The sequence below is a fragment of the Polypterus senegalus genome, chromosome 3 (genome assembly GCF_016835505.1).
Source record: "Polypterus senegalus isolate Bchr_013 chromosome 3, ASM1683550v1, whole genome shotgun sequence".
NCBI lineage: Eukaryota > Metazoa > Chordata > Cladistia > Polypteriformes > Polypteridae > Polypterus > Polypterus senegalus.
The window spans coordinates 93,886,383-94,030,561 of NC_053156.1; the positions used below are offsets into that span (position 1 = coordinate 93,886,383).

The window sequence follows — 144,179 nt, forward strand, 5'->3', positions numbered from 1 at the left end:
AAGGCCGCGCAACAAGGAACAATGGAACACTGGGGGACCCGTGCCACAGTCCGAAAGAGACTGAGAAAACAAGTCTATCGCATTCAACTGCCCAGCATTCTGCTTGCGAGCTGTACAATCTCAGAGCAAATGTGACTTTCCAATGAGACATGAGGGACTGCAACATTCTGTATTTTACTGAGGCATGGCTGACACCCCTAGTGCCCGATCAAGCAATAACTCCATCGGACTTCTCCGTGTTCTGCATGGACAGAACAGTGGAGGCTAATAAATGTAAAGGTGAGGGAGTCTGCTTCATAGTGAACACCAAGTGCTGTGGGGTAAAGAACATTTCTGTTTTCTCTTGCTTCTGTCACTCCTGTTTGCCTTATCTGGAATATCTAACCATCAAGTGCTGTCCATTTTACCTACCTCATAAGTTCAGCTTGGTTATTACCATGGTGGTCTACATCCCAGTTCATGCAGACATAGGTACAGTTTTGTCTAAACTATACAATGTGCTTAGTGCGACTCAAACCAAACACCCAGCAATCAGCAATCATCGTGGTGGGGGACTTTTAAAAAAGCAAGCCTCAGGAAGTTATGCCTAATCTTTATCAACACGTTATGTGTACAACCAGAGCTGCTAACATACTGGATCACTGCTACACGCCGTACAAGCAGGGCTACAAAGCTGTTTCACAACCAGCGTTTGGGAAATCAGACCATAGCACTGTTTTCCTCATGCCAGAATATAAATACAAGTTTCATCTGGAAGCTCCGGACACGAGTGAGGTAAAATGCTGGTCTGCCCCATCAGAAGCAATGCTACAGAATGCACTTGATGTCATAGGTTGGGACATGTTCTCATCATGCACAGAAAACATCAACGAGTTTGCAGAAGTAGTTGTTAGCTTTGTAGGTATGTTTGAAAATGACATTATCCCCACATAGGATTTTTGCTAACCTAAAACCATGGGTTGAAGTCAGTGAATGCCTATAATGCTGATATAACACAGGACTCACTATCGATGATATTAACACAAAGCTACTTCATATGGTGTACGGCAAGCTGTAAAATACGCAAAATGCTGGCACCAAGAGCAAGTTGAGTCGTTCTTCCACAAGGGCAACACGCTCCGAATGTAGCACAGATTGCACACAATTGCGGGCTTTACAAGCAGATCCAACACCACTGAGAGCACCAACTCTGCACTTGCTAACATAATGCATTCTACACTCGTTTCCAGGCTGATCGTGCTAACGCCAGCAACAGCCACAACCTGCTGACAGAGAGTGGTGACATCTTTACCATCACCATCGCAGAGTATGACATGCACAGGCTCTACAGTGGGTCAACATCACGTCTGAACAGCATCTCCTAGTGCCTGTTACACTGCTGTGCCAACCAGCTGACCAGAGTCTTCACCTCCATCTTCAACGAGTGTCTGGCTCAATCTATGGTCTTAATGCGCTTTAAAAGGCCCACTATTATTCTGGTACCAAAGAACAATAAACCCTCATGCCTGAATGACTACCGACATGTTGCACTGACCTTACTAGTCATGAAAGTTTTTGAGAGACTCATTAAAGTCATCATTACAACATCCACAGCTTCACAGACCCCCACCAGTTTGCCTACCGCCCCAATAGATCAATGAAGGACTCCATTTCCCACGTCCTGCATACCACCCTCAGTCTCGTGGATATGAATAATGGGAACTATGTGAGACTGATGTTCCTTGATTGCAGTTCAACTTTCAATACAATTGTTCCCCATAGACTGCTACCCAAGCAGATTGACCTGAGATGGAACAGCTGCCTGTAGGCTTAGGTTTTCAAATTTCACGCAAATATACCACAGGTGGTGAGAGTTGGTAGTTGTGCATCCAGCCTCATCACACTCAATACAGGTGCTCCACAAGGCTGTGTACTCAGAAATCTGCTCTACACCCTCTATACTCACGACTTTGTGGCCATACACACCTCCAACTGCATCGTCAAATTTGCTGATGACATGGTGGTTTCATCTCCATCTTCATCTGGGTTCATCTCCAACAATGATGAGACAGCATATATGGAGGAGGTGGAGAATCTGGCATCATGGTGTCAGGACAACTGCCTCCAACTGAATGTCAGCAAAACCAAGAAGCTGGTGGTGGATTTCAGCTGGAGACAGCTATAGTCCTACATACCCCTCAACATCAATGGAATTGCAATGGAGAGGATGAGCAGCTCCAAATATCTGTCCAAAAAGGCAAGGCAGCCTCTGTACCATATAATGCAATTGAGAAAGTTTCAGGTTTGTCCAGTGATCCTAAGAACTTTTTACTCTGGTACTGTAGAAAGTGTCTTGTCTCAGAACATCACCTAATGGTTTGAGAACAGCTGTGTATGAGACATTAAGGAACTACAGAGAGTGATCTGGGTGGTGGGATGCTGCACTTGATCTGATCTACTATCTCCACAGGACATTTATACTAGAAGATGCAGGGCCAGAGCTACTAGGATCATCAAAGACTCATCTCACCCCAGTAACTATCTGTTCGAACTGCTGAAAGGCACATGCTTTAGGAGTATTATGGCCAAAACAGAGAGGCACAGGAGGAGCTTCTATCCACAAGCCGTAAGACTTCTTAACCTGGACATGCCAACACAAATTCTTTCAAATGTTCATTATAACACAAGTGAATCGTATACCTCACTATATCTCAGCGGCCACCATGGTATTTAAGTCTTTTACAGCAAACTAGCACACTGCAGTTTACAGTCCATAGATACTCTATTACATTTGCACACTGTTCAGATCTTGTTTATAATTGTAATGCTTATTTAGATATATAATTCCTATAATAATTCATTACATTTATATAGTGCTTTTCTCACTACTCAAAGCACTATCCACACAGGGAGGAACCAGTAAGCGAACCCACAATCTTCCACAGTCTCCTTACTGCAAAGCAGCAGCACTAAAACTGCACTACCTGTGAGGACATATATTGCTTCACCTTACTTCTACCCTTTTTAAATCTTTTTAAAATTTCTTTTGATTTCATTTTTTTCTTTTTTTAATCTATCGGTAATTTAATTTAACCTATTTGCTAATTTTATTGCAAAGTCTCTTGGCTGAACACAGTAATGGAGAATTTGTAATAAAAAAATGTGGAGAATTTATAATAATAAACAGAACAACCCAGAACCCGTGTAGTACAAAATGGCTTAAAGATTGAACAGTATCTCTGATTTTATGTACAGTAAGTAAGACTTAAATGGCTACTGCAAGGCAGCAAATTGTAGTAAAGCATGGGATCATGATACTGCCTACGAGAGATGCAAAGTGCACTGAGAAATGCTTCTAGCTTATACTCAATCTCATGTATGCAAATATATGTTTTTGTAGTTTACTGCCATTGCATTTTGGTTGTAAATTCATGTAAGAGCTCTGGGTCTGTACTTACTGAGCAGTACTGTCCAAAACTAAATTGATTTCAATGGAATTTTCCTACACAGTTCTCAATCCTGTATACCAGCAGTTAAACTGTATTGTGAAAGCTGTTTCACTTCCAGGTTAAATTCACATGATTTACTGGCTTATTTTTTCTCCTTAATATTAGTCATGGGCAGCATGGTGGCGCGGTGGGTAGCGCTGCTGCCTCACAGTTAGGAGACCCGGGTTTGCTTTTGCTTCCCAGGTCCTCCCTGCGTGGAGTTTGCATGTTCTCTCCGTGTCTGCGTGGGTTTCCTCCGGGCACTCCAGTTTCCTCCTACAGTAGAAAGACATGCAGGTTAGGTGCATTGGCGATTCTAAATTGTCCCTAGTGTGTGCTTAGAGTGTGGGTGCTCCCTGCAGTGGGCTGGTGCCCTGCCCGGGGTTTGTTTTCTGCCTTGCGTCCTGTGTTGGCTGGGATTGAATACAGCAGACACCCGTGACCCTCTAGTTAGCATATAGCAGGTTGGATAATGGATGGATATTAGTCATTCAAAAAAATTGTGACTCATCAACAATTTACTTGATTCTTTTATTCAAATGTTGTTCCTCAAGTGAAACTAGCATAGGGCCTACCATAGTTGGTTGGCACTATAATACCAAAATTAAGTCTGTAATTGCAGGGACATCAGTAATTACTAGGTGGAACTTTAGCTTGTTGTCCCTGGTAGTTCCAAAAGGGACCAGAAGTTACCGTGGAAGCATTCACAGGATGGGGTTCCCTTTCCCAAAGCAGAAAGGTCTGATAATGGAAAAAAGACAGGCTAGAGGTAATTTAAGAAAAGACTGGAAGGTGTAATATAGGATGGCAATTGTAATGTATTTGGTGTATAAATACAGTGGACTCTCCATGTGTTAAGTAAAGTCCAAGTCTTTATTTTTTTTTTTTAATTTGCATTCTCCTTGTACTATCCCTTTCTTTGTAATTTTATTTTATTTGTTTTATAACATTTACATTTGTAAAAAAACATGGACATTCTTAAGTCTCCTGGTTCTGATACATTCCTTGATCAGTTAACTATCAGTAGCATCAGACGGCTCTTTGTTCGTCTAGTCATGTGGTTACATTTAATTTCAGTACTAGTAATACATGGAAGAATTGATAGGAAAAGTGGCTGGAGGAGACTTCTTTACTGTGCTGTAACTACTATCTCAGTGATAAATGCCTGTCGGTCAACACAGCTTAATACCGTAACTACAAAGCGGACTATTTCATTTATGTTAGGTAGAATGCCCAGAGGGCCTGGAACCCCTGCAGATTTTTTTTTTTTTCTGTCCACCCTGGCCATCGGACCTTACTCCTTTTCTATGTTAACTAATGTTGTCTTATTTTAATTTCTTATTTTGTCTTTTATTTTTCTTTTCTTCATTATGTAAAGCACTTTGAGCTACTTTTTGTATGAAAATGTGCTATATAAATAAATGTTGTTGTTGTTGTTTTTATAAAACATCTTATTTTAACTGTTTGGCTTCCTTGGCTTTATTTTAGGTTCACAGATTGCTCATGAGCATCCGCTACAAGTTACACAGTATTCTCTGACCATTCATTTCATCTAAGTACAGAGTGATGGAGCTGCCAAGAAAGGAATTCCTATTACAGTAGATCAGATCTGACATTTAAAATTAAATCTCTGCCAAAATTATATATATAAACCCTTCATCATCTTCAAGAGAAAAATTATTTAACTATTTTCACAGATGTCTTTACTGACATAAAGTGGTTTTACACAGTTTTTGGAGAAGCCTGTACCACCCATTCAACCCACCAATTTGTAGAGAAAGAATTTTCAACCAGATAAAGAAATTGTACAATATATTATGCAGTTTACATATTTTGTAATTAGCTACAATCACATTATTGCATTGTTCTTTTTAAAGTATGATTCAAGAACAGGTCATCCCACTGTCAATCAGTTGAGCTCTCAAGCTATCAATTAAACTTAGTTGTTTAAACCTAATGCTTCAGACTGTAAGCATGCCTTTGTTAAATCCCTCTGCCATCCCTGCAGAAAATAAAATTTTTTGAATGGCATGGGGATATTTACATAAACTAAAAATGTATGGACCTACCGTATCTATTAGTCAGACATTAATTTTGCAAGAAATGTGTTTCCACCAAATTAACACATCTCATATTAAAACTATTTTTTCACAGACATCAGCCATAAGAGGGTAGAATTTAAGAGTGAATGTATTCCTTTAGGTTTTTATTTACATATCTCTTTTTAAAATATATATTTTTAAATATTCACTTGATATTAAACATTCACTCAAGAGTGACCTCTTTTGCAGAATGGTTATTAATTAAATTTGAATTTGAATTTAAATAATTTGCAACATAAAGAGAATATCCTCAAACACAATCAAGGCTTTCTCAAGGTTGAATCAAAAAAATAGACTAAAATAACTGACTGGATGCCAACAGCTATGATAGCAATGTACATTTTCATGAATTTCTCAAGTGAGAAAACATAATCAGATATTTTTGAATTTGCAAAAATTCAATATAATATAATATAATATAATATAATACACAGGAAAAAATAAGTCTAATTTAACAAGGATTAACAGTAAATGGTTCCTGATTAAGAAAAAAAGGTTTGCACAAACAACACCACCCACACTGAACAATTTATAGATCAAATATGAATATATCCATAAATATTATTTTTTTAATTAATATGTTAACAGTTATAATATTTAAATTAATGAATCTGTGTTTTACACTTTTTTGTAACACTACTTAGTTCTGCAGATAACCAAAAGGAAAGAAAACTGAATTTAATCAACAAAATCACAAAGTCAGCCACAAGAGGTCAGTAACTACTTAAAAATTACACACCACTGAGCCTCCTAAATTAAAAACTTGAAAAATGTACATTTTAGTTTGGTTTTGAAGCTATTAAAAGTCAACAATTTCTCAGGATATATCTGGCAAGTAAGGTGACAGCCACAGATGCGACAGATCTGCATGTTGACAATGGAAACTGATTCTTGGGACATGGGATGTGTAATGTATTGGCTCTGGAACCTGCCCTTTTGTTCAAAGGTTGTCTCAGCTACTCTGCAATTTCCATATAAGACAGGACTCAGGTGACAATGAGAAATCCCCCAGCCCTGAAGTTGAATTTTGTATCAGTATGGTTTTTTTGTATCAGTGAATGGGTTGCCTCAAAATCACTTTAACTTCAAAAGAGGAATAATTTGACCTGTTTGTGATTATGTTCCAAAACTGTTTAGAGAGCTTAGCCATTTTTCAAGACAGTGGATAATATTCTTAAATGCGTACCATGTACTAATTCAATAGTACCACTATAAGACTTTAACACTCATGTGAGATATAACTGAAGCACATGAAGAAACATATTTTGGGCCATATGGTCTACCTGAACTCATAGTGGTAAATTTTTATTAGATTTCCATGCTAGTCAGAGATTGTCCATTTGTTATGATTGTGTTCTTTTTTGTGGCTTATGTCACTACAAAGATTATAATGACAAATGTGGGAATGAAGCATGTACTGAAGCTTCCTTAGGAAAGCTTATGCTGAGATAATGTGAATGGAGAAGGTGGTCTGAGATAGCTCCTGATTTACCTGTTAGTCTATCTCCTCATGCTCACCTTTGGTCTCTAGCTATGAGCAGTGACTTAAAGTATGAAATTACCATTACAAGCAACCACAAGTAAGGTTAATGTGCTACATTGCTGGGATCATTCTCCATGATATGGTAATACAGGACGGCCTCAAAGCGTTGGTGCCGCTTCTCTAGACTGAGAGAACCAAGTTGCAGTGGTCTGCTCCCTGGTTGCCTCTCCTGGGAAGCACTGGAAGTGATCCAAGGACAGGGCCTGGAAAGACTGAAAGAACAAAAATCAGCAAAATATTATTATTAATTATTATTATTAATTTTTTGTTAAAAATTGGCAGCTCCTCTACAAGGGTAGAGTTAAATTTTGATAAAATTGGACAGCACAGGTGGTGGCACAGTGGCACAGTGGTAGCGCTCCTCACAGTAAGGAGAACTGGGTTCGCTTCTCAGGTCCTCCCTGCATGGAGTTTGCATGTTTTCCCTGTGTCTGTGTGGGTTTTCTCCGGGTGCTCCGGTTTCTTCCCACAGTCCAAAGACATGCAGGTTAGGTGCATTGGCGATACTAAATTGTCCCTAGTGTGTGTGCGTGTGCCATGTGGTGGGATGGCGCCCTGCTTGGGAATTTGTTCCTGCCTTGCACCCTATGTTGCCTGGGATTGGCTCCAGCAGACCCCCATGACCCTGTGTTAGGATATAGCGGGTTTGATAATGACTGACAGACTGACTGGACAGCATAGTCTGTGCACAGTAGCTTTTTTTCTTAGAGCTGTTATCTATGTGGAGTTTACACATCCTGTCTGCATCAGTGTGTATTTTCTATAAGTATCCTTGTTCTTATCCCACATCCAATCATGTGCATGTTAGGTAAACTGACAGTTCTAAATTGGCCTGGTTGGAGCACAAGTGCACTTTATCATTTTTACTTTGTGATCTTGATCCCTACAACCATATAATGGAAAAGGCAAGAAAGTGCATTTATAGATACATACATGTTAAAAATGGCCAATTATGCATTATATGATGCATTTATGATAAACACCTGCTGTATTTCAAGCCCTTTTCAATATGTAAAGGATTATAAATACATCAAAATTATACAAGTCTTGTGAAAAAGTTACTTTTTTTCTAATAAGGCTGAAAAATGTAAATAGATAAAAATAAAACTACTGCAGCACTGTGACAGTTCATGTTATCATTATTGGCCAAACTAAGGTTTGAAATTAGTGATAACAAAAACAGAGAAGAAATCACAATTGCCTGTGGATATAAAATACATGTTTTTTGAGGGAAGTCAGGCATCCATTCTCAGGATGTAAGCTCTTTAAAAATATTGATTATCAAAATCTGCAGATTTTCTATAAGTTTGCATTATTTATCAGGTTTGTTGTACAATTATACTCGTGTTTTTAGTCGAATAATTTAAAATGTCTGATTTTAAATAGGAGCCATTCATGTAATTTAAAGGAGCCACCTTTTAAAAAGGTATGTAAAATAATAGGAAATAAGAGAGTCCATATGGAAATTATACATGCATAGAGTTTTGCAGTGCTTTTGCAATGTGGTTTATGTGGATTAAATCATCCACACAAAAGGAAACGCATGGCTGTGACACAACCGGCTGCTTAAGTGAAAGTGACAAATAGCCTGGTATCTGGTGTTTCTTTTCCTCTTGTGCAAATATTTGTCATTTGCAAGAAAGTGTCAAATTATCAGCGGTTAATACTATTTTGAATACATTTTTGCATCTATCCATCCGTCCATCCAGCCATTTCTCCTTAACAAATGTCTACTCCACCACCACCAAACACAGGACACACAATGTAGCTTTGCCAATCAAATTTAAGGATCTGACACAAAAAATAATTACAAAATTTAGCATGAAGGAACAAACACCACAAGGCAAGTTCAATAATTACAAAGAAAAATGGTGAAGTTTGAAGAAAAGAAAGATGATAACATTCTTATATCTGCTGAATCCAATACAGGATTACCAGGAGTCAGAGCCTATACTGTCCGCAAGGCAATAATGATTCCTGTATACGGTGCTGGTTTCAGTCACATATCCACCCATAAATACACACCCACATGACCATTTTAGAGTTGTCAATTAAACTAAAAAAAAAAACTCTAATACATTGACAAAGACTCACAGTAGCATATGAAGGATGAGCAAAACTAAACACTGACAATAACTAGCTAAATATGAAAACATTTACAAATAATGTTGTTTCTGTGAGGAGTTGTCATTAGCCAAAGGTTATCAACACCACAACATGACCATAAAGACGGGAAAAGGTAAAGTTAGTGAGTGAACAGACCTTCTTTTAAGCAAGTTAAGTACTCTACCTGGGAAGTACATAGACAGTACTGAAACAATGTTTTCCTGGTTCCCCAAAAAGTGGAATTATAATGGTGTGAATAAGGCATTCAATCCTTTGTCCTGGTAACTTGGTTCAAAATAAATGTTATAATAATAATAATAATAATAATAATAATAATAATAATAATAAGTTTTATTTATGTAGCGACTTTCATACACTCAAGGACACTTTACAATTCAATACACACATTAACAAGACAGTAGAAATTACATAAACGAAAAAGAATAATGCTCATTGAAAAGATATGTTTTTACCAGAAGTTTGAAATTAATAATAGAGTTTTCCACGCGAAGGCTGAGAGAGAGAGAATTCCAAATTTTAGGGGCTATCACACTGAAAGCTCTGCCACCCATAGTTATCTAACCTGTATTTAGGTACAGTGAGTAACTTAGCGTCTGATGATCTTAATGCACGGGCAGGAGTGTAAGGAAGCAGCAGCTCAGACAGATAATGAGGGGTTAACCCATGAAGGGTTTTATAGGTGAGAGGAATAATTTTATATTTGATTCTTGAAGAAACTGGTAACAAATGTAAATCATAGAGGACAGGAGTGATGTGAGCTGATTTTTAGTGTGTGTAAGAAAATGAGCATCAGAATTCTGAACATATTGTAATCTATTGATATATTTAGTCAAGAGGCCATAAAACAAAGCATTGCAATAGTCCAGATGGGTAGTGATGAAAGCGTGAATGAGTGTTTCAGTATCTTTCACACTGAGGAAAGAATACAGATGAGCAATGTTGTGAAGATGAAGAAAGGCTGTCTGTACCATTGAGCTAATGTGTTATTGAAAAGTAAGAAGCTGATCAAAGATGACACCCAAATTACAGACTGAAGCTGAGGGTTGAACCAGAATCCCATTAATGTCAATTTTTAGCCCACGAAGGGTAAAGATACCTTGTGTGAATGAAGTAGTGGCTGATTTGTATTCCCTAATGAAGACGTAATAACAACAATAACAACAACATTTATTTATATAGCACATTTTCATACAAACAGTAGCTCAAAGTGCTTTACATAATAAAGAATAGAAAAATAAAAGACACAATAAGAAAACAAAATAAATCAACATTAATTAACATCGAATAAGAGTAAGGTCCAATGGCCAGGGGGGACAGAAAAAACAAAAAAACTCCAGACGGCTGGAGAAAAAAATAAAATGTGTAGGGATTCCATACCATGAGACCGCCCAGTCCCCTCTGGGCATTCTACCTAACATAAATGAAACAGTCCTCTTTGGATTTAGGGTTCTCACGGAAGGGCTTGATGATGATGGTCATGTAGACTTCTGCCTTTTAATCCATCCATCATTGTTGGAGCATCATGAAGCTTTGAGTAGGTGGAGGTGGCGCAGGCCACCACCACAAAGAAACCGGAAAAAGATACAGAAAAAGAGAGTAGGTGTCAGTACGGATTTTGGAGCCACCATGAGTAGTTATTATGAGGAAATTGAACATACATAATACTGGCGATTACTGAGGTATGATGTGAACCAAGAAAGATTAGCACCAGAGACACCAATAGCTGAAAGTCAGGACAGTAAAATGTTATGGTTAACTGTATCAAACACTGTGCTCAAGTCAAGAAGAACTAGAATACTAGAATACTAGAATAGCGGCCATCCCAGAATCTGCAGTTATAAGTACGTTCTCAGATATGTTTAGTATACAACACTCGTTAGGTTGTAAACATTGTCAAATCAATCAAATATAGTTTCTGCTTCAATCATACTACATGTATTCATGTGATTTAGGTTAATTTTTCACTTGTAGTATTAGCTAGTTATGCTAAAAAAGTCAATGCAGCTTTTCAATCTAAGCAAAATTACAAACCAATGACATTCTTAAAGAAACTAAAACAGAAGTCCCTATATCAATGATTACAATTAATTAGATATTACTTGTTTGACCCAGTTCAAAGTAGCACCAGGCTAAGCCCCAAGCAAAGAAAGGATAAACAGCTTTGTTTTTGTATGACTGAAACCATACATTGCCACAACCCTCACCAGTGAAAGCGGTTGATAAGATGGGATGAGGTGAATCGACCACCTTAAAATTTCACATGAAGTCACAAAGTTCCTGTCCCAAAAGTGAAGTAAATCTAAACCCTTTTGTTGGGTAGTTTTGCTCGTTATGGCTAAAGATGCATGGTTGAAGATTCAAGGCCTGCTTTTCCAGCCTCTTTACTAACCTCATGAAACATACACTACTGTATAATCATTTGGTGTTGTGGATTGTCATCTGCATATAAATGTCAGAATACTTATAATTCTGGTTTATCTAGTTACATATGTTGAAAAATAGTAACATAACAGTCTGAAATAGACTTGTTTCAGTTCAGGGTCATGGATTGGAAAGAGTCCTTCATGGCAGCATTGGATGCAATGCAGCAGTCAGCCCTGAATAGGTCACTAGTCCATCACAGGGCCCACACAAACACTCCAACACTTGCATAGGGCTAATTTAGCATTATCAAACAACCTAAGGCACAGTTTTTTTTTGGGAATGTGAGAGGGAAAACTAGGGAGTCAGAAGGAAACTCTCAAGCATACTGGGGAAGGCTGTGTAAATTCCTCAAAGAAAGCAATAATATCTTATGAGTTTAATACCCATCTTCTGCAAGTGTGTTTGATAAGAAGATTTCATTAAAAGGTAGTTTTCCATTGGTAGTGAACATTTCCAAACCCTTGGCTCATGCAAAGAAAGCTGCAAAGGGAATATTAACTACCAGATTACAGATGATTATATCTCAATTTCATTTAATTTTTGGAGAAATTAGGCTAATATGTTTAGTTCAAGGACCTAAATATAATGTACATGGTTATTCTTACAGAAATGTGAAATGTAAAAAAAAAAATTCCTATGTGTTTTATGAAATGTCATGCCTCAATCACGTAACTTTCTGAGAGACACATTTTTCAAGAATCACAAGTATGGTATAGTGCTGGACAAAGTGGGCCACTTTATTAGGTTTTTAGTGGCACACAAAGTCTGTTAAGACAGCAGGGATGCAGAAGTTCAGTTGCACACCCACCACCTGCATCCCAGAGTGAATGGCTGAAATACAGCTTGTACCAACACTTTGGTCTTCTCTGTACTTCACCTGATAATAAAGGCACACATCACAGTTGGGGGACTTGAATACTGATAATCTGTTCTGTTTGTGAGATGAAAGCTGACCTGCTCCTCTCTTTGGAGTGAGAAGCCATCCACTCTCTGTGGTTCAAAAAGCTCACATACTTTCTTTGGCCTAAAAGCTACTCTCCAACAGTTTTGGAGTTGGACGACCTGAACTAGCTCTAAGATCCATTCTGCTAAGCCAAGTTCTGAACCCGTGTCTGAGCCCAGTCTAAAAAGGCTGAGAAGCAGTATTACTTCCAGAAGGGAACTTTAGCACCTATACTCTTGAGTCTGAAAGAATAACATTTGTCTCTATGATTTATCACAGGACACAGCAAACAGCCTAACAGCAAGCTGAGGAAGGCAGCATCACAACACACTACGAACACAGGGCCATGAAGCAAATACCAAGAGTGCACACCAACACAAAACAAGTCTTCTACTTGAACCTGAAACAACAACACTAAATTCCACACAGCATCGGAAATCATCTCTGGATCCCTTTATTATACTGTTTATCTGTGTCAAGGTAAACTAGAACTCAAAATAGCCAGTAAACAGCCAGTCTCTTCCGTGTTGAATGTTTTTTTTTTTTGTGGTGTCTCATTGCATCCTGTCTTACCTGTCAATATATATGAAATTTATCATATTTCTATAATTTGAGTTTATCAATTAATTTCATCACTATTGTTTCTTAAAATGAGCGTGTTTTAGTTACCATGATATAAGTCTAACAGAAACCCCTACTACAAGAATAGGTAGGGAAAATAAAGTAGGAGCTTAATCAAATTATTTAATCAATTACTGGAATTGCCAAAGTCAAATCTGATAATTAATAGATTGATTAACATCAAACAATCAATTATCATATCCATACACTATTTCCTACACTTATCTGGTTTCGCTAAGTGGACATGAAACCGAGATCCCTCACTCATTTTTGAAAATAGAGCAGACACATATAGTATGTGAAAAAAAATCATAACAGATTTGTACAACAATGTATCAAAGCCTGCTACTAACTAGATTGTATTTTCAAATGTATTTTGTATCTAAGCTCAGCCATTAGAAAATGTTCTGTAAATCTGGTGAATTTTGAAATATGGCAGCTGTGCTCCATAAAAACAAAGGATCGTCGAGACCAGTTACCACCAGATTATTGCTGCTTATCAATGTAATTTTTTATGTTTTGAATGTGTTTTTATTATTCACTTACATCTATCTATCTATCTATCTATCTATCTATCTATCTATCTATCTATCTATCTATCTATCCATCCATTCATCCATCCATCCATTATCCAGCCTGCTATATCCTAACTACAGGGTCACGGGGGTCTGCTGAAGCCAATCCCAGCCAACACAGGGCGCAAGGCAGGAAATAAACCTCGGGCAGGGTGGCAGCCCACAGCAGGGCTCTATCTATCTATCTAATGTAAAAACAGTTAACCCAAAAATGCACAGTTGCCAAAATAAAAACAACAGTCATGTTTCTATTTGCAGAATTTTTATACAAAGTCTCTAGATTTCAGGATTCACTTCCTAAATGTAGATGAGACTTTATGCGTGAAAATACTTAAAATGGAAATCATAGGACACCTTATATATGTGATTATTTGAATCCCAGTAAATCCCGATGATGGTTAACTGGGTTAAGTTCTCAGGCCATATTTTTATTAAGGGTATAGAATGCCTTCCATAATGTTCCATTCCATTGAAACTAGTGTGGTGCTGATGTGTTACCTGTTGCATGGCTGCACTTGGGTCCTAAGTTGTGAGACAGTCTGTCATGTGGTGTGTGCGGCAACATGCTGTATCAGTTCATGCTCGCAACCTACCCCTCTTTTCAGGGCACGATAATGTTTGGGACATGGCAATGATAGGTTTATTAAAGCAGTGATATTTAATACTTTGTTGCATACCCACTAACTGCTTGAAGTCTGCAATTCATAGGCATCATCAGGTGCTGAGTATCTTCTTTGGTGATGCACTGCAAAGCCTTTAATGTAGCAATATTCCGTCATAGCTTGTTTCAGGTGTTTGTATCATTAAGGTTTCTCTTCAGCATATGGAAGGCATACTCACTTGGATTTAAATCTGGTGACTGGCTTGGCCAGTCATTCATTTTGCATTGAAAAACGCCCATGTTGCCTTAGCAGTATGTTTAGGCTCATTATCTTTGTGTAGGATAAAGTGCTGTCCAATAAGTTTGGAAGCATTTACTGGAACTTGAACAGATAAGATGTTTCTGTACGCCTCAAAATTTGTTGTGCACCTGCAGTCAGCAGTTTCAACATCAATGAAAAAAACTGTGCCAGTACCTGTGGCAGCTATACATGCCTATGCTATAGCACTCCCCCACCACGTTTAACAGATGAGGTAGTATGCTTTGGATCTTAGGAAGTTCCTTTTCATCTCCATACTTTGCTCTTGATATTATTCTGATACAGGTTCATTTTTTTCTCACAAGAACCTTTTCCAGAATTCTTCAGGCTTTTTTAAGTACTTTTTTGTAAAATGTAATCTGGCCATCATGTTTTTGTGGCGTACTAGTGGTTTGCAACTTGCTTGCAATATGGCCTCTGTATTTCTCTTCATGAAGTCCTCTATGGATAGTCGTCTCTGATACATCCACAGTCTGCTCCTGGAGACAGTTTCTGATCTGTTGGACAGGCATTTGGGACTTTTTCTACACCATAGTGAGGATTCTTCTGTCCTCAGCAGTGGAGGTCTTCTTTGGCCTACCAGTCCCTTTGCAATTACTGAGCTCACCAGTGCCTTCTTTCTTCTTAATGATATTCCATCAAGTTTTACCTTAGTCTCTAATGGTTTTATTCTTGTTTTTCAGCCTGATAATGGCTTCTTTAACTTTCAAGCACAGATCTTGTGCTCATCTTGAACAATAGCAACTACAGCATTCAAAGGGTAGAAGAAAGCCTAGGTATCTTATGTTTGTTCTAATGAAGCAATGAAACACACCTAAGCAATCACAAACACAAGTGATGCCAATTGTCTCAGACATTAAGGTGCCCAGACATGGGGGGACCATGTAGAAAAAAATGTTATAATTTGTGGCCGAAATGTATTCAAATACACTTAAAATGAAATTCTACAATGTGCAATTTAATCATGTCTGAATTGTTTGACTTGTAATTTTAAACTGTGAAGCAGTGGGAAAAATCAAGGAAAAATGTGTCTTATGGAGGACACAGTATATGAGGAGATATGAAGAAGAGGAAATCACCCTAGCTCACAGCTAAGGCAACATCTATTCAGTTTAGTGTCATTGAAGCAGTTTGGTTTTTCTTTCTTTTTATTTTTAAACTTTAGTCTCTCTATTTATTTGACACATCCTTGCATTTTAGTTTAGACTAAATCACTAACTTTGAGTGTGTCAGTGTCATTTTAACATTTTAAAGTTAGGAAAAGAGACACCAAGACAGCACCCTTCAGTAATGAGTGTTACAGTAGTAAGTGTGTAATACAAGCTGGGGATACTGTATGTGTCATTGCAAAGGTAAGGAAAAACTGGAATATAAACTTACATAGGCAATCAACCCATTTTCAACAGCTGCGGTAAGTTAGATGAATTACCTGCATAGCCATTGTCTGTGATATGTAGTAGGTGTATTTATTTTGAAATCAAGTGAATCACTATCTACTATCAACTAATCTTACGACTACAGGCTTATGCTTGTGTTTGTTAGGTATCAGTGGGTCACCTATTTCAAAGAGCCATAAAGATCAAGAAGGTTCTCAAACAAATCTCTTTAGTTAAACTGTAGAAATACACAAATCAGGAAAAGGGTTAAAAAAAAAAAAAAAGGTCACAGATCAGTAAAGGGTATAAAAGAACCTTTAGTTTCTTTTGTAAGGACGAAAAATCTATCATTATGAACTTTGCCATATACTGCATAATAATTTCAAAAGAAGTTATGAAGCTAATGGCAGCTTTTTAAAAAGTAATAAGTTCAGTGGTGATAATTTAAGGAAATGCCAAAGACTCAAAAATCTTCCTACCTATTACAAATTGTGAAAATTTGATAATTAAAAATTTTTAATTTTAAACTAGATCATTAAAAATGTGTCCCTTTGCAGCAAAAACCATAGTTACGTTTTAGCAGTCAATTAAAAACAAAATTAAACTGGGTAATGCAGATTAATTTTCACTTTGACAAAGTAAACAAAGCATTATCAAGTGAAGAGACAGGTTGTGGTGCTATAGGCCAAAACCTCCCATTATGATTAAGCCAGTGTGTCTTCACTATAATATACAGTAGTAAAATGTAACTAAATATTCAAGTGGTTAATCATAAGGCCAATGGGAACACAATCTATATACATGATTTCAATTTTCTTCATTTAAACTGGCTTCTTTTCTTTGTATCTTTTCCCTTTGTGTGTAAGGTTTACGATTTGTCTCTAAGTTTGACAACACACCGACTAGCAATGGCACAGTGGAAAAAATCAGACAAAGCGCTACATCAACAGTAATGTTTACTTCCATTGAGTCTGGCAAGATGCCTATGAATTCTGAATCTGCAAAAAATAAAGCTACAAAACTGTGTACTCCATGAATATCCATGTGACATTAGTCATGTTAGAAGATGAAATTAAATAATTCCTATTAATTGAAAATTAATATAAATGTATAGTGAGGAAAGTAGAGGGTGGATAAAATCGGAGGAGTATATAAAAAAAAATAAAAAAACTTTCCTATTCAAACTTGTCAAAATAAATTAAAAGATTTGAGGATAAGCTTTGTATGTCATTTTGTAAACTTTAAGTACTGGTGGGTTGACACTCTTGTCAACAATGCAGCCTCCCTCCTCCAGAGTCCTGGGCTGAAATGCTGGCCCTTAAAATCAGATTCATAACACCATAGGCAATATTTACTTTTATACAATAATTACGATAAACAAAAAGACATCTTTAGCCATTTTTACCTTACATATGTAATCGCAATTCAAATATGAGCTAACAAAACTGGGCAGTCTTAAGTTTATTGATTTTTTTTCCAACTCTTCAGAGTCCTTATCAACAGGTTTGTTGAGGATAAGAAACATTCAATAATGAACAAAGTGAAAAGGCGGCACCAGAAATGATTGTCTCTTAAAGTTAATGATTAACGTTCCAGATACGCTTTCCCCTGTTTTGCGAAGATGATAAATAAATCTAATTCATCACAGTGACGTAACTTCGGGTTTAATTATCACACCGATGGCGATTTTTTTTTCATAGTAAAAGCTATCCTGTCCACTGGATTGTAGGATTTTTTACAATGAACTCTTATTTTGATATCAATGTTATTTCAAGGCACAAAAAGGCGTCTCTCCAGACTTTCTTTAAATGCGAATGTAAACAATAATGCAGATGAGGGCAAAGAATGGAAATGCGGGTATAACAGAAGAAATTGTTTTCTGTTTCCACATCATCTGGGCTCACTAATAACAGGATGAATTAAAAGGAATCGGTTTGATACTCGCATTATATTTTGTTACGGCGCTCAGGATGTGATTTATTCATTCATATATTTATTTATTTCAGAATAGTAAGGGTTCGTTTTAAATTACCCACAAGAAGTATACAAAAAAAAAGTTTTGTTTAGTTACTTTGCACCGCTTTATTAAAACGTGTTGTGGGTATACCTGGCTGAAGGCAGCTTCAGGGGAGTCATGCCTCTGAAACAGATGGCTGTCACAACGGGTCCAGATGAGGCTTTTACTCACCTGCAGGCTTCTCAGAAAACCTCACCCGGCGTTCAGGAGGATTCGTACCTGTCGCTTCTTGGGGACAATAGCGAGCGCGACGCCGCTCTTAGCGATCAGGAAGAGAGCGAGCCAAGGCGCAAGGCTGGTGAGCTAGACAGCAAAAAGTCCTCTCGACAGGAGTCACCTGAGGACTGGCATACCCGATGTTTAACTTCTCCGTTTTCTTTTGCGGCTCGTTCCACAGAACCTGAAAAAGAAGTAATTTCTTCAGATGAAGATGATGCCGGGGGCGACGACAGCAAGAGGGACTTAATTAACAAGTCGCACGTGCCAAGGAAAAGTACGACTCAAATTATAAAAGACAAAAAGAAGCAAACTCAGCTAACTCTTCTATGGTAAAGTATCTTAACGGAACAACTTCTACTGCATGACCGCACTTCCATTTCATTCACAGAAAAAAAACATCTATGCGCCTAAACCTCTTAACTGCATTATTTCATCTTTACTATAGGTTGGAAGAAAACTACATTGTATGTGAAGGGGTCTGCTTGCCTCGTTGTATTCTTTACGCACACTATCTGGATTTTTGCAGAAAGGAAAAGTTGGAACCTGCGTGCGCTGCAACCTTCGGCAAGGTAACACAGACGGGTAGGGGGAGGGTACGCGTGTTATCCACAAGAGACATATTTTTAAAAAAGGGCCTCTTCAGCAGAGTAGACAATCTGTAAACATTACTGCTTGCTTTCAGCTGTTGTGAAAGACACTACGTATTGGTGTAGAATGACAGCAACAATTCAATCTGATTCGCGCGTGACTGATCGAGAGTCAAAAAACTGCACGTGTTGGGATTATTTTATAAGCAGCATTGTGATTTAAGTTATCTGAAGTTCTAACTTGCCCGAATTTATTAGCGAAAGCAGAAAGAAAAGTCAGTGAAAGATCAAAACTGTCCAACGTTTTAGTACCAATATAACGCTATGTTTCAATAATATCTATTAAGACGGTCATTACGAGTTCATCTTTTTTCCATTGAGTGCTTCCATTGATTAATTCAGTTTCTGAGCTAACAGTTTACACCTCAGGGTCGTGGAGTTCTCAATACCTTTAGCATCCTATACTGGACGAGTATGGTAGTCAGAATAAGTTCGGAGTTCCACTTTGCGTTAACGTCTTTAGGATAAAACAGTAAAGCAATTGCGACCCAGAATTAAACTCCTGCGGACAGATACTGATACTAAGTCAGTGAACAGGCTGAAATCTGAGTTATGAGACAACACCACTATCCCGCTGTGCCACAGTGCTGCCCGACTTCACATAATTCTTGACATGTATATGCGCAATATTTATATATATATATATATATATATATATATGCTGTATGATATACACATATATAGGAAACAGTATTTGAAAACCCTTTATTGCAATTGAACAACGTCAAATCGTTCGATAAAATGTATAAGCATATCTTCTTAATCTAAAAACAATAACAATGAACATTTTGTTATGTAATGCATAACATACGTACATAAATGTAACCATATTTCTACCTAAAAAATGTGAAAGTGTGATTTTTGGCTTAAATATATGTTGTTTTTGATTGTATTTATTTATATTATTGTGCAAAAAGTAGTATATTGCACAGTACAAATAGAAAACACATAATGAAATATCTAATTAAAATGATCTACATACATATATATTGGGCTGGACAATGTATGTGTTTAAACTGTTATTTCCAATTAATAAATACATAATTAACACTTCAGAAAAGCAGATTATGTACAGTAAGGATATAGTGGGTTGGATAATGACTGACTGACAAATTAAGTTAACACTTTTGCTTTCTAAAAATTCCAAGTTTGTGTTAAGAATATTAAAATAAATACATTTCAACATTCACAAGTTCAATAGTGCACTGCCACCTTACGAGCCCTGCATGCTATGTACTATTTCCAATAAAACTTAATCTGGCCTAATTAAACCACATTTTTACCTATACCAAAATACAAGTATAATGAAGAAATATTTAATAATAATGTATGCCTAAAAACTATGTTTATATATTTTTTTATTGTTCTATAAAAATAATTTCATTAAAAGCTTTAAAGCATCAAATGATAATGGCAAGGAATACCAAAAATTAACTGTCCCTGATCAACCAGGCTATTAACAGTCAATTTGCTGTACAAGGTTGATGGTCTGACTTTGAATCCATATGTTAAGATATTTTCTTTTTATTTTGTACCACATAAATGCTGTTATGGATAAATGCATATTTGCCTTAATGATAGCAATAATATATACAGTATATAACGCATTATTCATGTTTGAAAGGAAATTATTTTTCCTTTTTTACTTCTGTAGTATATGTCTGATTTTTACACCTAAGCATATGTGTCTTCTGTGTATACAGTTGTAATTGTAGAAATACTTGTTTTCCATTTCACTGTTATTTGCACATATTAACCTTGTTTGCCATTTCATTTTTATTTGCATTTATTAAAAACATCTGTCATCCCACCAATCTATCTATTTTCTGTACCTGCCTGTCCAGTACATGAGTAACTAAGTATATTCAGGCAGTGCAAATTTGGTTTATGCTATTATAACAGTAGTTAATGTGCATTGTTAATGAAATAAAGACACACATAAGAGGTGGAATTTGCCCCTTACAAATATTAGTTCAAAGAGCTTGCTAATTACCATGAGCAGTCCATTTATTTAGTGCATGTAAAATTTCACAATAAAGCTGTTTTCTGTTATGAGTAATTTAATTTTGTGTCTCATAATTCTTGTTTATAAGAATATTGTTAATTGTATCATATATATCAACAAATCTACTGATGTTTATTAGATATTTATTACCATTACGATCAAACTGTGTGAGAGAAAGAATATGTAGTTGATAAATGAGATATAGGTGAACACTTAAAAAAACTTTAAAAAAGATTATTTCCCATTTTTGAGAACATGTCATTTTGTTTTTTACATTTGTATTACTGGTCTCATTTATTACCTGTTACTAGTCATGCTGCCTCACAACCCCAAATGTCTAGGTTTGTATCCCAACCCTTTTACAGCCTGAATGTCTGATTTTCTATTTGTGCCTTCCTCTCACATTGTAAATTTGTACTTACTGTAATGAATAAAATGAAGGAACAGGCAGTATGGTGTAGTGGCCTTGGCAAGGGCTTTAAACTCCAAGGTAGCTGGTTTGGTTCCTACTGGTTTAAGGTTTAAGGTTTACACTAAGTGGCCCATAAGCAAGGAACTTTAACATGCTTGTTCTCCAACTGTAAAAATAGCCACGAAGGATTGTAACATAGCCAGATCTTGTAAGTCTTCATGGATAAAGATATAATCCAAATTTTGAATGTTTATAGTGTAAGTTGTGAGTTTGGGTATGTCTATGTGTATGTGTACTGCAATAGAGAGATGTCTTATCCAGAGATCTTTTCTATGTTGTGTTTAGTGCAACTGGCATAAACTCCAGCATCCTGTAACCATATACTGGAAAAATAAATGAATTCTAAAGTTAATGATTTGTTGATAAAATACTTTCAAAGCCTTAATTCAAAGTAACAAAGGACATATATTCTATGTACATAAAAGTTTAGTTAATGAGAAATCTAACTTATTAAGTTATTTTTCAGTTTATCTTTGCAAGATTCAGTGGAAACAGGTATATTTAATGTTAATCAGAAATAATAGTTTTTTGTAATAACTAGCTTTTTACCCAGTGGCTTTGCTCACTGAATGCAAAGGAAGAAAATAAAATGTAGTATTTATAAAATAAGTTATTAAGTAGTAAAATATTTTGATAAAAGAATTTAAAGAACATATAAGAAGCGTATAAATTATTAAACAGTAAAACATTTCCATAAGAGAATTTGAATGATACATGAGAAGTGTATAAATTATTAAACAGTAAAACATTAACATTTAAGAAGTAAAGATACACTGAGTACTAGTGCAGTGGTTTCGGGTAAACTACCTGCTTGACAACCTTGCACTACGTGCCTGTGATTTAAGAGAGAAAGTATTCTGAGAAATGTGGACGCTGCCCTTCCGTGCTTAACGGGCAGAAGGTCCAAACAATTCCCAAGTCCAATGCTTCACATGAAGAGGTCAGTACATCTTCTTAGTGTAAACCCTCCATCTTCTTAAAAGAATTCATTACAAAAGCAACCCTGAATGTTGCGGAATTTTAGTGACCTGAACTCACCTTAAGGGACAGTAAGTAGCCGTGCACCGCAATTTACCAAGAGAGTCACACTTCGATGGCAGCGATTACACTCATTTGCAAAGATTTCCACTGTCCAAGGAGCCGATGGGGCACTTGAAGTGTCACAAATAGTGCGAGAAGAGAGGACGCTGCCAAAAACTGCGAAGCTGTTGACCCGACAGAGCTGCCCGACATTCCGCACCTCCACTTTGTTGTTACAATCCCTCGCCACTGAAGGCGGTCTTGTCTTCACATTGTTTATAGCTCGGCGCAGTTAAAAAGTAGAAAGACACAAAGCTGTTTTCTTCATCTCTTCTACTATCTAGTACTGCCAATTAAAAAAAAGTTACAATGTGTCAGTTTCCGCGACAGTCACTTGGACAAATAAATAAAACTTCTCTGTCAGAACGCGCCTAACGGCAGACGGCTCAGTGCTGGAGTCCAGAGAAGAGGACTTTGAGAGGGCGATGCGGGGCGCACTTCTATGGGATAGATCGGCGTGTTTGTGTTTACTTCTTTTCAATATCAGTAAAATAACTCTCACACAAATAATAACAATTCGTAAAGACGATATAAAAATGGCATCCACAAACAAAGTGATTATTCCTGTATTATAATATGTTCTGTGGTCATACATAATTTCCATTTCGCGTGGTCATAGGCAATTTCCGTTTCAAACGCGAAAAGAATTTTATATATATATAGATTGATTTAAGTCTACAGTTAACCAAAGCTTATTCCATTACTGATGAGTAACATTTTATTCATCATATTCTAAGTTTTGTCTGGTATCATATGAATTAGTCATGCTGCCTTCCACTGCTCAGACAGGTTGGTTTCCATTTGGGGTGAAAGTACTCTTAATAGATTTTCGGTGGTTTATTCTCATAATCCAAAGCCAAGCTGCTGGTTTGACTGGTAAATTTGAACCAGCTCAGTCTGAGTAAATGTGATTGTATGGATGACAGTGTTTATGATGGAATAGCTATCAGACAATGCCTATTTCCAGCACAATGTAAAATACTGTTTGGAGAGTGCCCTTCATCACAAAGCCAGACAACAGAAAAAATTGGGATTAGAATACAGGTGACTGTATAAATGAAATAAACTTGCAAGGGCCATTCTATACATATACAGTATATAGATGGACAGACTGATGGATAACTGCTTATGTGTCTGTTAATTGGAATGGTGGGCACAATGAGTGTCTGTATTTCCTCTCATCTCTTTCCTCCATGGACTTTTTCTGCATAGAATTTGTTTATGGACTCTGTTTTTATCCAATTATTTGTTGTTATGTTGATTGAAAAATACCAAATTAAAGTCACATGACTAAGAATGTGCGTGTGCATGTGTATGTCAGAGTGTGCCCTACAGAAGACCAGCATTCTGTCTAAGACTGGCAGAAATAATGTATCCATCCATTGATTACGCAACCCACTCTTGAAGTTCAGGGTCAGGGAGGGCATGGCTATACTGGATATAAGGGAAGAAGCAACCCTAAATAGGATGCAAGTCTATTGCAATAAAATGGTTTATATAAAGAATATATTTAATGCTCCATACTTTAAGATATGTGTTTAAAAACTAGAGCAGTAGGCAGATTAATCCAATTCCACTTCTTCTTCTAGACTATTCGCCAGAAGTTTCCACTTCTCACAACAAGAAGGCTTGGAACAAGAGGACATTCAAAGTAAGATATGCTGTGCAGTGTTGTAAACTGGGAAGTATGCTGACTTAGACATTTTTCTTTTTTTTGGCAGGTACTACAGGTTTATAATTCAAACTCAATTTTAATTTAAAATATGTTATCTCCTGGCATATTTTAGAGAGCTCACATTACATATAAAGCTTTTTACATTTGTCAACATTTGTAATATAAAATTATTTTAATCAGTAATTTAGAAAGTTCACCCAAATTGTAATTTGTTCTCAGTGTTTAACCAAAATGGACCAATCTTTATTAATTTTGCTTATGGGTGTTTTTCACAGATACCATTACTATGGGATAGGCATTAAGGAAAGCAGTGCGTATTACCACTCTGTGTACTCAGGAAAAGGCTTGACAAGGTAAGAACACTGAGTGAACATCCATTTTCATTTCTTGTAGGTTTTATTATCAGTGATATCAGTAACATGTTTTATTAGTCAACAGCTTGATAATACAAATGGTATTTGCCTTGGAGGTAAAAAGGCAGGAATAATAAATTTGATGCTGTCCAGTATATTCAACAAAGAGCAATCTGTTTCCATGCTGTAAATTAAATCTGCACTAATATATGCTTTCAGCGATAGCTACCTGATGCTCTTATCTGTAAACTTTTTATTATAATTTAATGGTAAGAATGTCAAAACTCTTTAAAATTCAAATGAATGATTACTTTAAACCAGCTTTAATCCATAAACGACAGTACCATTTTAGAACAAAGAACTGCTTATATTCAAAAGCCTTTAGCATTGTGAACGTGATAAGCCAAACATCTGTTTAATTCAACTATCTTGGGTATACAGTATATATATTTATATCTCTAGTTAAATAAAACTCGTGAAAGGAACATTTAAAACATTTTTTTAATGTTCCGTATACAGTAAAAAATAATTAAAATAAAGAACAATTATTCCATATCTTTTTATCACTTAATTGCAATCTTTTGTGTTACAGATTTTCAGGAAGCAAATTGAAGAATGAGGTATGGATTTAATTTCCTGCCATTAAAAATCTTTACTCAGTATTCCAAATGGAACAAGTTTACAAGTAGTGGTTGAGTGCTGAGGGTGTTTATAATAAAATTATATTTTGTGCAGCTTGTAAGTATTATTCTGAAAGTTTTTCATGTTGTCTTTTTTCATTTGATTTTCTGTTCTGTAGTATTTAGGCTAATGCATTTGGTTTACAAATAGTTTTATTTATTTTCTGTTTTTTGTAAACATAATTGAATTAGTATGTAGAAGTAATGGTTGTATTTTTTAAATCTACAAGTAAGCTAGTCATCTCATGGGGCAGATACAGTGATTTGTTTTCTTCATATATTTAAGTCTGAAAAAGCATACCAAAAATAAAATAAAACCAACAAACCCTCAGATGAAGTAGTGGGTCAAACAGATAGCATTCAATGTCTTATCTTTGGTATTGTTTGGCTGTAAGTAAAGGAGTGGGCTACATGTTTGATGCTAGTGGACAAGAGAGAAAGACCTTTTTATTGAATCTGCATAAGCAATCCTCTTATCTGTATTGCATAATGGCAGTCATGTACATTAGATCAACATTTTTTTCTGTCCATTTAGTACATTCTATCACAAATTAGAAATGAGTGTGCCAGTCATATGTTTCTGTTTATCAATGACAACAAGGTGCTCACTGTGTCAGCAGCAAACCCACCATTACCAGAGTTTCCTGGTTATGCATTCAGTAGTAGCATCTCAGTATTGTTTAATGGTTACTGCGAATGTGCTTATCGGAAATCCCTCCTCCTTCACATGTGAAATGTTAAAATGGGAACCGTCCACATCTTTGTTTTGACTGCATCAGTTATATTTTTTTACCATGAAATGATAAATGAGTTGATATCCTTTCCTTCTCCATCTTACCTCCTGTATGTGCATTTACAACTACTGACAACTTCTTCATGCCTACATAGGGAACCAATAAGTGCTTCATTTTACTAATAACAAAATGCAGGGTTTATTGGTTCATTTTACAGACGCTGTTAAATTAATATTACTTTTACAATTTACAGAATATTTAAACATTACTGTTATTTAAAACTTACAAATGGTATATCAGAGTACATATACTGTCATAGACAGACATGGTTATATCCATTTTCTCTTTTTTCAAAGGATAGTAACATTTATGATATAAAAATAATCAGAATTTGCACTCTGAAGAAAAAACTAAATTAACTTTTCCAACTTCACATATTTTATAGAAAATCTTTCAGATATCCTATTGGTAGCAGTGGAAGTTCCAGGTCCCAGTGGACTACAGTGCATAATTGTTTGTAACCATTAAAACAAAGTGGTTCCTTCTCTTAGTAAAAATGATCATTTTCAATGATAATTTTTTTCTAGAGAAATTTAAGATAATAAAGCATAAAGGGCAAGAGTATAGTCTATGGTAATTAAAAAAGCATGGAAAAGTTTACAAAATGTATTTTTCTGGAAAGACCAGGTATTAGAGTATTTTATTGTTTAAGAAGAGAACAGTCAAAGTGAAATATTCTATCAGCTTTAAATCTGCTGTGTGGAAACTGTAGATGCTTTTATTATGTAAAATTATATAAAATATATATGTTTCCATATATGTAAACAATATATTTATATTCAAACGAATCATCTTTTGGAAGGTAAACTGATCTTATTAGATAGTGCTAGATCAAATGTTAAAAACGGAAGTAATCCTTCATCTATATATATAAAATTCTTTTTGCATTTGAAACGGAAATTGCGTATGACCAAGTGAAACGGAAATTATGTATGACCACAGAATATATTATAATACAGGAACTAATCACTTTGTTTGTGGATGCCATTTTTATATCGTCTTTACGAATTATTATTTGTGTGAGAGTTATTTTACTAATATTGAAAAGAAGTAAACACAAACACGCTGACCTATTCCATAGAAATGTGCCCGGCATCGCCCTCTCCCAGCCCTCCTTTTTGGAAAATAGCGCTGAGCCATCCGCCGCCAGGCGCGTTCTGACAAAGAAGTTTTATTTATTCGTCCACGTGACTGTCGTGGAAACTGCCACATTATAACTTTTTTTTTAATTGGCAGTACTTGATAGTAGATGAGAAGAGGAAAACAGCTTTGTGTCTTTCTACTTTTTAACTGCACCGAGCTCTAAACAATGTGAAGACAAAACCGCCTTCAGCAGCGAGTGGTCGTGACAACAAAGTGGATGCTCGGAGGCGCGGAATGTTGGGCTGCTCTGCCGGGTCGAGTGCTTTGCAGTTTTGGGTGGCGTCCTCTTTTCTCGCACTGTTTGTGACACTTCAAATGCCCCGTCAGCTCCTAGGAGAGTGGAAATCTTTGCGAATGAGTGTGATCGGCGCCATCGAAGAAAAACTCTCTTTGTAAATTGCGCTGCACGACTACTTACTGTCCCTTAAGGTGAGTTCAGGTAACTAAAACCTCGCAACATTCAAGGTTGCTTTTGTGATGAATTCTTTTAAGAAGATGGAGGGTTTACATCTAAGAAGATGTACCGACCGCTTCATGTTAAGTTTTGGATTTGGGAATTGTTTGGTCCTTCTGCCTGTTAAGCATGGAAGGGCAGCGTCCACATTTTTCAAAATAATTTTTCTCTTAAATCACAGGCACATAGTGCAAGTTTGTCAGGCAGAAATTTGCAGGATCGCATAGCAAATGTAATTTCTATACCACAGTGTTCGTGTACTGCCTTTCACAAGGGATCTGCTACCGAGAGATGATCCAAATGCATTTAAGCTGCTGTTAGTGCTACTTACCTGTTGTGTTATAGCGCCTTTAAAATGTACTTTACCCGAAAGCATTCCAGTACTGCTCAATGTATCTTTACTTCTTACATGTTAATGTTTTACTGTTTAATAATTTATATACTACATTTTTTTTCCCCTTGCACTCAGTGAGCAAAGCTACTGGGTAATCAGCTAGTTTTAAATATTTCTTTTTTAATCCATAATTTAATTTTCATTATTTTAATGATTATTCAGTTACCCCTGGTTTCTCCCAAATTACATATGTTAATTTATTTTATTTATAAAACACACTAATATTTCTTCAAATGAAGATGTATAAAAAATAAACAACAACAACATTTATTTATATAGCACATTTTCATACAAACAGTAGCTCAAAGTGCTTTACATATTAAAGAATAGAAAAATGAAAGACACAGTTATAAAACAAAATAAATCAACATTAATTAACATCGAATAAGAGTAAGGTTCAATGGCCAGGGGGGACAGAAAAACAAAAAAACTCCAGACGGCTGGAGAAAAATAAAATCTGTAGGGATTCCAGACCATGAGACCGCCCAGTCCCCTCTGGGCATTCTACCTAACATAAATGAAACAGTCCTCTTTGGATTTAGGATTCTCACGGAAGGGCTTGATGATGATGATGGTCACGTAGACTTCTGCCTTTTAATCCGTCCATCATTGTTGGAGCATCATGAAGCTTTGAGTAGGTGGTGGTGGCACAGGCCACCACCACAAAGAAACCGGAAAAAGAAACAGAAAAGAGAGTAGGGGTCAGTACCGATTTTAGAGCCACCATGAATAGTTATTTTGAGGAAATTGAACATATAGAGTATCAGGATTAAGTTAAATTAAGATTAAAATAAAGTTATAAAAAGGCCATGTTAAAGTAATGTGTTTTCAGCAGTGTTTTAAAGTGCTCTACTGTTTCAGCCTGGCGAATTCCTATTGGCAGGCTATTCCAGATTTTAGGTGCATAGCAGCAGAAGGCCGCCTCACCACTTCTTTTAAGTTTTGTTCTTGGAATTCTAAGGAGACACTCATTTGAGGATCTGAGATTACGATTTGGAATATAAGGTGTCAGACATTCCGATATATAAGATGGGGCGAGATTATTTAAGGCTTTATAAACCATAAGCAGAATTTTAAAGTCAATCCTGAATGACACAGGTAACCAGTGTAGTGACATTAAAACTGGAGAAATGTGTTCGGATTTTCTTTTCCTAGTTAGGATTCTAGCAGCTACATTCTGCACTAGTTGCAAACGATTTATATCTTTTTTGGGTAGTCCTGAGAGGAGTGCGTTACAGTAATCTAGTCGACTGAAAACAAACGCGTGAACTAATTTCTCAGCATCTTTCAGTGATATAAGCGGTCTAACTTTACTTATGTTTCTTAAGTGAAAAAATGCTGTCCTAATGATCTGATTAATATGTGATTTAAAATTCAGATTACAGTCAACAATCACCCCTAAACTTTTTTCCTCCGTCTTGACTTTTAATCCTAATGTATCCAGTTTATTTCTAATAGCCTCATTGTATCCATCCAATAAAGCATAATCGTCTACTTATGTGGTGTAATTTGGACACACAGATTCTTAGCTACCTTATTTTAATGCATTTCATACAAATCTTTAGTGCAAAATATTGTGTTTAATTCTTACGTACAGATAAAATATGCAAATTGTAATAAAAATAGGTTGTGATTACACTTAATACATTTGTAATTTGGAAACAGCAAACTCATTTGCAGAATAAACTCCACAAACAAGGAAAACATGCAAAATCTGTATTTTGGTAAGAGGGCGTATAAATAATTTTTGCAGTCTGAGATGCACATACAGCCCATTTAACCACAAGCAGATCTGAATAACATACCTGTACATACAGTACTAAGAGAAATGTACTGTAATTGCTTGAGGTGGAGCTTTGCTTTTTATTATGTGAGATGCTATAATTAAATCCAAGTTAAATAGATTTAAAGTTTAAAAAATGGATAATCCTAATGCAGTTGATCACTGGTAATTCACCTTTCTATTATTACTACAATAGCAATTACAAGTATTTTCTAATACTCCTTTTTAGGTTAAGGTTCAAAAAGAAATGTTTCCTTTTCAAAGAATATTTGAGCTGTAGCATGTCAGAATTTATCAGTATTTGCATTAATATCATGCCTTTGAATTGGTGAAGGAAATTATAATTTAGCATTTTGAATAATATCTGACAGTGAATCCAATCACAATGTACAAAATGGATACTGTGTTACAGCATTATATTTCTTTGTATCTTTTTATTATATTCTAAAGATATCATTTTTGACCTGGCTTAACACAGAATTACCAAAGCCTACGAAAAAACTCGTAAACCCAGCCCACCTTAAATCCCTTTGCACCTCTACATCGGCGTCTTTTGTCTTTTAAATGTGTCAGTCAAAACAAGCAACAAGCAGCCTGCTTATACCGTCTTACCCCCACCAACTCAGAAAGGGCACAATGTTCTCCCAGTTCAAGCCTCGATTTTCTGGGAGTGAAGTCCTGGAGTTTTAGAGGGCAAAAAATATATTGTTATTTGGAACACATGCATTTCATGGGTGTTCCATGTCTACAACAATCTATGTAAACACATTGTTAAAACAGAAACATGTTTCATGTTTTAGTATTAAATGACAAAATGTAGACATCAACTGTATAATGTGTGAAGCCTGAAGTCCAAAGATCAAATAAACACTTTCACAAAAGGTACAAGGATAATACAATAGCTTCCATGGTACAGCGGTAAGAACTGCTGACTTGTAATCAAGAGTCCCCTGATTTGATCCTGACTGCCTTGCAAATTTACCGTTTTGAGTAGTGAGCTGCTCATATTGTTAATATTATACAATCAAAACATACATTTGATTTGCGTCTGTAACAGCTGGTGTAAATTTATAGTACTTTTAAAAGTTAGTTGTTTTTTTTCACTTTTATTCTTTCAGTCATGATACAACACCCCAGCCCCTCCCACCCCAGATCTGACACTGTTAGTTTTTATTTGAAACTGGGAATAACTGTAGATGTGAGTGGTGTTTTGAGACAATGGAACTTAAAATTCTCTGATCTGAAGGGATAAAATTGGACACAAAAAACGCTGGTGAATCTGCATTTTTATTTCCCGATTTTGCCCAGTCTCGACATTTTGGTGCATGGTGGTGTTTCTTTTGTACTCCAGGGCATGCAGAGGAAAGAATAGCACAAAGAGGTCAGTTCCACGCTATATGCAGTCATCAAATTCAAATGTTAACAGTTCTCATACACCCAAGGACCATCCTTCCTACATTTACGACATGTGAACCTGTTGCAATGTACACACTTCTCTCTATGCTGTGGATTCTATTACATTGAAGGGGCACCTGACATTGACCGAGTTTGCTTTCCTTGGCGAAGAGACTTAAAGTCAGTTATATCAGCATTTCTAAACTGTCACAATATAACCAAGAACAGATACATTTTTCCAGGGGCCTCATTACCTTGTTCACAAAAATATTGGGATTTATAAAAGAAAACTTAATGTAAAAGCTTGCATATATTTACAGCAACTCGACCCCATGCATATGCAACATTTTGCATTTTGTCTCAGTGTGTAAATATATATATATGGGTGGCACGGTGGCGCAGTGGGTTCGCTTCCCAGGTCCTCCCTGCGTGGAGGTTGCATATTATCTCCCTGTGTACAGTATGTGTGGGTTTCCTATGGGTACTGTGGTTTCCTCCCACAGACATGCAGATTAGGTGCATTGGTGATTCTAAATTGTGCTTGGTATGTGCCTTGTGGTGGGTTGGTGCCCTGCCTGCGGTTTGTTTCCTGCTTTGCACCCTGTGTTGGCTGGGATTGGCTCCAGCAGACCCCCGTGACCCTGTAGTTGGATATAGCGGGATGAGTAGATGTATATATCCATCCATGTATATATATACAAAGAACTACACGACTTACTGAATACTTTTTTATATACAATATTGTTTTTTTTTCTGCTGGGGCTAATATTATTAGTTCAGTGGAGATCATTACTCTTGAATATGCTATATAACACATTCTTGCTATAGATCAGTTCTTGCTTTGCCTTGTGACTTGGATTTTGTGGATGGAGATTAGCAAACACAATTTTACAGGAAACTGTATTCTTTTGAAGACAAACAGGTAATGAGTAGGTTGTAGTCATACTATTTTATTTTTTACCACTACTATATTGTTGTTTTCTTTTTTTTTTATTGTGTTATTATTGCTTTATCGTGAATGACATAGCCAGACAATAATGTTCTATTATAGTTTGTTGTTTGTTGTATTGCATTGTAGTTTAACTTATTACCTGTCACATTAACGTTTACAGGCTGCAAATTTATATGGCCCATGCAATAAACTATATGTTTTAAGCATTGTATAGAAAGCAGGTGAAAAGAAATAATATTGTAAAGTATGTACAATGTTTACCCCATCTATGTTCTGGCAACAGGGGATCCCTTTAGTGAGCTGCATAGGTGTTTAAACTTACCAGGTCATAGGTCCTGGCTTATGTTGTATCTAGGGCTTGAAGTGGATTGAGCACATGGCATGTCTGACAAGAACAGAGCTGTGGAAACACTGGATGGCAATGAAGAACACTACAGCAACAACGGCAGAGTGCCTGGGGTGCTGTGTTTTATGAGAGATGCACGCACCACCTTTTTTGGAGGATCGGAGGTGTTACCAGTACAGAGTAAAGACAGACATTAATAAATAAATTTATAGTAATGTACCTGGTGGCCAAATATATGTCTTGGTGATCTCTTTCATTTCTGAGTAAATGTTTGCCTTTATTTCAGATCATTTGGAAAAGCAGAAACTGATCTAATGCAGGAATGTTTTACTCATGGGCAGTTGTCTATAGCACATTCAAGAGTAAGCAATGCAAATGACCTAATAATAGATAGAGCTTTTTTTGTCCCCAGAGGGAAATTTGGCTTTTTACAGAAGATCTGTAATATTATTATTATTCATTATTTGACTGTTTTTCCAGTTAGAGCTCAGGCAGGTGAAGTGAATTGCTCATGGTCACGCAGTGTCAGTAGCAGGAACTGGACCCACAACCTCATAGTTTGAAGTCCTAGACCTAAAGCCTTAAGCAATACACCACAGTGGCTGCCAATAATATTAACCCTTGGTGAAATATTGTATACAGAAAAGTATGTACTTACAGAGTACTACTGGTAGACCTGTTTAACCAGTGGCACTATAACTGAGGCCCATTGTCTTATGAAAATTCCCAACTTAACACAGCTAGAAAACCTAAGGATCTATAATGTTATAAGGATTGTATCTGAAAATATCAAATATGGTAGGTAGGTTAGGAATGTGAGGTTGACTTTGGCTTTAATGAAAACTGTTATTCTTTTGAAATTCTTACTATATTTTGCTTTTCCAAAATAAGCATAATATTATATAACTGAATAGCTAGTCAGAATAATAATACTGTGTGTTCTTGAGTGTGTGTGTGTGTGTGTCTGTTGTATCGGCTAAGGAGGATTATAGAAATTTCAATGTAATGCTGTTGTACTCACTGATTATGACACTAGAGAGTAGCCATGTGTTTTATGATTAGTAACACATGAAAGTAGCAATTGTTACTGTACTCTGCAAGGGACAGTAATATAAACCTATAATGACTATATCAAGGGGAGTTTTTAAGGAAAAAGTGAAATATATTAATATTTCAAAATATTATGTTATTGTTCTTTTTACAACAATCAAAATAACTAGTCATTTCATTAGTTCTGAATCATATTTTACAGGAATTTATGAAAGGTAACTTAACAGAAAAAAGGAACAGTACATTGTATTTTTTCTGTATGTGGATGTATTTTGAAATTGTAACCACTTGCTTCCATTAGTACACATAGTGTACCTATAGGTAGCACTAGGAAGTCATAAGGCTGGCAGATTTTTTCAAAAATTAACTTCTGAATAAAACAATGGATTAAATATTTCAGTTTATCCCTTTTTGTTTGTATCTATTAAGCAAAATTTTTAATACATATATTTTATATAAAATAGTAATGTACATCTACTGTAATTATGACGTTGAGTTTACTGTATTTGTCCCTGCCATCCTGCACTGGGTTAAGTGAATTAGGAAGATGAACGATTGGATTGATGGACGGATGGATGAATAGATGGGTTGGTACTGTAATTTTGTTTCAGTCCTGATTTATAAAGATAGAACAGATGTGTTATGATTTCATGATTTCATTCTATATAATGAAGGTCATCTTTAGTAAATGAATTGTTTACTTTTTATAATTCCTAAAAGGTTAAATGTATAGTTTACTAGATGTATAGATGGAAAACTAAAGTTTTACAATTGTTATATATAATTCTCCATTTTAATTCTAAAACTCTTTCCTGTAATTGTCAAATCAGTGAAAGGTAGCCCTGTTACATTTATTTCAGCTCCGCATACCTTCCACTCTGCTTTGCATTATTTTCTAATAACTGTTTCTTTTTGCATTAAAAAGATGGGCAACTTGGCTGTTTGAATAATTAGTCTGCAATTATAGACTACATGGCTAATTAAGTAGATAATATTGTGGTCATTATCTTAATGTTAAATGGCCATTAGAACCAGATGGCACTAAACTAAATGTTGTTTGGCAATGTGTTAAAATAATGCAGTCTCAGGCTGGTGTGGTAATGTAAATCCATTAGTGTTACAAAATACTGAAAAATGTACTCTGTTGCAAATCATCATGGAATTAAGGCATTGAGTTTTTGTCCTGAAATGATTTTATGATACTTTTTACCTTATTATAGTGAAGGCCACACTAATGACTTGTATAAAAAAAAGTATATTGAAAAGATGTAAGATAACGGCAGTTTTGTTATTTGAATATTTCTTTTAGCGGAAGTACAAAAGCTTAATTTACAAAGCTTCTGCAATCATATAGAGTAATACAAAACGAAATCGTTAACATGTTAAAAGAAATGTTATCTCTCTGAATAATTTTTATTTTATAAAGCATGGCATTAACTAAATGTATAATATAGCTCTACTAATAAAATATTTTATATCTGTTATTTTTGTACACAAACATTTTATAAAAAGAGAACATTAAGATTTTAAAGGTAGAATTTAAAATACAGCAGTGTTGGTGTAGTACATCTATAATCAAAATGATTTTTATTGTGCCCTGTTTCTGCATAACCATTTTTATTTTTTGCAGGTCTAATAAATAATATTTTATGTAAAATAGCTGCATTGCAAATTATGCTTATTTAGAGTGCATCCTGAAGTCATAGCCTTTTGTATAAAATGTACAAATTCTTAATGTATTTATGTGGATGTCTAGCTGTGACTGCAATTTCCTGTCATGGTTTAAAGGTGCGCCTTTATGTGGATCTGAATGAATTATTTGGTTGTCCTAAAAAAAAACATACATAGTGTTAGTGTTTCTGTTATTTGCTGAAAAGACTTTAGTCTGAGAAATTGAAAAAAACTTTTAATTTTTCAAGTTTTTATAGTGTAACTTCTCAAGCCACGAAAACCATAAATAATGTAGATAGCAAGTTAAAAATCCTGAGACTGCTACAGTGTCTTATGGGAGTTACTTTGGTAATGTGATTGAAGTGAAGAGTAGCTGGCATGAAATGTTTGGGTTTACTGCTTTACATTTCCATAGAAAAATGGAAATGAGCACATCTTAGGTGCCCCATTGTTGTTTTATTTGCATAGATAGACAGCAAGGGGCTTACTTGAGTCCTACCACTCCAAATTATTTTCTGAGCCAGCATATCTAAAAAAAAAGCCATATACAGTTGACTGTTGTAATTCAAGGGCATCAGAGGTGCAGAAAACCACAAATATGTTCAACAGCATAGGCTAACACACACACAAAAACACACAGAGACAGAGAGAGTAAGGGGCAATAAGCATACAGGACAATTACAGTATTAACATGGTACTGTATTTAGATAATAGAAAAATGCCAACCTCAAATTTGTACTGTATACCTAGGCTTACATGTATATTGAAAAAAAAATTTACATCCACTTTCCCAAGACGTCTTTCACACAATCGGTGAATAATTATTACAAGGATAGTAAAACACAAACGTGTCTGACACACATTCCTTGCCGTAAAATTATGAGACACAAAATGTTTGTAATTAAATTACAAGAAACATTCAAAAAGTTTCTGCACTATTTTTAAAGTCTGTTTATTAAGAATTTCAAAAACAAAGTACATCACTATTCTACAGTATATTCAACTTAGTCAACTTCCTTTGCAATGCAATTTTCCCAATGCCCAATAATACTCCCCTCACCTTCACCGTTTCCAACGAAAATACGAAAGTGTGGACACTTTTTGAACATCCCTTATATTTTAACTTGAGGCTAACCAGAGAAAAAGAAACCCCAATGTTATTCTTAAGTTTTTTTGCTTGATTTTAATCCTGATTTGCATGTATTTATTTATTGTTGACTGATTTTAACTTCAACTAAAGAGCACTAGCTTTTATGGACCATTTATTTATTTATTTATTTATTGACTTCACTGATATGATTTACTGAGACAGTGCACTAAGCACTTCTTAAGCACCAAGCTTGTTTGTTGATCTCCCTAGCCATCCTTGGTTTGATGACTATCGATGACTCAGGTTCAAGAAAATGGCAAGGGTGCATGCATATTGGGAATCACATGTATAGGCTATATGTAATGTAGATTTTTTCAGAGTGCACTTTTTTTAGACACTTGTAGATTAGGCAAATTATGCTCACATAAAATGTCATCTGTTCCCCTTCCTTCTTGCCTAATCATCAACTCCCGATCCTTGGAACATTGGCAGTGTCTTCATTAATCACACATACTTGTTGCATATATTAATAAATTAAAAGACATTTTGCAATAACTGGTTTCTGGGTTTTTTCATTTTTAATAAGTAAACAATATTTAAATTGTAATGGACAGAGAAGGCTGAGCGTGTTTGGCTAGCTCACAGATTGAGTGCATACCTGAAGTAACCATTAGAGCCACTAAATTCAGTTTTTGTTTTCTTTCTTGAATTAAGTTAGACCACTGTCTTACGTGATACCCAGTAACGGGAAGAAAGCTTTACTTGGCATTGCACTCATCTATGATGCTTTTCCCCACATGATATGTAACCCTAGAGAGAAAGAATTAGGCATGAGATATAATTACTTAATAGTTGCCAAGGTCAACACAGATTTTTTTCCAATTCTAGCCATAGTCTCTTCTTCAGTATAAAGTTAGTGGCATGATCCGGCTTAGAAGTTTAATTTTTTTCTAACTATTCCTTGCCCTTTAAAAATTATTTAAGTATAGTTTTAAGTGCTGTTGAGTCCAAGGAATCTAGTGGCTATATTTTTTTCCTTCCTTGTGTTTTTTGGATACAACACTGCTGGGATTAAGATGTGTGTCCCATGTACCCAGTCAGAATAATGAAAAAAAACTTTTTGTCAATTCAAATTGTTTTGAATTTACTGGTTATGACAATTTTATGGCTTACTGCTCTGTTCTTTACATAACATTCTGGCTACATGTCCAGAGCTTTAATATTTAATTAGTCTTTTTGGTTATGATTCCCATGTGAATTCTGACTTCTCTGTGCAATCTTCTGAATGCAGATAGTACCTGCACATAGAATTCTAATAGATGCAAAGACTGTTAAGCAATTCTCTTGTCTTACACATGTGCAATGCTGCACTATTTGCAAAGATAACTGATATTTGTTTTGGGATAAAATAATAATCTTACAATACAGTGTCAGTGTTAAGAAGCAATCAGTAGGTGCTGAAACTAAAATATAAAAAGAATAGAGAAAGATGAGAGTCCGGACATAAGGTGCCCTGGCCGTAAGTGCCCTAACAATGATAGCAATGACATCCATCATCCAACCCACTATATCCTAACTACAGGGTCACAGGGGGTCTGCTGGAGACAATCCCAGCCAACACAGGGCGCAAGGCAGGAAACAAACCCTGGGTAGGGCACCAGCCCACCGCAGTAGCAATGAAATAATAAACCAATTCTTTTATTAAATTTTTCCAACCATGATATGATTTGAGTTTGGTATCTGCTTACAATTGTCCCTATTTTTCACACCTAATGAAAATGTATTTAACAGTGACCTAAAAGTGATAAAATAAGTATATTTAAAAGTGATAAAATAAGTATATTTATTTCCTATTTTACAGGGAGGATTCACAAGGAAGTATTCTCTTAGTTCAAAGACAGGAACATTGCTTCCAGAATTCCCAAGTGCACAGCATCTACTGCTTCAAGGATCAATTTCAAAGGACAGGGTATAATTTTTGTACTTTCCTAGTTTGTAATTTATTACACAAGACTGATGGTCTTTCATGCTTTAACTTTTAAACCATGACTGTCTCCTAAACAATTCTAGAAATCCATTGTCAAAAAGAAAAAAAAAATCTGATGTGGCCAGCACATTACTTTCTCCATATTTACGTGTGTATGGTACACTCTATGAATTTATCATGCCAGATGTAATAGCACTACTCTGCCTAAATATTTTCAGCTTTAAAAACTCAAAACCAGAGCTTGTGATTGAAGTCAAAATTCACAAATATTTTAAGTTCTGAATGCATAAAATGCCAGATTTTGTGAATGTGTAAACACTGGCTTGAATGTTGTAGAAGTCGACTTTAAAATGTTTGAACTTTAAGACTTTAAAGCTGCAAAGTTGGATATCACCTATAGTCTAATGGACTCTGTAAGACTAAAGAGTGCAAGTTGTCTACAAAATTGAGACAGGTCATGTCATGGACTGTTTTAATAGGTTAAATTGTTTAACTGATTTTAGAAGTTTTAAAGAACTTCCTGGTAGCGTAACCTTTGCAAGTATTAGTTAATTATAGTGAAAGTGGTGACAGCTGGGTTGCCACAGGATAAAAGCAGACATAAGGTAAGTGATAGGAAGAAAATCAGAGAATGAGAAATGAAGAAAAGAGTAGCTTGGCGTGTACCTTTTGAGAAGAAGAGGGAGGATGGCATCGGCTCTGCTGAGCTGTGTGAGGGAGCAGGACCGGTGGCTGTGTAGAATTTTGTAGGTTGGCAGAATTTGATTTACTCAAAAAGAGTGCAGAGGACAGTGTAGGAAGAGTTTGTGGGACAAAATTCAGAGCATTGCGGCATCGATGTAGAGAGGACAGAGCTGGAGGAGGTTATTGAAGCCTTCGTTGGAGAGAGTTGATGCGTAATCTTGCTTTGCTGAATGAAGAGGTCTGTGGGTAACAGTTTACATAGCAGAAAAAGATATTGAGGACTTCTCAATAGCACTTCTTGTTCTTTACTGAAATCAAAAGGGAACGTGTCAAGGATGGGTTTTGTTTTAATTACATTTATTATTTATTAGCTTTATGACATGATATTATTGGCGATTTATTTATTTATTTACAATTGCAGTGGAACAGATTGATTCTTTGGTTTTAATAAATACTGAAAACTGCTTTGCACTTGAAAGTCATGTCTGCCTCCTCACTCGCTACTGGTCCATCAAGGTCATGAGCTGCAAGATGTCCCAACAGGGGTACATGCCCATGACTGTAGGCACCAGGGCATGACAATAGTGTTCTAAGAATCGGCCCATTTCATCTTAAGTTACAAAAAAATTTTGTATCACACAGTACAAAAAGTGTTCTTGGGATATCAAAATGTGTTTTAAAACTGAAAACCCAAAGTTGATTTTTTTCATAACAACAATACTTCCTAAATTTATATAATGAAAAGAAAATCATCCTCTTTAATAAAACCCCTGTGTGCGTCCAGGTTTCCATGTGTGTGTGTATTCTGGTGAAGTGCGCATGCGCGGGGCCACACGGCACATGTTCAGTCTCTTCCTGTGCATTCCCTGTGTGTGCAGAGAGAGAGAGACACACACACACAGGTGCGTGCGCACGAGAGACAGACAGACACGCAGGCCCGCCCGAGAGACAGACACACACACACACAGGCAGGCAGGCCCGTGTGAGAGACAGTCACGCACGCACGCAGACAGGCCCGCACGAGAGACTCCCACACACACACACACACAGAGACAGGCCCGCATGGGGGACAGACGTGCATGCACACACACACAAGCAGGCCCGCGACAGAGACAGACAATCTCGCACACACACACACGCAGGCCCGCCACAGAGACAGACACGCACGCACACACACACACACACACACACAGGCTCACAAGTGCATTGTTGCAATGTTACTTTTCTTGGTTGTTTATTAGATTACGGATTTTTCAAATGTTCATTTTTTTCCCTGTGCTTAAAACTCATTAAAAAAGTGTTTTTAGCGGTCGTAAGGCTATAGCGCGAACTCTTGCAGTATTAGTTTTCTCTGTTGTTCAAGGTTTTCTTAGTGTTATTCAATGTTTTTACATTTAGTTTACTATTACACTGTGCATTCAATGGTATAATTAACTATATTTGTGCTTAAAATCTTAAAAAATATATATTTACATACAGTTCATATGATCTGGAATGGATTAATTGTATTTGCATACAATCCTATGGGAGAAATTACTTCGGTTCCACTGTATTACTGTCTGACAAAATTACAGGCATTTTACAAAAATACAAACCAGTATTACTGAGAGAGAAAATTAAAGGCACACAATACAGTGACGCATATTACAGCCACATACAAGGTCCCTTGCCATTTAATATAGACTGTTCCTACTAATGTTTATGCACTACTGTTCTAGCACCCGTTATTGTAACGGGCTTAATGTCTAGTAAAAAAATACAATTTCTGGTGAACTTCAAATTATTTTAGTAATTAAATACCATTTTTAACTTGGTATGCTGTGTTTTATGTTAATTGCATTATGTGACATGTTCAGAACAAAATTGAATCCACATGTCTTTTAAATTATTGTAGAATTTGACAAGTAAGTTATTTCCAATGTAATTTTGGTGGCTATTGTTTTTTTTTCATTTTTACATAGTTTCCCCCTATGGTGTCCATTTCAGTGCACTGCCACTTTTCACTTCACTTAGATCAAGCATCTGTTTTGATCAATGACATGTATAAATTATCACAGCTCACTAGTATGTGAGAACTCATCATTTGTTACTCATTGCTACTCACTTTACTTGTCAATCTTCATTTTCCTCTCTGTATTTTTCATTTATTACATACATTTTGCTCACAAAACTAATCACATTTGAGAAATGGGCACAACAGCGGGTTGGAGTGAAATTAAAATAAATGAGCTGTATGTGCAACATTTTAATTGCATTTTTTCGCAAAAACGTGATGCTATTTCTGAATTATAGCTGTGTTATTTCTTTAATAGGACTGTGTTATTTCACTAAGATATTGCCTATATGCTACTGGAAACTTTGCACAAGTGTTTGCTTTTGTTTTGTAATCTGCAATCAATGAGCAGTAACAGAGATGACATTACTGTTTCTATATCTCTTTTTAACAATGCTATTTTGTACTGATATTGTTAAAGTATGTAGTGTGGTGGTGCATAGCTAGCATTTCCACCTAGTCTGGTCAGGTTCTCTGTGGAGTTTGCATGTTTTTCCTCACTTGTCCATGGATTGATTGTTATGAGAAGTGCGCTGTGTGATGGACTGGATGGTCTACCTCACCATTCAGACATGATTTCTGCCATTCACACTGTGCCTCAGTAAGTGATAATGCATTGGAAATAATAAAACAAGTTTAAGATTAATTCAAAATTCAATGCATCTTAAAATATTAAGAAATGATGAGAATTCATTTCTTGAACCCAATTATTCAAATAGGGGTTACAGAATTCAGAAGCCTGATTGAAAGCAATTATGCAAAAATATTTAGCAATCTTATTAACAGGTTTAAGAAGATATAGTGACTAACACACCAGTTTTGATTACAAAGAAAGAACCAGTGCACACATCTATACTCATATTGACTTTGGCTTGTATTTAAATTCAAAACAATCAACCCAAGATATTTTTTGTTGTGTTGAGTGAAAAATGACATGTGTTAAGTCATAATGCTTAATAAATAATGTGTTATGGGTGAAAAGTGATGAGTGATATAAGAGAAGTGACAATTGATACATTATGTACACTAATACTGATGCTTTATAACAAGAGTGAAAAATATCGAAGTCCTAAAACTGACATTGTTTTGCTCAAGATTTTCCTCAGTGTGACATTCTACAGTCTTACTAGAATACTATATGTTTGTGGAATTAAGGAGTTTATTTTTTCACCATAATACAGTGTTATTGTCTGATTTATAGTACCTTTGTTTTGAAACAGGCAGACACACTTATCATGATGTATAAAACACATTGCCAGTGCATCTTGGACAATGCAATCAATGGGAACTTTGAAGAGGTATGTGAACCATTTCTGTATTAGAACTTCAATTTGAATGTATCATATAGTTTTCCATTTTAGTAACAAAAAAATGGATGTTTATTTTGTTTCCATTGTTGCTACTTCAGATTCAGAACTTTTTGCTGCATTTCTGGCAAGGAATGCCAGGTCACCTCTTGCCACTGTTGGACAGTCCTGTGATTGTGGACATTTTTTGTGTGTGTGATTCAATTCTATATAAGGTGAGCACCTTTCTTAAATAACCTTGCTTTATCTTACAGCAGTGTTTACCTGTAAAATGTATGTTTCATCTTTGTTTTTAGGTACTGACTGATGTTTTGATTCCTGCTACAATGCAAGAAATGCCTGAAAGGTAAAAAGTATAAATGCTCATATGATATTTTACTACTGATATTTCTAGAAGCTGTTGTTGAAGTAAAACTGTTCACAAGTCAAATCTTTAACTATTGTATATGCAAATATATTTACAGTGGAACTTACTTTACATCTTAAAGGAGGCTAGGTTTATTTCACTGCCTACATGGAGTTGAATGTTCTACCCAAGTCTGCGTGGGGTTTTTCTACAATTACTTTGGTTTACCTCTCATATCTCAAAGGCATGCTTGTTATGTAAAATTGTGTCTCTTGAGTGTAATTAATGACCATCAGTGTCAATGAGCAAATCTGCCTTGGAATGAGAAGATGCCGCATCTAGGGTTAAACTTTACTTTGGTCCAGTGCATACTGAATAGCCTATGGCTCCCTAAACTTGAATTAGGCAGGCTCAGCAAATGAATGATAGAGAGAGATAGATGGGTAGGTTGTATTTTTGGCTCAGTAAAGATTCCCAGTAATTTTTCTTAGTAGATAGTTATTTATTTGAATTGTTATATTTGTTCATTTCTACCTTCTAAATTCTAGAATTCAAATCTACATAGCATTACAGAGTCACAACTAGCGTAGTCCTCTGCAGGCAGTACCCCCTTGTGACACCCAAAGACCCTGACAGGGTTATACTTTTGAATTCCAAGTCCCATGCCACCCTACAGGTGTCTCAACTGGGTTTATCCTAGAGGAACACTGCCACCTGCCGTGTAGGGGGAATGGACTGTTCCCAGAACTCACATTCGCCCAGTCCACTTATTACCCTTCTTTCTGTTCAGGGATGAAGAATGTAAGGCGTTCTGGCCAGATAAATTCTTAACTCCTACTGTTCTTCCACCATGGTCTCCCATTTGGGAGGCCTCCATCCTGGTCGGGATGTCTGTCCTTTCTGTTGGACACTTACAGCAGATATAAAATGAAAAATACATGTAAATGGCAAAACATAAGCAAGTGTATAGGAACAGACAGATGCACTTACATACAAAAAATTGACTTACAATCTGAATGTTAAATTGCAGCCATTAACAAGGTTACAAAGCTGACAAGGCTCCTTGTTGTCTGGCAAAAGCATTTCTGGGTATGTAAACATTGTGACAGTTTTCCTGCATTAAATCATTAACAATAAATCACTATGAAGAAAGATATCATCCACACATAGTGCTGACACAGTCACAAAATTCAGGCTAGTTTGGGAGACCGCATTATTTCACTTATTTGGCTGATTGGCTAAAAAAAGTAAGTAAGATGAAAAGAGCACATTGAATGGCTGAAAACGAAATCAGGCGACTTACAAAAGATTCCTCACAATGCAAGAGTAAAACCCTCTGGGAGGATTTCTGAACTCACACAAGAATTATACTATATATCATTGAAAAGTTCCCAATGCCTGTTGATTCATGAAATTCAACTTGATTATAAATATAAAACTGGGGCGGCACGTAGGCGCAATGGTAGCACTGCTGCCTTGCAGTTAGGAGACCCGAGTTTGCTTCCCGGGTCCTCCCTGCGTGGAGTTTGCATGTTCTCCCTGTGTCTGCGTGGGTTTCCTCCGGGCACTCCGGTTTCCTCCCACAATCCAAAGACATGCAGGTTAGGTGGATTGGCGATTCTAAATTGGCCCTAGTGTGTGCTTGATGTGTGGGTGTGTTTGTGTGTGTCCTGCGGTAGATTGGCACCCTGCCCAGGATTGGCTCCTGCCTTGTGCCCTGTGTTGGCTGGGATTGGCTCCAGCAGACCCCCGTGACCCTGTGTTTGGATTCAGCGGGTTGGAAAATGGATGGATGGATAAATATCAAACTGATGTTATAAATAAATCTCATAAGAAATGTGCTGCTAGGCAAAAAGGGACAGTGACTAGTCTTATTTTAATATAAGATTTTTACGTGTGAACCTACACATCCAGTGCTTTATTTATATGCTACCTTTAAAGATTGTCAGAAATAGTTTCAAATTTCACATAGCACAGTTGGCAGTGCTTCACCACACAACATGTATCCGAGAATGAAAACAGCACATTTGTATTTTAACGCTGCATGTCATTACATGGTATTGGCATTAATTTTCTTGATTTTTACATATCACCATGGGCACATCTATTGGAGTGTGAGAGGGGCAATCCTGGAGCAATGCTATAGAAAAGTCACAATGGTAAAAATAAGTTACAAAATACAGTCCTTTGTTTGACTCAGTAGGTTAATACAACCTACTGAGGAACAAAATGTTCAGATTTATTATGTAAATGATTCATATCCGATATGACAGTGTACTGATATCTATCCTTTATCTGCAAAATTAATAAAAATGAATTTATCAAACAGACGTAATACACAAACATGAGCACCAGCTACTGTATATGCTGACTTCAAATTGTTTACAGTGCAGAGTGTCTTTAAATTGGTCAGCTCGTTATAACAAAGGCTTTAAGATGTTTTATGTGGAAAAATCACTGATGAATCTGTCTGCAGTATTCTCTTGGAAAAATAGGCATTTGAGGAATCATATTGCAATTAGGCAGTATTGACAGTCTTTCTTTCTTTTTTTGCTTTTAGTATAAATAAGGCTTGTTAGGATAAATCTTTAACCCACCAACCTACCAAGTAGCTTACAGTTATGGTGATAGCAGAATTGTAATTTTCTTATGCAACACCATATACTGTAACCATTATATTTACGCCCTTGAACTTAACTGACTACACAAATATAATCACGCAATTTAATGAAATCAAAGTATAATGTTTAGCTGTAAATATTTACCCATTATTCCTGCTTACTCTATTTACTAATTTTTTATGTAAGTTTTAATGTAAGCCCATTTGAAAGATGCATATACTTTACTTCAAAGTATACAGTTGCAGCTCTACTGCAAATTAATTTTACTTTGCCATGTCTGTGTCTCCTATGCTATTAAGTCTAGGTACTATTATTTTTATTATTATTATTATGTAGTTGTTGGGGTGGCACGATGGCACACTGGGTAGCGTTGCTGCCTTGCAGTTAGGAGACCCAGGTTCGCTTCCCAGGCCCTCCCTGCGTGGAGTTTGCATGTTCTCACCGTGTCTGGGTGGGTTTCCTCCAGGTACTCTGGTTTCCTCCCACAGTCCAAAGACATGCAGGTTAGGTGCATTGGCGATTCTAAATTGTCCCTACTGTGTGCTTGTTGTTTGTGTGTGTGTGCCCTGCGGTGGTTGACTTCCTGCCCAGGGTTTGTTTCCTGTCTTGCGCCCTGTGTTGGCTGGGATTGGCTCCGATAGATCCACCTGACCCTGTAGTTAGGATATAGCGGGTTGGATAATGGATGGATTTTGTTGTTGCTGGATTATTCATTGTGTTGTAGCCTATTGAACTGTATAAATGCTGAAAATGTCATTTTCAGAAATAGTTAATTTCTGAAATCTGTTTAAGCTGTTGACCACAAAGTCTGTTAAATGTCATACAGTTGCATTGTAAACAAGGGCAGTCACCTTTTATCTTTCAGGACAGTTTACAACAGCCCAGGTATTTAGAGAAGCTTGCAGGGGTGTGATGCAGCCCAGTTTTATTTTACATTCAGTTTCATATTCTAATTTGTTTTTATTGCCTGTTTTGTGTTTTAAATCATTTTTTTTCACTGTTTCACATTCTTTCCAAAATTAATATTTATTTATTGATTTACTTTTACCCAATTTTCAGAAAGTGCACTGTATCACAAAGGCAGTATAGCAATACATATTTTTTGTGAATGAACTGTTTTGTCTTATGCCTAGTAAGAATACTGTATCTTTATGAAACAAAAATTTACCTTGCCTTAGGCAACATTACTTGATGCATTGGGTCTGACACAGCTTATACACAGGTATGACCATTTTTTTTATAAGCAGCACATTCCATACTTTCACACCCAACCACATAGAGCCAGTTTATATTTGTCAGTGTACCTAAACACTGTGTGTGATTGGGTATGTGGGAGAAATACTAGTAGACCCAGAAGAATTCCCACACAGACACAGGGACAACATGCAAACTACACAATTATGAAGACCAGATACAAGATTCATACTCGGAGTGCTGGATCTGTGGGGCATCAGTGCTACCCCACTGCTGTACCTTGTTATTATTATTAACTGGATTTGAATCTTGTTATAGACTCTAGTAGCATTTAAACATATTCTCCGTGTCTATGTCAGTTTTTTTCCAGGTACTCGGGCTGCTTCGGACAGCCCAATGATGTGGATGTTGTGTACGTTGGGAACTTTGATTTTATCCTGTTTGAATGAATGAGGGTTGTGAGTGAGTATCTAGCCATAATTAGTTCATGCTTTGCACCCAAAGTGCTGGGGAAGACTTTATCCTGTGATAGTGAATTAGATTAAGCCATTTTGAAAATAAATAGATAGCAGGTTTTCATACTTTTTTGATGGACAATGTAAATTTTGAAATTGGACAGATGCAGTAAGGCAATCAGGTTGTGTTACTAGCTTTTATTAAAAAAGGTGCTTTTTGTTTCAACTCTCAGAAAACTTTAGGTAATGAGTGATCAATAGTGAACAACATGGTGTTCATTTCACCTCGAGTTCAAAGAAGTCATGGAAGTGTTCGCGAATATCATCAAACTTGGCAAAATGCATTGAAGTCAATGAGGAAGGACTAACTGAACTAGATTTAACATTGATTTATAATAATGCAATCATCTTTAAAGTGTTCCTGAGGACTAGGGAAACATCTGCCAATGATACTGGACTGCTTATTGTGACCAGAAAGGATACCTGAGCTGTGCGGCAACCACTGCACCACTGTGCATCTATGAGATCAAACAAGAAAGGATGTAGTCAGAGATGAGCAATCATATATTTTGTCAAAACAAAACGGAAATGTTGAAATCATAGTCAAAAGTCAGAAAAAATATGTAGGTCTTTTAAAGACAAAAAAATCAAAGTGACATGTCATGATTGAAGCTGCTAGCATGTTCAATTAGTCCCACATAGTCTGCAATGCAAATGATCAGCATTATATATCCGGTGGGGGGGGAGAGTCTCATCCAGTGCTGGCTTTTACAGCTCCTGCAGATATTGTGCTGGCCTCACAAAGCATTATGGGGTGCTGGGAAAAAAAGTTCTCCTAAACCGGACAAATTATCAGTAAATAATTTGACAAATAAAGGAGAATGTGAACAGAGCAAATTTACTGCGAATAATGCTTTGGCAAAATTTACTAATCAACACTACTACTACAAGTTCTACTTTGGCTCATGCAGGTTTTTGCAAAAGACAGTAGGCCATTCAAGAAAGTACACTCACAGAGTCTTCATTTAAAGTAGAGCTTGTATTTTTATAAACTTAATGCAAAATATTAACATATCAGAGGTAGTGTTAAAATGAAATGACAAACAATAACAATGTTTTCCTTTATGGAAGCATTCAAGGCCAAGCTATTTGATAAGAAGCTTTGAAAAGCATGACATTTATATAAAAGTTGTGAGTTGCTTCTTCCAGCCTGAATCTCCTCTGTCCAAGCTGGGTTGTGCTCGGAAATTGAACTGTTTAAGTTACAGAGTGGCTGCTTGCACATAACTACTACAATCACCTACATTTTCAACAGCATATATTTTTGTCAAATGCATTCTCTGCTGTTATTATTCAACCAACAGCAGGAAATGTTTTGGAAGGGTGAGACTGTCCTACTGTCTATTAATACAGTAGGTTCAGTGTGCATCAGACCTAAGCTAATTAGAAAGGCTTTGTTGCTAAGAACAACAGCATGCTTTAAGATGATTGTGTACACAGTATCTGTTACACAACACAAACAAAATGTAAGCATTTAGTTGTCCAGTCTATTATAGTTGTATTATTCAAAACTTCATGTATGTAACTGTACGTGATGATGCTGATTAAACTGCAGTTCAGTTTATGGTGTAAACTTATTGTCTACATGTAGGCAAGAATGGCAACGTGCATAAATATTTATGTGTTGCAAAAGTTATAATTTTGAAAAAAATATATGCATATGAATTTGAAATATAGAAATGTATTATCGTCTATTAATGAATTTAGTAATTATATTGAAGTTCTTTTAGTGTACATTTGAAAGTAATGTAATAAACTATAAAACATTGACAAAATACATTTTTCATATTTTGACTTTACATGTGTCAAATGAAATTTGTTCCAAGCCCAACTGAAGGAGAATTTAGCGAAGAATGCTTATGAGGGAAGGAGGGTGATACAAAGAAGAGGACTGTCCTGTGAATTGGAATATAATGTTCCAAAATCAAGACATTTCTCTGATTAATAACAGAGTGCCTCATAATTTATTGAGAAGTGTTCCTGTTATTCATAGATAAAGAGGAAGAACAAGAGCAAGTTTGAGAGTACTTTAACATTAGGTCCTGTGCTATGAGGTTCAAAAATTTTTCAAGACTGTGAACAATTGCAGAAAATGTAATCATTTAAATTAGACCACTAAAGTTATTTGTAGGTAAAGTGGAAGCGCTCTAATATAAGCCACTGCATTATCTAATAAATGTGCTTTAAAGTGAAAGTTGCTTTGAGAGTCTGCATTATACAGTAGCAGCAGAGTGATGAATTTTATATTTACTTTTAAATTTACTTTTCTTTTATATTTTATACTTTCTTTTATTTTGTATTGTAATTGTTATTCATCCTTATTTTGAATGTTTAGGTTTTAAGTTCAAGGCATTCAAGGTTTAAATATGATTACTATTCTATTGCTTGGTCATTGAAAATTAAGCCATAGGCTGCTCAGCCTAATGATGGTGCAATATTTTATTAGTGAAAAGTGAACTGATTAAAATAAATTTGAATAAAGCTGAATTGCCTTATTTCCCATCCAATTAGTTCATGGTGCTTTAAATTTATATTAGGGAGCAGCATTATAAATGGATTAATATGTCTCTATTTCAATGTGGTATTCAAATGTATAAACGAATTTCTCACCCAAAAAAACAATTTAGCTTTGGGTGTTTATCCATATAAACAGGAGTGTGACAACAGTGCCTACAGACAGCAGTTTCTGCTTTTATTTGTTGCTTTGTTAGTCATGCTAAACAGTTCCGTGTACAGTATCTCTGCTCAGTTTGCAGGTTTTGTGTAAGGTTTGTCCTTAACAGTAAAAAATGCTGTTGTTTTCCAAGTTTTTAGTCTATCTGATTTTTTGCATACAAACTAATCAGCAATACTATGTCCTTATACTTCAATGACTGAATAAAAGAAATGGTCAGTTGTGAGTAATAAATCAAAACTGTTTAATATTAGCTTGCTTGCAGAAATCAGAAATTTTGCGAAGCACTGGGAGCATTGGATAGTTTCTTCACTTGAAAATCTACCAGAATCACTCCTGGAGAAAAAAGTGCCAATTGCAAGACGGTTTGTGTCTTCATTGAAGCGACAGACATCATTTCTACATCTTGCACAGGTAAACACCAAAGACTTTCATTGTAGTATTTGTATATGTGCTTTGCCACTGCTTTTCTTTAAAGTCTAGTGTATACTAACTACTGAGCTATCTGACATAAGCCTAGTTTTAAATTTGTTTTAACAGCAAAGGGAGCAGCAGCACTTTTGGTATCTTTGATAGAAAAATATCCTACTGGAATGTCATCACTAGGACCACATGGGTTCATCACAAGTGTTGATGAGCAAAATCCATCATGGCCAGTGTTGGCTAGGATGTCTGTTAAACTGGTATCATCTGTTAATTTCTTTTCAGAGCATCAACATGGTTTATTATTGTAAATGAGATGTCTATACAAAACATTTTGTATATTTTGCCATTTTTGATAATAAATAAACTGCTCAAAAAAATTAAAGGAACACTTTGAAAACACATCAGATCTCAATGGGAAAAAGAAATCCTCCTGGATATCTATACTGATATAGACTGGGTAATGTGTTAGGAACGAAAGGATGCCACATCGTTTGATGGAAATGAAAATGATCAAACTACAGAACCCTGAATTCAAAGACGCCCCAAAAATCAGAGTGAAAAAATTATGTGGCAGGCTAGTCCATTTTGCCAAAATTTAATTGCAGCAACTCAAAATTGTATGCAGCACTTTGTATGGCCCCTGTGTTCTTGTATACATGCCTGACAACATCGGTGCATGCTTCTAATGAGATGACAGATGGTGTTGTGGGGGATCTCCTCCCAGATCTGGACCAGAGCATCACTGAGCTCCTGGACAGTCTGAGGTGCAACCTGGTGGCATTGGATGGACCAAAACATAATGTCCCAGAGGTGTTCTATTGGATTTAGGTCAGGAAAGTGTGGTGGCCAGTCAATGGTATCAATTCCTTCTTCCTCCAGGAACTGCCTGCATACTCTCACAACATGAGGCCAGGAATTGTCGTGCACCAGGAGCCACTGTACCAGCATAGGGTCTGACAATGGGTCCAAGGGTTTCATCCTGATACCTAATGGCAGCCAAGGTGCCTTTGTCAAGCCTGTAGCGGTCTGTGTGACCCTCCATGGATATGCCTCCCCAGACAATCATTAACCCACCACCAAACTGCTCATGCTGAATGATGTTACAGGCAGCATAATGTTCTCCATGGCTTCTCCAGACCCTTTCACTTCTGTCACGTGCTCAGGGTGAACCTGCTCTCATCTGTAAAAAGCACAGGGCACCAGTGGTGCATCTGCCAATTCTGGTATTCTATGGCGAATGCCAATCGAGCTGCATGCTGCTGGGCAGTGAGCTCAGGGCCCATTAGAGGACATGGGGCCCTTGGGTCACCCTCATGAAGTCTTTCTGGTTGTTTGGTCAGAGACATTCACACCAGTGGCCTGCTGGAGGTCATTTTGTAGGGCTCTGGCAGTGCTCATCCTGTTCCTCCTTGCCCAAAGGAGCAGATACTGGTCCTGCTGATGGGTTATGGACCTTCTATGGCCCTCTCCAGCTCTCCTAGAGTAACTGCTTGTCTCCTAGACTCTCCTCCATGCCCTTGAGACTGTGCAGGGAGACACAGCAAACCTTCTGGCAATGACACGTATTGATGTGCCATCCTGGAGAAGTTGGACTACCTGTGCAACCTCTGTAGGGTCCAGGTATCGCCTCATGCTACCAGTAGTGACACTGACTGTAGTCAAATGCAAAACTAGTGAAGAAACAGTCAGAAAAGATGAGGAGGGAAAAATGTCAGTGGCCTCCACCTGTTAAACCATTCCTGTTTTGGGGGTCATCTCATTGTTGCCCCTCTAGTGCATCTGTTGTTAATTTCATTATCACCACAGCAGCTGAAACTGATTAACAACTCCCTCTGCTACTTAACTTACCAAATTAATATCCCATAAGTTTCATTGACTTTATACTATACTCTGATTAAAAGGTGTTCCTTTAATTCTTTTGAGCAGTATAATATTCCTTGGTAAATATTGAATATAATAAGCAGGGTACACTACAAAAATGAAATATAAGCAAGTATTTATATCATAACATTAAATCTTGTTTTCCTTATTGTAAGAATTATTGACTTATTAAAAGATTTATATTTACAATTATTTAGCTTGCTTTAAGTAAATTTTGCTCTACTCCATTGACAGATTTTTTTTTTGTAAATAAATGCAAAACAACTCCCATTTAAAGTTTTTTCAGTCTAGCTTTTGCATATGTATTTTTTGCAGTGTAATGTTAGGTTAACTCTAAATGAATAAAAAATAGCTTCAAAGTAGGAGATGGTGGAAAAAGTGGGGTATTAGCCAAAAGGAGATTAAAAAAGTCAGTTGTAGGTGTAGGCTGATGAACTAAGCCAAAACATAAAATGAAAGTTGTACTTAAAATGGGAGCAAAAAGGTCCAGACTGTAACTAAATAATCCTATCCTTAACTAAAAAATTTGTTTTTCTTTACTAGTGTTTTTGCTTTAAATCCATGTGGTGCCATTGCCATTTTAGACAAGAGGGAAGTGATTACGAAACATGCCATTTGACCATTGTGTCACATGACCAACAATGAAACATGAATATGACCAAGCAGAAGCAGTCACAAAATAGCAGTTACCATCTAAAACACTAGAGCACAAAATTGCCATGGGATGAAGTAATGATAAAAACATCAAAACAATATTAAAACACTTATTGAATAATATGCAAAAATATTCTTTCTGATGGCAAGCAAATTAAGAGAAATCAATATTTAATAACTGGGAAATTGTATAAGTTGGACAAGGAAAAGTAAGGCAATGTGCATATCAGTAAAAAACAAATATGATAAAATTATTTATTTTGAAAGATTATCAATGGACAAAGCTTGTAATGAATGATACAGTATTTTTTTTTTTTAATCCATGCCCCAGAGTGGTGAGATATTGCATGTTGGTCAGAAATGTGAAATAGAATTTCATTGTATTCTGTGTACATGACAATACTACTAATACTACACATTCCCTCCACCATTTTCTCCAGATAACATCAGAATTGAATGTTAACTTGGCTCCATAAGATAAATGCAAGATGCTACACAGAATATTTGCAGATATTTTTTTTTAAATAAAAAGATATATTTGAGTAATAAACACTTTTATACCCATAAACAAGACTTCATTTGTATAGATTGTTTAAAATGTTGATTAATCTATCTGAAAATCAATAACCTTTGCATCTTTTCTAACAAAATGTTTAAGGTAATGCTGCTATCAAGCATAAATTGCTATTAATTGGCAAATACAATGCCACACCTCCTCATTTTATTTTTGGAAAAATGAAAAAAGTGTCTGAACAGACTATTCAAAATTACATTTTCAAAATCGTCAATTACTCTAAATGTTAACTATTTATTTGAACATTTTTTTTACCTGTAATAAAAACTTATATTTTATGATCTTCTGCTTTGAGCATCATTCAGTCACGTGCAATCATGCGCATTCAGCATGCTCTCTCAGCACATTTTGAAAAGGTGTAAACATAAAGTGTAGTAAAGTAAGTAAAGTAAAACTACAATGTAAGGCACTTTTAGGATAGAGAATATTCCAGATTTTGGAATATATAAAGTATATGCAATACATTAAACAAAATGGTATATGTCATTACCTAAGGTTCCCATGATGTTTTTCATATTTTACCTGGGATTTCATAGCTTTGGTCATATATTAGCAGACTTGACAAACTCTTAGGAGTTACACCAAGTCTTAATCTTGAAATTAATGGGGATGGTTTTCTGTAATATTCCATTTCAGAATTGGTTTACAAATACCCTTGACTAAGAAAGTTATTAGAGAATTTCTTTGATAGCTTTTTGTAGTAGGGTGTTGTACCTTGTTAGCCATTATGGATGCAATGAGAAGTTAAGCAAAATAACAACTTTCATTGGCTTACTAAAAACACTGCAATATGTAAACCTTCGAGGCAGCTCAGTCCCCTTCTTCAGGCAAGATGTAATTTGTATTAAAAGGTTATTTATCAGTTTCATTCATATACTGATTAATTCAACATTTCAGTTCACCAGGACTTAAATTTAGTACATGCAGCATCGAACCATTCAGATATACCAAATATATGATATATCAAATAATTCAAGATTGGGCTAGGTTAGTTTATCATAAAATATTGCAGTACACTAGCTAGTACAAATACCTGCTCAACTACTAATACTGGTGGTGAATTTCTTGCATTAGGCAGATCTATACTGTAGGTGTGAAGGTAGGAATTTGTATTGGTAATATATTTAGACAACAGATCATTTTGTTTTTTGTTCATTTAATTGGATCAATATTTACTAATTCATAGGTTGTGGCAATGACTGAAACAAAACAGACTCATCATTTCTCAAAGTTATATAATATATTCATGTCAATAAAATAATTTGTTCAAAAATATTAGTAAGTTCAGACACCATCTATTATTAATGCTAAAAAGGTAAATGGTTTATCAGAGATCTAAATGCAGGAAATTTCTCTGTAGAAACAATGGCTTCTGAATCTGCTGAATATTATTTAAGGTGGATTTGTTCATGAACATCAAGGGTGTTTTTAAAAGCTACAGATACAATGGCATTGTAGTGAGGAGTGGAGTTGGCAGCTTAGGAAGAAGGAGCAATCATAGCACGAGTTCATATGAAATTCCAAACACAACACAGAAAGTCAAAAGCAAACAGGATTCCTTTATGAGAAATTATTCTAAGACTCAATTAATAAACTTTGAAGTAAGACTAAGTTCCTTTAATTACTCCTAATAACAGTTCCTACTTTTGCAAATGTATATTTTTTAGAAAAATGTATTAAATCAATGAATAAAAAAATATGTACAGTAATTATTAAGACTGTATTACTACAGTTTGAATTGCTTAGTATTATTTCAAGGATTGGATTCAGCATACCAATAAATTTACATCCATTTTAACAAATGAATAACCTTACTTAAATCGCTATTCTGTAATTTTGGGGGTGGTACAATTGTTAGTGCCATTACCTCATGGATCCAGCATCCTGTGTTTGAATTTCACACCTTCTTGTTATGCATGTGAAGGTTGCAAAATTCTGTATAAGTTTTCTTTCCACATACCCAAAGACATATGTACTAGGTTGACTGGTGATTCCAAAATGGTCCTGTGTGTATGGCTGGACTGGCCCCATGTCAAGAGCTGGTTCCTGTTGTACACCAAATGCTGATGGGACTCCTTGCACCTTTCAACTCTCAACCCTGAATTAGATTAAATGAATTTACCAATATTATGTTACATAATGTAAGTATTTTAAGTTGTAGGATACCTATAGATATTTCGCTAATTTACTTTTTAACCCATAATTATGTACACTTAGAAAATAGCAAAAGTTTCTAGATGATAGAAAATTTGCCATGCAGGTGCATACCATGTGTGCTATTTGATCAGTGTACAGTGGTGCTGGATTCTGGAATTAAATGCTTATATCAGTATACTAATAGTATAAGTGAAAATGTCTGAACTTTCCATAATTCAGAAAATGTGTATTATGGTTGCTAAAGGTTAATCCATATAACTATGAAAATTATTAAGGCTGTGTAAATTTCACCTAGAAGTATTATTTCAAGCCTTGATATGCATTGATGCACAGGCAATTGATCTAAGAAGTGACCCCTTGTTAAATAATCATGTCTTTCTTAAAGTATATTGTGTGATTGCCACCAAAATCAGGTTAATGTTTACAGTTTTTTTGTTAGATTGCCAGGCCTGCTTTGTTTGACCAAAATGTTGTGAATTCAATGGTCTGTGATATCGAAAAAGTCGATTTGAACAGTATCGGGTCCCAAGCTCTTCTCACAATATCTGGTAGCTCAGAGGATTCTGACCTGTACTCTGAATGTAAGTGAATTTGCTTATCTTTATTTGTGGAGTATAAACATTCTAAAAATGCTCTTGAGCCTGAAATATATTTAAGAAAAAACACAATAAAAGGTTTGTTTTATTCCAAGTTAGTAGAATTCATTTTCTTGAATTCTTCTTTTCTTTACCTTTATCAACTTAATCTCTAGTAAATTATCTCGAAGTTTCCAGATTTATATTATTCTATACCAGTGTCTCTCAGTTCATAATTATTTTTACTTAGGTGTTTCTTTTGTTAGCTTTATTCCTAGTTTTTCCTAATTTCTACATTATGCAATTACGTGCATGACTGATTTTTATTCTGTTAATGAATGTCATAGTTGCTCAGTAAATGTTCTTGAGTAACAGGTATGAATATAGACTGGGTATCTTATCTTGTCTCTCTGTTTTCTTGACTTCTCTTCAAACCCCTTCTGTCTTCATGTATGTCTGGTTTTAGTACGGGTTGCTGCTTTAACCATTTTTTAATGCAGGCGTTCTCCCAATATGTTGTGGCATGTGATTTAAATTTCATAGTCTGTATTTTCTGCATTTTGTTTTGTGGTTAGTATCCTTACTCGTCAAAAAAGAAAGAAGACACTAAAATTGTGTTCAGTAAACTCACAGTTTATTATCTATTTCCTATTCACAGTCCACCAAAAAAAGAAACAAGCAACCCAGAGTTTGTCTAACCTGTGTATTGCCTATTAGCAACTGAAAAGTGTAGACTTCAAACTCTACAGCCGTATGTTACCCTGTTCAACCCATTCTCTAAACCTGTCTCTTTCTTTGTTTTAAAATAATACTTAACTAATTACATTGGTATAGCTCTTTTCTAACCCACTCAACAAACACCAAAATAACGATACATGCACCTTGGTAGCATTACTTGCCAAAGACCACCTAATGAATACCATTGCTGCCTGATCTGTTGATCTGATAATGAGTTTCTGTTGTACCTACTGTACAAGATAATGTAAGTTATTGTTTTAAGAGAGTTGTTTATCTTCAACCAATGAGCTCTAAAGTTACATACATATTTATATTACTGTTGACTGACTTTGCAGCCTGGGTATATACTTTTGACTGTTTCATTATTATATGCTGTTTATGTATGATTGGAACAGATGAAAACAAGGATGCCTTCTGTCTTTTTACATGCTAGATGACTCTATTACAGTTTTTCAAGAACTGAAGGATTTACTTAAGAAAAATGCAACAGTAGAGTCATTTATCGAATGGCTGGACACAGTTGTTGAACAAAGAGTCATCAAGGTACTTTGTTAATTTTTATACAGTATCTTTATTCACATCTTATGGACATTTTTAATATTATTATATTTTAATTACTTTCTAGCCAAGTAAGCAAAATGGAAGATCATTGAAAAAAAGAGCTCAAGAGTTTCTTTTAAAATGGAGCTTCTTTGGTGCCCGAGTAATGCACAGCCTAACGTTAAACAATGCAACAAGTTTTGGTGAGATTCAGGCCTCAAATAGTAGGCTATTTTTATTTATTTAAATAACTGCATAGAAAATTAAGTAAGATTTCGTATGATTGAAATATTTGTTAAGAAAAATACTGTAACTTAGCATTTTCAAACCTGCTTAATCCAATATAGGGTTATTTGATTTTTTTAACATATCCAAGGATGTTGTAATTTTTCATCAGAATAAATAAAGAAGAAAATACAATACAATTTTTTTCTCTTTTTTGTTAAACTCACAGCTTTGCAAGCATGAATTATCAATACCTGTCCTTTTATATTATTTTCATACAGACCCTGTTTTTAAAGTCCAACTCAGTTTCCTATTATCTTACAACATATGTCACATAAAAATACTGCCATACTCATTTTTCTTATTTTTGTTCTGGGTTGAAATGACAACATCCTAAGATGAACAGCAGAGGTTCTGTTATTCAGAATAATCGTTGCTTGCACCTCTTGTGAAATTTCTAGGTGCTCTAGACATCTGCATCCTGCACATCATTGTGTCCTAGGTTTGTCCCTTGGTCTTCATCTAGTGGTACATCTGTTGAGGTAGGCGCTCAAGGGTCATTTTCACTAAATGACCAAACCTCAGATGGCTCCCCTCAATTCAAAGAGGGGAATCAAACAAAGAGCACTGGTATAACCAAAAACACTGTCAAAATAATCAAAACATACTCTTGAAATATTAGGTATTTTGATTTTATATAATCAAGGATTTTCCAAGTACAAAGTCTGTGCAGTACTTTTCTTATAACGTATAGAGAACAGGAGGTTTTCTAAGACCTGTGTTATTTTTTCCTAAATATTTTCAAAGTATAATTATGTTACTCAAAAACTTTAGTCCTTGTGGTTTGCATACTTTCTTATAAAATTGATGTAGAATTTTCCCATGTTTTTGTTCTGGCAGTATATTGGGAATTTTGTAGCACTGAATCAAGGAATCCAGTGGAAGCATAAACCTTGCTGCCATTAACAGAATAAATAGCATACTGTACCTTTTACAATAAGGATTCAATTATTGGTAATTATCTACAATACTTTAGTTTCATTTATTTTCAATTGCTTTCTTATGAGAAATGTAATGCCAGCAACCAAGGTCACCTAGAGTTGAATTATAAAACTACACCCCATGAGCTGTTTAAAAATCAGTGTGCCCATCACCTCTGAATATGTTCTTCAATGCTTTCCTTATTGGAAAATGTACTACTCCAAGTATTAAGAACAATGAATAAGACTGACATAAGAGTCTATATGTATGTATGTTTGTTCTGTCATCATTTAAAAATTAGTCCAAATACAGTATTTTAATGAAAATTGGAGGGTAACTCAGGGATTAATCTAGTTTAGAATATAATCTGTATGGCATCTTGATAGAAGTGTCAGGCAGGGCTCCACCCTGACAATTAAGTCCCTCAATTACATTTTTAGAGGCTGACTTTGAAGCTGATTGGTTAGAAAGAGAGGCCAGATCTTAAGGGGATATGATAAAAGAGAGTTTGTTTTCTATCATTTCATCAAACCACCACTTGCTTTTCAAAAGGCTGCTTGACAATTCCAATCAATCTGCAACCCTTGCATGCACCTGTATGTGGCATTCTCAGACAAATTTAAAGTAAAATTTAGTGCAGCATTATGAAACATCACCATGGTCTCACTAGGAAAAGCTGCTATAATTTATAAGAAAAAAGTACTATATCTGTATAATAAATGTAATGACACTAGCATTGTTTCACAGTGTACTGAAATCTCAAAAGGAGCCAAATAAGAATTTCTTCATATGACCATTTGGGAAAACCTATACTTCTAAAGAGTGTAATGCTAATTAGTGCTTTTTGTAGATAATTTAATTATCTTTCTGTTGCATTTTATTCACAAGTGGACTAAATGTTAGCTATTTTGTCAAAATATTTGCCCAAAAAATGAAACATAAGGCAGATTTCCTTAAACTTCAGTTTTGGAGATCTTTACTATATGTTAATAATTTACATTTGAATGAATCATACACAACCTGAACCAGCGTTGTGTGTGTCTGAGGTTTTATGAGTAGTTTACCATGCTAGAGTTTCACAAGTAATTCTGTTTATAATTCTTTAAGCAATTAACACTAGAATTACCAGAGCCAACGAAAAAACCCGTAAATCCGGCCTACCTTAAATGCCATTGGACTTCTGCGGCAGTGTCTTTTGTCTTCTAAATGTGTTGATAAGCCCAAGCAGCAAGCAGCCTTCTATACCATCCCCCCACCGCCTCAGAACAGGTAAGAAGTTCTCCCAGTTCCTGCCTTATAGTACAGAGGTCAGTTCCGTGCTTTATGCAGTCACCAGATTCAAATGTTAACAGTTCACACACACACCCAAGGGCCGTCCTTTCTATGTTTTCGACATGTGTACCTGTTGCAACCACATGACCTCTCTGACCTCTCTGTACTATTCTTTCCTCTGCATGTCCTGAAGTACAAAAGAAGCACCACCATACAGCAACATGTGAGGTCTGGCAAGATCTGAAAAAAAAAGAAAACACTGACACTGATTACAACCGCAAGATGTTATGCAAATGAATGTGAATAATATGAGTAATGTTGCATCAGTGCCAAAATGTTTTCCTAAATGTACTATTCAGGTCATAAAATGAGTAATTCCAAATATCATATATACCTACGTCTCTGTGTTTTTTTTTTTTTGCCAGTGAGGCTTTGACGTCATGGACCATAAGGTGCATACTAATTCAGCGTGAGCAGGAACACTCAATAAAATTACTAACTAGCAAAATACCCACGCTTCGCAGCGGAGAAGTCGTGTTAAAGAAGTTATGAAAAAGAAAAGGAAACATTTTAAAAATAACATAACATGATTTTCAAAGTAATTGTTTTGTCACTGTTATGAGTGTTGCTGTCATCAAGGATTTGATTATCATTATTTCTTTCAATCAGGTTCGTATTTGGAGGACGTGTTGTGTTCAAGTTCCGTGTTTGTCAACCATTGTAAAGATAAAGGTTTCATTCATCGAAGTGTTCACTACCCAAATCGCTATGCGAGTATTTAGTGGCAGCGTCTCTATTAAGTCGTGTATTTGCCTGTGAGCATTTAGCGACAGTGTGCCTATTAACTTGTGGATTTTTCTGCGAGTATTTGGCGGCACCATCACAAAGTTGTTTTTGTCTAGCTGCATCAGAAAATGTACCACAACTTCTGACACGCCTCCTTTTTAGTGTTTTCTCACAGCTTGAATTGCTGCTGTCATAATCGGTTTGAGTCTACATATATATATGTATATATATATATATATATATTTATTATACACACACATACATATCTTCATATATATATACATATATACATATATCTATATACATATCTACATATATACACATATACATATATACATACACATATACATATATATATACACACCTATCTACATTTTATATATATATATATGTGTGTGTGTGTGTGTATGTATGTGTATGTATATATAATGTAGATAGGTGTGTGTGTGTGTATATATATGTATATACATACACACATGTATATATGTGTATATATATGTATGTGTCTATATGTGTGTGTATATTATATATATATACAGTACAGGCCAAAAGTTTGGACACACCTCCTCATTCAATGTGTTTTCTTTATTTTCATGACTGAAGGCATCAAAACTATGAATGAACACATGTGGAGTTATGTACTTAACAAAAAAAGGTGAAATAACTGAAAACATGTTTTATATTCTAGTTTCTTCAAAATAGCCACCCTTTGCTCTGATTACTGCTTTGCACACTCTTGGCATTCTCTCGATGAGCTTCAACAGGTAGTCACCTGAAATGGTTTTCCCTTCACAGGTGTGCCTTATCAGGGTTATTTAGTGGAATTTCTTGCTTTATCAATGGGGTTGGGACCAGCAGTTGTGTTGTGCAGAAGTCAGGTTAGTTGGACGATCATTGATTTTTCAACAGGACAATGACCCCAAACACACCTCCAGGCTGTGTAAGGGCTATTTGACCAAGAAGGAGAGTGATGGAGTGCTGTAAATGGTCATGAAAATTAAGAAAACACATTGAATGAGGAGGTGTGTCCAAACTTTTGGCCTGTACTGTATATATATATATATATATATATATATATATAGCTGATTACCCATTGACTTTGGTCACTGAGTGCAAGGGAAAAAAAATAAAATGTAGTCTATAAGTTATTAAACAGTAAAACATTAACGTTTTAAGAAGTAAAGATACATTGAGCACTACTGGAGTGGTTTCGGGTAAACTACATTTTAAAGACAGTATAACACAACAGGTAAGTAGTACTAATAGCAGCTAAAATGTATATGGATCATCTCTCGGTAGTAGATCCCTTTTGAAAGGCGCTGAACGACGGCTGTGGTATAGAAATTACATTTTTTATGTGAACGATCCAAATTTCTGCCTCTGGTAATGTGCCTTAGTTTTGTGTCCTCTGCAGTGTTAAGAGAGAGAGGCTTTGGTTTGGGATAAAAGGAAAAAAGGTGTAAAGAAAGGAAACTTGCCTTTTTCTTTTATATAGTGTAGAGAGACGTCTTCGCTGACAATATGAGCTTCGTGGCAGGTCTCGTGTAGACTGGAGAGATGACCATGCCATTAACTGGCCAGGATGGCAATGTCGGTCCTCCACTCCTGTGCGTGTCTTCATAATCCGACCTGACAACCTCATAATCGTATACGTGCAAAAGAAAGTGCGAAGCGCCTTAATATTAATTTGCAGCGGTGTAGACATGGGATCCCGTGTTTGAAGTTGTCTGGGCTATAGCTCAGGGGAAGGAGGAAAAAATGAAAAGTGTTTACTTTCACTTAAGGCAGAAGCGCAGTCAGCGTCTTAAAGGCCGTGACAGCTATGCGTGCCCGCGCCGGCTGCCCGACTTTTATAGTATTTTTGCAGTGCAGGAAACGGCACTTTTTGCAGACACGTTCACGTGATCAAAAGTCTCTGCGCTCTTTAAATGTCTTGCTTGTTCTCTGCATACTGCGTTCATAGTCAGTTCACGTGAGCCGCTCGGAGTACTGTACATGCATCGAAGCTTCTGAGCTGTGCTATCTCGTGCGATCTTGCGATGTCCATGGCTTTATTTAATGTTAGCTAAGACCCGGCACATAAAATTTTCTCTTGCAGTTTCGCTGAGTTTGTGTCAAACACCACCCTGACCATCTCATCTTCGTCTGAATATTTAGTGGCAGAGTATTTCTATTGGATTGCCGCAGAGGGATGGCCTTATATGGGCAGGCACTCAATTACGTGGGAGGCGTGATAACGTGAGACGCAACTCCGCCTCACACGGCGACCGAGCTGCCCGCTATGGCTGTATACAGTATACGAAAGAAGGTTCCAGTTTTGACCGTTACGCGTAGAATTTCGAAATTAAACCTGCCTAACTTTTGTAAGTAAGCTGTAAGGAATGACCCTGCCAAATTTCAGCCTTCCACCTACACGGGAAGTTGGAGAATTAGTGATGAGTGAGTGAGTCAGTCAGTCAGTCAGTCAGTCAGTGAGGGCTTTGCCTTTTATTAGTATAGAAATATAAAAAAGGTTTCTGTTTTAACAATATGTTTACACAGATTATTGTAGAAATGGAAAACACATGAAATGCATGTGTTCCAAATAGCGATCTTTTATTTCCACTCTAAAACTCCAGCATTTCACTCCCAGATAATCAAGGAATGAGCTGGGAGAACTTTGTGCACGTTCTGCGGCGGTGGGGAAAAGTAGGCTGCTTGCTGCTTGTCTTGATCAGCACATTTACAGGACAAAAGACGCTGATGTGGAGGTGTCATAGGATTTAAGGTGGGCCGGATTTACGAGTTTTTTCGTAGGCATTGGTAATTCTAGTGTTAATATACAAAATAAAACTTTAAGAATAAAATGGTTGGGGAATGTTTCATTTGTAATTACTTTGTACCTTTCTCCTTTCTGAGCAACTTGTATGGGTTAACTCAGCTAGTTTAAATTTAAATGTAATAATGCATAGAATAACAACCACCTCACAACACAAGGTACCAGGGTTAGATTCCAGGCCCAGACACTCTCTGCGCAGAGTTTGGATGTTCTCCCCATCTCTTTGATTGTTTTCTCTGCATGGTTTCGTTTTTTTCCTATATCCAGTGATGCACATGATATATTACTTGCTATCACTATATTAGATTTGGTGTGATCAGTAATAAGTTAACATCCACTGTTGTTTCCAGGTTTGTTCTCAAAATTGATTAGAAAGTCTCCAGCTTTGCAATGGAACAAATATATAGATGGCACAGTATTTTGTAAAATACTGTACATTGTCATAGGTACAGCTTTTTAACCAATTTACTTAGCCCCGTATAGCCAAACAAGTTTAAGTAAATGCAGCGCATTTGTTTATATTGTCTTTTCTTACTCAAAAAATGTTTAATCCCAGTCTCGCACACTACATTGTGACTGATTATCACTTTAAATAATAATGTTAACAATACTATCACTTAAGTAACATAGTCAGGTAGATATATAAGCCTTTACTGTGTGAAAGTTTAGGCATGCATTGATCATGTTTTGCCTACTGAATGCTTGATTATACCAGGCAGGTCTGTGAGTTTCAAATGAGTTTATGTTTAACTGAGTTGTAGTAGCCCAACACACACACACTGTTTCAACTGAATCAAAATATTTCTAATTCATATCAGGATACATGTGAACATAAAAAGCAGTGTAAATTGTTTTACAACTCGGTTGTTGGCTTCAATGTATTTCACATTTTTTTGTTTCTGTGCTTCATTTGTTTTTAAAGTGTATAAAGGTCATATAGAAACATACTTAACAAGTAAATGGATCCTTTGTTTATCGTTATTTAAAATATTTAGAAAAGGGCTTCATAAAGAAGTATTTTTTAACTTTAAAACTTTGGTTATTATAATGCAATACTTTTAGGTGGTATATAGTCATAATAAATTTCTAATTATAAGCAGCTGCTAAAATGATTTTCTCATTAGTTAAAGCAAACTCTGGAGATTTTCCAAATATAGAATGTAACCAAATGCAAATTGTAAATTGTATAAAATCTGTTGTGTCTGGGACTGGATGTTAATAATCCTATAATCTTTTGTCTTTTAATTTGATAATTTATTCCTGATTAATTTAGATTATTTTGTTTTGAATGTGTTGAATTTGTTTGCACTTTGTAAATATAATTCATTTAGGTACTGTATTAAGCCCTGCAGGCAGCATTGCCAGGATGGGTTCTGGACCCCTGTTAGACCTGTTTGGATTAAGCAAGCCTGAGAATGTTGTGTATTATGCTAACAATATATATTATCAGTTTTATTTCATTAAATATTTTAAGTTGAGCAACAGGTTTTATTCCCTGACATGTTTGCTCTAGAAAGAACTATGAGAAACCACTAATATATTTTATATCCAGAAGTTCTTATTTAACAGTAAAATTGCATAAAATGTATTTTCATTAAAATTTATATTGTTTAATTTTATATTTTGTGCTTCTACTGCGGTTCCTTTATACATAATTAACACTTCTGATAGTATTTTTAGAAGATTTAAAAATGAAATTATACATTTAAGATCCAATTGTTTTTTATAAACAAAATATATGTGTTTAGGTTGCATACAACTAATTTATTTTATCATTTTCTGGGTTGGATCTCTAATCTATTCAGTCCACAAATAGATTAACGATATATGAGACTTAATGTTCCAAAGAGTTCTTCATAAAATGAACCCAATTGCAGTTTGTTTACAACAAATTGTGGTGTAATAAAACAAAAACGAGCAGCCTGAAGATGGCTAAGCCTTATCACTCCATAATGTGTACTCGTTTTTAGTGAGAGCTGTCTCAGACATTGGCGAGAGCAGTCCTTTGATGAAGGTTGGACAAAGAGTTGGAAAAGGGAAAAGGTCAAACTAGTTAAAAGATAAAAAAGTAAATTGTGGTTAACTTGTGTTAAATTGTTTGAAGGGGGAAAAGAGCAATACTCTTGGAGTCTGACATTGATTTATTTGTTTGGTCTTCTGTTGGCAAAGTGCAAAAGATGGTCATAGAGATAACCGTTGTTTTATCTGTCTACCTTAAATAGGATCATTTCACCTGATCCGAATGCTTCTGGATGAATATATTCTGCTGGCTATAGAAACTCAGTTCAATAATGACAAAGAGCAGGAGCTTCAAAATTTATTGGACAAATATATGAAAAATACAGGTAACAATATGTTGACCTTGATTTCTGGTCAGGCATACTGTATCTAAATTTTTGACTTGCAACTGCCTTGGAAATTTGCTGTTCTAAAACAGTTAGTCTTGGTTTCATTACCTACATTCATCACAGCATAAGTAGTCTTTCAATTGCAACCAATTTCACAAAACTTTGCAAAATGTTTTCCTCTGTAATTATTAGTTTACATGATTTTATAGCAGATGTATTTGACTTGCATAATAAAACAGTTTATAGCTTAAATTTATTTTATTTAACTGGAAAATACAGTTAAACTTATTTAAATAGTTATTTTTTTTTCTACTTTGTTTACAGTATATTGTTCATAATAGGTCATGATAAATTGTACACAACCAAGTTATCATGCATACATGTTATCAATGAGTGATCGGAAGATATATGTCAATTTAGTCATCATTTTATTTCATCGGGAACATAATTTCCAGTAAAATTCCATGTTTTTTAATGGAACCCCTTGTTAATTTTAAGATATCACAAAAAAATGATATATCTTAAAATAAGAAGAAAGTCAATATGAAATATCTTGAAATGCATTTCAGATATTTCAAAATGAACAGGAAGCTATTTTTAGATATCTTTAAATGTAACCCTGTAGTTAGGATATAGCGGGTTGGATAATGGATGGATGGATGGATTTCAGATATCTCACAATGATATCTAACAACTTACAGCCTTTTCAAAGATATCTCAAAATGTATTTCAAATGTCCTAGCAATGCATTTTAAGATACCATGAAACAGAAAACCATTTTGGGATATCAGAAATTTAATTTGATACATTGTATGTAAACATGTACTTTAGATGTCTTAAACTTACATCAATGTGAAGATGTCTAAGATGCATTATGAGATATTTTGGTTGCAATCAAGCATAGAATTTGGAAGAAACATGGTGCTGGTAGTACTGATTATTCATTGTTTAGAAATGAATTAGTGAACACTAAATTAGTGGCATACAGTATATTGAGATTTTAAGGCCAAAGGTGTATCCAGTATTATGCCTTAACAATTGGAGACCCCTTCTGTGACTATTTTGGTAAAGGAGTGGTGTTTAAAAAATACTAGGTTATTGCAGTGTAGATCCAGAAATGAGATTTTTACACTTGTTATGTACATTTTGTCAAGTATACTTTGAAGATTATTTTGGTGTCTATCGATGGTGCATTTCTAGCAGCTATCTGTTTTCTTTTGCTAATAATGTGATAGTCAACTGTCAAATTGTGTATTGTAATCTTGTTAGTCCTCTAAAGAATCTTGGCATGGCTCAGATTGGCTGCAAATAAAATGACAATTTATTCATTTATTTATTTGTTTAAAATATGGGTTCTGAAAAAAATATGCATGGATGGATTTGTAATAATAATAAAAAAAAAAAATAAGTACAATGATGTCACTTCAATTTTTTTGTGAAAAAAAAATTTTTTTTTGGTGGTGTTTGTTTTCTAGATGCCAGTAAAGCAGCCTTCACTGCATCCCCAAGTTCTTGCTTTCTTGCCAATCGGAATAAGCACAGTTTGCTTTCAACAGATTCATCGGTAAAAAATGAGGCCTTGCCAGAGCACACTTACATCAGTTTAACCACCAATCAACACAGAATGGCCACAAATATTACAGTGTTCCCAGTTGAGGATGCTGACAACATGCCTCTAACAGGTACAGTTTCTCAGAAATCAATATCAATAATATTCAATATGAGTTATAATAACGAGGTTGTTTGATTCATGATGGTCTTCTGGTAAGTTTGAGATTTGTAAGCATTTTGTTGTACCTAATATAACAATTTTATATATCAATAATATGTTTTCTAATAAGTGTAAAATCTTTGGATAGTTTTAAATTAAAGCAGTTTAAATTAAAGCAGACAAAAATATATACAGTATATATATATATATATATATAAGTTTAAATGGACACCACCAGTGACCCAGTTCCATTCCTTTATTATTTTACAAATTGTAGTTGGCAAACTACTAAAACAAGAAATTAGTAACCAATTAAATAACTAGTTATGTTGGAATCTGCAGCTATTATAGCTTGAAACGGGAAGTTTTAGTCATGAATTAGAACATTTAACGAAATGTAAACCTTACTACCATATGGTTTTGTTAATGCTTTAGCAGAAGTTGAAAAGACTCATCATGATTATAAATAATCAAAGGTAGAATCCCAATATTTTTCAAAATTGTAATTGTATCTAATTTAATCTGAACAGAAATTACAAAAGTAGTAAAACCTTTGTAAAAGCCTGATTTTTATGAGCATAGTGCAGTGTAGTACAGTATGCTAATTTTTGTTTCTAAAGAGAAACGCATTAAACACAGTGTCAGAATTAAGCACAATGCCTCTGAAAACTTTGATAAACACAGTACACAGTATATTTCAGAAGCACAAAAGCATAAATTGTTTTACAAGTTGTTCAGTACAGTAAACAAAGAGAGTTTGATGTAATTGATAAAATTGTTTTAACTTTGAGTGATAAGTATTAATATGACCTGAATGAGCAGAAGCAATATATTACAATTTAGAGATGTTGTCACCTCATTAAATATTTCTGCTATTATAGGTCAAGTGGAACTTTCTCACAACAATGCTTCATTAATGACACCACCCATTTCACCAGTCGTTATCAACAGAGGAAGTGTTATCAACCAGGGGCCAATGGTCATGAGATCCCAAAGTGGATGCCCAGCTGTCCCAGAGCATGCCAGCTGTGCCTCTTACTCAGACCCCTCACTGTTTCAGAATTTATCCCAGTCCAACCAGAGTTATTATCCCAGCAACCCAAGCTACCAGGCCATCTTCAGGGCCCAGACACAACAACCTTCTTTGATTTATCAACACAGAGCAGAAACCAGTCGCTTTTCCTCCTTCAGTGATCAGCAGCTATCAAAAGACTACTTCAGCAGTAGCTGTGCTGTGTCACCTTATAACTCCAAAACTGTGACTAGCTTCAGCTCACCTCCTGACAGCACAACTGACACTCAGAATATGCAGGTTGTTAACTCAAGCAACTTCAGTTTTATTGGAAGCCCTTTAGGTGGAAGCTGTCAAGAAGTGTCCTACTCAGCTTCTGCATCAAATGGTAAGTTTGTTAAGAAATTCACAGTAATAAAATGTAAAGCTGCCATTAAATGTATGTCAACATAATGAAATGATGTTGGCATCGGACATTGTGATAATACAGTATTACAAATGAAAATGTCCTTAATATTTATATTTCAGTGATCTCAGGACAAATAAATAATTGTCTAAATGTAATACAGAAGACATTCTTGTGACATGTAAGAAGCACAAGACGTTGCAACTTTCTCACACTATTGTATATTGGGATGTCATTTTAGTTTGCTTACTCTCTCCTTTATTTATTATTTTCTATTTAGTATATGCTTTTGCCAGCTAACAAGATCACATTTTGCAACCATTTATATCATTATACAATTCAATTGTTTCCGGGAATTACTGTTGTTTTAGAATGGTAATTTTACTACTTTATATTTATTAAGGGGCAGAGAGGTGGCTGTGAGGCTAAGGATCTGCACTGGTATCCTGAAGGTTGCCGGTTCAAATCCCTGTCACTGCCAAAAGAGATCCTACTCTGCTGGGCCCTGGAGAAAGGCCCTTAACCTTCAATGGCTAACCCTGCACTCTGACCCCAAGGGGTATGCAAAAAGCCAAGAAATTTCCTTCAGGGTTAATAAAGTATAATAAAAATATATATTTAGAACAAAGTTTATTTTTTGTAGTGCCTTTTAATATAGAACCATCTTTTAAGTAACTATCAACAACAACATTTATTTATATAGCACATTTTCATACAGAAAGAAGCTCAAAGTGCTTTACATAATGAAGACAAGAAAAATAAAAAACAAAATAAGAAATTAAAATAAGAAAACATTAGTTAACATAGAAAAGGAGTAAGGTCCGATGGCCAGGGTGGACAGAAAAAACAGAAAAAAAAACTCCAGACAGATGGAGAAAAAAAAAAAAAAAAATCTGCAGGGGTTCCAGGCAACGGGACCGCCCAGTCCTCTCTGGGCATTGTACCTAACATAAATGAAATAGTCCTCTTTGTAGTTACGGTTCTCACGGTTCTATCAGTAGTAGTAATAATAGTAGTAACAGCATTGATTTCTAGAGCACATTTTCATACACAGGATGTAGCTCAAAGTGTTTTGCAAGATGTCAAAGAAATATTTACAATTAAAGAAAAACAACCAAAAAAATTATAAACAGATAAGAATATGATTGAATAAATGGCATAACAAAAAATTAATCAATACGTCCTTATATAAAAAGTATAGTCATTTTATATAGAATCGTTTCTTAAGTCTGTAAATTTGAGTGTGATGATAAAGTCAGATCAGCGGGGAGGACAGGAAAATAAAATTTTCAAATGTTAAAATAATGGTGTGCTATTTTTAAAAGAAAAATAGTCGCTTGTCATTGTAACAAACAGCAGCAAACTGATAAATGGGTGGTCATTTTATCCTAATAAATAAGTCCATAATGACTTTACTTTTAACACTTACATGTGAGACCAATATCTACAAGTATACTGTTTCCTTCAGAATTTTCAGCAAAATATCAATTAACTATTATTTGTATAGCATCTTGCTTGTGCTCAAGGTTCTTAAAAATATTTGAAGGGACATAAAAGAAATAGAAGCAGTAAAGGCTCAAAATGTAACATTGAATAGAAACTAGAATTCAAATTTTAAACTCTATAAAGAATAGGTAAATGAAATCCAGAAGTTTTGGTAACAGCAGGAAATCAATAAAAGGAAATAAAATACATAGTGCTAAAAGAGAGCTGACAAATAACGCAGTTTGTGATAAATAGTTCCATCATAGGACCCAGATGGAAGGGTAAAGTGAGAGAAATCGAGGTTAAGAATGTCAATATAAGTTAAATGCTTTCCTGTACATTCAAAACATGAGTTGAGGCAATAGATCTAATTATTTTAGGGATTATTATTCCAAAGTCTGAGTGCAATAGTGCTGAAGTCTTTGCCACCCAAAGAAGTTTGTTTAGGGAAAATCATGATTGCCAGCATTACTGGAAGGGAGTAGCTGAACTACAGTGTAGTGATGTAGAATGTTCTCAATGTCATGTGGTGCAAGGCTGTTTAAAACTTTATAAGCTAGCAGTTTTGTATTCTGTCCTACAAAACACGAGGGGCAAATTAAGACTGAACAGAGCAGACATTATGTTCTGTTTGCTTTGAACCTGAATTGCAGCAAACAAAGGGAAGGTGAAACCCACTAGAAGAGATTTAAAGTCGTAAATCTGAGATGTGATAAAAGCATGGACATGTTTCTCAGTATTAGTAAAGGATATGGACAGTCATGGAATATGCAATACATGTGGGTTGAATAAGAAAGGAAGGAATGCAAAAATAATACGAAGATTCCTCACAGAAGAAAGATATGTTAGTATCATTATATAGTGTAAGAAAAGTTCATTTTCAAAAACTTTAACCAGGGTTTAACCAAGTAGAATGAGTTCTGTTTTGTTTTTGTTTAAGTGTAAAAAATGTGCTCCATCCAGTATGTAATTTCTCCAAGTTGTATGTGTGAGATCTCTGATGAATGGGCACTTTTAAAACTGAAAGGAATTTCAGTATGAATATGTCGATGGTGAGGAGATTACCTTAAGAAAGATTAGAAAAGGAAAACTTAAGCATGAGGGATAGATATTTTTAAGAAGGTTTTATACAATTTCTACATAGGGAATGAGAGACATGTGTATTCTGGTTGTTGGTAAATATATTTCAGTTGCCCAGAAATTATTTTCTAATCTAATACATACAAACTCAATTTGTTTGTTCTTTATACAGTTCCACACTCTTGGTCCAGTCTCAGCAAAATATTATACAAATTTTTATTCCAAGTATTCTCCACATTCTACCAGTCTTGCCTTTTAATTTCAAACAGCTCCAATTCCCTATTTGTTTGGCATTTGCAATATCTATCAACAAGGCCCAAATTCAATCCTGCATTTCACTGTATACCCCTGTATGGGTATATGTGGCAAATCCATAAAATTCATGAACGTTGCTGAAATCAATCTAGAAAATCTATGTTTTTCACACGGACAGCTTTACGTTGCATGTTCCAGAGTGGCAAATCCAAACAACCCGTTCATTTACTCACTAGGAGGAAGAAAAGAGAACATTGCTTATCTTAAAGCTCTTTAATAAACTTCTGTGAGAGGAAAAAATATTTAAAAACTTCTGTGATACATGACTATTTTGTGAAGTTAACCTTTTGATTTTGAAAAGTGACTAATTGCTATTTGGTTCTGGGAGGGTACACCTTAAGAAACACCATTTATAGAACATAGACAGTCCTGCCTTAAAATTACTTGCCCAGGCAGCACTGTGCACTGCTGCCAGTAACTTATGTATTGGATAAATAAGAATAATCTAGCAGCGACCAAGTCATCAATTTCATAAAGAAGAATGACAATGTATTTTTCATGTATAGTGAAATGTGTACAGTGAAATTCTCACTTGCATAGCCAACCAACATGCAAAACATTGCCACTCTCCACTGCCGTTGTAATAACATAAATTTTTAATTAGGGTATCAAGAAAGTTATTTATAATTAATTTTTGTAAATAGTAGAAATACAATTTCTGAAAGTTTCACATACCATTATATGATTCTTTTTTATGAAAGCGATGCATGGTAGATGGACATGCATCTGACAATACTACTGCTACTACTTATTATGTTTAGTTCATAAGATATTGAACACTCAAAGAGTATGATATTAGGAATTTAAATTACCCCAGTGGATTGATGAAAGAAAAATGTACATGAGATATAAAATATCTGAAATGTGCTCTGTGAAAGTGTAATATTTTTTTAATCTTTTGACAGGGTATTATGGAAACACCAGCTATTCTGAATCTCAGAGACTTGGTCCTTTGATTGATCAGCATGTTTCTGTTATTAGTAGTGTTAGCACAATACGTTCTGGATCTACATATAGTGACATTCATGACCCTCTTCACATTTTGGATGACACTGGAAGGAAAACATCTGGACCCTTTTATACAGACAGTTCATCTCTTGTGTGTCGAGCACCTGTAGGTAAGTATTTCAGTGTTTTAAAAATATTAATAATGAACAGAGTAAAATGCATCAGCTGGCATTTAGTGCATAACTGGAATTTCACATACTCTTCAAGGATTCAGCAATTTATTGTTGTTGTATTGTTGTTATAAGTACTATGCACAATGAAATGCTTACTTGCATATGCCCTTGTAGGCAGAAAACATAAAACAACAATAAGCATGAATATCATTAAGTAACAAAGTGCAAGTGGGAAATGAAAGTGATACAATATGATGTTCTAGGCAAGATTCCTGAATGCTCGTGAGCCTTCTGTTTATGTTTTCAGAAGTATTTGCAAATTTATTAAAAATCAAAAACTTAAATCTGTCATTCATATCAGTATTCAGATGCTTAATTCACTACTTTGGAAAAGTCCCTTCTGTGGCAATTTTAGCTTTGAGTTTTCATGGTAGGTCTGCACAAGCTTTGCACTCCTGGATTTTGGCAGTTTATCCAGTACTTCCTGGCAGATCCTGGATGGGAAGAGTCCATAAACTGCCATCTATAGATTTCTCCACAGATTTTTGTGGATTAAGTCTAGCTTTGGCCAGGCCATTCAAATACAGTCAGTGACTTGTCTCAGAGCCGCTCCAGCATTATCTTGGTTATATGCCTCAGGCAGTGCTTGTGCCAGGTTATTTTAAACCCTAGGCTAGGCTCATTAGTGTGCCAACTGACTATTCGGTAGCTAACCTGTTCAGATGGGTTTTTCCCCCACTTATGATCTGCGAACTGGGAGACTGCCTAATTTACTTTAATGTCGGTGCTGGCCCTGGCTTCATGTCATTGTCATGCTGAAAGGTGATGCATCACCCCCAGTCTGAGGTTGCTTGCACTCTGGAGCAGGTTTTCTTCAAGGACCTCTCTGTATTTGGCTGCATTCATCCTTCCCTCAATTCCAACCAGCCTCTCTGTTCCAGCTGCTGAGAAGTGCTCTATGACATAATGCTGCTACCACCATGCTTCATCATAGGAATGGTATTAGGCAGGATATGAGCTGTTCCTGATCTTTGCCAGACATAGTGCTTGCGGTTCTGCCCCAAGAGTGCAATTTCTGTCTCATGAGATTAGAGAATCTTTATCTTCATCCTCTCAGAATCCTTTAGTGCTGTCATATGCTCTTTACTCAAGAGTATCTTCCATCTAGCCACTTTACCATAAATGCCTGATGGATGGAGTGCTGTTGAGATGGTCATCCTTCTGACAGGTACTCCCTTCATAGCAGGCTATTTCTGAAGCTTTGCTAAAGTGACCATTGGGTTCTTTGTCATGGACCAAGGCTCTTCTTGCCCAGTTAGTCAGTGTGGCCTCATGACTAACTCTAGGATGAGTTCTGGTGGTCCCAAATGTCTTCCATTTCACTATTATTAAGGCCAATGTGCTCCTAGGAACACATAGTTTAAAACCCTTGACCTGGTCTATGCCTCACCCCAGTTTTTTCACGGAGGCCTACAGACAGTTTCTTTGACTTCATGTCTTGGATTTTCTCCTTATGTGCATTGTAAATTGGGGGACCTTATATAAACAGATGTTTGCCCTTTAAATTATGTCCAATCAATTCCATTTATTCTTAATGTACAACTTTAAATTTCAGCAGGTACTGTGTGCATTTGGGTGCAAATTACAGCTGTAAGGGTAGGTTTGGGGACTAAGAGCAGCAGTCATTGGTGGGTTTGGATACTAACTGCAGAGGTTACAAGCAGGTTTGGGTTTGATTTTCAGTGTCTTTACAAAATTCTTGTCTGTTCTTTGACCTACCAAATGAAGGCATAAATCAGCAATAAGCTACCACAAAACATTCATGTCTGTTAGTCAACCTCTTAATCCAATTCATTATAAACACAGATTTGAAGTTAATGTACAGATCTTCATAAAGTGATAGGATAGCTACTAGAAATACAGTATAGCCCACTTGACACATGGCAAAAAAATAATTAATTAAAGGAATAGTGTCCTGTTACTGTGTCTCACTGTAGAAACCATGAAAGCTTGTGGCAATATTATACCCAAATAACTTTATCTCATTTGTCTAATACTACATATAAAAGAAATTCCAGACACTGTTTGGTTCATATGTCATCTGGAAGATGCATAATTTGATCTACCAAGTAAGTCAAGTAAACATCAATGGCTCCTTAGATTCAAAAGGTGAGATGGGCCAGCTAGCCCTTTTACAATGAATCACCAGCCTCTTTGCAGACATTGACTATATCACTCAAAACGTTAGTTTGAAATATACAGTTGCATTGTAAATATCAGCCTTTGCATGTATGCAGAGATAGGTCATTTACTACCGGAACATCCACAATGCAACAGACCCTACAAACTCATTGAAAGTGAGATCTCTCAAAACTGTTCCTAAAGATAGAAAGTAAGGAATTGTCAATTAAGGGAATAGATCATTTGAGAAGATATGGCCATTTAATAGCAGAGAAGAGGAAATTAAAACCTGATTACAGGAAAAATAATCCTCAGAAGTCCCATAGTGCTTAGGAATGATCAGCAGACCACATACTGTAGCCCCTAATGTGCTGCATTATATCTGTAAATGTGTAACATACTATAAGCTTAAAAATATAAAGTCTATCCATTTCCCCAACCTGCTCAATACAATTCAAGGTTGCAAGATCTGGACCCTATCTTAGCAACACTGGCCACAAGATAGGAAACAACTTTGGGTAGAGTATTCGGCCATTGCAGGACTAATCACACACACTCATGCTCCCATAGGATTAATTTGGAATTAACAGTCAATCTAACTGGTAAATCTTTGAGCAAGGGAGAGAAAAGTGAAAATTCCTGGAGGAAAATTTATGCAGATACAGGGAGTACTTCTTTTTTCTAAAGGGACCATATAAAATGGTGAGAAGTATAAACATTTCCATAATTATTATCTTTATAATTTTAACATTTTTTACATTTGTGTTTCTCATTTTAGCACAACCCATCCAAAGTGTGATTTCACCCCCTCTGTCTTCTCAGTGTATGTATGGATCAACTAACCACTACCATTCCCAAGAACTGGAGCAGCTGAGGCAGCCGAGTGAAGTCAGAGATTTGGTGTCATCTCTCCCACCAATTAATACAGTGTTCATGGGAGCTGCGGCAGGAGGAAACTAAGGGCCTAATCATGAATGGAGCCTTCGCTTCATCCAGTCACTGCACATCACAGCGCTCTCTCTAAATTCCATATGCATTCTGTCATTTGTATCACATAAGCTCAATAGCAACCAGTGTTTTGAGAGAGCTTTAAATGTGTCATATTTCTTTACAGTGTAAACCTTAGAATTTTTCAGTTATATACATGTGCAAGGCGTAGAAGTGCGGTTTTAGGCTATGAATAATTCAATCTCTTTATACAACTCTGTTGTATTTTGATGCATTGTGGTTCCTTGTAAGTGTGATAACATATAAAAACCACATAGAGAATATCACACCGCCCATTCTTACTGTATTACAGCAGTTTCAGTATTTTTGTCTAATTGGTAGGTAAATCCAGTTTCTTATTTATTACTATTGTAATATGTCTAGTCTGTTTATGTGCTTCTACCTCTTGAATACTGTTTACAGGGACTTGAAATATTGAATCTCTCTTCTTGTAAATTGTACAGTTTTAGAGTAATGATAAATAACTCATTATTTAAATTAAAATATTGCAGCTTTTATTAATAAAACTTTCAGATGAAAACCTGATATAAAATTATCCGTATTAATTCTTATAAAACATTTCGGGATTTTTTTCTAATTTGTATTCCAAATTTGATAACTTTCTGTAAAGCATTGTCACTATTGTAAATGAGGATTATTTCCTATACATGGCCTCAGGTAAGGTGTATAGCAGTTTGTGTCCGCATTAAGAAAACACAGTAAATTAGAAATTAGCTCAAGATACGTGTGACATAGTGCTGTAGTGTTTTAACACTTTTGCCCCAGAGCTTCAGAGAATTGAGTTTGTCTCGAGGCCTGTTTGCTGTTTATCTCTGTGTCCATAGCGGTGTTTTCTGAGTACCCACAAGATATTAATTGGCAAAAATAAATGTTACTTCTGTGTGCCCTGACTTTTCCTCCAGTGATTGTTCCTGCCCTATGCCTGATGCTGCCAGGATAGACTAACATTCCTTGTAACAATGTGACTGACAAAGCAATCTCAGAAATTGGTTGGATTAGAGGATACATAAATAAATGGAGTTTAAATAAATACAGTTTGTCATCTTATGCCATTTCCAGATAGCATTTTAATGATTTTTGTAAGCAGAGGAAAATTAAAGAATAATAACAAAGTCATCACAGGTATAAATCTACTGTCAGTGCTACAAAAGTAGTGCAATGTCACCTTATTTTTGCAGCCAATCAACATGGAGCACACTGGAAAAGAATGCGGTCTGATACTGGTTTGTGAGGGCTATGGCTCTGGAGAAGAAACTGCTTAGTTTTAGTTTTAAAGAACTTAAAGTGTTGACCAGAGGGGAGATTTTGGAACAAGTGATTCAGGGGTGATACTTTTGAAGTGGATTGTGACACTAGATGCATACAGGTCTGCAAAATGTTGGTTGAGCACCAGCTATTATTTTCTTAACAGACCTCACAGCATGCTGTAATTTATTTTTGGAGTGGAACCAAACCAGACCACAATGGAGAGTGTGATCACATTTTCAGTTATGGCTTTGTAAAATTGTACTAGGATTGGCTGAGAAATGTTTAATTTCTTTAGTTGATGTAAAATGTGCAACTGGTGCTAAGCCTACTTAATGATAGATGTGCCCAAAAATTTGAAGGATTCCACAATATTGACTTTAGAACTCAAAAGCTAGTTCAATTTTTTGATAGTAAATCTCGCAGCACTTATAACTAAGGCACTGGGGTTGTCACACTACACAACAGAAGGTACAGTGTGTGTGCTGCATATATCTACAATTCATCCATCCATTATCCAACCCGCTATATCCTAACTACAGGGTCATGGGGTTCTGCTGGAGCCAGTCCCAGCCAACACAGGACGCAAGGCAAGAAACAAGCCTTGGGCAGGATGCCAGCCCACCGCAGGGCACACACACACACACACCAAGCACACACTAGGGACAATTTTAGAATCGCCAGTGCACCTAACCTGCATGTCTTTGGACTGTAGGAGGAAACCGGAGTACCCGGAGGAAACCCACGCAGACACGAGGAGAACATGCAAACTCCACATAGGGAGGACCCGGGAAGCCAACCCGGGTCTCCTAACTGCGAGGCGGCAGCGCCACAGTGCCGCCCTATACAATTCATGATTTTCTTAAAATGATGCAAATGAAGGCTATGACTAAAAATTGTTCAAAAAGTGGTATTGCACAGCCTGCATTAACCTTCAGTTATCTTGGAATGGCTTTCAGCCGTCTATCTAATTCTTAACTGAGCTCTGAGCACAAGTAGGAGATGAGCAAAAAGTGGTGAGTGATTGGTGAAAGAAACTATGGATACATCACATAAAGCAATACTAAGAAGTGAAACATTTTCATTTTCAGAAATGAACACTTTACCTGGTTAAGAAAATAAGACACACCTAAACAGTGTGAGTGCAGTAGTTTAAAGCCGATGTCACATTACACAACTCCTGGTCATAAGGTATGTCACACTTGCCAACTACACTTGCTGACCTTGTCGCCAGACCATGTCAATTTACATGACTAAAATCACTGGACATGTCACATTTACCGACTGTGTGCTGACCTTCATGCAGAGTCCTGCTTGGCCAATAGTGTGTTACCTGATAAGAGCTGGTGCTGAATGAAAGGTTAACAGGTGCAGCAATTTCAGCAACAATCCCTTTTTTTTAATTCTGTCCTGGTACATAAACCATGACACATAACACAAATGCACTTTTTTTCCGAGGTCTGCAGCTGCGGTCTTTTTGGTCCAAAACACCAGCATTCCTTATTCCAAATCACTGCATTATATGAATTGTACTTCTGGGTGAGCATTCATTGGTTGCCAGCTCTCATACACACAGAGCCCACCCCTACAACTAAAGACAAGATCAAACCTGTTGGAGTTTATTGGAGTGAGTCACTGACTATGTCACAGTATGTGATTGGCTTCATGGGGGTGCACAGCTGACTGCCTGCTACTCGCTAGGATTATGTAAACGAAGGCTATGACTAAAACTTGCTGGAAAAGTCATCGAAGGTTAAAATGGCCTTAAGACTAAATAAAATAATTAAGAATTTTGAACCTTAAGAAATGAGTTAACTAAATTCTAAAGGCTTTTTTAACTCCAGTACAAAAAGAATACTTTTATGATATCTTTATAAAGTTTATAAAAGTTTGTTATGTGTTTTGCTTAGAATGTGAACTTTTGTATGATAACTTATGCAGTGATATTCATTTGGACAATTTTAGAATATACATGCTTTGTCATTTTATGGCTAAAAGCAGGTCAAACATTTTTTCCAAGATTTTAAATTTATTTTAACAGCCAATAGAATTGATAGATGAAAGGTCAAACATAATATAATGGGGCAAAAAATATATATAAATAAATATGCAATGATTCTTGCACACTAGCAACCCAGCAATAAACTATTATTTTATATGAGACCTTCCTGTCTCACGCAATATGTTCTGCATAAAAACGTCTGCCTCCTTATGCATTTGATATGTGAATTGCACAATTGCAGCAGAATTCATCAGACAATATTTCAATTTATTTGTATGTCTATTTCTTAATCTGGTTAGACCAGTAAAGCTAAGATCTGAAATCTCTCCCAGAAGCTGTGGACAATAACGACATCTAAGCGAGATGACAGTCCACCCTGGGCACTCGCCTAGAGACACCTACATTCACTTACATTGAGCCAATTCAATCTTTAAAATTCTATAAGCAGTTGCAGGTTTCATTATTCAGTTTGCAAACAATGAAACGGCGAGGCATACTAAAATCAGAGAACATCAAATCATCCATCCATCCATTATCCAACCCGCTATATCCTAACTACAGGGTCAAGGGGGTCTGCTGGAGCCAAACCCAGCGAACACAGGGTATAAGGCAGGAAACAAACCCCGGGCAGGGCGCCAGCCCACCGCAGAATATCAAATCAGCACCTACTTATTTTTTTTTCTTCTCCATTTTCTGACAACAAAATATCTGCAATAATGTTTTTCAGGCCTGTACCAATCACAATGATTTTTAATCACATGGTTGGTACTTTTAGGTGAGATTCCTGTTTGCTGTCTGGCACTGTGATGACTAGAATTAAACATGTGTGAAGCCTAGGGTGCATACAGCCCCCCTAACCCTGACACAGACAGGCTGGACATACGTTTGCCACACAGCACGAAGTTCATTGACATGGGAGGGGGGGTGCTTCCTTCTCACCCTACAGCACAGTACATCACCAAATGGCACACAATGCTCAGTCACTTTCTTTCTTTCTTTCTTTCTTTCTTTCTCTTCTCTTCCTGTCTACCTCTACTCCTCCTGGTAAGCTTTGTCCTCCACCTCCCAACTCTTTCTTCCTGAGTAGTGGCTGCTGGCTCCTTTTAAAAGGCACCTGGAAGTGCTCCAGGTGCTTGTTGACCTACTTCTGGCAGCACTCCCAGGTGTAATGAAAAAGCTGCATCCAAGGGCTCAGCAGCAGCTGCAGCACCCCCTGGTGGTGCCCATAGAACCCAACATGGAAGTATCACACTCCAGCTCCAATGGAGCCCTGCATTATTCTTAGGAAAGTCCTGTTAGACTTGCTTACATCTTTGCATCTTCTGAATAAAGTCTTAACATTATGTGGTATGAATTCTTTATTAGACATGCTCACTTTTCTTCATCATTATACCCCACACAGTCCGAGGTACCACTGTAACCCAGAGGGTCTGCCACCTAGCACTCTGGATAGGCTCCCTCCACCAGTCCTTCCAACTGGGAGGTGTCCTATTGGCTGGGTCTCGACCGTGCCCCACACAGATGATTGCTGCAGCAGATCACTGGCTGTTATTTGTTGAGCCACTGAGATTTGCCTAACTGAATACTTGATCAGCTGTCTTTCATTTCACTGTTCTTAAGTTTCTAAATAAATATTCTTCTCAAGAAATCATCTAAACCAAAGGAGAAACACTCCTAATCAAAGTAATGTGTAAACAAGGCTCATGTGTCTTTAAGGTGCTGAGATCCAGTCACGTGAAAGCCGGGCAGAGTGTGTAGTGAGCATGTGAGTTTTGAGAGGTGTACCACATGAAAGATGGAGATGCTAAAGAAAGTTTTATGTTTGTGCATTTGTTGACCAACTGTAACTTAACGTAAGTTCTTATGTGCATGTTTACAAATGAAGTGTCAAATGTTAGAGAGGAAACTGTTCTGAACTAACAGTCATGTTAATATTTTATATCACTTTGTGTTTATTATTACTGAAATATCTTCAATACAGTGGTTCTCAAACTGTGGGGTGGGCTCCCCTAGGGGGGCACGAAGATGTGAAAAAAAGAAAACAAGAATCAGAAATATGAAAAATACATCTATTGAAACCAGAACAAATTAACTTAAACTACATTCTGATACTAGAAAAATAAATGTAGAGTTACATAAATGTCGATAAAAGTTGAGTAGGTATAATAAAATATGCATCTAAGATATATCATTAATTAAAAAAAGAACAAATTGGTATTAGTGGGCTTCTTTCAAAAAAACATTAGGTGTAAAACTGTTATGAAAACTCGGGTTGCAAATACTTAAAGATTGAGAAACGCTGCTTCAATACCATTCAGTAAAACAGAGAATGTTTATACTGTGTTTAACACAGAATCTTTCTATATTAATTACTGGGATATTGCATTAAATCTTTAATAAATGTTATGCATTAATATTGATGTAAACCTGTTATGTTGCAGCATTGAGTTTGTAATTGCAAATAACTTTTGTTGATAGTGTCTAGCTACAGTGCCATCCATTGGAAGATTGTGTATTACTTAGTAAAGCAACATTACACTTAGTATTGCAGAATAACATTTATATATATTTGGTTCGTTGTTTGCCTTGTTTAAACCACACACACACGCACACGCACACACACACACACACACACACACACACCTACCTAAACCTGCCTGTACAGTTGTTCTACCTCATGTGTACTTAAAACAACGTTTCTGCAATGGTCGGATTAGTTCCTGTGTTCTAACTGACACACCACCGTGACTACAGCGAACTGCAAGCTACACGGAGATTCTCTCAAATGAGGCCCCGAAAATTCTGTAATAACTTTTGCTGTGACAAAGCAATCTGTACGAAACAACGTGCAATGTGCTCCTCAGTATATGGAGTTTCAGACAAGCCCAGGATGCCCCTGCATCGGAGCAATGAGGTAGGCACTGGACAGCCGTTGCGACGTTCAACCTCCGTTTGCAACTTCTGGAAGCATACCACCTGTACTCCTTCACTCAGTCATTCGACTTATCATCAGGATGGTGGTGTAGAGTACTGAGCAGCATGTCTTCATGGTACGAACCTATTGGGTCACTAATTCATTTAAGCAATGTCAGAATCAACTTGATGACCGTGAGTTAACAGAAAGTTCCTTCCAACAAGATGGAGCAACATGTCACACATCGGCAAGGAGCATGGCAGAAATCAAGTCCTTCTTTGGCAACAGGATAATTTCAAAGGAGCCTTGGCCACCACGGTCGCTGGATCTGACACCACCAGACTTCTTCCTTTGGGGTATACTCAAAGGAAAAGTCTATTGGAAGAAGCCTCGCACTGTGGAAGATTTGAAGGAAAACATCCAATGTGAAATTGCTACTCTTCCCCACGAGATGCTTGCCAATACGTTCAGGAACATGAAACTCTGTGTCAAAATGTGTCTTGCAGAAAATGGAAACCACTTCCAGCATCTCATGCAATACAATTGATTACACATACATCAAGGTATATAACGTATTTTTATACCTCAAGGTATATAGCATATAGCGTATTTTTTTGGTTCAGATTGCTGCATCCTAACATGAGTTACAACAGAATATTTAGGGCCTCTTTCAAATATGTACCTTCCCAATGTAATGCCTTGATGAAAAACTTTCAGCTTTTTCACTGAACCCTACCTCTATTCTCTTGGCTCACTATTACTGTCACCTGCCAAGTAAGTTTGCAACCATAAGGTGGTAATAGATAACCACTGACCAAGCTGCAATGGTCTTTTTGCCTTGTAGGTTTTCAACACTCACAAGATCTCAGAGATTATGCAGCACAATTCCTCAGCCAGGCTTTTTTCTTGTCCATTCTGGACTATTGCAACTCTCTGCTGGTAGGAGTACCAGCATGTGACACTAAGCTAATGCAGATGATTCTAAATGCAACAACAAATCTGGTGATCAAATAGCCGAGGCTAGCACATGTCACTCCTCTTTTGAGATCACTACATTAGCTCCATTAGTAGCAGCACATATTAAATTTAAATCCTCAGAGTAGTCAACAGATTAGCACCTATATACCTGGAGACACTTGTAAGGCCTTATGCTCCTTCTCGACAAGTAAGTTCTGCCAATAAACTACATCTCATGATGCCATCTCTGTGTGGCATTATATCCTAATCTGGACTTTTTTAATGTGTAGCTCCTGGCTGGTAGAACAAGCTGCCTGTCTCCATCTGAAATTCTGACTCCCTTAATGTGTTTAAGAGGCATTTCTAGGAATTTTAACCTACTTGTAATTTGTACTGACTGCTTCATTATGTTTACCTCTTTTTGTAAGTCACTTTGGATAAAAGTGTCCGTCAAGCAAAAAATGTAAATATGTACTAATAATAAGAAAATGCCTATTAATAAAAACCTGTAGCCAATGAAGCCCTATAGAATCTTAGTGTGACACCCCTGTGCTAAGTGCCTTATTGGCCTCAAACTGCTATCATTTTCATCCTATATGTGCTAATAGGAAATTCTAGGTCTGTTATACTTATTTTATAATACTATGCACTCAACTAAAAACAATAAAACTGTTTTATCATGAAGAAAATTTTAAAATAGGTTAAATATTACTTGCACTGTCTCATTGTCAGTCATTTGTAGTAGAACATTTTACTTTTGAAATAATCTTAGGCTAAAATGAGTGTGGGCAATACCAAACCAGCAAAAAGGTGCTTTAAACCTATCAAAGTACAAAATTATGGGTCCATAGTTGATTATTATCTCTGTTTAAATAAAACACCACATGCTTCCTTTGTCCTTCTGTCAGGCTTAGCTGAACAAATAAAAGAGACACTTTGCTTTGATTTTAATAGGCATGAACCGTCGCCTCATTAAAATTTAGGAACTGCTGTGTAAATACGCATCTGGTTTCAATATTTTCAGAGACTGATATGTAAATCTTTACATCTAAATCAGTTTTATACGTCTTATACATTTTATAAAGCTTTTTAAATGCACAGTTTTAAAAATGTGAAATTGTACAAAGTCTGTAGTCTAATATAATTTCATATTAAGAAACGTTAAAATAATATTGGATTTAGGACTGAAAGTACATTATAACAAGGACTATATTAGTACCAAATTTCCCCCTGGTGACAAAAAAAGTTTTATCTGTCTATTTATCTATCATTCAGGGTTGGTTCCCACCTATTGTTTTATGTGAACCTGATGGAGGGATGAAAGGTTTATAACACTGAAATAGCTTTGAATGTTTTAAATCATGGTTGAGTATGTATTCTGAATGTACTGAAATCAATTAGAAGGATCAGGAATTACCATAAGGAAATGAACCCCACTTCACAAAGAAATCGCATGTTTGTAACTAAAATGGAAAAATGATGAAGGTTAATTTCTCTCTGAATAATAATTCTAAAAAAAGTTTGAAAAAGGCTTCATTTGTTTTAGCTTAACAAAATAAAGCATGATTTTTATTTAAATTATTCGAAGAATGGAAAAGATGTGGATGGTGATTTCTCTAAGGACATCAATGTTTTACACTCCGAATCTGCATTTGCAAGTTCTTTAAGAGCTTTTTATATCATTCCCTGCACATTAATGTGTCTGTGTGAAAAACATTCATTAAAAAGGAAAATCGCATAAATATTTTTCAGAGCAATCAACATTATATTTTTATTTATTTCTAGGCAACGTTTTTTCAAACAATTTGCCTTAAAATAGGATCAAATTGCACACATGTTTCAAAAACTTGAGTGTACAACAGTGAGGCTATATTACTAATTTCAATTCCCATTAGTTATAAGTTGTAAAATTAATAATAAACAATGTAGTTTAAATGTGTTTTCTACGGGATCATCTCGGTTCATCAGGGTGAGAGCTACTGAGCTGAATGAATCAACTCTTGTACAGATAGAGCAACATGGTATAAACCAGCATTGATTCATACTGTCAGAGGTGGAATGTCAGTGCTCTGTAATTCTGTAGCAGAGATCTTAATAAAATACTGTTATGGACATGGAATCAGTGTATTTGACTAAAAAAACAAAAAATAATTCTCATCTCATTGTTAACTGGCAGCGGTTTTAAAAAACAAGAAGTGCTAAAAAATAGCAAGTGCAGCTGGGTTAGACTAAAAGCAAATTAAAGTTTGTAGTCTTAACAAGGAAGTTAATGGAAATGAAACACAAAAGTGTTGCCTGTGTCATAATTTGCTTCAGCAGAAATAAATGTCTTCTACTTCAGTGATTGTGCAAGAAAAAAAACTTGCAGCCACTGTAACCCTACAGGACGAAACTATCAGAGGTTTATCTCAAGCTGGTCTCAGAGCAGGAAGGAATTTACTAACTGAATCCAAAATTCAAGGTACGGTGGAATCTCGGTTCACGAACGTCTCAGTTCACGTACAAATCAGTTTACGACCAAAAAGTTTGCCAAACTTTTGCCTCTGTTCACGAACACACACTCGGTATATGAACAAGCCAGTTTTCATTTCGGTTTGTGCGTGTTCAGTCTCTCCCTGTGCATTTCCTGTGCAGCGAGCGAGAGAGCGAGACACACACACACAGGCATGCGCGCGAGAGAGACACACACAGGCACGCGCACGCGAGATAGAGACATACACACACAGGCGTGAGAGAGACACACACACGAGAGAGAGCTGGACGCATAAGGTAGAGAATGCAGTTAAAGAATGCACTGCGCTTATTTTTGTTTTCATTTCTGTTTACGGCAATCAGTTTGTAGCGTGTATTGTTGCAATGTTACTTTTCTTGGTGGTTTATTAAATTACGTATTTTTCAAATGTTCATTTTTTACCCTGTGCTTAAAACTCATTTAAAAAAGTGTTTTTAGCAAGTGGTTCTTAGCGCTATAGTGTGAACTCTTATAGTGTTAGTTGTCTCTGTTGTTCAAGGTTTTCTCAGTGTTATTCAATGTTTTTACATTTAGTTTACTATTACCCTGTGCATTCTATGGCATAATTAACTATATTTGTGCTTAAAAACTAAAAAAAATATATATATTTACATACAGTTAGTACGGTCTGGAACGGATTAATTGTATTTACATACAATCCTATGGGGGAAATTCATTCGGGTCACGACCAAATCGGTTTCCGACCAGAGTTTTAGAACGAATTATGGTCTTGAACCGAGGTTCCACTGTAATACCATTCAAGTTTAATGCAATAAATGTACTTTTCCGAAGAAGTATTGTGTTAAGGCAGTGACATGTATTTGGTAGTCACTGGATTAGTTACATCTAGCTAGTACTGACAAGGACTTCCTTTTGTCTCCAGATGATTTAGCCTGAACTCTTCAAGAACAAGACGCTGGAAATGTTCTTTGCTTTTTATTATTTTGACTTAACAGGCTCACACAGATTCATGTTGCTCACCTACCATTTTAATTCATCCCTAATATATGTTGTTGAATTGAGATCTGAGGACTTCACTGGCCATTGTGATGTTCACGGATCACGGTAAAGGTGAGTTCAATTTCAAATTGTCATGTGCACATAGTTTCATGAAATTTCTATTTGCATGTGTCCCGTAAACTAGTTACAGGAGTACAATACCAGCAATAGTAAATAAATGCAAATATGTAGATTGAATAGAACATTATACATTAAATGCAACATCAGGCCATTAGGACAAGGAACAGCCATGACTCTGGCAGCATGCATAGCTGTTGAGTAGCCTTATAACCAATAAATAAAAAATACCCCTGATTATATGCTGTGAACGCTAATGGTCCTTTATCATTTGTTTGATTGAAGGAGGCAGAAATGTGGATGTGGAACATGGTTCTCATGGTCAGCATTCATGGTTTGATACACTATGGCAAAGAAAAGAGACTCACTTGATATAAAGAGGCCTAACATGTGCTATGAATACCTGAACAAATGTGTACCACTGACAAAAGGCAGATGAATCCACAAACTCATGCTTTGTCCAATCAGCTATATTTCCAGTCTCTATATTCCACATTCCAGATCATTTGTCTGCTGTAGACTGAAACTGCAGGAAACTATGACAAAGCAAAGAGAAATTAGAAAAAAGTTAAGTGAAAGTTACATGATGCAAAAGATAGATATTGAGCATCCAAATGAAACTGCTTAAGGACAGAAAGAGAGGTAGACACAAGAAAAAGCTTTTGTATTTGAGAATATGGTTAACTGGGAAATAAAAAGTACTGTCCAGACTAAAATGACAGTGATACTGGGAAGAAGACAATACATTCTTTATTAGAGGTGTTTATAAAATAAGATGACAAGATTAAAATTACAAAAACATTGCCAGATTGAACAAGTGCAGTGTGGGGTATAATGATGAGGGAGAAAAATGAGCATGTCTAATAAAGAATTCATACCACATAATGTTAAGACTTTATTCAGAAGATACAAAGATGTAAGCAAGTCTAAGAGGACTTTCCTAAGAATAATCAGTCTAGTGAAGGTTTGTAACATGAGTCAAGAATACCAACACATCAAATCAACTAGAAATAAGAATCTAAACAAATGCAGTTCTTGTTCCTGAACACTTTCAGCGTGTGGTTGATTCTTTTAAAAAAAGAGTGTCTCAGGAGACACATTCAGCCATCCTAAACAGCAGCAGCAGCACAATAACATCACTGGCAATGAGTATCACTGTCTTAAACAGCATTCCAGCTTCCAAAAAGATAGCTGTACAACAAAACCAACCTCAAAACAGTGCCACAATGACATCACAAAAATAACACAAAATAAAGCTGAAATTACATTTCCTCAAACATTTATCCAAAACATTTCTTTCTGAGCATACAGTGAGTTAGCATCACTGCTGATTAATTAAAAGTCTTTTAAATTGAAAATTCGGATGATTAAATCTTGAAGGAAGGAACACAAGTAAAGGGTAGGGAGAAATTGTGCATAAGGCAATCTTTTTTCCAGATGTCTCTGCCAGCAAGTGTTGTCTTGTGCTTAGGTGATCACCACACAAGTGATTTTCGCAGAGTAAAAAGTAACAAGAAAATAGGTCTTATTTAGGAATCAAGCTAATTCCTCACTTAATGACTTAGCTTGCTGGAATATCTATTTTGGTTCTGCCAGAAGTTACTATGAATGTGCAATTTCTTCTTCTTATTATTATTAGATTAGATTAGATTTAAGATGACTCCTAGATCTTTATGGAGTGTGAAGCCCAGGGGGCACGTACAGCTGCCCTATGTCTGACACAAACAGGCAGGACAGAGTTTTTGATACCCAGCTCACAGTTTATTTACAAACCAGCACTGTGCACCAATCATCAACACAGTCCCTTTTACCGCCAGTCCTTCCGCCTCCACTCCTCCTCAGGCTTTGTTCTCTTCCTCTTGACTCTGGTCGTTGACTTCTGATGACCAGCAGCCTTTTTATAGGGCACCTGGAAGGACTAGTGCCCAATGAGTTTCTTCTGGTCACACTTCCAGGTGTGGCAGAAGTATGGCCAAATAGGGCCCTGAAAATGTCCATACGCCCCATGGCGGTGCCCACAGGCCCCAGCAGGGTTGAGCTCCCATGCTCATGACCTGTGGCCCTGCCGAAAACCAAGGGGGCTGCCCTCTGTACACTCTTCCCCCGGTCTATCCATAATCAGGGCTTCCTGGCTGGGTAAAGGCCCTGGCCAGCTGACAAAGGAGGTAATAGTTAAATTATTCTTAAAGATGATACAAGAAAGTGAGCATGAAGGGTGGCACACAAAGAATGAAGCAGGGTGAAACATGAAGGCCCCAGCAGAACATCAAGCCATATCTGGCTGGCAGCATAGGATGGATTTACAAGGCTCCCATCTTTAAACCTTGAAAAAATCATTAAATAATGACAAATAATGAAAATAATCCATCCATTCATACTAAAAGCAACTTAATCACAGGAACAGAAGCTATCTGGAAAATGCAAAAAAAAAAAAAAACAGTAATTCTTAAGTTTACTTTGACTTTTATTTCATTACAGACAGTATGAACCTAAGATATTTCATGTTTTGTCTGGTCAGATTCATTTCTTTATGTAATTAATATACTGTACATCCATTCCAGCAATTCAGGCCTGCAACACTGTCCAAGAAAAATTGGGATGGTAAAGCATTCACCACTTTGTAATGTCGCCATTCCTTCTCACAACAGTTAACAGGTCTTTTGACCCAGAAGATACCAAGCAATGAAGCCTTTCAGGTGTTATTTTGTCCCATTCTTCCTGCAAAGGAGTCTTAAAATGTGTAGCAGTACGGGATCATCATTGTTGCATTTTTCACTTCAAAATTCTTCAAGTTAGGAAGGCAAGACAGTGCCTTTATCATCTGAGGCGGCTGAGGAAATTCAAGGTCTTGCCAATAATTTTGAAAACTTTTTACACCGGAGCCAAAGAGAGCGACCTAACACAGATGTAAAAGAAAGACACACAAGTCGTCAAGGTTTAGGGTTTTCCGGCCCCGTATACTGTAAGAAATATGCAAACAATTAGTCAGTGTAGCAGTTTCCATGTACAACAGACAGTCAAAATGGCAGAGTGGGGAGCAAATATGGAGAGGGACCGGAAGTAGATAGAGAGATGAGTGCTGGGAAGGAACCAAGATGGATGCTGGGAGTGCTGATGTCAACAGAGATCAACAGAGGGAAGACGGAAGTGGTAATACGTGGGCAGGGAGTTGTGGCAGATTCTTGGCAACGATGCGTCCTTTCTGCAGAAATAAAGAGAGAGAGGTTAGTACCCCACCATTCCCTTCTGGCATGCGATTTCACGCAACAGTTTGGGTTCTTACGCAGCCCCATAATCGCACATGCGTGACACAGAGCTGCACATCATGATTTGGGAATTTCTCAGTCCAAGATAGCAAAGCCCTTCAGAGCACATCTTAAGGTCACCACTGCCCTCACTACAGGACACCTACACCAAGTGCTACAGGACCAGGGCAATTCAAATAATTATGGACTCTACTGTACTCATCCCAGCAAGAAACTGTTCAGCCTGCTCAACTCGAGCAAAGACTAAGAGACTCAAGAGGAGCTTTTACGCTCAGGCCATCAGAATCCTGAACTCTGACATGCTAACAAACATTCAAACCTGAAACTCACGTTAACCTACTACACAGTCACTTTATGCTTTTTATTGTTTTAACTGTTTCAGATTTTAACTTGATTTTCAATTAGCTTAACTTAATCTTATTTAAATTAATTTAGTTCGTTTTAGTTAATTTTGTTAATTTTATTATCTTTACCTTATTTATTCTATTGTGTGTTTTCTTTTGTTTTGAACACTCTTAGAGTGGACAACCTTTTGCATTTCACTGCATATTGTACCTGTATAACTGTGTGCATGAACTCTTGAATCTACTGGAGACAAGTCAGGACTGTAGGCAGGCCAGTCCAATAACTGAATCCTCTTCCTCCGCAACCATTTCTTTGTAATGTGTGCAGAATGTGGTCTTGCATTGTCTTGTTTAATAATGCATTGATGTCCCCGGAAAAGATGTCATCCTGAAGGCAGCATATGTTGCTCTAAAAGCTCAATGTACTTTTCTGTATTAATGCAGCCATCACAGAAGTATAGATTACCTTTGCCAAGGGCACTGACACAACCCTGTACCATGACAAACCCTTGCTTTTGGACTTGTTGCTCATAACAGTCTGGATGGTCCTTTTCGTCTCTGGTCCAGAGTACATGGCATCTATTTCTTCCAAAAAAGATCTGGAATACTGATTCATATGACTACAGAACAGATTTCCACTGTGTCAAGGTCCATCCCAGAGAAGTCAACATCACTTCTGGACATGGTTAACATAAGGCACCTTTTTGGCACAGAAAGGTTTTAAGTGGCATTTGTAAATGTAACTCTTTTATAGTTCTTGGCAAAGGTTTGTCAAAGTAATCCCTTGCCCATGTGGTTATCTCAGCTATTGATGTGTGACAGTTCTTGGTGCAATGCCATCTGAAGGATTGGAGATCATGGGTGTCCTGCTTAGGCTTGAACCATTGCCCCTTACGCTCTGAAATTCCTCCAGATTCCTTGAATCTTTTAATGATATTATGCACTGTAGAGGGAGAAATATACAAATCCCTTCCAATCTTTCTTTCAGGAACATTGTTCTTAAACATTTCAATAATTTTGTCAGGCATTGGTTGACCAACTGGAGATCCTTTGCCCATCTTTGCTACCCAAAGACAGCATTTCATGGATACTGCTTTTGTACCAGATCATGATTACCATCACCTATTGAAAATCACCTGTTTGAAATGACATCATTATTTAATTATTTTACCTCATTAATGGCCTTAATTTGCCTTGTCCCAAATTCTTCTGGAATGTGTTACAGGCCTGAAATGAGGGAATGGATGCATATTACCAAATGAAATGAAGCTGGCCAGACAAAACATGAAATATCTTGGGTTCATACTGTCTGCAATAAAATAAAAGTCAAAGTAAATGTAACAATCACTGTTTTTTTTTTATTTTTAATTTTCCATACCATCTCAAATTTTTTTGATTTAGGGTTAGATACAAAGAAACTATTAAAGCTGACTTCTATACAAAAGCTACTTCTCTTAGATGATAATTGCAAATGTTTTTATGGTTGTATAAATATTATGAGTGAAAAGTTGCTTTCATATTTCCGTTTTTTTAAATCTGGTAATCAAAGTACATTACTGCCAGAAGGGATTCTACTCTGTTGGGCCCTTTGAGCAAGGCCCTTAAACTGAAAACTGTTCTGGGGCGTTGTACAATGGCTGACCCTGTGCTTTCACCTCCAAAGTTCATGTGAAAAGACCATTTCTCTTGGGGATTAACAAAGTATATCTAAATAAAATTGGTTGCAGTTAATAAGCAACTATTCGAACATCCAACACACGTAAAGCATTCTTATTTAGGAGTCTTATGTTACCCAGGGCAGGGGATGTGGACGTTGGGAAAACAATTGCATCTTTTAAAATAAGTTATTGTGGTGTGATAACTACTTACTACTGACTGACTATTGTGAGCTGTGTTCATTGCTGGCAGAAACCAAGTTGATGTAATGCAAATTAATTTTTCTGCAATAACATTCACTTCAATTTTCCCTACATGAATACATCAATTGAGGCTCGATGCAAAATGAAATGTGAATAATACACATCAAGCAGTATAAGATATCACATGGAATACATGTATGATCTGATTACATGGAGTAAACCTCTCATGTGAAGGAACAGATTTTTATTTTTGCACATTTTTGTATCACAGACCACATTTGAGTTTTGGCACCTTCTAGAGAAATCAAAAGATGTTCATGTATATACTGGTATTGAGAACATGGCTTACTTACCTACCCAACTGTTGAATAAATGCATACATTTTAATGTCACGTGATATATTATTGCCCTGTAAGAAAGGTTCGATTTTTTTCTCCTTGTCGTTACATATTCCACATTCTCAACACATTGCAAGCATTATAGACATTATATAAATAAAAGGCACAACTCATCTACCCTAGTTTGAATTTTTTCTACTTAGTGCATCTATTTATCCATTATTTTTTTAATTTACTTAATATGATTCAGGGGTCACAAGGAACTGAAGTCAAACACAGCATATAGGGCGAAAAATACAATCCAAAATTAAATGTGGTGCGAGTCCATCATAGGAAAAGGACCAATATAAAGTGATTTGATCTGCAAATCCCTGAAATGTGGGAGGAAAGTGAGAATACTTGGAATAAAATACAAGTAGACAGTGGGAGAATGTGCAAATACCACACAGGCAGTCACCAAGTGGAGATGTGAGGAAACATATTGACAACTGCAGCACCATTCCATTCTTTTTGGATTAGAATACCTGTATTCTTTTACGCATTGCTTTGTAAAGTTGCTATAAAGATAATACAGCATTCTCAAGCCCATTTGATCCAATTCAGAGTTGGGTGGGGGCACAGCCAATACCGGCAGCACTGGGCACAAAGCGGAAAACAGCCCTGGATACTTTGCCAGTACACACACACATATCCACACTTACACTCACAAAGGGCCTGTTTATGCTACTAGTCAATCTGACAATCCAGTGTTTAGAGATGTAGAAGAAAAACTGTATTGTTTAGAAGAAAAACCATGCGGAATGTATAAACCGTTGAAGAAAATGAAAACTCCACATCGAAAATGCCATTTAAAATAATAAAAATAATACATGAAAAATAATTTAAAAGAACTGTTACATTCAATGTTGCAGGAATAAAAGTGAATTCTGGGTAAAGCAGCACATGTTTCCTGATCATTTAAAAGATAATATTTACAGAATAATCTAACTGATAGTGCTTAACAGAGGGCCAAAGTGTTGATATTTACCTGCTTATTCAAATTTAAGCAACATTGATTGAGAATGTTATTACTTTATTGTTACATGGTTCATACTAATGATATTAAAGCTACTCAAGACAAAATAGTCCAAAAAGTGAATAAACAATGATTTATCATATATTTTTTGATTGTGTGCTCCCATTACTCAGTTAAAACATAGAGACCTAAGCAATACAAAGTTGCACACATAACTTCTGATGTTATATATAGACTCCCTACATATTCTACCTACTGCGTGATAATTCAGTACATGTCCTTATCCTTCCAAAACTGAAATACATTATCAATTTTTCTATTTTAATATTTTTGCCATTTTCATTTGTTGTTAATCCAAAATGATTGTTACAGTATCTGTGTCCTTCTTTATCTAGAACCATCAATGGATTTTATAAACCCTTGTTTTCCACTACACATTTAAAAGAGTCTGATACCAATCTTAACAGCATCAGCGACAAAGTAAGGACTTCAGAGCACAATTATACAATTAGCATTTAAAAAAATAAATTGAACACATGGAGAACATGCAATGAAGGTAAATAACCTTAGTGGCAAAAAGGCACTAAATTATTTACCACAATGTATTTCTGATTCATTAAATGAGGAAAATTCTTCTTATAAAGATCCTACTGGTGGATCTTCCATGACTTCAGCCCAAACTATTTGCTGTAATAAGATTATGTAGGTGTACTTATTTCTTAACAGACAGGCTTAAAGATCCACTCTTATCCACACTTCATTTGCAAGAATCCTAGCAGGTACTTGGTTCAAGGCTGGAGCAAACATTAGACAGAATACCAGTCCTGCGCAAGGCCCACTCATGCTCATTTATTTTTGACTCAGCTATTAACGCTTTTTTGGCTGGGTAATAAAGCCAGTGATCCAAGAGATAACTTATGCAAACATTCAGAGAATGTGGATTCTCCACAGATGCAATGACCGAGCTGGAAATTGAACCCTGGTTGCTGTATGTCTTGATTTCCACACATACTAGAATAACACATGCTGACAAGGATTCACAAGACGCTCTAAATTGCAAGCCAAAGGGATATGAAATGCTCTTGATAGAGATGCGGGTGGAAATATGCACAGAATGTACATTTTACATAGTTATTTACAACTTATACAATATTTCATACAGTTGTTATCTATATTTCTTAACAAAAAAATGTGGTTGCGGTTATATATAAATATACTAAGATATGTCACCCTTGTGAATCTCATAAAAGAAATACATCTCAGGTAATTTTTTATATATACTGATGGCTAGGTTTAGCATTTGTCACCTATCTTGAAAAAAAAATCTACACAACAGATGGCTTGAAATGTAATGATTACAAAATCCTGACGTGAAAATAGTTTAATTACAAAGTCAATAGTGCTTCCAACAATTGCTGAGGCTTAGTGTAAAAACAACAGAAGGTATAACGCAAACTATGAGACAATGTTTAACCAGAACTTTGCATTAGATGGTGTGATTCTGCATTTACCTCAGAGCCCTACAAGCTAAAGATCAACAGATTCTACTGCACTTTGTATGCAACTTTCTTTCCTTTCAAAACGTTCTATGGACAATATCCTATTCTGAGGAATAAGACAATCATAATGATTAATCTGATGATAATTTACTGCATAGACCTTTTAAATAAAACACACCAACAAATAAATCTTGGCATTCTATACAATCTGTCTGGTACTTTTACTTATTTATTTTTTAAATTTAACAAGACTTCTTTTTCTTCTGCCCGTTTTAAAAAAAGGATTAAACTATTTTTTTATTGCATGTACCAGATAATAGAATTAAGAGTTACACATCCTCTATCGGATATGCTGCCTGGAAAATCATGATCCATCCTGCATAAGTAAATATTTTAAATGTGAAAATAGATGAGCCATTTGGAGCACCTGTTATGAGAGAAAAAAAATCCACAATTTCTGCTTTTCATCAGAAGTGGTCTTCTAATAACACAAGAATTGAATTAAGATCAATATAAGGAAAAGGTGACAAAACATTTTATAATTTCTTTAACAGTAAATAGAGTTTTAGGTAGATAGATGTAGATAAATAAATAGGAGACCAATATGGAACTAAAATGTGTATAGTAGGAAGAACCTGCAGAACAGCTAAAAAGCTTTGAGGTACCAACCTGACTCCTTGTACATTTGTTGACCTATTGTATAAATTATAGAGCTTATATGAACCTCTCTACCTTTGTATTTTCGCTTAGATCTCTTTCTCTCTCTCTCTGTTTTCTCTTTATCTAAGTATACGTTCACACTTCAGCTCAGTTTGACTCATATTGACATACGTATTAACAGTATTAACAGTATTCATTATTTAAACAAAGTTAACGATTTATCTGTAAAATGTAACATACACATTTTAATGCATTTGATTATGAAAGTAATACCGAGTATAAATCTAAGAATTCTAAATGTGCAGAGAGCTGGAAAATTATAAATTTAATATGTTCTGTGTGGCGATGCTGCTTGCCACTGCTGTCTGGTCAGGAGGAAGCCCCAGAAGCGCATAGCGATTTAACAACTGGGTCAGTTTTAAGATGACGTTTACGATAGTCTGCTTTAATGATAAAGAAAACTATGAGGTTAAAGTGGACATTTCGAGGTGAAAGACGAAATTTTTACTTTAATCACAAAATAGACATTTTTTTCTCTGTGCCTCAAATATGCCAGCGTACATTCTGCCGGTATTGTAAAGGTGCAAAAAAAGACGGCACAGAAGATGGTATGTGAGACTTTTAAAATATATCGTGTCATTACTTTGGGGAATATGCGATATAAAAGCTCCACGAATGCATTTGCGGTATTTTTCTTCACCACATTGAACCATTCATCAAACATCGAAGCACGCACATCTATCCTGTAGGATCCTAAAAGGGCTGGGGTAGCAAGAAATTCAGGCTGGAATTCAGGGTTTGAACGTTGAGAGTTATAACAATATTCCAGAAGAAGATGACATGACTGTACAGTATATGGATAAATGTATATTGTTGTACATAAATAAATATAAGACATCCCCTGAAAATAAGTCCTAGTGCATCTTTTGGAGCAAGAATTTGTATAAGACCCTGTCTTGTTTTCGAGGAGACACGGTAGATCTTTTTAAAAAATTGTGAACAGCAAAAAAAAGTACCTGGAATTAGAACTTTTCGGATCAGAAATATCTATACACCGCTTTCATATGTGGTTGTAAATTTGATACAGACACATGTGACCTGTATTTGAACATTTGAATTGGAATAGCTTGGAAATTTATGCTCTCACACTCAGTGTTTACAAGCATGTGAATTTTATAGTATTTTCAGAATTGAAAATCAAGAAACAGAAAGAAAGCAAAGTGGCAGACTTAATAAGATTTTGGAGTGACTGCAAGAAAATAAAGCTGAATTAATTTTTGGAGGAAATGGTTTGCCTCATGAGAGTACGTTTTCAAGAGAGTCTTGCCGACAGATATTGACATAACTAATTCAACCATCTCCTTGACATTTTGAAACTGACAAATCACTGTTTTGAACAAAAAACATTCATTCTCGGTCATATTGGTCTGACCTCATCTCATGTCATATAGATATTGCTGTGATAATTGTACCCAAAGTAACAGCTACAATATTTCATTTTCTATTTCTATTCCAAGAAATGCAAATAATGGTAAGAAGCTCATCAACTGTCTAGCTGTTGAAGTTCTTGGTGGTCTATTAGATTGTTTCAGTCTGACAAAATTATTTCAGATATTCAGGATATATATCAGTACACTTTTTTGTTAGAGTTGGATTGGATTAACAATTAATTCTTCCTTTTCTGAAGTTCAAACATTGTGGCTATGGACAGAGCCTTCCTCTATGAGGATCTGACTCTTGATGTGTCCTATTACCATCCTTCCATACTGTATAAAGCACATTGGTCACATTTTCAACTATATACTGACATAGTTTAATATTTTCAAACCTATTTAATCTTAACTATAGTTCCAACTGGAAACAAGCACAAGGAAAGAACCAAACCAGGATGAGGCAATACTTTATTAGAGTAAAAATATATATAATACACTGTAGGTAGCTTGAAGTGTGCATGTTCTCCCCATGTACATCTGAGCTTCCTTCTGGTGGTCAGGTTTCCTCTCACAGCCCAAAAACATTAAGGGTAGGTGGATTGACGATGCTAAATTGGCCCTAGTTTATGTGTGGGTGTGTGTGTGTGTTCCACCAGTGATGTTGTTACTACCTTGCCTGTTGCAGCCCTGCCCTGGATAATTTGGCTTATAAAATGGTTGGATAATATAGGTATATATAAATGGACGAGCATATAATATAAATCAATTTTCTAATCCACTTTACTACATATTGATTGCCTGTGGGAACTCAAACACCTGAAACACTGCATTTCTGATTATCTGTTCAGTTCTTACCATAGATATGTTGGTTGTTGTTTTAACAAAAGGCAAACACCAATAGTAGACTATATCTGCTTACAGTTGTTGGATTCACCCAATTATCATAGCAGGAGTCCTGTAAGATTTAATCAAAATATTTTAAGAAAATTGTGCAGTAAAAAGATCTCAATGCCAAGTCTTATACTAGGCCTGTGCTGTACTTATCAAAGTACAGGCTCTATTTTGATCTGATACACACTGCTCAAAAAAATTAAGGGAATGCTGTCCAGTTAGGAAGTATAAGGGTTAGGGTGAAAATAAAAGTAACAACAGGTGCACCGAAAAAGGGAATGGTTTTGCAGGTGGTAGTCACAGACAATTGCTCTCTCTTTATCCTTCCAGACTGATTCCTCTCTAGTTTTGCATTTTACTAGTGTCCTTGTCACTACTGATAGCATGAGGCAGCATCAACAGCCAATTCAGGATGCACAGGTAGTCCACCTCCTCCAGGTTGGCCCATTCATACATGCCATTGTAAGAAGGTCTGATGTGTCTCCTAGCAGAGTCTCAAGAGAATGGGGGAGATACCAGCTGATGGGTCATTACATGAGGAGAGCTGGACAGGGCATCAACCCAGCATCAGGACCAGTATGTGTTCCATTGTGCGAAGAGCAACAGAAGGAGCACTGCCAGAGCCCTACAAAATGACCTTCAGCTGGCTACTGCTGTACATCTTTCTGACCAAACTGTCAGAAACAGACTCCATGAGGGTGGTATGAGGGCTCGACATCCTCACAGCCCATCATCGTGTATCTCGATTGGCATTCGCCAGAAAATACCACAATTGGCAGCTCCACCATTGTTGCCCCGTTTGCTTTACAGATGAAAGTAAATTCACACTCCACAGAGTCTGGAGATGTTGTAGTTAACGTTGTGCAGCCTGTAACATCATCCAACATGACCGGTTTGGCGGTGAGTCAGTGATGGTCTGGGGAGGGATATTCTTGAGTCGCACAAACCTCCATGTGAAAGGCAATGATACCCTGTCTTGAAAACAGTTGTTCACTTTTGGGGCCCATGCAACTTTAAGGAGCTTGAGCAGTTTTGCAAAGAATAATGAGGTTGGAAATTGCAGCGTCCAGAAGTGCAAAGCTGCTCCAAACGAACTCAAGGCTGCAATTGCCTACAAAAGTGTCTTTCTCTGATGATCCTTCCAGCCATCTGCCTCCTAACCCAAATATCTAAGGCAGGGTTGCTGGGAAGCTGGAGCAAGCATCAGCCATAAGGCAGGGACAATCCCTGGACAGGTCACCAGTCCATGTCAGAGTTTCTCTGAAGATCGGTGTCAGAAAAGTTTAATTAATTCCACTTTGATTCAATGTAGTAAAGGAATAAAACATGTTAAAGCTTAAGTTTGATGAATACTTTTTATAAGCATTCTGCTTTAATGAGTTTCAGCTTGCATGCCTTTTTCAGATCTATTTGAAAGTCTATGGAACTCCTCTCTTTAGCTTGTATTGCATATTTTAATGACGTGAAAACATAGCACTATTACATAAAAAAATGAAAACCTACTACCAACAGGCACTGCTGCGCAACATCATCTAAGCATTCAGCAGTGAATATTTGTCAGCACTTCTTTTTACTAGAGTATCCAGAACATACAGCTTCAGATTAGATAACAGAACTACTATGTCAATCATTGACCTTTGCCCTCAATGACTTTTTTTAAAAGTCTAGCACAGAAATCCAGTGAAAATTAAACTCTTGAATTATGTTCATGTAAGCCATTACTCCCAATAATAATCCATTAAGTACAGTGCATCCGGAAAGTATTCCCAGCGCATCACTTTTTCCACATTTTGTTATGTTACAGCCTTATTCCAAAATGAATTAAATTCCTTTTTTCCTCAGAATTCTACACACAACACGTCATAACTTTCTCTCTTTCTTTCCTAGGTGGAAGCGAAGCGAAGCGGAAGTAGAAGCAGACAATGGCCGACAGTGAGATGAATCGCGTTGCCATCGTTGTCGAGGAACTCCAGGCACTCGACAAACAGATTCAGAAACTCCTGTCTAGACGAAGGTACCTCAGAGACTTGAAGACTCGGCTGCTGGACAAACCACACCAAACAACGAAGCGGCGTAACATCAACCCCACCTCGTGCGCTCAAGTCCAAGGGCAAGTAAGCTTACCCCAGCGCCTCATAGGAACAACGCTGATGAAGACCTCGGCGGGTTTCAGCTTTGCAGGCGGGGTTCAAGGCTAGAACACCTCCAGCGGCACAGGCGAGCATTCAAATCCAGAATCGATTCGACCCTCTCCGCGTCCCCAGTCTGCCTTCAACCCGGGTGATATAATCGTGGTAGGTGATTCCATTGTACGAAACCTGAATATCACGTGCCCTAATCAAAAATCCTTTGTTTCTTGTTTTCCCGGTGCTCGAGTTCGAGATGTGATGAGGCGGGCGCCGACCTTCTACCAGAAGCACAAGAGGGCAATTGGATCCATCATTCTACATGCCGCGTAAGCGACATAAGGCACCGAGAGTCAGAGGTTCTCAAGGCTGACTTCGCAGCACTAGTTGAAGACACGAAGGAGAGGACCCCATCCGCAAAAATCTTCATCTCGGGTCCACTACCTCTCGTCAGACGATCGCATGAATACTACAGTCGTCTGCTGGGTTTAAACAACTGGCTGAGAGGCTTCTGCGAGAATCAAGACATCGGGTTTATAGACAACTGGGATCTTTTTTGGGAAAGGCCGTGCTTCTTCAAGCGGGATGGACTGCATCCGAATAGATTTGGCGCCCGGGTCCTCTCCGAAAACATCGCTAAGGTAATTCGTCTATCTTGACTGTCTACTACTGCTAACCCCTTACGTAATGCTACTGGTTTGATAGGACATAATGGCTTAACAGAGTCTTCCGTTAAAGTGCACATCATTAATAATCTAATAACAAATCTTAATGCACGTAAAAATCTAGGCAGTGCGGCAAAACACCAATAATTTAATTGAAATTACTACTTCAGATCAACACTGCATTAAGACTATAAAAACGGATTGTAGATTACATAAAAAGTACACACAGAGCGGCGTTAACAAAAATAACTTAATTTTTGTTCCGATTACCGATAACACGCATAAAATTCAGCTCTGCCCTTCAGAAACATTAAATATGGCACTATTAAATGTTAGAGCTTTAACTAACAAGACATTTTTTATAAACGATCTTATTAGTGATAGAAACATTGATTTTATTGCTAAATGAAACATGGCTTAATTCCAATGGGCGGCAGTTTTAATCGAATCTGCGCCTCCGGATTACAGTTTTACTCGTGCGACCGCCAGGGAAAAAGGCGGTTTGGCAAACATTTACTCGAGCGATTAAAATGTAAAGATGTTAGTTTTGGTAAATTTAAGTCCTTTGAGTATCTCGCCGTTGTTATTCATGGAGATTCTCACGTTCTCGTATTATCCGTGTATAGACCTCCTAAATATAACGCGTCTTTCCTTGAGGAATTCTCTGACTTAATGTCAATTTTAGTTACAAACTATGATGCACTCTTAATAGTCGGCGACTTTAACTTTCATGTCGACAATCAGTGTGACCAAAAGGTAAAGGAATTCATGAACCTCCTGGACTCTTTTGATTTGAGGCAGCTCGTAAATCAGCCTACACATAAAGCAGGTCATACGTTAGACTTAGTGATTACTAAAGGACTTAAAGTTGATATAAAGCAGGTCACTGATATCGGTCTATCAGACCATTTCCTTCTACTATTTAATATAGAAATAAAGATAGAAAACGCTCATGAGAAGCATTTTGTTAAAAAACGCTTCTTTGACTCATCAGCAGCTTTAAAGCTTACAACTATTCTAAGCAATCAGTCCGTTTATAATGCCAGCTATAATAGCGAGGATAATGTAAATAGTAAAGTGGAAAACTTTAATTCTAAAGTAAGAACTGCTGTTGACATAGTTGCACCTGAAAAGACAGTTAAAAATCCTCTAGTACTGTTATTCCATGGAAGACCCAAAGAGTGTCTGATTTAAAAGAACATGTCGTAGAGCTGAGCGTAAATGGAGGAAAACTAAACTAACTATCCACTATGAAATATTAAAAGTTAAAATAACAGAATACAATAACACTGTCCGTCTTGAGAGGCTGCTATTTCTCTAATATTATAAATAACAATGCTAGTAATCCCAGAGTCTTATTTTCAACAATTGACCGTCTGTTAAACCCAGGTAACACAAAGGAATGCCCCAGAATACTTCCAGTGAAACCTGTGAGAACATTGCTGTATTTTTCACTCAAAAAATTAATGATATTAGAGATAACATAGTATATCTCCCCAACACTGCAGAACCTCCAAAGCCCGGTACTCCGTTATAAACAAATTAAATGCTTTCACCAGGATAGATTTACCTGAATTACATAGTATAATCTCTCAACTGAAATCCTCCACCTGCGTCCTTGACCCAATACCAACCAGGTTTTTCAAAGAAATATCAGGCGTTCTAATTGACAATATTCTGGACATAGTAAATTGTCATTAGATACGGGGTCTTTCCAGACTGTCTTAAGACTGCTGTAGTTAAACCCCTTCTTAAGAAACATAATCTTGACCCCTCTGCCTTTGAAAATTTTAGACCCATTTCTAACCTGCCCTTCTTAAGTAAAATTCTAGAGAAGGCAGTCATTATGCAGTTAAATGACCACCTAAATAAACATGCTATTCTTGATACTTTCAGTCAGGCTTCAGAACAAATCACAGTACAGAAACTGCACTTGTTAAAGTAGTAAATGACTTGCGGGTAAATGCAGACAGAGGCCATTTATCTGTTCTCATCCTCTTAGATCTGAGTGCTGCATTTGACACCATTGATCATAATATTCTTAGAAATCGCCTTAGTCAATGGGTGGGCCTCTCTGGCAGTGTCTTAAATTGGTTTGAATCCTACCTGGCAGGGAGAAAATTCTTTGTGAGTTGTGGTAATCAAATCTCAAAGACACATGATATCCGATATGGTGTTCCACAAGGCTCTATCCTGGGTCCGCTGTTATTCTCAATCTATATGCTTCCGTTAGGTCAGATTATCTCAGGTTACAATGTGAGCTACCACAGCTATGCTGATGACACACAGCTGTACTTATCTATAGCACCTGATGACTCCGACTCTTTCGATACACTAACACAATGTCTTACTGGTATTTCTGAATGGATGAATAGTAATTTTCTCAAACTAAATAAAGAAAACTGAAATTTTGGTAATTGGCAATAATGGATTCAGCGAGGTTATCAGAAATAAACTTAATGCACTAGGATTAAAAGTTAAGACGGAAGTAAAAAATTTAGGGGTAACCGTTGACTGTAATCTGAATTTTAAATCGCATATTCATCAGACCACTAGGACAGCATTTTTCACTTAAGAAACATAGCTAAAGTTAGACCTCTTATATCATTGAAAGATGCTGAGAAATTAATTCACGCTTTTGTTTTCAGTAGACTAGATTACTGTAACGCACTCCTCTCAGGACTACCCAAAAAAGACATAAATCATTTGCAACGAGTGCAGAATGCAGCTGCTAGAATCCTAACTGGGAAAAGAAAATCCGAACACATTTCTCCAGTTTTGATGTCACTACACTGGTTGCCTGTGTCATTCAGGATTGACTTTAAAATACTGCTTATGGTTTATAAAGCCTTAAATAATCTCGCTCCATCTTATATATCGGAATGCCTGACACGTTATATTCCAAATCGTAACCTTAGATCTTCAAATGAGTGTCTCCTTATAATTCCAAAAGCTAAACTTAAAAGAAGTGGTGAGGCGGCCTTCTGCTGCTATGCACCTAAAATCTGGAATAGCCTGCCAATAGGAATTCGCCAGGCAAATACAGTAGAGCACTTTAAAACACTGCTGAAAACACATTACTTTAACATGGCCTTTTATAACTTCACTTTAACTTAATCCTGATACTCTGTATGTTCAATTCTTCATAATAACTATTCATGGTGGCTCTAAAATCCGTACTGACCCCTACTCTCTCTTCTGTTTCTTTTTCCGGTTTCTTTGTGGTGGCGGCCTGCGCCACCACCACCTACTCAAAGCATCATGATGCACCAACATTGATGGACTGAAAGCCAGAAGTCTACGTGACCATCATCATCAGGTCCTTCCATGAAAATATGATGATTTATGTTAGGTAGAATGCCCAGAGGGACTGGGCGGTCTCTTGGTCTGGAACCCTACAGATTTTATTTTTTCTCCAGCTTTGGAGTTTTTTGTTTTTCTGTCCACCCTGGCCATCGGACCTTACTCTTATTCTATGTTAATTAATGTTGACTTATGTTTATTTTTATTGTGTCTTCTATTTTTCTATTCATTTTGTAAAGCACTTTGAGCTACATTTTTTTTTGTATGAATATGTGCTATATAAATAAATGTTGATTGATTGATTGATTGATAATGACAACACGAAAAGGTTTACTTGAGATTTTTGCAAATTTATTAAAAATAAAAAAGCTGAGAAATCACATGTACATAAGTATTCACAGCCTTTGCAATGAAGCTCAAAATTGAGCTCAGGTGCATCCTGTTTCCCCTGATCGTCCTTGAGATGTTTCTGCAGCTTAATTGGAGTCCACCTGTGGTAAATTCAGTTGATTGGACATGATTTGGAAAGGCACACACCTGTCTATATAAGGTTCCACAGTTGACAGTTCATGTCAGAGCACAAACCAAGCATGAAGTCAAAGGAATTGTCTGTAGACCTCTGAGACAGGATTGTCTTGAGGCACAAATCTGGGGAAGGTTACAGAAAAATTTCTGCTACTTTGAAGATCCCAATGAGCACAGTGGCCTCCATCATCCGTAAGTGGAAGAAGTTCGAAACCACCAGGACTCCTCCTAGAGCTGACCAGCGATCTAAACTGAGCGATCGGGGGAGAAGGGCCTTAGTCAGGGAGGTGACCAAGAACCCGATGGTCACTCTGCTAAAGCCCCAGAGGTCCTCTGTGGAGAGAGGAGAACCTTCCAGAAGGACAACCACCTCTGCAGCAATCCACCAATCAGGCCTGTATGGTAGAGTGGTCAGGCGGAAGCCACTCCTTAGTAAAAGGCACATGGCAGCCCGGCTGGAGTTTGCCAAAAGGCACCTGAAGGACTCTCAGACCATGAGAAACAAAATTTTCTGGTCTGATGAGACAAAGATTGAACTCTTTAGTGTGAATGCCAGGCGTCACGTTTAGAGGAAACCAGGCCAATACCATCCCTACAGGGAAGCATGTTGGTGGCAGCATCATGCCGTGGGGATGTTTTTCAGTGGCAGAAACTGGGAGACTAGATGCGGATAAAGGGAAAGATGACTGCAGCAATGTACAGAGACATCCTGGATGAAAACCTGCTCCAGAGCGCTCTTGACCTCAGACTGGGGTGACGGTTCATCTTTCAGCAGGACAACGACCCTAAGCACACAGCCAAGATATCAAAGGAGTGGCTTCAGGACAACTCTGTGAATGTCCTTGAGTGGCCCAGCCAGAGCTCAGACTTGAATCCGATTGAACATCTCTGGAGAGATCTTAAAATGGCTGTGCACCGATACTTCCTATCCATCCTGATGGAACTTGAGAGGTGCTGCAAAGAGGAATGGGCGAAACTGGCCAAGGATAGGTGTGCCAAGCTTGTGGCATCATATTCAAAAGACTTGAGGCTATAATTGCTGCCAAAGGTGCATCGACAGAGTATTGAGCAAAGGCTGTGAATACTTATGTACATGTGATTTCTCAGTTTTTTTATTTTTAATAAATTTGCAAAAACCTCAAGTAAACTTTTTTCACGTTGTCATTATGGGGTGTTGTGTGTAGAATTCTGAGGAAAAAAATTAATTTAATCCATTTTGGAATAAGGCTGTAACATAACAAAATGTGGAAAAGTGATGCGCTGTGAATACTTTTCGGATGCACTGTATCTGCATCATTCTCCATATGATTAATGAATTCTCCCAGTGGGGCTACAAGTCAAAACATGGTACCTTTTTGGTACATAGATGTAAACAAGAGTCAAAGTTATCCTCTCTGAAGTTGAAAATTCTACTGAGGTGACTCCAGTGTTTGAAGTGGGTCGACAACTAACTGAAAACTTATACCCACATCTGTCCAAGGCTTTCTCTAATGGGGCAATCCCAGAGCTGGCAGGAGGCCATCATTGATCAAGGAATGTTGGTTCAGAGCCAATGAGGTGCGCAGAGGTTAGCTCAACAATATCTACTAAGTAACATTCAACCTTCTACACAGGTTCTTGCTCCTTCCTCACCAGAGCCGTTACACTCCATGTCCCAAGAGCTATTTTTTTGTCAAGTTCTGGTCTGTTTCACTTGGTTTATGGAAAAGTCGCCCCTCACATTGCACTCCCAACACATTTTGCCTTCCACAATTTGCCCACTGTAGATAATGAGTAGGTTACAGAAATTTAAATAATGCACCTAATTTTTTATATCTTCTAATTTATTTTGGTTTAATAAATGCACATGTTAAAATTGCCAAAAAATTAACCATATACGTGAAATACAACTTAAAAATATACCTGGAATTTTAAGGTTAACAAAAATCCTATGGAATATATTTATGTAATGCTCATTAAGATGATTATTATGTCATATAATGTTTTGGATAATATATCAGAGTTTAAATAAAAATTACAGCCCCATGTTCGATTTAGTCTCCAGGCCAATTGCACCAGCTATACATTAAAGTCACTTATCTCTGTAGTCAAAACAAAGTAATTTAAGTTTTAAAATGCAATAAAATCCACCATTCTCTTTGAAAACACGTAAATGTGGTTGCCGTCATCTGTGTTTTCTTTTGCCTCTTATTGACGGAACATTTTGCCATTGTAAATTTTTATAATATTATATGGCGCAGTATGTGGTGGCGTATACTGTATATAATATAAATATGTGGACACTTGGTGGCGCTATTGCCCAGCTTTTTTCCCAACAGACTGTACGCAGGACACGGGGTAAAATCACCCAGAAGTTGATTTTTAATTATCTTCTTAAATACAGTGCACCAAGCACCACACTCACCACAATTAACCAATCAATAATCAATAATCACAAATAGTAAATCCTGCTCTCCTCCGAGCAGCTCTGTCATACTCCCAATTCCGGCTCAGCTTGCTGGGTTTCAACCAGTCCTTTAACTAGTCCTTGACCTGGAAGTGCTCCTGTTCTTCTGTCCATGTGATTCCATAGCACTTCCGGGTCAGACGAAGACTTGTGTTTTCCTTCAGCCCGGAAGTAGTTCTGTTTCTCCGTCCTCGTGACTGAGGAGTACTTCCGGGCTACCGGGAAAATAGAAATCCCTGCGTCTTCCTGCAGCGTTCCACAATGGCACCCAGTGGGGCTGTGAAGCTGAACTCCATCCTCCATGATGCCCTGCGGGAATCCGGGGCACCTCCATGCTGCAGGGAGGACGCCATCTAGCGTTTTGAATGTGTCGGCCGGGATAAGCTGCCGGCCGTCTATCAAAATTGATATTGCACTGTCTGCGATGCGCTGGTTGTTCTTCAGCACCACGATCCACTGCTGCAGCAAAAAACAGCAAACAATCAATGAGTAGTGTGTTCGGAAACATTAAATAGAGTAACGGTGCTGACAAAAAAACACACGAAATCCACTCTAACTCTATAGAACACTATTTTGATATTTAAAATAAAATTTTTAAAAAACCAATAAAATATATGTAATAATAATTTATTAAAAAGTTTAAATGATCTAGGTAGGTAATAGGAAAAATATTTGGGGCAAAGTTTGAGGAGTGAAAAGTGTGTGTGTGGGGGGGGATTTTATCAGCGGTGAAAAGAGAAAGGTGGGGGGCAACTTTTCTTGATCCCATTTCAGTCTTGTCATTGCACCTGACCATCACCCTTTGGCTTATGAATGACAAAGTCACATCATCTGATTGGACTATATGGGTCACCTGGTCACAACGTGCTTTCAGTCGAACACCACTTCCACAGCTTGTTCCAAGTGTTAGGGAACAATATTTTATTGTTGACTGGCAATACTCCTAAACTTAAAGTAAGGAGTAGTCTTTTTGATCTTCCTTTATTATGTCTAAAAACGATAGGTTTGGATTAATATTGTCATGCTAGGGCAGTGTTCTTACACCTAACAACACCAAAGGTATGAAGTCATATAATTCAGTATCAGCTTTTTGATTTACTTCTGTAAAAGCTAATTAGAAAATCTCCCATTATTATACTAAGTCATTTACATGTAGAACTAATTTTGCCTGGAGTGGTTTAAAAGGGAATTCTAATGCTGTGTCTAACTGCTTGCTGAGTTTGGAGGTTCTGGCAAACAAAAGGCAGCAATTTAATTGTCATTTTTGTAATTTTTTTAGAAAGGAGTAATTACACTTCCTCACCAAAAAAGCCATCTGCCATTATAGCCTTCTACCACATAATTGTGTGTTATTTGCAAAACCTTGTACTTTGTTTCTCACGTTACCATATATTTCATTTACATAAGCTGATAAGAGAAGAATGAACTTCAACATTAACCCATCTGTACATCATAAGCTCCTACACCCAAAATCACAGCAAATGATCAAAAAGGTACGTAGTACTTACACACACCATTTTCTGAGTTTAGGTGTTAATCCAATTAGGTGGGATTTTATTTAAATAATTTGAGAACTGGTTTCTAACTTTCAAAATCTGAATGAAATTTTCCACAGGCTACATATTTTTTTATTTGTGCCAGCTTTTATGTTTAACTGATGACAAGGCTGACTAGCCGGCAAGAGGTGATGGCAAGAGATTACAAAAAAGGTGCAGGGTACTAGTAATAAGTCCAACTGAAAGCTTTCAGAGAAGAAAGAGAGAGAGACAAAGACACAACTGTAATAGACTTTACTACAGCAACATGATCTTGAAAGAGATGGCCTGAGAGGAAGCTCACAGGTGCGGCAGTCATGGGTAGAGAATACTGGTGATGCAACTATAGAGTACAGAATATAATAATAATAATAATAATAATAATAATAATAATAATAATAATACATTTTATTTATATACCACCTTTCTCATGCTCAGAATGAATAAGGCTGCACTGTCCCTCAAAGAAAGCAAACAGCTAGCCTGGTAATTGTGAAGGAAATTAAACAAGATCCTTTGTTCTTATAACAGCAATATGTGTATGCATGCTGTATGTATAAAATGGATATGAGAATTTATATGATTGTTTACTGCTTTTCATATTTAGGAAGTATAAACCCTAAAGGAATATGTGTGTTAGATGCAGAGCTTTCAGTGGAATGTACAGTTCATTTGTCTCTCTCCAATAGATCTGCTGAATAAATAAATACATACATACATACATACATACATACATACACAAAATGTGCATTTAGCAAATATGGGATCACCAATAACTGTGCAAATGATACGGAGGATTGGAAAAAAGTGACTTGGGGTCTTGGTCAGTGGGTTATTGAAACTTGGAGTCAGGAACAGCTCAGTTGGCGGAAGAAATCCAGGTGAGAGATCAAGAAGGAGTAAGAGAGTGTGAGAAAGGAGAGAGAGAGAGAGAGAGAGAGAGAGAGAGAGAAAGGGAGAAAGATTTTTATGAAAGGAGTTTCCTCCAAGACAAAATAGGATGTAGGACATCCAGATTCTTTAGAATGGGCTTCAGCATCCAGTCCAGGCCTCTTTGTATGACTGAAAAAGGTCTTACCTCAATAGGCATAACTCAAGCTCCACTTTCCTGCTTCAGGATTACCAGGCCCAAAAATAAGGGGCTGAAAAATCAACTATAAAACTTCCAAAATCTATAACTAAAGCACCACAACAGGAGAGTAACCATAAACCCTGGCTTGAGCAAAGGTGGGCATGTAAAGAATCATTATAAAAAAACATTTATTAACAAATTATCAAAAAATACAATGAGACGCTCCAGATTCAAAGACGCACAAAGGAGTTGCCTAAAAGGCAATCCTAAAGTCCATACCACAGTTTAGAAATCAAAATTCTTTAAACACAGAAGGAAAATCAAAAATGCTAGAAAATCCCAGACAGAATAACACAATACTTAAAATAATTCCAACAGACAACAATGTTTCTCACTTATTAGGCCTCGCTAACTCGTTAATATACTCAGAGGAATGGCACAGGAGTGGAGATGTCAGGGTGTTCCTGTTGCTTAGGTCTCCATCCACAAAGACATGGAACATGGAACATCAGCACATTTAAAAAGACAGAACATAATTCTAACACTGCATATAAAACCAACTGAAATAAAACATAAACACAAAACGTCAGGGCAATGAGAGATGAGAAGAAAGGCAGGTATTTGCTGTGGTTCTGTGGGAAAAATGAATGACCATCCAATCTGACAGACAACATGTAAAACCATTCAGTTAGGCCCAGGTAGTCAGGAGCCTTCAATGCAGGATAGAATTTCAAGAAAAAGTTCAATTTTAACTTTGCAAAAAATGTTGTGAAGCCTATGGTGTTTCACAACCAATAAAATCCATACTTTCTAAAACAAGAATAAAGGTGTTTTTATGCATTCAGTGTTCATGACAGAGTCTCCATAAAAGCAAAAAGATTTGAGGCCTCAATATTGCCCCACAATGACTTCACCGGCCAGTCTAGGCCTTCACTGCTTGCCTGGAACAGATCTCACCCTGTTTAGCATATCCCTACTCAGATGGTCTGTCTCAGGCTTTGCATGTCTAAAAAGGAAGGTTAGCCTCAAAATATCTTGTACAGAGATGGACAAATAAAGAATCTTTATTAAAAAGAAAATGTATTTGTGAAATACTCAAACTATAAAGCAAAAGCTCCACAGGGCAAAAAGAGACATGAAAGGAGTTTCCTAAATGGCAATCTACAGAGAATAAATCCAAAAAAACACAATCCAGCAATCAGAATTCTTAGACAGACCTAACATAATCATAAATCCAGAAGATCCACCAACAAACAATAATACTTATAATGGTAATAGACTTTACAGTAGCAAATGGTGCCCACTGACCTGCATGTCTCCATAGCTTTATAGGGCTTGGGGAAGTTCCTTAATAGAGATGGACAGGTGGCCCCGCCTCAAGGGGTTCCACCCACAAAGGACATGGAACATACTCACATGTAAAGAGACAGTGCACCAGTACATAATCACATATAAACTCAATAATAATCACAGGAAAAATAACAATTCCTAATATACAAAAAACATAATAAAACATACAATACATTTAACTTATTTTCAGTTCATGACATACTTTTAAAATAAAGTTTTCTTTCAGTTGAGTCATGTGATATGTTGTATGGATGTTCAGGTAATACAATATCATTCTTCCAATTTCAAGGACAGTCTTGAAGAATACAATCCTAAAAATGCATCCAGAAACAGTATTTATAATATGGTTATAATATTATAATAATAATTTGGTACATTCCTCCATAGCACATGGAGAGTACATATCCTCAGTCCCATCTGCAGGAAACATGAAACAGAAATTGGTAGCTGATGGTAAAGATAGGGGAAGACCTACCAAGTAAAATGTTACCTTGTGGATAAAACACACGAGGTAGCAATGTCTTTAATGGAGCATTTTAGTGTCTTTGTGCAGAAAATTTGCAATATATGATATTATTTTAAAAAATGCATTGCTCTCCTCTATAGTGATGTGAATGACAGCCATAGAATATAATTGATTTTTAACTTGGTGTGCTGTAGATTATCTGCATTACACAGCAAAGAAGGCTTTATGGACCAATATTCCTTGCTTTTTCCTCCAAAAAAACCTTTAAGAACCCACAAAAACTGTTTACAATGAGTTTGCAATATCACATGCAAATCAAATTTGAACACCAGTTTCATTAAACTCATTGCTCAGTACCTTGCCCAGAGCAGCAACATGTTTCTTATTTTCTAATCTGTTTAATTGCACTTTGTGCTTTCTGTATGTTATCCATCCCTTTATTTTATTTTTTACTAAAAGAATAATTTTTGTTATCCTTTCTTTTCTTTGGTATTTTAATGGATGTTGAGGGATACCTCAAGGGTCTCAATGAGAGTGCAGTATGTAAGACTAGCTATAAAATGTTTATGTGTTCCATCTGTACTTTTTTAATAGCTAAAAGCTGAACTAACTGGGAAGAACTGTGGTTCTTAAACCAATAAATGAAAAATGGTGCGAAGAAGAGACCAGCTAATCCTAGACTAATTAGAACATTAGAACATTAGAACGCTCTGGACGAGAACAGGCCATTCAGCCCAACAAAGCTTGCCAGTCCTATCCACTTGTCTCCTCCAAGAAAACATCAAGTCGAGTTTTGAAAGTCCCAAATGTCTTACTGTCTACCACACTACTTGGTAGCTTATTCCAAGTGTCTATTGTTCTTTGTGTAAAGAAAAACTTCCTAATGTTTGTGCGAAATTTACCCTTAACAAGTTTCCAACTGTGTCCCCGTGTTCTTGATGAACTCATTTTAAAATAACAGTCTCGATCCACTGTACTAATACCCTTCACAATTTTAAACACTTCAGTCATGTCACCTCTTAATCTTCTTTTGCTTAAACTGTAAAGGCTCAGCTCTTTTAATCTTTCCTCATAATTCAACCCCTGTCGACCTGGAATCAGCCTAGTTGCTCTTCTCTGGACCTTTTCTAGTGCTGCTATGTCCTTTTTGTAGCCTGGAGACCAAAACTGCACACAGTACTCAAGATGAGGCCTCACCAGTGCATTATAAAGGTTGAGCATAACCTCCTTGGACTTGTACTCCACACATTGTGCTATATAACCTAACATTCTGTTAGCCTTCTTAATGGCTTCTGAACACTGTTGGGAAGTTGATAGCTTAGAGTCCACTATGACTCCTAAATCCTTCTCATAAGGTGTACTCTCGATTTTCCGACCACCCATTGTGTATTCAAAAATTATATTGAGGAACAGGCAATAGCAATGAATGCCAACAAAGAGCACACATGAGCCATCCCTACATTCACTAGTTAAAACTATCAGATGCCAAGCAAAATTAAATACCATTAAGTAATAATAAAAAGACACAGATATGCAATGGAGGAAGCTTTTTACGAATATGTTTACCATATGTATCTATATCAAGACATTATCTATAACCATGAAAAAGCAGGTGTACTAAACCTCAGAAATGTTTTCTTATTGCAGTAAAATTTAGAATGGCATCAAAAAGTGTAATTTTTAACAGACAACAGAAAGCAGCTTTGGAATAGCAATGTTAAGCATCTACTGGTAGTTCCTGAATTCATCAACTAAGCAGAGACAGAGCTTGTCCATGACAAACAGAAACGGAGACCCATAAAGCATGAGTGGAAGTACAGGGGAAGAGAAAGTGAGAGAAGCCAAAGTGGAGGTGGATGGATAAAGAAAAAGAAGATCTGAAGGAAAAGGGTCTGACTGGGGAGGAAGTGCAGGCCTGAGGTGTTTGGAGAAGGTTGATCAAGCACGTCGACCCAACATAGAAGTGGGAGAAAATGAAGAGGAAGATTTAGAAGAAGAAGAAGAAAACTTTTGCAGGTAGTATGGTCATAACAAAGTGATATCAAATGCATTTTTGATTTGAAATATTTTAAATTATTTATAAGTGAAATTGTCTTCTTTCACAGTTACAGCTGTTTCAATCCTTTAATATATTACTTGCTTACAAATGTTTGCATTTACATCTCCGTTATGGTTGGGGGACCAAAGTATTGTTAGCAGCATTGGGCATAAGGTAGAAAGTAACCCCACCCGGAGAGGAAGTCCTTCACAGAGCTCACTCCAAAGGGCCAGTTTAGAATCACTAACTTACCTAATCTGTGTAAGTTTTCTAGATATGGAAGGAAAACCAGAGTTCTGTACTGTAAAAAGAAACCTACACAGAAACCAGATGAACATGTGCAGAATTCACACCCAGCACCTGGAATTCACCATCCATGCCACCCTTTTCTTGACATTTCTTCTAGTCATCATTGTTAGCAAAGAACTAGGAACATCACACTCACACAAACTTACCAAGTTTAGGGTTACTGAAGCCTAACTACATAGAAAAAACTTGGCAGCATTATGATCTGAAAGGTACACACATACAGGACTCACTGAAGCACTAGCACTTCATAAATTTCATTTTGCTGCACTATTCTTTTCAATATATTCCTTATGCATTACTTGATTGCACACAATCAATGTTTCAGATAGATAGATAGATAGATAGATAGATAGATAGATAGATAGATAGATAGATAGATAGATAGATAGATAGATAGATCTTTTTGTCCCCAGGGTCACAGGGGTCTGCTGGAGCCAATCTCAGCCAACACAGGACACAAGGCAGCAACAAACTATGGGCAGGGTGTCAGCCCACTGCAGGTCCCCAGGGGTAAATTTAGCTTTTTTATAGAAGCTCTTTAAATTAATAAATACATAAATAGGCAGTTGGCTCTAGCAGACACCCATGACCCCTTAGTTAGGATATAGCCGACTGGATAATGGATGGATGGATAAATAGGCAGATAAATAATTAAGTAAATAAAAATACAGACATACACTTTGGTTTGAACACATATGGTAATTAACAATAAGCAAGAAAAAAGACAGAAAAAAGTTCCATCTTCAAAAGCAATTAAAGTATGTCACATTAAAAAAAATCCAAATCTACAGCTGTGACAACAACTTAACTGTTATCAATAGCAGCAAGCCACTTTTCAGCCATACACACTTTTAGATGGCAAAACTGTAGTTTATCTCAGAATTAAACACTTTAGGGCTATTAATGTTTCCTGTCCTCTTGAAATACCACTGTTGAGAAGAATACAAATCTTCCACCTTTTAGCAACAATATGACGTGAAGAGGAACTCTAGCCATGTTAAACAGAAGTTGATGAAACCCTTTACTGCCTTTGATAGACGAGGCCACCTGGTCCTGTAGCTTTTTTTCTGAAAGATGTAATATTACAGAATAAACATGCACATTTTCCAAGAGCAAAGGACTGAAGTGATTTCTAAATTGTTAACCGTCACTGAACATGCATGGAAAATCAAGTGACTTCAATTGGAAACATCTATCAGTTCCGTCAGCTACAAGTGCTTCTGAAGTCATAATGAATTTGCATTATATTGACTGCACTATAATCTTAGTTATGTATTAATAAAGACATTTGTAAACATTTATGGAAGATAATATTGTTTTTTTTTCATATTAAGCACTTTTCTTTGCAGTGTAATTTGGACTTGTCCCACACACATTTAGCGCCCAAAAGGCATTACTCGCAACCTTCGCTGTTTTACCTTGCATCTGACAAGCCCACATTGAACTACGTATGGCTCAGAATGGGCATAGCTGTGAAATGTCAATAACCTGTCCACAAGAGGATTATGACAAATTGCACCTCACAAGCCTAGCCCTAAGAATGTACCCACATTCCAGATAAGTTTCACTTTATTAAGAACCATTGTAGGGGCTGAACCTTTGAAGCATTCATAGTCTGATCCATTTCTGTGAACCAATTAGTCAATGGTTACCTTAAAACAAGTATAAGGCTGCCAGTAACACCACCCTAAAGATTACTAGACCACACAAACCCTTCACTGTTTCAAGGTCACCACACTGATGGAAAGCATTTGATTGAATTTGTTCTATCATTCAATGTAATAACATCATACAGTTGCAAGGCTACAGGAGTGGATAAGATCTTAATAGAAATGCTTAGTGAATTGGTTATTGTGAGAGCATCCTATTAACACAAACTAATTTTGTTATAGTTATGGGCCAGTTGCATCTAATTCTTATAAAGTATAGCACTCCAGAAACACTGTATCTTTTTCTCAACCACTGATTAAAACTTTTTATGAAGAAGATATCAGGAGTAGCTGAATCTTGCAGATTGTCTATGTTGTGAATAATTGCATTGCACCCTTGTAATCTGTAAATTAAGGTTGCTCTCTTCATCGCATCATTCTGTGATCACTGGCTCGAATGAGTGTGCAGCCAAAAGTGACACAACAGGGAGGAAAATATTTTCCAACAAATTTGTGATTATTCATTTTTCTTTGCAGATGAGGAGGGAACAACTGCCTTCAGAGGGAGGTGTCCATGTTCTTTGGTTTCTTATACTGCACTGAGGGGGGAAATTCACATCCAAATGATCAAAACATATTAAGATACGTGCTTTCTATCAAGTTACAAAAAATGGCTGAATATTTGAGTATATGAAAAACCTCATTTAAATACTCTTTTATGTATCGTGCAAAAAACAATGAAGCTGAATTTACATGTTCACAAAGGCCAACTCTGGTATGATTTTCAGACGCAAGACAGTAGTACTAACGTCTTCACAGTTATTCCTAGTACAGCTCTCTATATCCTGCAGAGCAGAGCTGCGTTACAAGTTTATGGTGTGGGAACGTTTGAAGTACATGTGGATGCTGGTAATGTACAGTCAATGTCTCAGTCATTCTCATAGTTGATGCTGCATTCAAGTGCTATGACCCAATCAACTTGTTCCTTGTATGTGTTCTTACATTTTCTTGACCATCATCGCTCCAGAAAATATTGTGAAACTTTTAAAAAAAAACCAATAAAGATCAAAGAGACAATTTTTTTGAATGTGAAACCTGTAGTGATAAAGTGTGGGTCCATCAATCCAACCATCCATCTATCCTCTTCCACTTATCCGAGATCGGGTCGCGGGAGCAGCAGCTTGAGTAGAGATATCCAGACTTCCCTCTCCCCGGCCACTTCTAGCTCTTCCGGGAAAATCCCGAGGCGTTCCCAGGCCAGCCGAGAGACATGGTCCCTCCAGCATGTCCTGGATCTTCTTGTGGCATCCTCCCGGTTAGACGTGCCCGGAACACCTCACCAGGGAGGCATCCAGGACGCATCCTGATCAGATGCCCGAGCCACCTCATCTGACTCCTCTCGATGCAGAGGAGCAGCGGCTCTACTCTGAGCCCCTCCCGGATGACTGAGCTTCTCACCCTATCTTTAAGGGAAAGCCCTGACACCCTGCAGAGGGAACTCATTTCAGCCGCTTGTATTCGCAATCTCGTTCTTTCGGTCACTTATAGCTCATGACCAAAGGTGAGGGTAGAAACGTAGATCGACCGGTAAATTGAGATCTTTGCCTTATGGCTCAGCTCCTTTTTCACCACGACAGACCGATGCAGAGCCCGCATCACTGCGGACGCAGCACCGATCCGCCTATCGATCTCGCGCTCCATTCTTCCCTCACTTGTGAACAAGACCCCGAGATATTTGAACTCCTCCACTTGGGGCAGGATCTCACTCCCAACCCTGAGAGGGCACTCCACCCTTTTCCGGCTGAGGACCACGGTTTTGGATTTGGAGGTGCTGATTCCCATCCCAGCCGCTTCACACTCAGCTGCAAAGCAATCCAGAGAGAGCTGAAGATCACGCCCTGATGAAGCAAATAGGACAACATAATCTGCAAAAAGCAGTGACCCAATCCTGAGTCCACCAAACCGGACCCCCTCAACGCCCTGGCTGCGCCTAGAAATTCTGTCCATTAAAGTGTGGGTAAATAGTTTTATTAAAAGGCACTTAATGAAAGGAAAAAAGGGTTTGTTTTGATGACTAATATTATTGCTACACTATTTCTGTTATTTTGGTGTTATTTTTGCGGAAATGGGGGTTATGTGTAGGATCTGGGGAATGCCATAAACATTTTCCAATTAAATTAAATTGATTTATAAAAATTAACCCTAATGAGGAGGCTTTCGGTAACTGATGAGCTTCAACAAGTGGGGAAAGCCTGTTATTAGGAGATAAGATTGTAAAGCAGAAGGAAAGATGAAAAAAAAACGGTCCAGGGAAAAAATGGGAAACAGATTTTTGTGATTTTTTTTTCTTACTGTAAAGCCAAAAAGAAAAACAAAAATCCAAGTCAAAATAAAGTCTACAAAGTGTCCAACTAACCTAGATTTAAACCTCCCTAATGATTATTTAGATTCTCAAGCAGCTTTTAATTTTATTTGAATATTAAAACTTGGACACTGATTTCAGGGTACTGCTCCCTTAAATATGGAAAATGAAATGTTGTCATGATAATTAGTCATGATAATAGCCCCAGCACACACATACAAGATATCAGCACATGTAAAACAAAAAGATATAATGACAACAATTGTTAAAAAGACAAAATGCCATCCTGTTAATCAAATAAATAAAAATCACAGAGAATTCCACCTCATTATGACAATTCATAAAAGGGTGTTGAGGTGATCCTGAGATTGCCCAACAAAATCAGACAGCATCTGCAGTAAAGCATAGTAAGTGCAAGTGAAATAGCAACTACATTCCCATCTTCACCCATATTCTCAAGATTTAGGTAATCACCAGAAAAGTGAGATTATGGGTACAAGCAGACAAAATATGGCTGCTGTCCAGATATGTGGGGCTAATTCAATGTGTCAGCGTAAATAATTCAACAATTTGACAGGACTTCAGAGCAGAGTTACTGCTCTTTTGGGGTCAGTGAGAACTTTCAAATATCAAGGGATTCATGACCAACAATTTTGCGAAACTGCAGGACAAGATGATCAGATTTTTTTACTTGGATATCTGTCTCAGTCTAGTGACATTAATGTGATATCAAAAACACAAAAAAAGTCATATTTGTTTTGAGATACTTTATTAATCCCTGAGTGGAAACTATCTTTTCGCATGACCTTTGGGGGTGAAAGTGCAAGGTCGGCCATTGTATGATGAATGTAACACGTATATACAGGGCCGTCTTAACAGTATCATAGGCCCCTGGGCAAAGCAGTGCACTGGGGCCCCTACCTACACAACCACTCAGCAAGTCACAACATACATAGATCAGCATGGGGCCCCAACTGCCCAGCGTGCCCATGCATTAAGACAGCCCTCTGTATATATACAATATATGCAATATTTATACAAGAACAACCAAGCATATGTCAGTATTAGTAGCAATTAAGTAACCTTATGACATCTAGATAAAAACCCTCTTTTAATATAATATAATATAATATAATATAATATAATATAATATAATATAATATAATATAATATAATATAATATAATGGGTGGTGCAGTGGGCAGTGCTGCTGCCTCGCAGTAAGGAGACTTGGAGTTTGCATGTTCTCCCTGTGTCTGCGTGGGTTTCCTCCAGGTACTCTGGTTTCCTCCCACAGTCCAAAGACATGCAGGTTAGGTGCATTGGCGATTCTAAATTGTCCCTACTGTGTGCTTGGTGTGTGGGTGTGTGCGCCCTGCCCGGGATTTGTTCCTGCCTTGCGCCCTGTGTTGGCTGAGATTGGCTCCAGCAGACCCCAATGACCCTGTAAGTTAGGATATAGTGGGTTGGATGATGGATGGATGAATGGATAATATAATATAATAATAAGGAGAAGATCTAACGACCTTTACCTCTAAGCCTCTAAGTAAATCAGTATCTAGGTGTCTATTTTTTTTTATTTTTAATTATTTTCTCCCATTTTGTTTCCTTTAACTTTGCTATTCTCTCTTTTCTTTGTTATTCTTGTCTGAGTTTTTCTTAGCTGAATGGTTATATAATGTCGCCCCCCACTGACCACTCCTTGTCACTAAAAGTAATGAATTTTAGAATAATCTGAACAAAAGACCCCAAATAAAAGTAAAACTCAAGAAAATGTTTTATTACAGAAGAAAATAAATAGAAACTGCCCTAGACTGTCTGTTTTCAACATGAGGTTCTATTTTTGAGTCTCAGCAGTTGTTCCTATTGTTGCAGAAATTAGCTCATGAAAAATATTTTCAAGAACAAAGGGTTTTATTCTGGCTTGAAAAATGTGTTTTTATTTTTTAATTTGTGCACACTTTATAGTGGCATATAGTCTGAAGCCACTAACCTCATCAAAACAAGTAACTTCAAACTTTATACTTTACAAAACTGGAAAACAAAATAAAAGGACAATGTAAATCTTGCTAAAAACTAACTGATGTATCCTGCAGTCATCTACTCATCTCTGAAGCTGCATCTGTCCCACTGTGGGAATTGGTAGCTGGTAGTTAGCAGAAGAGTCCTGGATGGAACTCCTGTCTGTTGTAATGTCATACACTGGCCTATGCTGGTTGAACAAGATAAAATGACTTGCAAAGCTCCTTTCATTCCAACCATATTCACAACTCATTCCCTCCTGGGGAGAGTGCTGGAATCGACTTTACTTGGCATACCATTTCATCATAAGACATTCGGTAACAAACAGCTAATGATGAGTAACAACCTTGCTTAGCAATATATGTCTGTATTGTTGAAAGAGGTTGAGGCCTTGGTGAAATCCCACATGAACTGTGGGATAATATACCAATTCATCTCAGAATGCAGCTTAACTAGAAAACTAAAACAACATGAGGCAGCAACTCTACCTTTGAGGACTACTCACTATCGCCTTAAATAAATACATTCACCCATTATCTAAATTTGTTTAACCAATTTAGACAATAAAAACGTTTCTCCCCGGATTATGCATTTGCCTCATGCTGAATAAGTAGAAGACTTTTACATGCACTTTCAAAAATATACCATTGTGCCCATGTGCCCTGATATACTACTGTATTGGTAACTTTGGTTTTAAATGACATTGTCAATTTAATTTTATTGCCACTACCTCTATGCCTTTTGTATGCACATCAGTATTATCAACAGCAATAAAAAAACAAACAATCAACAAACCTCAATGAATCAAACAGGTCAACCTTTGGCTTGTCTGTAAAGAAAGAGAAAAAGTGCTAAATACCCAGAAATCTCTAAGCTATCCTAGTGTTTGTATGCCTCATTTTCAAGCAGAACGTTTGTTGAGTTCAGGTAAATTAGCTTAGTCTATTATGATACATTTTTGAACGCAAAATTGCCAGCTCATATTAGTAACAATAGGCTGAAACAAAACTGAATAGAAACCTGAAACTCAACTTGAACCTAAGGACCATTAGCCACCATGGCTCTCAGCGGAGGCCGCCTTAGGGGAGTGCGGGGCCTAGGGCTGACCAACTCCCTGCAGGGCCGGTTACGTCGAATGCTGTTACCAGTATGTGTGGACTGTATAAAGTTGCACACGAATTTAATAAAAATAATGTTAACATACACCGGATTTTCTCATTACAGTATTCAGGTACATTTTTGCAAGATAGCACATGGACTTTATCAAAATATAACTGGAGAATATAACTTGACAAATCCACTCGAATGGGACACGCAGACCTCAAAAGTGGGGCCCCCTTAGACGTGAGGCCTTTGGTGGTCGCCCCACTTGCCACCCCCAAACGCTGCTCCTGTCTCACTGTATGCTGTCTGTTTTGTTGAGTTCCACTTTTGTCTTTTCCTTCTGAGAAGGAATCTGAAAGATGATTTCTCTCTGTTTGCTTATTTTACAGTCGACCTATAAATGGGTCTTAGTTTGGAGAAATCTGGTATCTTTTAGAGAAACTCGGTTTCGGTTAGCAGGCATGTTCTCTGCTCCTTAGGTTGACTTAATACAGTATTTTTTCCCCTATAAATATGCCCAAAGTTACATACACCAAACTGTCCAATATGTTTACTTGGGACAATCCTGTTGAAAAAAATGTTTTTTATTATGTATTCTTATACATGATACTGTTGACATTGACAATATCATATCAATAAATCTATTTATTGGTTTGTATGTTAATTCCATGGATTTCTACAATTCTGTATTATCAGTAGCTGTGGTTCTGACTCCCTAATAATTTATAAAAATGGAGTAATGTTAAATCTGCCTATTACAGTTATTACAATTATTACCCATTAGTTTTGTAACCTGCGGTGGGTTGGCACACTGCCCAGGATTGGTTCCTGCCTTGTGCCCTGTGTTGGCTGGGATTGGCTCCAGCAGACCCCCGTAACCCCGTGTTTGGATTCAGCGGGTTGGAAAATGGATGGATGGATGGATAGTTTTGTAACTATAACCAGTTTGTAACTAGTTTGGTGAAATGAGAAAAGGAACATTTTGGTGTCCTGTAAAGGAAAATTTTGGTGTTATGAAATATCCATCCATCCATCCATTTTCTAACCCGCTGAATCCGAATACAGGGTCACGGGGGTCTGCTGGAGCCAATCCCAGCCAACACAGGGCACAAGGCAGGAACCAATCCTGGGCAGGGTGCCAACCCACCGCAGGACACACACAAACACACCCACACACCAAGCACACACTAGGGCCAATTTAGAATCGCCAATCCACCTAACCTGCATGTCTTTGGATTGTGGGAGGAAACCGGAGCGCCCGGAGGAAACCCACGCAGACACGGGGAGAACATGCAAACTCCACGCAGGGAGTTATGAAATATTGAAGGCTAAAATAACTGAATATAACAATGCATTCTACATTGAAAGGCAGTTCTAGTTCTCTAAAATTATAAATAATATTGCTCTTAATCCATTTTGTAAAAGCCGTCTGTTTCACTTTCAACCGAGTGAGCAGCAGCAATTAAAAAACAAACTGAACTGGTAATCCATTGGTCCTGAGTATGACGTTAAACTGCATCTGGCCCTACAAGCAGTCCTCCAACTTGCAGGGAAACCATGGGGGTTGGTGGCAGGATTAGCACTCTGGCCACCGTAAAAAAACTTCACAAAGCTCCAAGACTACAGAAAGGACTCCTTTTTGCTCTCCGTGGGAGTAGCTCTGCTGCAGCCGCCCATAAGAAGGCTGCTTGCATCATGAAAGGGATGGGGGAAAACCATTGGAGAGCCAATAGGGTCAGGTCTGTTGGGTGATCGGAACTGGCATGGTGCTGAGGCGTCACCTGCTGCACGGCAGCACTTGGGTCCCAATTTGAGGTGGCCCATATGGGTGGGCGCATGGAACGTCTTGTCTCTCTGGCAAGATGATCATCTTCCTCTGCTGTCGGAGGAGCTGCGTAAACTCCGCATTTCAGTGGCGGCACTCCTAATGTGATGTGACCCCTGAAGGTTGCTGAGAGTCGTGTTGGTGTTACTAGTGTTCCCAGAAAGAGGTGTTTCATCTCGCAGGGCACCCTGGATATCATCGAGTGGAGTTGCAACGCAACTGAGAAGGATGGCTGTGAGGGCTCTGAGGGCAGATAAAGAGGCATTTGTTATAGGAATCTGTGAGCAAGTGACACAACATCTGTGGTCTAGCAACCAACGTCCTGCTTACAGGGGAATCAAAGCAATATGCACATCTGAATCTGTTCTTTGGAGAGTTGCAGTCATGGCAGCTGATAGAACGGTCCTTACAGATGACAGTGCAGTTGTTACCCGCTGGGCTGGCTACTTTGAGCAGTTGTTCAAAGCTGATCCTCCAGATAGATTGTTGGATATCTTTGGGTCCACGGTTCTTGAGGCTGATCCTCCAATTAGCTGTGAACCACCCAATCTCACTGAGATTGCACAGGTGGTGAATCAACTGAGGGGGGAAAGGCTACAGGGATCTGTGGTATCCGGGGTGAACTTCTCCAGGCTGGTGGTAAGGCTGTTCTCCTGGCATTGCAAGCAATCTTTGCTTCCATTTGGGAGACTGGCATCATTCAAACTGACTGGAAAATGGGACTTGTCGTCCCTATCTGGAAAGTGAATGGTGATTGCCTGGATTGCAGCATCTACAGGGGGATAACACTGCTCTCGGTGCCGGGTAAGGTCCATGCTAGGGTCGTCCTCAATAGGATCCGTGATCACTTGCTCACCTACCAGAGACTGGAACAGTCTGGTTTAACGCCTAAGAAGTCTACCATCGACTGCATCCTGGCACTGAGGGTTCTCATAGAGCGCAAATGCAAATATCGGCAGAGTTTCTTTGCAGCCTTTGTCGATTTTCGCAAAGCTTTCAACTCAGTTGATCGAGCTGCCCTGTGGGACATCCTGAGGGTTTGCGGGATCCCCTTGAGGTTGCTGGATATCATGGCTGGACTGTACATTGGTACTGTGAGTGCTGTGCAGAGTGGAGGCAGGACCTCTGCATTTTTCACAGTTGGGGGTTCGTCAGGGGTGTGTTCTTGCTCCTACTACGTTCAATGCTTTTATGGACTGGGTGTTGGGCAAGGTCGTGGGGTCCAGCGGCTGTGGGGCATGCTGTTGGTGAAGAAAGATTCATGGATCTTGACTTTGCTGATGATGCTGTAAAGAGTCAATGGAGGTTCTGATCGAGGCGCTCCAGAGACTGAGTGAGGAGTCTGAGTGTCTGGGCTTGCGAGTGTCCTGGATAAAAACCAAAATCCAGGCCTTTAATGACCTCTTGGGCACAGCCATCAGCAGTGTGTCTGTTTGCGGAGAGTGTCATTCATATCTCTGGTGACTCTTCCTCTGAAGTCAGTAGACGGATTGGGAGAGCATGGGGGTCATGAGGTTGCTGGAAAGGGGTGTGTGGCACTCCCTATATCTATGCAAAAGGACCAAGGTCCAAGTCTTTAGAGTCCTGGTACTTCCTGTCTTACTATATGGTTGTGAGAAATGGACGCTATCCAGTGACCTGAGACGAAGACTGGACTCCTTTGGTACTGTGTCTCTCCGGAAAATCCTTGGGTACTGTTTGTTTGACTTTGTGTAGAATGAGCGGTTGATCATGGAGTCCCGAATGAGGAACATTACCTGCATTGTGAGGGTGCATAAGTTGCGGCACTACGGCCATGTGGCGCGTTGTTGGGGACCCAAGTGGCTGGACCAGGCCAGGGGGTCGCCCACATAACATCTGGCTGCGGCAGATAGAGGGTCATTTCCGGAGGGTAGGACTGAACCGCATTTCTGCCTGGGAGGTTGCCGACCGGAATCCCGAGCTGTTTGGACATGTAGTGGGTGCGGCAACGCACTTTACCAGTGCATGCTCCCCAACTTGACCTGAATACTACTAGTGAAGCTTGTGAGGCTTTTTCAATACTTTTTAAACACAAAATAGATAATATTAGAAATAATATACTACATCCCCCCCAAAGTTAATTCGTTTGAATCCCAGTACACCCTTTTAAGCGAGTTTAATTCTTTCACTGGAACAGATCTACTCAAAGTACTATAATTACTCAACCGTAACACGATTATTTGATTAAACATTGTGTTCTTGACAAGTTTCAGTCAGGTTTTAGAACAAATCATAGTACATAAACTACAGGTTAATGCAGACAGAGGCTGTATATCTGATCTTGTTCTCTTAGACTTGAGTGCAGCATTTCACTCCATAGACCACAGTATTCTTATAAATCACATTAGACAATGGGTGGGCCTCTGGTTTCAGTCGTATTTAACAGGTAGAAAATTCTTTGGTAGTTGTGGTGGTTGTACTTCGTAGAACCATCATATTTTATATGGTCTACCATAAGGATCTATTCTGGGTCCACTGCTTTTTTTCTACATACTTCCATTGGGTCAGATTATCTCAAAGCACAAGATGAGCTACCACAGCTATGCAGATGACACACAGCTTTATTTACCAATAGCGCCTGATGACTCTGATGCTCTTGGCTCTCTGACCCACTGTCTTAGCAGTATTTCCAATTGGATAAGTAGAAACCTCCTAATAAATAAGGAGAAAACATAAATCTTAGTGATTGGCAAACGTGGAAATAGTGAGGGTACTAGAAATAAATTTGATCCCTTAGGCTTAAAACGGAGATAAAGAATTTAGAGGTACTGTAATTATTGACTCTGACGTAAACTTTAAATCACATATTGACCAGATTACCAGGACTACATTTTTCCACTTAAGGAATATAACAAAAGTTGGACCTCTTATAACTTTACAAGACATTGAAAGATTATTTCACTTCTTTGGTTTTAGTCGACTAGATTACTATAATGCACCCCTTATAGGAATACCTAAGAAAGACGTTAATCGGCTACAATTAGTGCAAAATGCAGCAGCAAGAATCTTAACTAGGAAAAGAAAATCTGAGTATATCTCACCAGTTTACGTTACGTTCGTTACCCGTGTCATTCAGAATTGATCCATATCATTCAGAATTGACATCTGTTTAATGGTTAATGGCTAAAATGATTAATGGTTGATAAAAAGAACATTTAATTTATTGAGAAGAGACTTTTTTCAGCATTTTATAAAATTATTATCATAGTTACATAGTGCTGTGACAAGAAATTCTGAGTTTTACTTTAACATCCCAGCCTGATCCCTCTCTTTTTGAAGTTTGAATGACCTTCTTCTGTCTGCATGGATATTTTCCAGGTACTCATGGTTCCTTCCACATCCCAATGATATGCAAGTAAGGTTGATTGGTAACTCTAAATTAACCTGACATGAGTGAGTACAGGTTGATGGGCTAGTTAGTGTGCACTATGCTGAATTCGTGACCTTAGTGTTCCATCCTTGCAGTTAGTATTGCAGGGACAAATTCCAATAACAATATTTAAAAAATAAATGAATTATGAGTATTATTATTGATAATAACCATTCATAATATTAATAGTTTTCTAGGAAAATCTTTTCTATGGTACAATCTCCTAGCAACATTAGTTGAGTAACATTAGACCTTTTTTCATACTGGCCACAAGATGGCAGCAAAACACACTTAATAAGGTAAAGAGCATAACTACCTGTCTGGTTAGAGAGATAACCTGTCTGTTATGAGAAATAGTAGTAATAGTAGTACTATTATGTGTACAAAATAAAGTAAAATTCTTACTTGAATTTCCAGCCAACATATAAAATTAATTTTTCACTTTCACAACCAATAAATCCACAAAGCGTTTACAATAATCAAAGCTCCTCACAAGATGATATTTTAACGGTACTTTTCCCTGTCCCTCCTTCTGTTTCATATTTGTCAAATGCCTTTATAGCAGTCCTTTGTACCCAGAAATTACCAAGGAGGCAAAGCATTACAAAGTATGGCACTAACTTTAACACAATATAGTGCAGGTCAGAATACACGAAAGGGAGCAAATCTTAGGGCAAATAATACAAGAAAATCTGAACCCCGGTCTATCCTAAAGGATGGCTAACATACATGGCCACTAAAGTAATCCCCCAAATGATATGTGGCACTCAATGCTTAAAGTGACTACTACACAGTAATCCAGGCTGCTCAAGCTCAGCAACAGTCCAGATACAGATGAGCTTTCAATAGGGGATGGATGTAGGGAATACAAAATAATTCTGGCTGTTATGGTGCTATGGTTGTAAGAGTTAGCCACTGGTTCAATATAGTAATGGCCTATTGCTTGATTTGCCACTCCTTGTGTGATGTTTTCTCTCTGTACCTAACAGGTCCCATTTGATAGGCATGACTATCTTCCTGCAAACACAGTTTCCTGTATTGGCTAAGTGTTATATCCTTTTGACCAAATCATTACAGTATATATTTAGAGTCTACCCAACTCACTCTCTTTTGGTACACATGATAAATGCAATTCCAATGGTATTTTTGTTGCATTGTAGTTATATTACAAGTGTTCTAAAAACACCATTATTTCAAGTTGAAAACCATTTTATGCTGATAGTGGCTATCAAAATATTGGATTGCTTTCGAACAAATATTTCTTTATCACAGAGTTTATATAATACATAATATCATTTGCTTTTTTTGTTCTTTCGTGTTAAATCCTCTCTATTTCACCCAGGAACAGAGTCAGATTGTTTTTCCTTCCACTTGGATTGGTCCACCACTTCTTTCCTTCTACACGATGACTGACTGGTACACACTGCTCTGATCTGCTTATTAATCTCCTGCTTCCTTCCTCCCACATTTGTGAACAAGATGCAGAGATACTTAAAACTCCTCCGCTTGAGGAATCTTCAACCAGAAGAAGACACTTGGTTGCAAACTGACCCAAAGTGCATCTGAGGTAACATCATCTGTATAAAGCAGACATGCTATCCTGAGTTCACGGAAATGGACACCACTCCTTGGCTGCACATCAAAATTCTGTCCATTAAAATTATGAACAGAACCCATGACAGAGGGCAGCCCGGTCACTGTTGGACTGTCTTAAAATTGTAGCACAATGGGCACTAACCGTGGGCCCCAAGGGCATAGGGGCCTGTAATGTTTCTGATGGGCATGCATGTTTCTGTTTTACTATCATAACAGGGGAACACCAATGCACTATTTTGCCTGGGGGCCTATGATGCTGTTAAGATGGTCCTGCCAGGCAAAGTCCTATAAACATTGGGAACAAGTCTAACTTACTGCCAGCAATGTGAACTAAATTTTCATTCCTTTTCTATTATAGCCTGCAACAACAGGTCTGGTACCCTAAACTTTCCTGAAACTCCCCCCTCACACAGAGGACAGCCTTAGGGATGTAGTTGTATGCCTTTTCCAAGTCCACAAAACACATTTAGTGAAGTGATCCCCAGATGCCAAATATTTACCATAAATATCAATAGTTTATCATCTGCCCCCATGAGGGGTCCTAACAGTTTGGACCACTGTTACAACTATGTATGAGGTTGCAGTAAGTAAAGTAGTTCATTGCTGGACCAAAGAGGCAGAGAAAAAACTACAGGATTGTTTAAACTCTGCATGATTTTTTTATATACAGCATACTTTAAATACTCTATATTAAAGGTATATAAATGCACTTTTAAAAAGGTTTACCTCACTGACCCATACCATAATAGAACATACAAGAAACAATCAATTGATTAATGGCTTTTTTGATCTAATTGTGTGAATAAGTAAAAAATCACTGCATTTATCTTCCAAATAATTTTTCAAAAGCTGACTTTGGCATATCAGTGGATTAACTCTGACGACTTCTTTATTTTAAGTTCAATAATTGGTTACACAAGTTAACTTAAGAGCTAATGGAAATGTTACGTATAACAAGGTCTTCATTGAATTAGAATTCTATAAGAATCGTATTACTTTTTTACTGTACAAACCATATTTTACATATCCATATTGATATTCCAACAATCTTCTAGTATAGCCTTTGAAAGAGGTAAACTGTGTTTTATGTCCAGCCAGTAATTAAGACCCAGTATGTTCCATCTCAGAGATAATGGCAATTCCCCCAAGTTTAATAAATACCTCTCCCCTTTCTTTTGTCATGAAAGCGTGTGGTTTTCTTTGCTTGAAGCTTGAAAAATATAGTAACTGGTTAAAATTGTGCCCTGGCACACACACTGCAATAAAAATATGAATTTCCTCTAAAGTATCTTAATTTATGTTTTCTGTACTCAGTATCAAGTAATGCAAGGAACAACACCCTACTACACCAGTTAACCACAGGCAGTAAGTAAACCAGTATTTATTGTGACAATTTCATTGCACAGCTCTATTCAAAGCAGATAGGAGGTGAAATTCTTTGGAGGAAAAACAAAAGAGTTTGGTCACTTGTGGCATGTAATGTGTTGAAGATTTTCCTGTCTGTACCCAGAGGTCTCTGTAGAGACCAGTACCGAAGGGGGTGAAGCTTCTAATGAGAATTTTTTTAAATAAAAAGAACCATGATTGTACAGATTCCATGTATACTATATTTTTAACTAAGGTGCCATCTCTTATTAGACATATCATGTATCTCGAGACATACACCAACACTAACACCAATTTCAGCAGATATCATGGCACTACCATAAAGGATATACAGAGGGTTGTCCAACTTCTTAAAGTCATACTGTGCCTGTGGTTTTGACTAAAACTGATTCTGAATCTTGACAGACAGACTAATAGAAGCAAAGGGGATTTTTCTACATCCCAGTCCTGCCTTCCATTAGCGCTTTCAGAAGTTCCATTTAGTTTACAGGTGCTTGAAGGAATGTAACCTCTAGTGGCTTTTGGATCTGCATGAAGAAATGTGTCACTTCAAGTCAAGACTTGTTCTCTTACTGTCTGCTGTTGATATACTAAACATGATAGCCTGAAATTCATTCATGTAAATTGGTCCTTTTTCTGTGTGAGGAAGTTAAATTAAAAGAAACTGAATTCAGTTCTTCTGAATTGCTGGATGCCATTAATTCATGCCTTGTCCTCAATTTGCTTAAATGGACTAATTCTCTATTTTTACAAGCTCTGAAATAAATAAATAAATAACATAAATATAGTTGGAAAAGATACAATAAATGTATTTGCAGGTAAATAATTAATCTATTCACCCATTTTATGAACTTTTTTTTGATTATAGGTTAGCTTGGAGATAAGATGACATCTTGGTAAGATGCCACTCCATCGCAGAGGTCCTTCACACATCCATACTTACTCATAGTCTGCAAATTGTGTGAAAAAGGCATATCTTTGGGACGTAACTGGAAACTGGAATTCCTAGACAAAACTTTTTAGGACAAGAGGACTATTTGCACATTTCAAGGCAGTAATTGACAGCAGATCAAAAGTGATAAGTACATTATATACCACCATGTCATGCTAAATTAAAAATATTTTATATTGATATTCATTGTGTTAACAATTAAGAAAAATAGCCTTTTTATTAGGTAGACTGCTCAGTCAGTGACAATCTTATATGTGGAGAAAATGCTACTTATTCAAGTAACAATAATTCATGTGTAAATAAGCATTAGGCAACACTAAAGATTTAAGCAGGTTTCTGAAAGGAATGATAATAGCTACCAGATATGTTGGCATGAGTCTGTCACTGATACCAGGGTGACAGATGTATACAGAATAGGCCACCACCTAAAAATTGTCAGGCCAACAGCAGTCCTGTGGTCAGGAGCAAATAATCGACAGATAAAGATGAAGATAGATGACATGACTTGGGAATAGCAACATATAGGCTACAGATGGTCAAGTAACAGCTGAGTGTAATGATTGTGTGAAAAGAAGGATATCAGAATGCACAAAAGCTTTTTCATGGTTGTGGTATGGTAGCTTAGTACTTAATTAATTTTCATTAATGTCATGAAGTACAAAATGGTGTGATTGCATTGGGATACAAAATATGAAAACTCAGCATCCGAGGACTAGGGAAATTTTGCCTGGCCTGGAAATCCTAATTCAGACTGATTCACATTAAATGGGAAGGCTAGGATATGCTAGAAAACCTAACACCAATTTCAGCAGATATCATGGCACTACCTTAAAGGATATACAGAGGGTTGTCCAACTTCTTAAAGTTATCCTATGTCTGTGGTTTCGACTAAAACTGATTCTGAAACTTGACAGACAGACTAATAGAAGCAAAGGGGATTTTTCTACATAAGAAATATGAAAACCCAGCATCTGAGGACTAGGAAAATGTTGCCTGGAAATCTTAATTCTAACTTGTTTCCGGTGAGAGTTGGACCGCCATAACTTTTATGGACAGAATTTCTAGGCGCAGCCAGGGCGTTGAGGGGCTCCGGTTTGGTGGGCTCAGGATTGGGTCACTGCTTTTAGCAGATGATGTAGTCCTGTTTACTTCATCAGGCTGTGATCTTCAACTCTCTGTGGATCGGTTCGCAGCTGAGTGTGAAGCGGCTGGGATGGGAATCAGCACCTCCAAATCCAAGACCTTGGTCCTCAGCCGGAAAAAGGTGGAGTGCCCTCACAGGTTTGGGAGCGAGATCCTGCCCCAAGTGGAGGAGTTCAAGTATCTTGAGGTCTTCTTCACGAGTGAGGGAAAAATGGAGCGGAGATCGACAGGTGCGGCGTCCGCAGTGATGCGGGCTCTGCATTGGTCTGTCTTCTTTCAGCTACAAATGTAATTCAGATCAGCCTGACTATCATGAACCCTTTTCCAAGGCTTAAGAATAAGTTATTTAAATTGTTTATGTCTCATAATTAATGTCAATATAGTAGTACATAATTTTAAAAAAGCTTAAACATAAATGAGCTTTCTGTCAAGTGAATCTTAAGTATGCATCTGACTTAATTTGACCTGCATAATTTCTCACTGTGGCTGTGAGTTCCAAGTCAAAAATTTTCTTTCTTTTGAACTTTTCTTACTTTTTAGTCATTGTGGTGTGTGTTTATATATATATTTTTTTTATCTATCTATTTATGTATTTATTTTTTAAAGAGCTTCTGTAAAAAGCCAAATTTCCCCCGGGCACAAATAAAATTCTATACTTTCTATCTATCTATCTATCTATCTATCTATCTATCTATCTATCTATCTATCTATCTATCTAATCATTAGTTTCTTGAGTCAAATAAACCATGTTTGGCACTATGAATGGCACTGTGAATGCAAGTGTTTGCCAGGATGGATTTATAAGGTAAAGACAAAGCAAACAAAAGGGAGAGAGAAAGAAAGAGATTGAGAGAGAGAAAGAGAGAGAGAGACCGGGCTTGTCTATCAGTTTATGGTTTTGACTAACATGAAGCCATAGAATTCCACAAGAGCATGACTCTTAACCTAGAGCCAGTAACAGGTCACTCTATCTGTGTGTGGAGAGCTGCCGCAGACATGGTAGGCATTTCTCTCATTGGTGGTAAATATCTTTGAGAAACTCACTGAATTTTTTTTGGCATAGATAATGTGTACTGAGTCTACAGCATAAAAAATAACACTCTGCTTGCTATATGATGGGTCTGCAGCAGCAAGATTAGAAAAATGTCTGTGCCGAGCATTGGCTTGGAGTTTTCTTGCTGTAATTTTCACAATTTAATCAGTTAGTTATGCATACACATATTTTTTTATCTATATATGGGTGTTTCATATTAATTGTAGCATTTAATAATTTATGATAACTCATCCATCCATGCATCCATTCTTCTAAACCTGCTTATCCAGGTCAGGATTGCAGGGTAGCTGGAGCCTATCCTAGCAAACAACAGGCGTAAGTAGGACAATTCCATGGACAGGGCACCAGGTCATTTCAAGGTGAGTATATGATAGTGAAATGACAAGTATTACTAAAAAGACAGAATGTCAATGCAGTAACAACAACAACAACATTTATTTATATAGCACATTTTCATACAAACAATGTAGCTCAAAGTGATTTACATGATGAAGAGAAAAAAGACAAAATAAATAATTAAAATTAGGGAACACTATTTAACATAGAATAAATATAAGGTCCGATGGCCAGGGAGGACAGAAAAAAAACTCCAGACGGCTGGAGAAAAAAATAAATCTGCAGATAAAGAAGGTATCTCATTTGTGTTTGACACCTGGACCAATCATCATGCATGTGAGAAATTTGTTAATATTCCCCATCTCCACTTGAGTTTTCATCAAGTACTTCAAGCTTCCTCTCACAATTCAAAAACACTTACATGTTAGCTGTGAGAAAATAAGCCCATCCAGAATTGACTCTGGCCTTAATATAGGGAGTGGGCTAAAAAAGTAATGGATGCAAGGCTGAAATGTGGATTATAAAAATATAGGTATTCATCTCCAGTGCATCTCTCAGAGGAATGCCAGCTGTGGTATACGTGTTCTAGAAAATCATTCCCATCTTGACAGTGAAATGTTGCGGGGATTCACTCAGAGATTTTAAATGGAGCATTGCACTGACAGGGTCACCAAGGACAATTGGTGTTCTGGCACCAGACATGGAGGTATGGGTGTATATAACTATATATATACTGTATATGTATACACAAGAGATGTTCAAAAGGTTTCTGCAATTTTTTTAACTCTGTTTATTAAGAAATTCAAAAACAAATGACATCACTTTTCTACATAGTCACTTTTGCGATGCAATTTTCCCAGCATCGCACCAACTGTTTAGTGCCAATTACTACTCCTCCCACCTTCACCGTTTCCAATGAAAATCTGAAAGTGCAGAAACTTTTTGAACGTCCCTCATATATATATATATATATATATATATATAGTAAAGGCCAGCCCTGACACAGACAGGCGTAGGACATGGGTTCAAAGCACACAAGAGTTATTTTTGTTTACCTTGTGGGCAATGACTTCCCTGTTCCCACAAGCTCAACACAGTCCCAAACCACACAGCACACAATTCTCTTCTTTCTTTTCTCTTTCCCCTTTCTCCTCCACTCCTCCTCTGCAAGCTTTGTCTCCCTCCTCCAGACTCTGTCTCCTGGAGCAGTTACTACTGGCTCCTTTTATAACGCACCCAGAAGTGCCCCAGGTGCTTGATGACTTATTTCCGGCAGCACTTCTGGGTGTGGCAGAAGAGCTGCTCTGTAGGGTTCAGCAGCAGCTACAGCACCCCCTGGCAGTGCCCATGGATCCCAACAGGGCTGCACCAAACTCCAACTCCCATGAAGCCATGCAGGAGTCCTAGGCACAGCTACACCCCAGGGGGGCTGCCATCTAGCGCTCCGGGGGAGGTAACGCTCTGAACAGGCTAGCTTCCCGGGTCACCCCAGAATGAAGGTGTGCCAGCCGAGCAAGGGCCCCAGCCGTCCGCCACAATATGTATATATATGTATATAAATAGTGGCAGAGGACGAACCAGCTACCCAAACCCAACATAGACAGACACCAGGAACAAGTTTCAGCACAACACATGTTTATTCGTAAGAAGAAATCTTTCCCAAACTCAGCAGAGAAGTACAATACAATACAGCACACAGCGCTTTCTTTGCCTTCTTCTCTGCTTTTTCTGTTTCTTTCTCTCTCCCTTGTTGCCTCCTCTCCTCCTTCGGCAAGCGCTGTCCTCCCCACTCCGACTCTGGCTCTTGGAGTAGTGGCAGCTGGCCTCTTTTATGCTGCACCCAGGAGCACTCCAGATAGCCCATTAGAATGTTCTGGAAATACTCCCAGGTGTGGCGGAAGCCCAACATAGTAGGGCTCTGTAGTCTCTGTCGCTACTCCTGGTGGCACCCCGTGGAACCCAACAGGTTTTTAGAGATTATTCAGGTGTCTTTTGTGCCGCAAAAATGAAATTAAAGTAATGCAGAGTAAACATAGAAGTAAGTACAATGCCAAATACTACTAAATGTTGATTAATAAAGCACTACTATGCATTAAAATTGTCCAGGATACTTCCCAAGCATTTTTTCTACTTTTAAGTAAAACACTATTTGGTATTTTTTAAATTTTATATTATGAGAATATTGTTCATGTTTGTCTTACCCACATATGGATAAATACCTGAGAGAATCTCCAGAGTATGCAGCAGTTTGTTGATTTATATTCTTCTATGCCATTTATAATTGATATTAATAAGTGGATGATGTTGTGCTAAATAATTACATTAAGAATGAAACAACCCAGAGACTGTGCACCAATTTGATTTTTATTCACTAGAGGGCATTGTTACTGTGATAACTATCTAAATACATCTAAAGGACTATACTTTATATTCTGCTCCTAATAAAGCAGTAGACCAAACTCACATTTTTATTTGCTTGTCTCTGCATTTCATAACTAGAGAATAGTTTATATTTCCTCAAGGCTGAAATGTGGAATGACTATTGCAGCTGAGTCAATATAAGGCTGTTATTGATTATAAGTGTTTTAGATGACAGAATAAAAAGCAGACAGATGAAGGCTCCATTGAAACTTGGAAAAATAACTGAAAAGCACATTGCACCTTTTGGAACAGTATAAAACAAAACAACATTACATTCTAAAGAACATTTAATTCAATTCAGGGTGTTGGAGAATATCCACTGGGTCTAGAACACCAAACACCTCTGGACAGGCCCACTCACACATACAGACACACGCATGAAGGACCAATTTGGAATTGATAGTCAACCTCAACTATTTCACAATGATTAATTGACGTCATTGGGGATTGTACAAGCTCCACAAGGAAAGAACCAGCCATTGGATTTAAACTTTAGATACTGGACCCATGAGGCAACAGAATTAGTCATTGTGCCCCCCCCCTAAGTGCATAACAAACAGCCTAAATATTTTTTATAGCACTCCTTTTTGACTCCAAATGTTACTTAATGAAAAACCTACACATCTAGGAGTCTGTAAATATCGATATCTATATCTATCATCTACATAAACACTAACCTCCTGAAGTTTTTATATTTTTTATAGTTTTGCCTTTTTTTAAGCTAATAACTTAAAATGAATGTCTCATTACTGTCTTTACCCAGTAAACATTCTCAAACAGGAGGCAGTCTATCCTGCCAGTGTTGAACACTAGCAGGGCCTGTTCTCACATACATGAAAAAGCCAACTGGGAGTCTCCAATTAATGTGGCATGCCTGTCTTTGGGATTGTAGGAGCAACAACAGAATACCCTGATACAAATTCACTTAGACATGAATAGATCCTGCAAACTTGATAAACAAAACAAAGGAAAAGACAATTTTTGGAGTTAAGAAATTGGACTTTATGCTGCAGAAACTGATCCATTTTGGAAATATCAAGTAATCTTGGAAGTAAGAGAATTCCACTGATAGCAGGAGAGGCTCGGCATTTGCCAGCCTAAGAGTACAGTGGCCACTAGGGGCAGTGCTTGCTTTATGTCGATCTGGGGCCAAGTCCAAGAAAATACAAGATGCTGTGAACCATCAGCCTGCTATTTTGCAATGGACGTTACTGGACCGAAAAGATCATAATGGTGCTTAGAACATTCAAATAATGACAATAAAAACAGATTGGTAAGAACAAACAGTTTCAGCCCAGTGTCCATGTTGTAAAAAAATAAATACATAGGGTATACCATGACTCCACAAGTGATTGGACGACATGATCAGAACAGATCAAGAAGTGTGCTTTGACATCCAGAAATACTTTGTGTCTAGAGTTAGCAGATGAGCATCTATTTAAAAACCTATCAGTTCTCAAGGTTACAGTCTTAAGGTCTTTTGAGAGATTTCCAACAACCCAGTGGCAACTTTTGTCTTGTAGTCCTAGGGGGTTCATAAATATATTTTATTGATAAGAGGTGTTGACTTCTACACTTGTCCTGTTGGGCATTCCTTAATGACAGGATATATTCTCTAGACCTTTTCTGTTACTAGAGCACATGATCAATGTGGATCTTCTGCAAGTTGGTACTCCTTCCCAGGCCATCTCAGTGGTCACCCATAAAATATCTCAAATGAATAAATACCATTTAAAGCTTTGCAGCACCTCCCAAAACACAGATGGGGTTGAGCACGGATACATATTGCTTACATTCCACTACATAACTTTGCTCTGCATATGTTTCAGGATCTTGTTATATCACTGTCTGTTAGAAGATAAAACACAGATGTCTGAATGATTTCATCAAATCATTTAATTCATGTAGCATGATTGTGCTTCAAGGTTCTTATGAGCTTGATCTACGAGTATAATGTGCAATATTGTTTCACTTCTGCTATCTCCGCTCTTCTTGAACAGTTGAATTATCTTGGTAACTATTCTTTTTTTGTCTGTGGCTAGATATGGGTGGGAGGGTTGGTTATGAACCGGATACAGCAGGTAGCTGTGTCTGTTCCTTACCCTCCCTTTCAACAACCCAACACAACATACTGTTTTTAACTTCAAAAGGGTGATGAATACTGTTTGGGACCTTTTCTAGAGTATTTAATTTTCTAATACAGAGCCATCCTTCTAAGCATGCGCCAGGGGGCTATAATTCAGCTAATCCACTCTGAAGTTATGAGAATAAGTTAAGAATTATTCACACTCTGGGGATAATTTTGTTAGGGATGGCTGGACAGCTTTCGGCATAGTGTGTCTGTGGTGACAGTGGCAAAATTTCAGCCTTGATCAGTCATTTTCGCTTGTTGTTTTCTTAGGAATAAACATGCACACTCTGCTCTCTGTCTGCAGAAGAGCAGAAAGCAGTGATCCACTTTTTATGAACTGAAAATGAATATTAAATCATGCTCCAGAATTTTCCCAGGAATTGCCAGCTAATGTTCTTAAAATAAAATGATGAAGTGTCCTAGTAAGCCCTAAATGTAACTCGGTCACTTTCCAGAAATCTCAGACAGCCCAGATATTCTACTTCAGACTACAGTAGACTTACAATACCTGGTAAATCATGTCTCCAGTTTAGAACAGGTCACTGTTAAGTAAAATATGATTGTTGAAGGTTATCATCAATTAAAATGACACAGGGATGATTTTTTTGTGTATTTTATCTTTCATTTTTGTTTTCTTTTAGTTTTATATTGTTATTTTTCTTATTTTAATGATATTTCTGACAATTTTATATGTCATTGGTTAATTGCACACTGTCACTTTAAGTTTGCATATGCAGTATCTCAATTTCTTTGTGGATGATTTCTCAAGAGGCAATGACACTCTTCGGCAGCAATTACAGCTTTGAATGGTCTTGGGCAGTTTATCCCATTCTCCCTGGTAGATTTTCTCAAATTGTATTAGAACGCATTGGAAGCATCTTTAAACTGACATCTTTGGGTCTCTCCACAGATGTTCTGTGCATTTTATGTCTGGGCTTTTGCTGGGTTGCTTAAAGACAGTCAGAGACGTCCAAAAGCAACTTGTGTGTTATTCTGACTCTATGCTATGGGTCATTGTCATGCTGAAAGGCGAACCATTGCTCAGGTCTGAGATTACATGCTCTTTTGAACAGGTTTTCTTCAAGGACTTTTGTGTTTCGCTGCATTCATCTTTCACTCAACTGTGACCAGTCTTCCTTACCATTTCACTGAGAAGCACCCCATAGCAAGATGCTGCTGCCACCATGTTTTAATACAGGGATGTTGCTAGGCAGTTGATGAACAGTGCTTGGTCTTCACCAAAGATAGTCCTAGAAATTTTGTTTAAAGAGTTAAATTTGTGTGTCATTAGATCAGATAATCTTTTTCCTCTTGCAATTAGAGTCCTTTCTATGCTGTTTAGCAAACTTCAATCAGGGGTTAGCCACTCTACCATGAAAACCATAAACATCTTTCTGACACGTTCTGCCATCTAAGTAAAGGATATTTGAAGCTCAGTTACATAGACCCCTGGGTTCTTTGCTGCCTTCTGAGCAAGATTCTTGACCAGGTACAAACATCTTCTATGTTACAATTACTGAGGCAACTGCACTTCTAGGGACACTCAGAGCTTTGCAAATGGTTTTATATACTTACCCTGATCTATTCAATTCAGTTTAGTCGCCAGTTGACAATGGAGGAGAGGAAAACAAAAACTTCAGTCACTAGTATCTCTGGAGAAAATAAACCTTTAGGGCAGGGGATCTTGACCTGAGGTCTGAGGACCCCTAGGGGGACCATGGATGGGTTTCAGGGGGTCAGTGAGGGTTAGATAAAAATTAACATTTATATTCATTATAGAGCCCAGGACTGTTAATTTAGAGTAGATGTAGTAGTAATAGTAGTAGTAGTAGTAGACATGTTTTAATTTGCACAAGAGGGTTGTATTTCATAATTATAAAAAGTTACTTTTTTGCATGTTTTTTTAGGTTGTTTACTTTAAAGTTTAATAATACTTTGTGTTTGTTATATAAGTATAAGACAATCAAGTCTTGATAAATAAAGTACATTATATTCATTGCATGCAAAGTTGTGTTTATGTGAATATTTCTGGGGAAGGGGGTCCATAGCTTTCATCAGATTCTTAAAGGGGTCCATGACTCAAAAAAAGGTTAAGCATCACTCTTCTAGGATGTCCACAGTCAATTGTAAGAGAGAAAGTCAAAGACATACTCAGCAGAGTCACAGTCCTGTGGACCTAGGTTAAAATGGCCGACCACCAGTTCTGGGGCTTCTATAGTAAAGTCTGTTTTGGGCTATCCAAACTGATGAAAGAACCTTTCCATCTGATGATTCCAATCATCACTGTATCAGGAATGACTTTTCCATGGACAGAAGAACAGCTTAGCAGTAGAGCAGTGGTACCAAGTGCCACATCAAGATACTAAGAAGTAAAACAGAATAGAGGAGGGTAACAGTTCATAATTATTGTATTACATAAATATTTGTACAAATGACTAACAGAGATGAATTTTGCACAGCTAATCAACTGTACTCAGAGGATGGTAGACTAAAGTAGTGAGTCTTCAGCTTAAAAGCTGAACTGCTATCTATCTACCAATCTTGGTTCATTGTGGAATGGTATGAAAGTAATGGCTGGCATTTACAGCAAAATCATTAAGTCTGCTGGGGTTAGAACTTATTATAATCTCGCTCAATATTGCAATAAATTCTGCGTAATGCTAGAAACACATAATGTTACATTACTTAGTATGGAGTAAGAGACTAAACTCAGGAATAGAGCAGGAGGCAGCTTTCCTTTCATGAAGATGATATAAAAATAGTCTGGATCTGATTGAATTTGTATTAGTCTAGATCTGACTGAATTCTTGGATGCTTGCTTCAATCTTATGCAGAATAACTTTAATATCAATCAATTAATCAATCAATCAATCCTCTTTGTCCCTAGTGGGACATAAGGCTTCAATGAGCTCCTTCCATCGCATGCGGTCCTTTGCAGAATGTTGTGCTTCTCCCCATGACAGGTTCATCTTTTGGGGCTCTTGTACCACCGTTCTACACCAGGTGTTTTTGGGTCTTCCAGGTGGTGTCCATCTTAAGGCAACTCTTGGGATGCAGTTTTGCTCCATCCTTAACACATGTCCAAGTCATCTTAAGCGTCTTAATGTAATGCCCTTGGTAATGCATTGACTGCTTGTTTTCTTGTATAATTGTTGGTTTGATATTTTGTTGGGCCAAAAGATCTGGCAGATTCATTTGAGACATCTATTGTGGAAGACCTCGAGTCTCCTCATGTCTGTACTGACCACACGCCAACACTCTGAACCATACAGGAGGACAGACTTTATGTTGCTGTTGTACAGGAGCATCTTTGTTTTTAGGCTCTATTGTTTAGACCTCCAGATGGAACGGAATTGGAAAATGGCACCCTGAGCCTTTCCCAGCCTTGCACTAATGTCTTTATGGACAGCACTGTCCTGGCTGATAAGGCTGCCAAGGTAGGTGAAGTCCTCCACAAACTTGAGTGGTGCTCCATTCACCTGGATGGGTGCTGTGGGGATGGAGTTTATGCACATAACTTTAATATACCAGTACATATTTTAGGTGCTTCTAAATTTACAAAACGTGCCGAGTCTTTAAACTGTAAAATGTAATTACAGTACAGCTGTCAAAACTACAGATACAAAAACATTTAATGATTTCAGACTGTTTGAATAGGCAATTTAAAAGGATCCAAAACTCAGACTTACTAATATTTGACATTTTATTTGCTGCTAATATCCTCAAGTCTTACATTTTTGTTGACCAGCTAAGTGATCATTTCTGCTTGGCCTTTAAGTTGAGTGGTTGATAGAATGATAGAAGAGTGTGTTGGTAGATGGTTGTTTCTTTTTCTAGCTTTAAAATGATAAGGAGGAGAGTTATTGACCTGTAGTTGATTATTTTGGTAAGTGGTGGGATTGTTTCTTTTTACAGTTAAATATTTCTAAAACCAAGGATATGACTACAGATTTTTGATAATATACTCATTGGCGTCTATAATAATTTAAGGAAAGAATGTAGACATGGTTAATTATTACAAATATTATGTTGACAAACATTAATAACAGGCTAAACATTGATCATAATATAGAACAAATAAGTAAGAAGGAGCAGAAAGCCATATTGTCTCTTAGGAAACTAATTTGTTTTAGATCAGAGAAAACTATAAATTCTTTCTTTAATAATATTTTTATTCAACCCTGGGAAAGTTCAGTTACCTAATCATTTATGCTATCAGAATTATGCTCTGTAGCTATAGAGCTGGTTTCCCAGAGCTTACCCTAGCAATGAGTCCCAACCCTGAGATCCTTTCCATTCCCATATGCGATACAATACCAGAAAATTTCCACAATAGGATACATTTTCTCATAAGTTGTTTTATCTAGTTGGTTCAGATAATGTGTAATGCATGCAGCTATCTTTTATAATTTGATTGTTGTGTGTTGTGTAGCAGCTATTACCTCAAAAAAAAAAAAAAAGAAAATAGTAAAACCCATGAAAACTAGAATCACAAAATAATACCACCCACAGTAATAAACACACAAAATGTCAGCACCCATTAAAATAATATTAAAAAATGGAACTATAAATCAACAATAAAAATAATGCAATGTTATTTGCACAGTGCTGATAGCTGTATTACAGATGCCACTCTTACACAATGATAAAACCTATTTTTATTTTATTTTTAGGGCATTACAAAGTCCTACCTGTCTCTTGTGACAGTTCATTTGCTGTGAATTTCTGGTTATAATTGAGCACTCGTCTGCACTAAAATCTTTGCATCATTTGTTTTATACAGTACTTATTATTCCCTGTAGCCCCTGGCTCGGTATCAGCTTTAGAAAAAAATTAGTATAAATCAAGAGTATTTGCTGTTACCTTTTCATAGCACCTTCACTGTTCTTAATATACTTCACTGTTTCCCTTTCCCTTCATTAACAGTGTCATCTCCAGGCAGAGAAGTAGCTTCAGTGACAGACTTTTGTCACTGTCCTGCTCCACTGACAGACTGATGAGATCGTTCCTCCCCACACTATGCAACTCTTCAATTCCACCCGGGGGAGTAAACGCTAACATTTTTCAAAGTTACTGTCTGTTTTTACATGCATTTTTATTACTCTTTAATTTAATTTTTTTTTTTGTATCAGTATACTGCTGCTGGATTATGTGAATTTCCCCTTGGGATTAATAAAGTATCTATCTATCTATCTAAAACTATCAATTAGGAATATTTTAATATTGTTCTTCTCTGTCTTTATTATTTTCAACTTGAATGCTGTCCATTCCATTATCATCACTATGTTTTGTGTGAAATTGCTCTAAATGTTATGTAGTACATATTTAAATCTGCTCCTCAAATGTTGCAATTTATTTCAGTAGTTTTTAGTTGTAATTGCTTGTAACTGATATTTCTGAAATTAAACACAACATTAAGCTGAACTGTAGACCCTAAATTGCCCTTGCATAAATGATATTGCTAATGGGGGAGATAATGCAATGTGAAAAACTCTTCCCTCACACAGTTAGCTCTTCCTTTTCAGAATATGTTGACAGGAGGGAATCCAGCTTCCTGTGACCCTGAGTTAGTTTCACAAATGCAATAGACAACTAGGTTTATGTTTTTAACTTTTTATTGCTGTGCAACTTTAGATACTATCAATATACTTCAGTAGTTTCTATATTCTGATTACTATTAAGAATATCAAGTTAAGACCAAAAAGTTAAGTTCTTGCTCAGTTTAAAAAAAAAAATTACATTTTTTTAAAATGTGCTTTAGTACTTAACTATAATTTCTCAGGTTATAAATGGCATATTAATGTTGCCTATTACTATTATATTTCCATTTTATTACATTGTTATACCTATAAACATAATCCCATTGTCTTGGCTCTCACTTGCAGCCTTCTATTCTAGCAGAACTGTCCTGAAAAGCAACTAAGATGTTGCTTATTAAACAGTTGCACAGACTTGGGTGGTGCACCTCATTTTGGAAAGTTTCCTAAATAACGTGCATCTGCCATTAGCAAATGAAAAAAATGAATCCCATTACAACAAGACCAAACATTTTGCAACAACCCAGATGGATTATACAAAAAAAGCAATATCTGGAAAATATCAGCTACTTTTTCATTTTTTTCATTACTTAATACTTCTAGCAAACCATCTAAAGCTAAAATGCAGCATAACTATATGTGAACACCCGGCTAATTCAGAGCATACAGGTTCTCTAATAGTTTTTTAATTAAAATTTGTATGGGTATTAGGCCTAAAAGCAACTTTTACACCTGTAAGAGATAGTTACTAATACCATGACTGCTGCCTTTATCTCTTTTTTACAAAAAAAAAAAAAAAATATGTTGATGCTGCTTGACTTCTCTGCTAAAAACATTATTACCAATTGTTAGGGAATTTCACATATTCACAAATGTAAAATAGTGTGGGATTGAAATAGAACAAATATTGTGTTTAGGCTGAATTATTAGCAAAGAGCTAGAATAGAACAAATATTGTGTTTAGGCTGAATTATTAGCAAAGAGGAATTTGGAAGAATGGAGAAGGGATTTGGAAGATACAGGGTTGGAGGTAAATAGGAAGAAGAAAGAATATATGAGGTGCAATTATGATCAGGATTCAGAGGTTAGCCTGCAGGAGAACAACTGAACAAAATGGATACATTTAAATATCTAGAATGAGTGGTAGCCTGAGATGAAAAATTAGATGAAGAGATAACTCATAGATTGCACTGCATATGGAACAACTGGAAGAAGGTATCAGGGGTATTGTGTGATCAAACAACTAAGGTGAAGTTTAACGATAAGGTGTTTAAAAGAGTGGTAAGACCAACAATGAAGTATGGAGCTGAGACATGAGCAGTAAAGGGAGTACAGTTGAAGACACTGGCATAAATAAGAATGTTGAGATGGATGTGTGGAGTTACAAGAAAGGGCATAATAAGAAATGAGACAATCAGAAGGACAACAAAA

At 36.9% G+C, this 144,179-nt stretch overlaps 1 protein-coding gene across 1 annotated transcript; it reads left to right on the forward strand.

Annotated features, from left to right (window-relative positions):
• Positions 1–18,232: 18,232 nt before the first annotated feature.
• On the forward strand, positions 18,233–76,259 carry rfx6 (regulatory factor X, 6). Its single transcript, XM_039749747.1, has 18 exons — positions 18,233–18,663; positions 18,780–18,903; positions 24,128–24,189; positions 24,489–24,566; positions 25,159–25,186; positions 38,180–38,287; positions 42,263–42,340; positions 42,451–42,564; positions 42,646–42,695; positions 49,954–50,113; positions 55,831–55,972; positions 57,138–57,247; positions 57,330–57,447; positions 65,549–65,671; positions 67,150–67,356; positions 68,267–68,785; positions 72,589–72,801; positions 75,764–76,259. The coding sequence occupies exons 1-18, from the start codon at positions 18,233–18,235 to the stop codon at positions 75,943–75,945; spliced, it is 2,847 nt and encodes a 948-aa protein (XP_039605681.1). The 3' UTR covers positions 75,946–76,259.
• Positions 76,260–144,179: the final 67,920 nt, after the last annotated feature.

Excerpts from the sequence above, each read along its gene's own strand:
- rfx6 (XM_039749747.1), top strand. The coding sequence starts at position 18,233 with ATGCCTCTGAAACAGATGGCTGTCACAACGGGTCCAGATGAGGCTTTT. Across the intron at positions 18,904-24,127 it reads GCGCTGCAACCTTCGGCAAG|ACTATTCGCCAGAAGTTTCC; the intron begins GTAACACAGACG and ends TTCTTCTTCTAG. Across the intron at positions 68,786-72,588 it reads CTCAGCTTCTGCATCAAATG|GGTATTATGGAAACACCAGC; the intron begins GTAAGTTTGTTA and ends ATCTTTTGACAG.